The sequence below is a fragment of the Euprymna scolopes genome, chromosome 46 (assembly GCF_053919585.1).
Source record: "Euprymna scolopes isolate OS-2025 chromosome 46, ASM5391958v1, whole genome shotgun sequence".
Lineage (NCBI taxonomy): Eukaryota > Metazoa > Mollusca > Cephalopoda > Sepiida > Sepiolidae > Euprymna > Euprymna scolopes.
In genome coordinates this window covers 83,480,796-83,624,974 of record NC_136527.1, presented here as the reverse complement: position 1 = coordinate 83,624,974, position 144,179 = coordinate 83,480,796, and positions in this window count along the sequence as shown.

The window sequence follows — 144,179 nt, the reverse complement described above, 5'->3', positions numbered from 1 at the left end:
TTCTCAGTACCCACCATATGCCCCGGATCATCCTGACGACCAGCCGATCGTCCAGACCCAGCAAGCAACCCTGAACCATGCTTCGTTTAGCAGACCTGTTCCAGACCTCCAGACCTTAGCCTCCAGTGACGTGCGACCTCCCGGACAACCAGCATCCAGATCATGCGAATTTTCGCTTCTTTTGCAAATAAAAGGAGAACCCTTGTCTTTAACCAAACAACCTGTGTCTGTCATTCAGACGACCGGCCCTGCAACAAATTAGCCCCCATAATGAGAGATTCTGCCCTTCACAAAATTACGACAAATGGAAGTTTTGTAAATACGAATTTTACGGCATCTCAAATTTTGCGACAGTCGAAAAAGATAGTCTGAGAATGAAGTTATGTAATTCAAAAGAAGGGAGGGGTGCTAGTTTTCTTTTTTTTCCTTCAGACGTGCATCCGTACATTCCTATCCTGAATGTTTGTATCATTTTTACCATCTTTTAATTTAATTATTTTTCTATGTTCCTGTTTTCAAATCAATTTTTTTTAATTATTGTTGAAGATTATATAAAAATTATTGTTCAAGATTATATAAAATTATTGTTCAAGATTATATAAAAATTATTGTTCAAGATTATATAAAATTATTGTTCAAGATTATATAAAAATTATGTTATGCCGAATGTTCACATTCATGCGAGCAAGGAAAATATCTTTAATATAAAAATTATGCGAAATCTGTAACTTTTTTCGTTTGAAAATATTAAATAAATAAGGCTTAATTCAATGATAATATCGGTAGTTCGAGAAATTAGTTTTTCTTTGAGTTATATCGAATTCATTAATAGGGATTTTAGGGGCTTTTATCGTAATGTTCCTGTAAAAATTATTTTTTCAAATGTTATAATTTACGATACTTTATTTTCATTAAAAAAATAAAAAATAAATTCATTCATTTCTTTTACTACAGAAAGCCATAACTTTAGTAAAGGTATTTTTTGTTTATAGAAAATAATAAATTTCCACTTATATTTAAATAAATATAATGAGGTCATTATATTTCATGATCATTATTTGATAAAGACTGAAAATTTCATTAAAATTGGTTAATTCTCTGATATTTGATGAATTTTTAAATAAAAGTAGGGGTCAAAATATTTATACATTTTGAGCATCGGCATTCATTTTGCACGTACCTAGTATTTGTCAATGACAAATATTTTTGCTTTTCGATTATTTTTTTAATTTTAAAAATAAGAAAACGATATATTTTATGAATTAAAATTAGAGTTCTAAGATAACTAAATTAATTATAGTTTTCTTCCTGTGTTTTTATTTTCAGTTTTTTGGAGGCGGTGAGGCGTATTAGAATTTTGAGGGAATTTTTGACACCCCTAATAGAAAACTGCGAATAAAATACATTAAAAAACTCGTAATTGAATTTTACGAGTGAATTTTTTTTCAATTTTTAAACTTTAAAAATATATCGGAATCTTTCTATTAGTTCAATTTTTACGATATATTCAGGGTCAATGTGAAATTTTATGCTGTTTCCAATAAACCGAATATAATATTTTAAACAAATGTTATTTTTTAAATTTACCCCCCCCCCATTTTGAAATGTCTATTAAAAATTAAATAATTAATTTACGTACCAAAGTTTTATATATCACAAATTGAAGATAAAAGATCACTAAATAAAATATTCTAATTTAAAACAAAACAAAACAAGTGTTTTTGGAAATTTACCTGTAAAGTCCAAAGTGTAAAACCTTCTCTTTTTTAAACCACGTTTATTTTCTTTTAATGAAAGCTCATATATGCTTATATCGTCAAGTAAATACCAGACGCTGACGGCAATTTTTTATATTTCGTTCAATGTTTTCATTTTTTAGATATTTAAAAAAAAAATTCAGTCGATAAAGTAGAAATAGGGTATAATAATCAAAACTCGTGTATTTCATTAAGAGAATTAAAAAAATCCGTCGATTGGATGTTTTGTTTAACGGGAAAAACTTATGAGTGAATGTGTGCTATTTTTGAACTACAAAGGCCCCAAAATACTAATTTAGGTTAACAGCACGCAATAAAAAGACATATTAATTACGGCGTTTTTAATTCACCGTGAGATAATCACGAAAAAAAAATCAGAGATTTATCTCCCTTTATTTGAACAGTCAATAAATCTGATCTCGCGTGTTTTTAAAATCTTTGTTTAAAAAAGTATTTTATTTAAAAAGGACATGGAATATAAGTATAAATATGGAGAAATTTTTTACAATGAACAATGGAAGTACACATTGAATAGAATTTTTTATAGGTAAGTGACTTTTTGGCATTTATATATGTTTTTTATAATCAAACAGTAAAATTTTGTTGATTTTTAAAGAAAATGGATTTTAAAAAGCAAATATTGCATAATTTGCTATTAAGCTTGTTATTTCTTTTTTAATTTGGTCTTTTCTCCTTTAATTGAAAAAATGCATTTGAATTACATTTTATAAGTAGTTATAAGCTTCGAAAGATAGTAAGTTGATTTATTCAAGTATATTTACGGCATTTTAAATGGCCGATTCTGATACAATAAGCGGTGCAATTAGTGTATTTGTTTGCGACTCGTTTGGATTATTTCCGTAGCAGACCATCTTTTCTGATTCTGTCTGATTAATAATACATTTGTCAAAAATGTGTTGGCTCTTGTTTCGTGATGTTGACGCATATTTTCACGTTTTGATTTGTTTTGTGATGTTGATGTATATTTTCATGTTTTGATTTGTTTCGTGATGTTGATGTATATTTTCATGTTTTGATTTGTTTCGTGATGTTGATGTATATTTTCAAATTTTGATTTGTTTCGTGATGTTGATGTATATTTTCACGTTTTGATTTGTTTCATGATGTTGATGTATATTTTCATGTTTTGATTTGTTTCATGATGTTGATGTATATTTTCATGTTTTGACTTGTTTCGTGATGTTGATGTATATTTTCATGTTTTGATTTGTTTCATGATGTTGATGTATATTTTCATGTTTTGATTTGTTTCATGATGTTGATGTATATTTTCACGTTTAGATTTGTTTCATGATGTTGATGTATATTTTCATGTTTTGATTTGTTTCATGATGTTGATGTATATTTTCATGTTTTGATTTGTTTTGTGATGTTGATGTATATTTTCATGTTTTGATTTGTTTCATGATGTTAATGTATATTTTCATGTTTGGATTTGTTTTGTAATGTTGATGTATATTTTCATGTTTTGATTTGTTTCATGATGTTGATGTATATTTTCATGTTTTGATTTGTTTCATGATGTTGATGTATATTTTCATGTTTTGATTTGTTTTGTGATGTTGATGTATATTTTCATGTTTTGATTTGTTTCATGATGTTGATGTATATTTTCACGTTTAGATTTGTTTCGTGATGTTGATGTATATTTTCATGTTTTGATTTGTTTTATGATGTTGATGTATATTTTCATGTTTTGATTTGTTTCATGATGTTGATGTATATTTTCACGTTTAGATTTGTTTCTTGATGTTGATGTATATTTTCATGTTTTGATTTGTTTCATGATGTTGATGTATATTTTCATGTTTTGATTTGTGTCATGATTTTGATGTATATTTTCATGTTTTGATTTGTTTTGTGATGTTGATGTATATTTTCACGTTTTGATTTGTTTCATGATGTTGATGTATATTTTACTGTTTTGATTTGTTTTATGATGTTGATGTATATTTTCATGTTTTGATTTGTTTCATGATGTTGATGTATATTTTCATGTTTTGATTTGTTTCATGATGTTGATGTATATTTTCATGTTTTGATTTGTTTTGTGATGTTGATGTATATTTTCTCGTTTTGATTTGTTTTGTGATGTTGATGTATATTTTCTCGTTTTGATTTCTTTGTGATGTTGATGTATATTTTCATGTTTTGATTTGTTTTATGATGTTGATGTACATTTTCACGTTTTGATTTGTTTCGTGATGTTGATGTATATTTTCATGTTTTGATTTGTTTCATGATGTTGATGTATATTTTCACGTTTTGATTTGTTTCATGATGTTGATGTATATTTTCATGTTTTGATTTGTTTCATGATGTTGATGTATATTTTCATGTTTTGATTTGTTTTGTGATGTTGATGTATATTTTCATGTTTTGATTTGTTTCATGATGTTGATGTATATTTTCACGTTTTGATTTGTTTCATGATGTTGATGTATATTTTAATGTTTTTAATTATTTTGTGATGTTGATGTATATTTTCATGTTTTGATTTGTTTCATGATGTTGATGTATATTTTCATGTTTTGATTTGTTTTGTGATGTTGATGTATATTTTCATGTTTTGATTTGTTTCATAATGTTGATGTATATTTTCATGTTTTGATTTGTTTCATGATGTTGATGTATATTTTCATGTTTTGATTTGTTTTGTGATGTTGATGTATATTTTCACGTTTTGATTTGTTTCATGATGTTGATGTATATTTTCATGTTTTGATTTGTTTCATGATGTTGATGTATATTTTCATGTTTTGATTTGTTTCATGATGTTGATGTATATTTTCATGTTTGATTTGTTTTGTGATGTTGATGTATATTTTCACATTTGGATTTGTTTCGTGATGTTAATGTATATTTTCACGTTTTGATTTGTTTCATGATGTTGATGTATATTTTCATGTTTTGATTTGTTTTATGATGTTGATGTATATTTTCATGTTTTGATTTGTTTCATGATGTTGATGTATATTTTCACGTTTTTATTTGTTTCGTGATGTTGATGTATATTTTCACGTTTTGATTTGTTTCGTGATGTTGATGTATATTTTCATATTTTGATTTGTTTTATGATGTTGATGTATATTTTCATGTTTTGATTTGTTTCATGATGTTGATGTATATTTTCATGTTTTGATTTGTTTCATGATGTTGATGTATATTTTCACGTTTTAATTTGTTTCGTGATGTTGATGTATATTTTCACGTTTTGATTTGTTTCGTGATGTTGATGTATATTTTCATGTTTTGATTTGTTTTATGATGTTGATGTATATTTTCATGTTTTGATTTGTTTCATGATGTTGATGTATATTTTCATGTTTTGATTTGTTTCATGATGTTGATGTATATTTTCATGTTTTGATTTGTTTTATGATGTTGATGTATATTTTCATGTTTTGATTTGTTTCATGATGTTGATGTATATTTTCATGTTTTGATTTGTTTTATGATGTTGATGTATATTTTCTCGTTTTGATTTGTTTCATGATGTTGATGTATATTTTCATGTTTTGATTTGTTTCATAATGTTGATGTATTTTTTTATGTTTTGATTTGTTTTATGATGTTGATGTATATTTTCATGTTTTGATTTGTTTCATGATGTTGATGTATATTTTCATGTTTTGATTTGTTTTGTGATGTTGATGTATATTTTCATGTTTTGCTTTGTTTTGTGATGTTGATGTATATTTTCATGTTTTGATTTGTTTTGTGATGTTGATGTATATTTTCACGTTTTGATTTGTTTCATGATGTTGATGTATATTTTCATGTTTTGATTTGTTTCATGATGTTGATGTATATTTTCATGTTTTGACTTGTTTCGTGATGTTGATGTATATTTTCATGTTTTGCTTTGTTTCATGATGTTGATGTATATTTTCATGTTTTGATTTGTTTCATGATGTTGATGTATATTTTCACGTTTAGATTTGTTTCATGATGTTGATGTATATTTTCATGTTTTGATTTGTTTCATGATGTTGATGTATATTTTCATGTTTTGATTTGTTTTGTGATGTTGATGTATATTTTCATGTTTTGATTTGTTTCATGATGTTAATGTATATTTTCATGTTTGGATTTGTTTTGTAATGTTGATGTATATTTTCATGTTTTGATTTGTTTCATGATGTTGATGTATATTTTCATGTTTTGATTTGTTTCATGATGTTGATGTATATTTTCATGTTTTGATTTGTTTTGTGATGTTGATGTATATTTTCATGTTTTGATTTGTTTCATGATGTTGATGTATATTTTCACGTTTAGATTTGTTTCGTGATGTTGATGTATATTTTCATGTTTTGATTTGTTTTATGATGTTGATGTATATTTTCATGTTTTGATTTGTTTCATGATGTTGATGTATATTTTCACGTTTAGATTTGTTTCTTGATGTTGATGTATATTTTCATGTTTTGATTTGTTTCATGATGTTGATGTATATTTTCATGTTTTGATTTGTGTCATGATTTTGATGTATATTTTCATGTTTTGATTTGTTTTGTGATGTTGATGTATATTTTCACGTTTTGATTTGTTTCATGATGTTGATGTATATTTTACTGTTTTGATTTGTTTTATGATGTTGATGTATATTTTCATGTTTTGATTTGTTTCATGATGTTGATGTATATTTTCATGTTTTGATTTGTTTCATGATGTTGATGTATATTTTCATGTTTTGATTTGTTTTGTGATGTTGATGTATATTTTCTCGTTTTGATTTGTTTTGTGATGTTGATGTATATTTTCTCGTTTTGATTTCTTTGTGATGTTGATGTATATTTTCATGTTTTGATTTGTTTTATGATGTTGATGTACATTTTCACGTTTTGATTTGTTTCGTGATGTTGATGTATATTTTCATGTTTTGATTTGTTTCATGATGTTGATGTATATTTTCACGTTTTGATTTGTTTCATGATGTTGATGTATATTTTCATGTTTTGATTTGTTTCATGATGTTGATGTATATTTTCATGTTTTGATTTGTTTTGTGATGTTGATGTATATTTTCATGTTTTGATTTGTTTCATGATGTTGATGTATATTTTCACGTTTTGATTTGTTTCATGATGTTGATGTATATTTTAATGTTTTTAATTATTTTGTGATGTTGATGTATATTTTCATGTTTTGATTTGTTTCATGATGTTGATGTATATTTTCATGTTTTGATTTGTTTTGTGATGTTGATGTATATTTTCATGTTTTGATTTGTTTCATAATGTTGATGTATATTTTCATGTTTTGATTTGTTTCATGATGTTGATGTATATTTTCATGTTTTGATTTGTTTTGTGATGTTGATGTATATTTTCACGTTTTGATTTGTTTCATGATGTTGATGTATATTTTCATGTTTTGATTTGTTTCATGATGTTGATGTATATTTTCATGTTTTGATTTGTTTCATGATGTTGATGTATATTTTCATGTTTGATTTGTTTTGTGATGTTGATGTATATTTTCACATTTGGATTTGTTTCGTGATGTTAATGTATATTTTCACGTTTTGATTTGTTTCATGATGTTGATGTATATTTTCATGTTTTGATTTGTTTTATGATGTTGATGTATATTTTCATGTTTTGATTTGTTTCATGATGTTGATGTATATTTTCACGTTTTTATTTGTTTCGTGATGTTGATGTATATTTTCACGTTTTGATTTGTTTCGTGATGTTGATGTATATTTTCATGTTTTGATTTGTTTTATGATGTTGATGTATATTTTTATGTTTTGATTTGTTTCATGATGTTGATGTATATTTTCATGTTTTGATTTGTTTCATGATGTTGATGTATATTTTCACGTTTTAATTTGTTTCGTGATGTTGATGTATATTTTCACGTTTTGATTTGTTTCGTGATGTTGATGTATATTTTCATGTTTTGATTTATTTTATGATGTTGATGTATATTTTCATGTTTTGATTTGTTTCATGATGTTGATGTATATTTTCATGTTTTGATTTGTTTCATGATGTTGATGTATATTTTCATGTTTTGATTTGTTTTATGATGTTGATGTATATTTTCATGTTTTGATTTGTTTCATGATGTTGATGTATATTTTCATGTTTTGATTTGTTTTATGATGTTGATGTATATTTTCTCGTTTTGATTTGTTTCATGATGTTGATGTATATTTTCATGTTTTGATTTGTTTCATAATGTTGATGTATTTTTTTATGTTTTGATTTGTTTTATGATGTTGATGTATATTTTCATGTTTTGATTTGTTTCATGATGTTGATGTATATTTTCATGTTTTGATTTGTTTTGTGATGTTGATGTATATTTTCATGTTTTGCTTTGTTTTGTGATGTTGATGTATATTTTCATGTTTTGATTTGTTTTGTGATGTTGATGTATATTTTCATTTTTTGATTTGTTTTATGATGTTGATGTATATTTTCATGTTTTGATTTGTTTTATGATGTTGATGTATATTTTCATGTTTTGATTTGTTTCATGATGTTGATGTATATTTTCATGTTTTGATTTGTTTTGTGATTTTGATGTATATTTTCTCGTTTTGATTTGTTTTGTGATGTTGATGTATATTTTCTCGTTTTGATTTGTTTTGTGATGTTGATGTATATTTTCATGTTTTGATTTGTTTTATGATGTTGATGTACATTTTCACGTTTTGATTTGTTTCGTGATGTTGATGTATATTTTCATGTTTTGATTTGTTTCATGATGTTGATGTATATTTTCACGTTTTGATTTGTTTCATGATGTTGATGTATATTTTCACGTTTTGATTTGTTTTGTGATATTGATGTATATTTTCACGTTTTGATTTGTTTTGTGATGTTGATGTATATTTTAATGTTTTGATTTGTTTCATGATGTTGATGTATATTTTCATGTTTTGATTTGTTTCCTGATGTTGATGTATATTTTCACGTTTTGATTTGTTTTGTGATGTTGGTTTATATTTTCATGTTTTGATTTGTTTTGTGCTGTTGATGTATATTTTCACGTTTTGATTTGTTTTGTGATGTTGATGTATATTTTAACGTTTTGATTTGTTTTGTGATGTTGATGTATATTGTCATGTTTGGATTTGTTTCGTGATGTTGATGCATATTTCCACGTTTTGATTTGTTTTGTGATGCTATGTATATTTTCATGCTTTGATTTTGGTATAATGTCTATCTCTTTCGATTTAATCCATTCTTGAGGTCCTGATACTTGTTTTTCTTTCTTGTTCAGTTCTGTTTAGGCCATACTATTTTGCATTTTGATTTTTTGTTCATTATTTAATGAGATGTTAATGAATTTTTCTAATTTTAAAATAATATAAAATGTTTCCATTTGATGTTTGTCGGTCTTTCAAACTGCATCTCTCCACTGATCTTCGAATGGAGGTACTTGTATAAACATGAGTTTTTATGATTTTTATGAAAATGTTCGACAACGTCATATGAATGAGGCGTTTCACTGTCTTTTTTTCATTTTTCTTCATTTTTTTATTCTAGGCGGTGGGACATCAAACCAGATGTCTCACATTTATCCGTATTTAAATGAGTCCAACCAAGAGATCTTTTAAGGATTCTTGCCACACCTTTCAGTGTGTGTCTTTTTTAATAAAATTTCTGTGAAAATGTTCTACCATATGGCTTTTCATTTTTTATCTAACTTAAGTCGAAGTTCTAAGAAATAAAGGCACCACAACCTAACACTTCAACTCTACATAAGATGCAAAGATATTCAAGTTCTTTATTTCTCAAACATTCAGTTAGTAACAAGAATATTTCTAGTCTGGTAATGTAGGTGATTTCATTACGATTTAAATTTATAATTTATATCCAAAGGCTCTTTTCAGAATAGACGTTCTTCCCTTTATGTCTGCAATCTGTATTTCATTGCAGCTTGGTCTTCCAGGGATTGATTCCAAGAATTTCCTCAGGTTAGTTTTGACTAGGCCAGTTGCTCCTATTACAACTGCTATACAATCTCTTTCAGAGACCATGTCATTTTAAATCATTCTTGAGGTCCTGATACTTGGTTATCTTTTCTTGTTCAGCTCAACTCCCCAGTGTGAGTTCTTATATGAGTCATTAAATGTGATTTTTGAGAAAAAGAATATCCACATACTTGACAAGAGTGTGGCTTTTTCCCTCTTTGTTTTATTTTACTTCAGTCGAAGTTCTCAGAAATCAAGGGGCCCACAACCAGGGGCTAACACTTGAACTCTATATGAGATACATAGATATTCGAATGTTCCATTAAAGTTCTTTATCTCTCAAGAGTCCTCATATGGCTCACTAAATTTGATTTTTGAGAACAATAATATCCACACAGTTGACAAGAATGTGGCTTTTCCCAGCGTGTGTTCTCATATGGTTCACTTAATGTGATTTTTGAGAAAAATAATATCCACACACTTGACAAGAATGTGGCTTCTCCCCAGTGTGAGTTCTCACATGTTTCACTAAATCTGATTTTGTAGAGCAAGAATAGTCACACACTTGACAAGAATGTGGCTTCTCCCCAGTGTGAGTTTTCATGTTTCACTAAGTCTGACTTCTGAGATGAGATTTGTGAGAAAAAGAATATCCACACACTTGGCAAGAATATGGCTTTTCCCCAGTGTGAGTTCTCATATGTCTAAGTCTGATTTTTTAAAGCAAGAATATCCACACACTTGACAAGAATGTGGCTTTTCCCCCAGTATGAGTTCGCATATGGCTCACTAAACTCGATTTTTGAGAGCAAGAATATCCTCACACTTGACAAGAATGTGGCTTTTCTCCAGTGTGTGTTCTCATATGGATCACTAACGTTGATTTTGCAGAACAAGAATATCCACAGACTTTACAAGAATGTGGCTTTTCCCCCAGAATGAGTTTTCATATGTCTCACTAAACTCGATTTTTGAGAGGTAGAATATTCACACACTTGACAAGAATATGGCTTTTCCCCAGTGTGAGTTCTCATATGTCTAACTAAGTCTGATTTTTGAGAACAAGAATATCCACACACTTGACAAGAATGTGGCTTTTCTCCAGTATGAGTTCTCATATGTTTAACTAAGTCTGATTTTTGAGAACAAGAATATCCACACACTTGACAAGAATATGGCTTTTTCCCAGTATGAGTTTTCATATGAGTCATTAACGTTGATTTTGCAGAACAAGAATATCCACAAACTTGACAAGAATATGGCTTTTCCCCAGTATGAGTTTTCATATGGCTGACTAAATTCGATTTTTGACAGCAAGAATATCCACACATTTGACAAGAATATGGCTTTTCCCCAGTATGAGTTCTCATATGGGTCACTAACGTTGATTTTGCAGAACAAGGAAATCCACACACTTGACAAGAATGTGGCTTCTCACCAGTATGAGTTCTCATATGGCTCACTAAACTCGATTTTTGAGAGCAAGAATATTCACACACTTGACAAGAATATGGCTTTTCCCCAGTGTGAGTTCTCATATGCCTAACTAAGTCAGATTTTTGAGAACAAGAATATTCACACACTTGACAAGAATATGGCTTTTCCCCAGTATGAGTTTTCATATGGTTAACTAGAATTGATTTTGCAGAACAAGAATATTCACACACTTGACAAGAATGTGACTTTTCTCCAGTATGAACACTCATATGGTTCACTAACGTTGATTTTGCAGAACAAGAATATTCACACACTTGACAAGAATATGGCTTTTCCCCAGTATGAGTTCTTATATGGTCCACTAACGTTGATTTTGCAGAACAAGAATATTCACACACTTGACAAGAATATGGCTTTTCCCCAGTATGAGTTTTCATATGGTTAACTAGAATTGATTTTGCAGAACAAGAATATTCACACACTTGACAAGAATATGGCTTTTCCCCAGTGTGAGTTCTCATAATTTTCACTAAAGTTTATGATACATAAGAATATCCAAACACTTTACAAAAAATGTGGCTTTTTCCAGAGTGAGTTCCTATGTTTTCCTCAATCGTATCTGACAAAACGTTCTTTTTTATTTCAATTATCTTACTAATTTGTTCAAGCTGAGGATGCGGCACTATACAGATGAATACTATCTACCTATTCATATATTTCTACTGAGATATCCTTTTAAAATACTATTTTCAAAATTTAGCGTTTATAAGGTGTTATTTTTCTAATAGATATTTGTAGAGTTATAGTTTCCGGTATTACAGAAAATATAAATTTGTTAAAAGTCACATACTTTTCTGATTCCTTATATTTGAACATTTTTACACACATTTTTACAAACATTTATATTACATTCATGTCGTTTTTTCACAATTGTTTAGAAAAATTCATTAAATTCTATTATTCAGGTGTCATTGGAGTGTTCAAAACAAAATGCATTAAATTGTATTGTCCGGTAAATAATACATTTTCTTGCAGATGTCACTGTAGTATTCCAAATAAAGTAATAACCATTTACAACTTAATGTTTAAAAATCACGATCCTCCATTTAAATTGAAATAGGGTTCAATCAGGAACATCTCTAAAAAATAAATAATTTAATATTTTTAGTATTTACATGATAGTATTCCGTTTATTGTTGTCAATATTATTAGAGTGAACCACAATATCTAGATTTATTTCATCTAAAAAATCTAAAAAATTCATAAAAAATAACCAGGTATTTTCTAACTTAACACAGAATAAGTCGATACAAGTGTTGCTGAAGTTATTATCTAGTTAAAATATCATTTATTGTTTTGTTAGTGAGAAGAGATAGATTTATATATACAATACTACAATATATATGCATATATCTTAATGTAACAATGAAAGTAAATTACCATATGGCCATCCAAAAAGTATTTATTGCATACACGTTTTTGCTTTCTTCAATCACGTACGTATAACTGATATATAAATATGCAAAATTATTAAAAATATTGAAACATTTTCTTTATGTTTGGTTGTTTTGTACCCAAAAAGACAATAATTTGGTTGTAACTACAAGTGTTTAACTTATAAGTGTGTTAATGTTTCATCTGTCCTTAAATATTGGCTTGAAAACATTTTTAGTTCATTAATTGTCTAATACATTAGCAAATAATTTCAGAATATTAGAAAGACGTCTTGAAAGAATGTGGGTTTTCTCAACCCTGCTAGAAAATTACTTTGGATTATAAATCCCCTGAACGTCTACATTTGCAAATGCATTGAGCATTGTTGCAACATATAGGCAGCTGCAAATACCATAATCATCAAAAGGTAAAAACGAGTCCATACGTTTAAGCTCTTGCATTCCTATGTTTCATAAGGAATTTCATAGCAAAAATGTCTTCAATGTTTTATCTTTATGTTCATCCCTAATTGATATGACCGTCAAAATGGTTTTAATAACAGGTTTGTAACTTATCACCGTATTGAATGTTTTATCTTTAAATATCTGTTCATCCCTAATTGATATGAACATCAAAATATTTTGCATTCCTATGTTTCATAAGGAATTTCATAGCAAAAATGTCTTCGATGTTTTATCTTTATGTTCAACCCTAATTGATATGAACATCAAAATATTTTTACATATTTGTAACTTATCACAGTGTTGAATGTTTAATCTTTTAATATCTGTTCATCTAATTGATATGAACGTCAAACAAATGCTGAGTTTTTTTTTAATCGGAGATTCATGCTATTTTTATTCACGTCTGTTATAAAGAATTCCAGAATCAATATTTTTTATTGGATTGCAATAAAAAATAAATTATTTTAAAAATTATTCAATTTTTAAAGTGTTAAAAAGTAAAAGAAAAAACTTACCTTTCATTCCAGGAATTCAATACAAAAAAAGTCGGGATAAATTCGTTTTTTTTCTTTTGTGTTAAAACCAGTTTTTTTAAACTTTTGTTTTGTGTGTCCAATTAATAATGTGAATAGTTCCAATTGATTAAGAAATAAAATATGTGAACATATAAAATAATCCAAATAAAAAAATGAAAAACAGGATTTAAATGTGAAATTATTTAAAAAGAAAATCAACTGCTAAAGAAAAAAGAATTTAAATCATCACAGGACGGTGTAATCATTATTTTGTTCCTCGTGTAAAAGATATCCATTCATTAGCTTAAATATGCCGAATTGTTTTCCTACCAAGTTTAGATTATTTTTTGTCAATGTTTAAGGCTTGTTTGAATTTCTTTAGTAAAATTATTTGGCGTAATGGAAGAACAACCGTCCCCGTGCAAGTATAAACTGGTGTAAAGTGAAAATCTCACATTGGCCTAAAAATGTTCCACCATTAAACTATGAGTCACGACATGTTGCATGTTTTAGTTAAAAATAAGGCCAGTCTTGCACTTATGCCCGGCAAAGTCGAAAGTAAGCTCAACAACTCTAGAAATGTCACATTTGTATTTACACAGTCAGATCATGATATTACGAATTATTAAAATTTTGGTAAATGTGCAGTTTAGCGGCGTCAATTATTTAACAAACAATAATTTATAAAAACTATTTTTATATAAAACATATTATTAGACCCACACCAGAAAAATTCACTTTTATTATTTTTTCATCATTTTTCATTAGACGAAATGTACGACAATCAAAGCCGCTGTATTGATTTTAAAATTTGCCTTTTCTAAGGTTTGACAGATTAACTTTTTAAAGTCAATTTGACTTTTTTATGCTTTTTCCTTACAAAAAAAAGTATGGCGGCCAAAAACGGCATTTTCAGAGTTCATGAAAGAATATAAAAGATAGCAAATTTGGCCTTAAAAGGGCCAATCTGTCAAACGTTAGAAAGGGCAAATTTTAAAAACATTATGGTGGCCTCGATTGTTATACATTTAATCTAATAAAAATTATGAAAACAATAATAAAAATTACATTTTTTTCTGGTTTTATTTCAACCTAAGGATCTAATCATGTGTTTTATATAAAAAAAAATAATAGTTTTTATAATTTTAGTCCGTCAACTAATTTACACAGCTAAACTACACATTTGCCAGGGTTTTTATTATAATTTCACATTCAGGGCCATTTTTTTCTGTTCTTTACTAAAAACACAACAGCAATTATTTTACTAAATTAATGTTTGTAATTTTTGGATATATTCATTTCAACATGTCGAGTATTGTCTTTTTTTTTACTTAAACGGCAGTTTTGCCCTTTAGTTGTACAAATATCCTCAATCAATATAATCATTAAAAGGGATTCTTAAAAGTCGACACCAGTATCGAGCAAGGGTTTGTTTACATGTAAAACAAACTGTAAATGGATAAAATATAATCACATAATTATTGAAAACGTGATCATGTGATTAAAATTTTATTTAAATTAACCATGTTGTTTAACAAATAAAAAATAATGCAAGATGAAGTTTAAAAATTATTAAATGTGCTTTATTTTATAATTTAAAATTAAAAATATTGAACAATAAAAATAAACTTTTGGATATTATGTATTTTTGGTACCATGCTGAAATAATAATGTTATTATTTTGAAAGTTATTCTTAACATGGGGAGGGTGTTTAACCTGACAAAAAACTATTTAAAAATAGCACAGCATCAATAATGCATAAGCACGAAATCTTGGTTTAATTCTGCAGTAGATATTGTCCTCAGATTCATACGATGGCACATGGTACCACGCTAATGTTATATAGTTTTTTTGTGTTTTTTTTTCAGTTTAAATTCAAGTTTCACGATATGTTTTTGTTTTTTCAATTGTAAGGTGGAAACACAAGAATAGTTACAAAATACCCTCCCTCCTCATATTAAGAATGGCTTTCAAAATAATGTTATTATTTCAGCACGGCACAAAAATACATAAGTACCCAAAATTTCATATTTATTGGTCAATAAAACATATTTAGTCATTTTAAAACTTCATCTTGCATTATATTTTTTAATTTGTTAAATAATGTGGTTAATTTAAATTACATTTTAATCACATGATTACATTTGCGGCAGATTTGATGTTTAGTTGTACAAATAGCCTCGAACTGTGTTATGCAAAAAGGGACATGTTGGGTTGACACCAATATATTTTCTTTAATGTAAACAGAAGTTTGTTTATATTTACTTGATTATTGAAAATGCAACCCTGTGATTTCAATTTAATTAAAATTAACCACGCTGTTTAACAAATGATCAAAATAAATAATGCCAATACAATAATACGTTATTTAACAAATAAACAATAAATAATGCAAGATAAAGGTTTAAAATGATTAAATGTTTTTTTATTTTATAATTTAAAAAAATAAAAACATTGGACAATAAAAATAAAATGTTGATTTTGTTCTCGAAAAGAAATAATGAAAGACGAAATTAAATATTGATTAATTTAATCACGTGATTATTGAAAATTTAATTATTTAATTATTATAAAATAAAACACATTTAATCATTTTAAAACTTTGTCTTTCATTATTTTTTTTATTATTTGTTAAACAACGTATTATTTTTATTGTTCAGTGTTTTAAATTTTATACAATAAAACATTTAATCATCTTAAACCCGTCTTTCATTATTTATTTATGTTTGTTAAACAACATATTATTCGTATTGTTTAATCATTATAAAAATTCATCCGTCATAATTATTTGTTTGTTAAACAACGTATTATTTGTATTGTTTAAAGTTTAAAAATTTAAATAAATACAATTTTAAATTATAAAATAATGTTAAATTACAAAATAAATCACATTAAATAATTTTAAAATTTTGTTTTTCATTATTTTTTAAATCTTATTTGTTAAACAACATATTATTTGTACTGTTCAGATTTAAAATTTAAATTATACAATAAAAATGTTAAATTATAAAATAAAACACATTTAATCATTATAAAAATTCATCTGTCATAATTATTTGTTTGTTAAAGAACGTATTATTTGTATTGTTCAATGTTTTAAAATTTAAATAAATAAAATTTTAAATTATAAAATAAAACACATTTAATCATTTTAAAACTTCGTCTTTCATTATATATTTTTGTTAAACAACGTATTATTTGTATTGTTCAACGTTTTAAATTTTGAATTATAAAAAAAAACATATTTAATTATTTTATTTGTTAAACAACGTGGTTAATCTAAAATACATTTTACGTAAACAAACTTTTATATCGGTGTCGACCCAACGTGTCCCTTTTTTGATAACAGGGTTCGAGGCTATTTGTACAATTAAATGGAAAATCTGCCTAAACAAACTTCAATAACATAAATTTATCTCTAAGAAAATAACTGATGACATTAATAAAAATAAAATCGTTAAAAATGTAATGTAACGAATCATCGAATATATTTTAAAGAAACAACAAATAATAATAAAATACAGGGAAGAAAGTAAATTATATGTCGTTTTTTAAATATATTTTAAAGAACAACAACTAATAATAAAATAATAATGATAAAATACTTACCGGGGGGAAAATTAACGTATACGTTGTCATCGAGCGACGAGTTTCACGTTTTAAAAATGGCGACGAGAGAGCTAGTTCGCAGAAAATGAAAAAAATAAAAATAAAATGAGAAATTTTTTAGATGGATACGATATTTTTGGTGAATATTACGTGTAAAATTATTTTTTCTTATTTATTGCAATATTTTAGCATTTTAACAGACAACGAACAAAAGAAAATGACATTTTTTAAATTCTTTGAATTGATTTTAATTCGAATGCTAGATTGCCCCTTTTATGGCCAGATTTTGCGAATTTGGCTCTTAAAAAGCAGTTTAGCCTTTAAAAAAAATTGTATTTACCTATTTTTTTTTATTTGTCTTTAATTTTTTCTTTCTTTTTGCTTATTTTACATAAATATTTACTTAACAGTAATTATTATAAGAAACGGTGCTTGTCCAGAATCCCACATAAGTAAAAGAAAAGCCATGATTAAAAAAGAAAAAGAAATCGTTTAACTTAAAAAAAATTGGATTGGCCTTTTAACAAAATAATATTTGTTAGGTACGGACAAAAAATTAACGAATAAAGTTAGGGGGGACCTTGGACCTAGTTTTGAAAGCCGATTTATCATAATTTTTATACGTCTTCTTCTTATTATAATTTATTATATTTGAAAAATTACAGACTTAAGTTAATTTCCAAAATGAAGAAAATATTTGTAAAAAAATAAAGTTATGAAAACCGTTTTCACGGGGAGCTAACCAATTCAGCTAAATTTTGAAATTAAATAAATTCATTGCAACGACCTAATATATTGAATTAAATACAGAAAACGCCTTGTCTATACAAAAAATAGCTGAATTAGCCAATAAATGAACAATTCTGCCCTTCACAAAATCGCGACAAATGGAAGTTTTGTGAACACGAATTTTACAGAAGCCCCAAATTTCAAATAGTCGAAAAAAAGCTGTCTGAGAATGACGTCATTTAATTTAAAGGAGGGAGGGGTGTTAGTTCTTTTTCCCCCTCCAGAGGGGTATCCGTTCATTCCTATCCTGAACGTTTGTATCATTTTTACAATTTTTTAATTTAATTATTTATCCACGTTCCTGTTTTCAAATTATTTTTTTTTTAAATAAGTGTTCAATATCATATAAAAAATTATGTTACGCCAAAAGTTTAACATTCATGCGAGCAAGAAACTTATTTAAATCTTACTTATAAAAATTATGTGAAACCTGTAATTTTTTAAAAAGTAGAAATCTTTTTTGTAATTATAATTTTTTTGTATGAAAATATTAAATAAATAATATTTAATTCAATGATAATATCGGTAGTTCGAGAAAATAATTTTTCTTCGAGTTAAATCGAATTAATTAATACGGACTGTAGGTGCATTTTTTATAATGTTCGTGTAAAAATTAAATAATTATTTTTTTTTGTTATAATTTAGGATGCTTTATTTTCATAATGTTCGTGTAAAAATTAAATAATTCTTTTTATTGTTATAATTTAGGATGCTTTATTTTCATAATGTTCGTGTAAAAATTAAATAATTCTTTTTATTGTTATAATTTAGGATGCTTTATTTTCATAATGTTCGTGTAAAAATTAAATAATTCCTTTTATTGTTATAATTTAGGATGCTTTATTTTCATAATGTTCGTGTAAAAATTAAATAATTCTTTTTTTTGTTATAATTTAGGATGCTTTATTTTCATAATGTTCGTGTAAAAATTAAATAATTCTTTTTTTTGTTATTATTTAGGATGCTTTATTTTCATAATGTTCATGTAAAAATTAAATAATTCTTTTTTTTGTTATAATTTAGGATGCTTTATTTTCATAATGTTCGTGTAAAAATTAAATAATTCTTTTTTTTGTTATAATTTAGGATGCTTTATTTTCATAATGTTCGTGTAAAAATTAAATAATTATTTTTTTTTGTTATAATTTAGGATGCTTTATTTTCATAATGTTCGTGTAAAAATTAAATAATTCTTTTTTTTGTTATAATTTAGGATGCTTTATTTTCATAATGTTCGTGTAAAAATTAAATAATTCTTTTTTTTGTTATAATTTAGGATGCTTTATTTTCATAATGTTCGTGTAAAAATTAAATAATTCTTTTTTTTGTTATAATTTAGGATGCTTTATTTTCATAATGTTCGTGTAAAAATTAAATAATTCTTTTTTTTGTTATTATTTAGGATGCTTTATTTTCATAATGTTCATGTAAAAATTAAATAATTCTTTTTTTTGTTATAATTTAGGATGCTTTATTTTCATAATGTTCCTGTAAAAATTAAATAATTCTTTTTTTTGTTATAATTTAGGATGCTTTATTTTCATAATGTTCGTGTAAAAATTAAATAATTCTTTTTTTTGTTATAATTTAGGATGCTTTATTTTCATAATGTTCGTGTAAAAATTAAATAATTCTTTTTTTTGTTATAATTTAGGATGCTTTATTTTCATAATGTTCGTGTAAAAATTAAATAATTCTTTTTTTTGTTATTATTTAGGATGCTTTATTTTCATAATGTTCATGTAAAAATTAAATAATTCTTTTTTTTGTTATTATTTAGGATGCTTTATTTTCATAATGTTCGTGTAAAAATTAAATAATTCTTTTTTTTGTTATTATTTAGGATGCTTTATTTTCATAATGTTCATGTAAAAATTAAATAATTCTTTTTTTTGTTATAATTTAGGATGCTTTATTTTCATAATGTTCGTGTAAAAATTAAATAATTCTTTTTTTTGTTATAATTTAGGATGCTTTATTTTCATAATGTTCGTGTAAAAATTAAATAATTATTTTTTTTTGTTATAATTTAGGATGCTTTATTTTCATAATGTTCGTGTAAAAATTAAATAATTCTTTTTTTTGTTATAATTTAGGATGCTTTATTTTCATAATGTTCGTGTAAAAATTAAATAATTCTTTTTTTTGTTATTATTTAGGATGCTTTATTTTCATAATGTTCTTGTATAAATTAAATAATTCTTTTTTTTGTTATAATTTAGGATGCTTTATTTTCATAATGTTCATGTAAAAATTAAATAATTCTTTTTTTTGTTATAATTTAGGATGCTTTATTTTCATAATGTTCGTGTAAAAATTAAATAATTCTTTTTTTTGTTATAATTTAGGATGCTTTATTTTCATAATGTTCGTGTAAAAATTAAATAATTCTTTTTATTGTTATAATTTAGGATGCTTTATTTTCATAATGTTCATGTAAAAATTTAATAATTCTTTTTTTTGTTATAATTTAGGATGCTTTATTTTCATAATGTTCGTGTAAAAATTAAATAATTCTTTTTATTGTTATAATTTAGGATGCTTTATTTTCATAATGTTCGTGTAAAAATTAAATAATTCTTTTTTTTGTTATAATTTAGGATGCTTTATTTTCATAATGTTCGTGTAAAAATTAAATAATTCTTTTTTTTGTTATAATTTAGGATGCTTTATTTTCATAATGTTCATGTAAAAATTAAATAATTCTTTTTTTTGTTATAATTTAGGATGCTTTATTTTCATAATGTTCGTGTAAAAATTAAATAATTCTTTTTATTGTTATAATTTAGGATGCTTTATTTTCATAATGTTCGTGTAAAAATTAAATAATTCTTTTTTTTGTTATAATTTAGGATGCTTTATTTTCATAATGTTCGTGTAAAAATTAAATAATTATTTTTTTTTGTTATAATTTAGGATGCTTTATTTTCATAATGTTCGTGTAAAAATTAAATAATTATTTTTTTTTGTTATAATTTAGGATGTTTTATTTTCATAATGTTCGTGTAAAAATTAAATAATTCTTTTTTTTGTTATAATTTAGGATGCTTTATTTTCATAATGTTCGTGTAAAAATTAAATAATTCTTTTTTTTGTTATTATTTAGGATGTTTTATTTTCATAATGTTCGTGTAAAAATTAAATAATTATTTTTTTTTGTTATAATTTAGGATGTTTTATTTTCATAATGTTCGTGTAAAAATTAAATAATTCTTTTTTTTGTTATAATTTAGGATGCTTTATTTTCATAATGTTCGTGTAAAAATTAAATAATTCTTTTTATTGTTATAATTTAGGATGCTTTATTTTCATAATGTTCGAGTAAAAATTAAATAATTCTTTTTATTGTTATAATTTAGGATGCTTTATTTTCATAATGTTCGTGTAAAAATTAAATAATTCTTTTTTTTGTTATAATTTAGGATGCTTTATTTTCATAATGTTCGTGTAAAAATTAAATAATTATTTTTTTTTGTTATAATTTAGGATGCTTTATTTTCATAATGTTCGTGTAAAAATTAAATAATTATTTTTTTTGTTATAATTTAGGATGTTTTATTTTCATAATGTTCGTGTAAAAATTAAATAATTCTTTTTTTTGTTATAATTTAGGATGCTTTATTTTCATAATGTTCGTGTAAAAATTAAATAATTCTTTTTATTGTTATAATTTAGGATGCTTTATTTTCATAATGTTCGTGTAAAAATTAAATAATTCTTTTTTTTGTTATAATTTAGGATGCTTTATTTTCATAATGTTCGTGTAAAAATTAAATAATTCTTTTTTTTGTTATAATTTAGGATGTTTTATTTTCATAATGTTCGTGTAAAAATTAAATAATTCTTTTTTTTGTTATAATTTAGGATGCTTTATTTTCATAATGTTCGTGTAAAAATTAAATAATTCTTTTTTTTGTTATTATTTAGGATGCTTTATTTTCATAATGTTCGAGTAAAAATTAAATAATTCTTTTTTTTGTTATAATTTAGGATGTTTTATTTTCATAATTTTCGTGGAAAAATTAAATAATTATTTTTTTTTGTTATAATTTAGGATGCTTTATTTTCATAATGTTCGTGTAAAAATTAAATAATTATTTTTTTTGTTATAATTTAGGATGTTTTATTTTCATAATGTTCGTGTAAAAATTAAATAATTCTTTTTTTTGTTATAATTTAGGATGCTTTATTTTCATAATGTTCGTGTAAAAATTAAATAATTCTTTTTATTGTTATAATTTAGGATGCTTTATTTTCATAATGTTCGTGTAAAAATTAAATAATTCTTTTTTTTGTTATAATTTAGGATGCTTTATTTTCATAATGTTCGTGTAAAAATTAAATAATTCTTTTTTTTGTTATAATTTAGGATGTTTTATTTTCATAATGTTCGTGTAAAAATTAAATAATTCTTTTTTTTGTTATAATTTAGGATGCTTTATTTTCATAATGTTCGTGTAAAAATTAAATAATTCTTTTTTTTGTTATTATTTAGGATGCTTTATTTTCATAATGTTCGAGTAAAAATTAAATAATTCTTTTTTTTGTTATAATTTAGGATGTTTTATTTTCATAATGTTCGTGGAAAAATTAAATAATTATTTTTTTTTGTTATAATTTAGGATGCTTTATTTTCATAATGTTCGTGTAAAAATCAAATAATTCTTTTTTTTGTTATAATTTAGGATGCTTTATTTTCATAATGTTCGTGTAAAAATTAAATAATTCTTTTTTTTGTTATAATTTAGGATGTTTTATTTTCATAATGTTCGTGGAAAAATTAAATAATTATTTTTTTTTGTTATAATTTAGGATGTTTTATTTTCATAATGTTCGTGGAAAAATTAAATAATTATTTTTTTTTGTTATAATTTAGGATGCTTTATTTTCATAATGTTCGTGTAAAAATTAAATAATTCTTTTTATTGTTATAATTTAGGATGCTTTATTTTCATAATGTTCGAGTAAAAATTAAATAATTCTTTTTATTGTTATAATTTAGGATGCTTTATTTTTATAATGTTCGTGTAAAAATTAAATAATTCTTTTTATTGTTATAATTTAGGATGTTTTATTTTCATAATGTTCGTGTAAAAATTAAATAATTCTTTTTTTTGTTATAATTTAGGATGCTTTATTTTCATAATGTTCGTGTAAAAATTAAATAATTCTTTTTATTGTTATAATTTAGGATGTTTTATTTTCATAATGTTCGTGTAAAAATTAAATAATTCTTTTTATTGTTATAATTTAGGATGCTTTATTTTCATAATGTTCGTGTAAAAATTAAATAATTCTTTTTTTTTGTTATAATTTAGGATGTTTTATTTTCATAATGTTCGTGTAAAAATTAAATAATTCTTTTTTTTGTTATAATTTAGGATGCTTTATTTTCATAATGTTCGTGTAAAAATTAAATAATTCTTTTTATTGTTATAATTTAGGATGTTTTATTTTCATAATGTTCGTGTAAAAATTAAATAATTATTTTTTTTTGTTATAATTTAGGATGCTTTATTTTCATAATGTTCGTGTAAAAATTAAATAATTCTTTTTTTTGTTATAATTTAGGATGCTTTATTTTCATAATGTTCGTGGAAAAATTAAATAATTATTTTTTTTTGTTATAATTTAGGATATTTTATTTTCATAATGTTCGTGTAAAAATTAAATAATTCTTTTTATTGTTATAATTTAGGATGCTTTATTTTCATAATGTTCGAGTAAAAATTAAATAATTCTTTTTATTGTTATAATTTAGGATGCTTTATTTTCATAATGTTCGTGTAAAAATTAAATAATTCTTTTTTTTGTTATAATTTAGGATGCTTTATTTTTATAATGTTCGTGTAAAAATTAAATAATTCTTTTTATTGTTATAATTTAGGATGTTTTATTTTCATAATGTTCGTGTAAAAATTAAATAATTCTTTTTTTTGTTATAATTTAGGATGCTTTATTTTCATAATGTTCGTGTAAAAATTAAATAATTCTTTTTATTGTTATAATTTAGGATGTTTTATTTTCATAATGTTCGTGTAAAAATTAAATAATTCTTTTTTTTTGTTATAATTTAGGATGTTTTATTTTCATAATGTTCGTGTAAAAATTAAATAATTCTTTTTTTTGTTATAATTTAGGATGCTTTATTTTCATAATGTTCGTGTAAAAATTAAATAATTCTTTTTATTGTTATAATTTAGGATGTTTTATTTTCATAATGTTCGTGTAAAAATTAAATAATTTTTTTTTTTTGTTATAATTTAGGATGCTTTATTTTCATAATGTTCGTGTAAAAATTAAATAATTCTTTTTTTTGTTATAATTTAGGATGCTTTATTTTCATAATGTTCGTGTAAAAATTAAATAATTCTTTTTATTGTTATAATTTAGGATGCTTTATTTTCATAATGTTCGTGTAAAAATTAAATAATTCTTTTTTTTGTTATAATTTAGGATGCTTTATTTTCATAATGTTCGTGTAAAAATTAAATAATTCTTTTTTTTGTTATAATTTAGGATGTTTTATTTTCATAATGTTCGTGTAAAAATTAAATAATTCTTTTTTTTGTTATAATTTAGGATGCTTTATTTTCATAATGTTCGTGTAAAAATTAAATAATTCTTTTTTTTGTTATTATTTAGGATGCTTTATTTTCATAATGTTCGTGGAAAAATTAAATAATTATTTTTTTTTGTTATAATTTAGGATGTTTTATTTTCATAATGTTCGTGTAAAAATTAAATAATTCTTTTTTTTGTTATAATTTAGGATGCTTTATTTTCATAATGTTCGTGTAAAAATTAAATAATTCTTTTTATTGTTATAATTTAGGATGCTTTATTTTCATAATGTTCGAGTAAAAATTAAATAATTCTTTTTATTGTTATAATTTAGGATGCTTTATTTTCATAATGTTCGTGTAAAAATTAAATAATTCTTTTTTTTGTTATTATTTAGGATGCTTTATTTTCATAATGTTCGTGTAAAAATTAAATAATTCTTTTTTTTTGTTATAATTTAGGATGTTTTATTTTCATAATGTTCGTGTAAAAATTAAATAATTCTTTTTTTTGTTATTATTTAGGATGCTTTATTTTCATAATGTTCGTGTAAAAATTAAATAATTCTTTTTTTTTGTTATAATTTAGGATGTTTTATTTTCATAATGTTCGTGTAAAAATTAAATAATTCTTTTTTTTGTTATTATTTAGGATGCTTTATTTTCATAATGTTCGTGTAAAAATTAAATAATTCTTTTTTTTTGTTATAATTTAGGATGCTTTATTTTCATAATGTTCCTGTAAAAATTAAATAATTCTTTTTTTTGTTATAATTTAGGATGTTTTATTTTCATAATGTTCGTGTAAAAATTAAATAATTCTTTTTTTTGTTATAATTTAGGATGCTTTATTTTCATAATGTTCGTGTAAAAATTAAATAATTCTTTTTTTTGTTATAATTTAGGATGCTTTATTTTCATAATGTTCGTGTAAAAATTAAATAATTCTTTTTTTTGTTATAATTTAGGATGCTTTATTTTCATAATGTTCCTGTAAAAATTAAATAATTCTTTTTTTTGTTATAATTTAGGATGTTTTATTTTCATAATGTTCGTGTAAAAATTAAATAATTCTTTTTTTTGTTATAATTTAGGATGCTTTATTTTCATAATGTTCGTGTAAAAATTAAATAATTCTTTTTTTTGTTATTATTTAGGATGCTTTATTTTCATAATGTTCGTGTAAAAATTAAATAATTCTTTTTTTTTGTTATAATTTAGGATGTTTTATTTTCATAATGTTCGTGTAAAAATTAAATAATTCTTTTTTTTGTTATTATTTAGGATGCTTTATTTTCATAATGTTCGTGTAAAAATTAAATAATTCTTTTTTTTTGTTATAATTTAGGATGTTTTATTTTCATAATGTTCGTGTAAAAATTAAATAATTCTTTTTTTTGTTATTATTTAGGATGCTTTATTTTCATAATGTTCGTGTAAAAATTAAATAATTCTTTTTTTTTGTTATAATTTAGGATGCTTTATTTTCATAATGTTCCTGTAAAAATTAAATAATTCTTTTTTTTGTTATAATTTAGGATGTTTTATTTTCATAATGTTCGTGTAAAAATTAAATAATTCTTTTTTTTGTTATAATTTAGGATGTTTTATTTTCATAATGTTCGTGTAAAAATTAAATAATTCTTTTTTTTGTTATAATTTAGGATGCTTTATTTTCATAATGTTCGTGTAAAAATTAAATAATTCTTTTTTTTGTTATTATTTAGGATGCTTTATTTTCATAATGTTCGTGGAAAAATTAAATAATTATTTTTTTTTGTTATAATTTAGGATGTTTTATTTTCATAATGTTCGTGTAAAAATTAAATAATTCTTTTTTTTGTTATAATTTAGGATGCTTTATTTTCATAATGTTCGTGTAAAAATTAAATAATTCTTTTTATTGTTATAATTTAGGATGCTTTATTTTCATAATGTTCGTGTAAAAATTAAATAATTCTTTTTTTTGTTATAATTTAGGATGCTTTATTTTCATAATGTTCGTGTAAAAATTAAATAATTATTTTTTTTGTTATAATTTAGGATGCTTTATTTTCATAATGTTCGTGTAAAAATTAAATAATTATTTTTTTTGTTATAATTTAGAATGTTTTATTTTCATAATGTTCGTGTAAAAATTAAATAATTCTTTTTTTTGTTATAATTTAGGATGCTTTATTTTCATAATGTTCGTGTAAAAATTAAATAATTATTTTTTTTGTTATAATTTAGGATGCTTTATTTTCATAATGTTCGTGTAAAAATTAAATAATTCTTTTTTTTGTTATAATTTAGGATGCTTTATTTTCATAATGTTCGTGTAAAAATTAAATAATTATTTTTTTTTGTTATAATTTAGGATGCTTTATTTTCATAATGTTCGTGTAAAAATTAAATAATTCTTTTTTTTGTTATAATTTAGGATGCTTTATTTTCATAATGTTCGTGTAAAAATTAAATAATTATTTTTTATTGTTATAATTTAGGATGCTTTATTTTCATAATGTTCGTGTAAAAATTAAATAATTCTTTTTTTTGTTATAATTTAGGATGCTTTATTTTCATAATGTTCGTGTAAAAATTAAATAATTCTTTTTTTTGTTATAATTTAGGATGTTTTATTTTCATAATGTTCGTGTAAAAATTAAATAATTCTTTTTTTTGTTATAATTTAGGATGCTTTATTTTCATAATGTTCGTGTAAAAATTAAATAATTCTTTTTTTTGTTATTATTTAGGATGCTTTATTTTCATAATGTTCGTGGAAAAATTAAATAATTATTTTTTTTTGTTATAATTTAGGATGTTTTATTTTCATAATGTTCGTGTAAAAATTAAATAATTCTTTTTTTTGTTATAATTTAGGATGCTTTATTTTCATAATGTTCGTGTAAAAATTAAATAATTCTTTTTATTGTTATAATTTAGGATGCTTTATTTTCATAATGTTCGTGTAAAAATTAAATAATTCTTTTTATTGTTATAATTTAGGATGCTTTATTTTCATAATGTTCGTGTAAAAATTAAATAATTCTTTTTTTTGTTATTATTTAGGATGCTTTATTTTCATAATGTTCGTGTAAAAATTAAATAATTCTTTTTTTTTGTTATAATTTAGGATGTTTTATTTTCATAATGTTCGTGTAAAAATTAAATAATTCTTTTTTTTGTTATTATTTAGGATGCTTTATTTTCATAATGTTCGTGTAAAAATTAAATAATTCTTTTTTTTTGTTATAATTTAGGATGCTTTATTTTCATAATGTTCCTGTAAAAATTAAATAATTCTTTTTTTTGTTATAATTTAGGATGTTTTATTTTCATAATGTTCGTGTAAAAATTAAATAATTCTTTTTTTTGTTATAATTTAGGATGCTTTATTTTCATAATGTTCGTGTAAAAATTAAATAATTCTTTTTTTTGTTATTATTTAGGATGCTTTATTTTCATAATGTTCGTGTAAAAATTAAATAATTCTTTTTTTTTGTTATAATTTAGGATGTTTTATTTTAATAATGTTCGTGTAAAAATTAAATAATTCTTTTTTTTGTTATTATTTAGGATGCTTTATTTTCATAATGTTCGTGTAAAAATTAAATAATTCTTTTTTTTTGTTATAATTTAGGATGCTTTATTTTCATAATGTTCGTGTAAAAATTAAATAATTCCTTTTATTGTTATAATTTAGGATGCTTTATTTTCATAATGTTCGTGTAAAAATTAAATAATTCTTTTTTTTGTTATAATTTAGGATGTTTTATTTTCATAATGTTCGTGTAAAAATTAAATAATTCCTTTTATTGTTATAATTTAGGATGCTTTATTTTCATAATGTTCGTGTAAAAATTAAATAATTCTTTTTTTTTGTTATAATTTAGGATGTTTTATTTTCATAATGTTCGTGTAAAAATTAAATAATTTATTTTTTTGTTATAATTTAGGATGCTTTATTTTCATAATGTTCGTGTAAAAATTAAATAATTCTTTTTTTTGTTATTATTTAGGATGCTTTATTTTCATAATGTTCGTGTAAAAATTAAATAATTCTTTTTTTTTGTTATAATTTAGGATGTTTTATTTTCATAATGTTCGTGTAAAAATTAAATAATTCTTTTTTTTGTTATTATTTAGGATGCTTTATTTTCATAATGTTCGTGTAAAAATTAAATAATTCTTTTTTTTGTTATAATTTAGGATGCTTTATTTTCATAATGTTCCTGTAAAAATTAAATAATTCTTTTTTTTGTTATAATTTAGGATGTTTTATTTTCATAATGTTCGTGTAAAAATTAAATAATTATTTTTTTTTGTTATAATTTAGGATGCTTTATTTTCATAATGTTCGTGTAAAAATGAAATAATTCTTTTTATTGTTATTATTTAGGATGCTTTATTTTCATAATGTTCGTGGAAAAATTAAATAATTCTTTTTTTTTGTTATAATTTAGGATGTTTTATTTTCATAATGTTCGTGTAAAAATTAAATAATTCTTTTTTTTGTTATTATTTAGGATGCTTTATTTTCATAATGTTCGTGTAAAAATTAAATAATTCTTTTTTTTTGTTATAATTTAGGATGCTTTATTTTCATAATGTTCCTGTAAAAATTAAATAATTCTTTTTTTTGTTATAATTTAGGATGTTTTATTTTCATAATGTTCGTGTAAAAATTAAATAATTCTTTTTTTTGTTATAATTTAGGATGTTTTATTTTCATAATGTTCGTGTAAAAATTAAATAATTCTTTTTTTTGTTATAATTTAGGATGCTTTATTTTCATAATGTTCGTGTAAAAATTAAATAATTCTTTTTTTTGTTATTATTTAGGATGCTTTATTTTCATAATGTTCGTGTAAAAATTAAATAATTCTTTTTTTTTGTTATAATTTAGGATGTTTTATTTTCATAATGTTCGTGTAAAAATTAAATAATTCTTTTTTTTGTTATTATTTAGGATGCTTTATTTTCATAATGTTCGTGTAAAAATTAAATAATTCTTTTTTTTTGTTATAATTTAGGATGCTTTATTTTCATAATGTTCCTGTAAAAATTAAATAATTCTTTTTTTTGTTATAATTTAGGATGTTTTATTTTCATAATGTTCGTGTAAAAATTAAATAATTCTTTTTTTTGTTATAATTTAGGATGTTTTATTTTCATAATGTTCGTGTAAAAATTAAATAATTCTTTTTTTTGTTATAATTTAGGATGCTTTATTTTCATAATGTTCGTGTAAAAATTAAATAATTCTTTTTTTTGTTATTATTTAGGATGCTTTATTTTCATAATGTTCGTGTAAAAATTAAATAATTCTTTTTTTTGTTATAATTTAGGATGTTTTATTTTCATAATGTTCGTGTAAAAATTAAATAATTCTTTTTTTTGTTATTATTTAGGATGCTTTATTTTCATAATGTTCGTGTAAAAATTAAATAATTCTTTTTTTTTGTTATAATTTAGGATGCTTTATTTTCATAATGTTCCTGTAAAAATTAAATAATTCTTTTTATTGTTATAATTTAGGATGTTTTATTTTCATAATGTTCGTGTAAAAATTAAATAATTCTTTTTTTTGTTATAATTTAGGATGCTTTATTTTCATAATGTTCGTGTAAAAATTAAATAATTCTTTTTATTGTTATAATTTAGGATGCTTTATTTTCATAATGTTCGTGTAAAAATTAAATAATTCTTTTTTTTGTTATAATTTAGGATGCTTTATTTTCATAATGTTCGTGTAAAAATTAAATAATTATTTTTTTTTGTTATAATTTAGGATGCTTTATTTTCATAATGTTCGTGTAAAAATTAAATAATTATTTTTTTTTGTTATAATTTAGGATGTTTTATTTTCATAATGTTCGTGTAAAAATTAAATAATTCTTTTTTTTGTTATAATTTAGGATGCTTTATTTTCATAATGTTCGTGTAAAAATTAAATAATTCTTTTTTTTGTTATTATTTAGGATGCTTTATTTTCATAATGTTCGTGTAAAAATTAAATAATTATTTTTTTTTGTTATAATTTAGGATGCTTTATTTTCATAATGTTCGTGTAAAAATTAAATAATTCTTTTTATTGTTATAATTTAGGATGCTTTATTTTCATAATGTTCATGTAAAAATTAAATAATTCTTTTTTTTGTTATAATTTAGGATGTTTTATTTTCATAATGTTCGTGTAAAAATTAAATAATTCTTTTTTTTGTTATAATTTAGGATGCTTTATTTTCATAATGTTCATGTAAAAATTAAATAATTCTTTTTTTTGTTATAATTTAGGATGCTTTATTTTCATAATGTTCGTGTAAAAATTAAATAATTCTTTTTTTTGTTATAATTTAGGATGCTTTATTTTCATAATGTTCGTGTAAAAATTAAATAATTATTTTTTTTTGTTATAATTTTGGATGCTTTATTTTCATAATGTTCATGTAAAAATTAAATAATTATTTTTATTGTTATAATTTAGGATGCTTTATTTTCATAATGTTCGTGTAAAAATTAAATAATTCTTTTTTTTGTTATAATTTAGGATGCTTTATTTTCATAATGTTCATGTAAAAATTAAATAATTCTTTTTTTTGTTATAATTTAGGATGTTTTATTTTCATAATGTTCGTGTAAAAATTAAATAATTCTTTTTATTGTTATAATTTAGGATGCTTTATTTTCATAATGTTCGTGTAAAAATTAATTAATTCTTTTTATTGTTATAATTTAGGATGCTTTATTTTCATAATGTTCGTGTAAAAATTAATTAATTCTTTTTATTGTTATTATTTAGGATGCTTTATTTTCATAATGTTCGTGTAAAAATTAAATAATTCTTTTTTTTGTTATAATTTAGGATGCTTTATTTTCATAATGTTCGTGTAAAAATTAAATAATTCTTTTTTTTTGTTATTATTTAGGATGCTTTATTTTCATAATGTTCATGTAAAAATTAAATAATTCTTTTTTTTGTTATTATTTAGGATGCTTTATTTTCATAATGTTAATGTAAAAATTAAATAATTCTTTTTTTTGTTATAATTTAGGATGCTTTATTTTCATAATGTTCGTGTAAAAATTAAATAATTCTTTTTTTTGTTATAATTTAGGATGCTTTATTTTCATAATGTTCGTGTAAAAATTAAATAATTATTTTTTTTGTTATAATTTAGGATGCTTTATTTTCATAATGTTCGTGTAAAAATTAAATAATTCTTTTTTTTGTTATAATTTAGGATGCTTTATTTTCATAATGTTCGTGTAAAAATTAAATAATTCTTTTTTTTGTTATTATTTAGGATGCTTTATTTTCATAATGTTCATGTAAAAATTAAATAATTCTTTTTTTTGTTATTATTTAGGATGCTTTATTTTCATAATGTTCGTGTAAAAATTAAATAATTCTTTTTTTTGTTATTATTTAGGATGCTTTATTTTCATAATGTTCATGTAAAAATTAAATAATTCTTTTTTTTGTTATAATTTAGGATGCTTTATTTTCATAATGTTCGTGTAAAAATTAAATAATTCTTTTTTTTGTTATAATTTAGGATGCTTTATTTTCATAATGTTCGTGTAAAAATTAAATAATTATTTTTTTTTGTTATAATTTAGGATGCTTTATTTTCATAATGTTCCTGTAAAAATTAAATAATTCTTTTTTTTGTTATAATTTAGGATGCTTTATTTTCATAATGTTCGTGTAAAAATTAAATAATTCTTTTTTTTGTTATTATTTAGGATGCTTTATTTTCATAATGTTCATGTAAAAATTAAATAATTCTTTTTATTGTTATAATTTAGGATGCTTTATTTTCATAATGTTCCTGTAAAAATTAAATAATTCTTTTTATTGTTATAATTTAGGATGCTTTATTTTCATAATGTTCGTGTAAAAATTAAATAATTCTTTTTTTGTTTTAATTTAGGATGCTTTATTTTCATAATGTTCCTGTAAAAATTAAATAATTCTTTTTTTTGTTATAATTTAGGATGCTTTATTTTCATAATGTTCATGTAAAAATTAAATAATTCTTTTTTTTGTTATAATTTAGGATGCTTTATTTTCATAATGTTCGTGTAAAAATTAAATAATTCTTTTTTTTGTTATAATTTAGGATGCTTTATTTTCATAATGTTCGTGTAAAAATTAAATAATTATTTTTTTTGTTATAATTTAGGATGCTTTATTTTCATAATGTTCGTGTAAAAATTAAATAATTCTTTTTTTTGTTATAATTTAGGATGCTTTATTTTCATAATGTTCGTGTAAAAATTAAATAATTCTTTTTTTTGTTATTATTTAGGATGCTTTATTTTCATAATGTTCATGTAAAAATTAAATAATTCTTTTTTTTGTTATTATTTAGGATGCTTTATTTTCATAATGTTCGTGTAAAAATTAAATAATTCTTTTTTTTGTTATTATTTAGGATGCTTTATTTTCATAATGTTCATGTAAAAATTAAATAATTCTTTTTTTTGTTATAATTTAGGATGCTTTATTTTCATAATGTTCGTGTAAAAATTAAATAATTCTTTTTTTTGTTATAATTTAGGATGCTTTATTTTCATAATGTTCGTGTAAAAATTAAATAATTATTTTTTTTTGTTATAATTTAGGATGCTTTATTTTCATAATGTTCGTGTAAAAATTAAATAATTCTTTTTTTTGTTATAATTTAGGATGCTTTATTTTCATAATGTTCGTGTAAAAATTAAATAATTCTTTTTTTTGTTATAATTTAGGATGTTTTATTTTCATAATGTTCGTGTAAAAATTAAATAATTCTTTTTATTGTTATAATTTAGGATGCTTTATTTTCATAATGTTCGTGTAAAAATTAAATAATTCTTTTTATTGTTATAATTTAGGATGCTTTATTTTCATAATGTTCGTGTAAAAATTAAATAATTCTTTTTATTGTTATAATTTAGGATGCTTTATTTTCATAATGTTCGTGTAAAAATTAAATAATTCTTTTTTTTGTTTTAATTTAGGATGCTTTATTTTCATAATGTTCCTGTAAAAATTAAATAATTCTTTCTATTGTTATAATTTAGGATGCTTTATTTTCATAATGTTCGTGTAAAAATTAAATAATTCTCTTTTTTGTTATTATTTAGGATGCTTTATTTTCATAATGTTCCTGTAAAAATTAAATAATTCTTTTTTTTGTTATTATTTAGGATGCTTTATTTTCATAATGTTCCTGTAAAAATTAAATAATTCTTTTTTTTGTTTTAATTTAGGATGCTTTATTTTCATAATGTTCGTGTAAAAATTAAATAATTCTTTTTTTTGTTATTATTTAGGATGCTTTATTTTCATAATGTTCCTGTAAAAATTAAATAATTCTTTTTATTGTTATAATTTAGGATGCTTTATTTTCATAATGTTCATGTAAAAATTAAATAATTCTTTTTTTTGTTATTATTTAGGATGCTTTATTTTCATAATGTTCGTGTAAAAATTAAATAATTCTTTTTTTTGTTATTATTTAGGATGCTTTATTTTCATAATGTTCCTGTAAAAATTAAATAATTCTTTTTTTTGTTATTATTTAGGATGCTTTATTTTCATAATGTTCCTGTAAAAATTAAATAATTCTTTTTTTTGTTTTAATTTAGGATGCTTTATTTTCATAATGTTCGTGTAAAAATTAAATAATTCTTTTTTTTGTTATTATTTAGGATGCTTTATTTTCATAATGTTCCTGTAAAAATTAAATAATTCTTTTTATTGTTATAATTTAGGATGCTTTATTTTAATTATGTTCGTGTAAAAATTAAATAATTCTTTTTTTTGTTATTATTTAGGATGCTTTATTTTCATAATGTTCGTGTAAAAATTAAATAATTCTTTTTTTTGTTATAATTTAGGATGTTTTATTTTCATAATGTTCGTGTAAAAATTAAATAATTCTTTTTTTTGTTATAATTTAGGATGCTTTATTTTCATAATGTTCGTGTAAAAATTAAATAATTCTTTTTTTTGTTATTATTTAGGATGCTTTATTTTCATAATGTTCCTGTAAAAATTAAATAATTCTTTTTTTTGTTATAATTTAGGATGCTTTATTTTCATAATGTTCGTGTAAAAATTAAATAATTCTTTTTTTTGTTATAATTTAGGATGCTTTATTTTCATAATGTTCCTGTAAAAATTAAATAATTCTTTTTTTTGTTATAATTTAGGATGTTTTATTTTCATAATGTTCGTGTAAAAATTAAATAATTCTTTTTTTTGTTATAATTTAGGATGCTTTATTTTCATAATGTTCGTGTAAAAATTAAATAATTCTTTTTTTTGTTATAATTTAGGATGTTTTATTTTCATAATGTTCATGTAAAAATTAAATAATTCTTTTTTTTGTTATAATTTAGGATGCTTTATTTTCATAATGTTCATGTAAAAATTAAATAATTCTTTTTTTTTGTTATAATTTAGGATGTTTTATTTTCATAATGTTCGTGTAAAAATTAAATAATTCTTTTTTTTGTTATAATTTAGGATGTTTTATTTTCATAATGTTCGTGTAAAAATTAAATAATTCTTTTTTTTTGTTATAATTTAGGATGCTTTATTTTCATAATGTTCGTGTAAAAATTAAATAATTCTTTTTTTTGTTATAATTTAGGATGCTTTATTTTCATAATGTTCGTGTAAAAATTAAATAATTCTTTTTTTTGTTATTATTTAGGATGCTTTATTTTCATAATGTTCCTGTAAAAATTAAATAATTCTTTTTTTTGTTTTAATTTAGGATGCTTTATTTTCATAATGTTCGTGTAAAAATTAAATAATTCTTTTTTTTGTTATTATTTAGGATGCTTTATTTTCATAATGTTCCTGTAAAAATTAAATAATTCTTTTTATTGTTATAATTTAGGATGCTTTATTTTAATTATGTTCGTGTAAAAATTAAATAATTCTTTTTTTTGTTATTATTTAGGATGCTTTATTTTCATAATGTTCGTGTAAAAATTAAATAATTCTTTTTTTTGTTATAATTTAGGATGTTTTATTTTCATAATGTTCGTGTAAAAATTAAATAATTCTTTTTTTTGTTATAATTTAGGATGCTTTATTTTCATAATGTTCGTGTAAAAATTAAATAATTCTTTTTTTTGTTATTATTTAGGATGCTTTATTTTCATAATGTTCCTGTAAAAATTAAATAATTCTTTTTTTTTGTTATAATTTAGGATGCTTTATTTTCATAATGTTCGTGTAAAAATTAAATAATTCTTTTTTTTGTTATAATTTAGGATGCTTTATTTTCATAATGTTCCTGTAAAAATTAAATAATTCTTTTTTTTGTTATAATTTAGGATGTTTTATTTTCATAATGTTCGTGTAAAAATTAAATAATTCTTTTTTTTGTTATAATTTAGGATGCTTTATTTTCATAATGTTCGTGTAAAAATTAAATAATTCTTTTTTTTGTTATAATTTAGGATGTTTTATTTTCATAATGTTCATGTAAAAATTAAATAATTCTTTTTTTTGTTATAATTTAGGATGCTTTATTTTCATAATGTTCATGTAAAAATTAAATAATTCTTTTTTTTTGTTATAATTTAGGATGTTTTATTTTCATAATGTTCGTGTAAAAATTAAATAATTCTTTTTTTTGTTATAATTTAGGATGTTTTATTTTCATAATGTTCGTGTAAAAATTAAATAATTCTTTTTTTTTGTTATAATTTAGGATGCTTTATTTTCATAATGTTCGTGTAAAAATTAAATAATTCTTTTTTTTGTTATAATTTAGGATGCTTTATTTTCATAATGTTCGTGTAAAAATTAAATAATTCTTTTTTTTGTTATTATTTAGGATGCTTTATTTTCATAATGTTCCTGTAAAAATTAAATAATTCTTTTTATTGTTATAATTTAGGATGCTTTATTTTAATTATGTTCGTGTAAAAATTAAATAATTCTTTTTTTTGTTATTATTTAGGATGCTTTATTTTCATAATGTTCGTGTAAAAATTAAATAATTCTTTTTTTTGTTATAATTTAGGATGTTTTATTTTCATAATGTTCGTGTAAAAATTAAATAATTCTTTTTTTTGTTATAATTTAGGATGCTTTATTTTCATAATGTTCGTGTAAAAATTAAATAATTCTTTTTTTTTGTTATAATTTAGGATGCTTTATTTTCATAATGTTCGTGTAAAAATTAAATAATTCTTTTTTTTGTTATAATTTAGGATGCTTTATTTTCATAATGTTCGTGTAAAAATTAAATAATTCTTTTTTTTGTTATTATTTAGGATGCTTTATTTTCATAATGTTCCTGTAAAAATTAAATAATTCTTTTTATTGTTATAATTTAGGATGCTTTATTTTAATTATGTTCGTGTAAAAATTAAATAATTCTTTTTTTTGTTATTATTTAGGATGCTTTATTTTCATAATGTTCGTGTAAAAATTAAATAATTCTTTTTTTTTGTTATAATTTAGGATGCTTTATTTTCATAATGTTCGTGTAAAAATTAAATAATTCTTTTTTTTGTTATAATTTAGGATGCTTTATTTTCATAATGTTCGTGTAAAAATTAAATAATTCTTTTTTTTTGTTATAATTTAGGATGCTTTATTTTCATAATGTTCCTGTAAAAATTAAATAATTCTTTTTTTTGTTATAATTTAGGATGTTTTATTTTCATAATGTTCGTGTAAAAATTCAATAATTCTTTTTTTTGTTATAATTTAGGATGCTTTATTTTCATAATGTTCGTGTAAAAATTAAATAATTCTTTTTTTTTGTTATAATTTAGGATGCTTTATTTTCATAATGTTCGTGTAAAAATTAAATAATTCTTTTTTTTGTTATAATTTAGGATGCTTTATTTTCATAATGTTCGTGTAAAAATTAAATAATTCTTTTTATTGTTATAATTTAGGATGCTTTATTTTCATAATGTTCGTGTAAAAATTAAATAATTCTTTTTTTTTGTTATAATTTAGGATGTTTTATTTTCATAATGTTCCTGTAAAAATTAAATAATTCTTTTTTTTGTTATAATTTAGGATGCTTTATTTTCATAATGTTCCTGTAAAAATTAAATAATTCTTTTTTTTGTTATAATTTAGGATGCTTTATTTTCACTATGTTCGTGTAAAAATTAAATAATTCTTTTTTTTTGTTATAATTTAGGATGCTTTATTTTCATAATGTTCATGTAAAAATTAAATAATTCTTTTTTTTTGTTATAATTTAGGATGCTTTATTTTCATAATGTTCCTGTAAAAATTAAATAATTCTTTTTTTTGTTATAATTTAGGATGTTTTATTTTCATAATGTTCGTGTAAAAATTAAATAATTCTTTTTTTTGTTATAATTTAGGATGCTTTATTTTCATAATGTTCGTGTAAAAATTAAATAATTCTTTTTTTTTGTTATAATTTAGGATGCTTTATTTTCATAATGTTCCTGTAAAAATTAAATAATTCTTTTTTTTGTTATAATTTAGGATGTTTTATTTTCATAATGTTCGTGTAAAAATTAAATAATTCTTTTTTTTGTTATAATTTAGGATGCTTTATTTTCATAATGTTCGTGTAAAAATTAAATAATTCTTTTTTTTGTTATTATTTAGGATGCTTTATTTTCATAATGTTCGTGTAAAAATTAAATAATTCTTTTTATTGTTATAATTTAGGATGCTTTATTTTAATTATGTTCGTGTAAAAATTAAATAATTCTTTTTTTTGTTATTATTTAGGATGTTTTATTTTCATAATGTTCGTGTAAAAATTAAATAATTCTTTTTTTTGTTATAATTTAGGATGCTTTATTTTCATAATGTTCGTGTAAAAATTAAATAATTCTTTTTTTTGTTATAATTTAGGATGTTTTATTTTCATAATGTTCGTGTAAAAATTAAATAATTCTTTTTTTTTGTTATAATTTAGGATGCTTTATTTTCATAATGTTCCTGTAAAAATTAAATAATTCTTTTTTTTGTTATAATTTAGGATGTTTTATTTTCATAATGTTCGTGTAAAAATTAAATAATTCTTTTTTTTGTTATAATTTAGGATGCTTTATTTTCATAATGTTCGTGTAAAAATTAAATAATTCTTTTTTTTTGTTATAATTTAGGATGCTTTATTTTCATAATGTTCGTGTAAAAATTAAATAATTCTTTTTTTTGTTATAATTTAGGATGCTTTATTTTCATAATGTTCGTGTAAAAATTAAATAATTCTTTTTTTTTGTTATAATTTAGGATGCTTTATTTTCATAATGTTCCTGTAAAAATTAAATAATTCTTTTTTTTGTTATAATTTAGGATGTTTTATTTTCATAATGTTCGTGTAAAAATTAAATAATTCTTTTTTTTGTTATAATTTAGGATGCTTTATTTTCATAATGTTCGTGTAAAAATTAAATAATTCTTTTTTTTTGTTATAATTTAGGATGCTTTATTTTCATAATGTTCGTGTAAAAATTAAATAATTCTTTTTTTTGTTATAATTTAGGATGCTTTATTTTCATAATGTTCGTGTAAAAATTAAATAATTCTTTTTATTGTTATAATTTAGGATGCTTTATTTTCATAATGTTCGTGTAAAAATTAAATAATTCTTTTTTTTTGTTATAATTTAGGATGTTTTATTTTCATAATGTTCCTGTAAAAATTAAATAATTCTTTTTTTTGTTATAATTTAGGATGCTTTATTTTCATAATGTTCGTGTAAAAATTAAATAATTATTTTTTTTTGTTATAATTTAGGATGCTTTATTTTCATAATGTTCGTGTAAAAATTAAATAATTCTTTTTTTTGTTATAATTTAGGATGCTTTATTTTCATAATGTTCCTGTAAAAATTAAATAATTCTTTTTTTTTGTTATAATTTAGGATGCTTTATTTTCATAATGTTCATGTAAAAATTAAATAATTCTTTTTTTTTGTTATAATTTAGGATGCTTTATTTTCATAATGTTCCTGTAAAAATTAAATAATTCTTTTTTTTTGTTATAATTTAGGATGCTTTATTTTCATAATGTTCGTGTAAAAATTAAATAATTCTTTTTTTTGTTATAATTTAGGATGCTTTATTTTCATAATGTTCGTGTAAAAATTAAATAATTCTTTTTTTTTGTTATAATTTAGGATGCTTTATTTTCATAATGTTCGTGTAAAAATTAAATAATTCTTTTTTTTGTTATAATTTAGGATGCTTTATTTTCATAATGTTCCTGTAAAAATTAAATAATTCTTTTTTTTTGTTATAATTTAGGATGCTTTATTTTCATAATGTTCATGTAAAAATTAAATAATTCTTTTTTTTTGTTATAATTTAGGATGCTTTATTTTCATAATGTTCCTGTAAAAATTAAATAATTCTTTTTTTTGTTATAATTTAGGATGCTTTATTTTCATAATGTTCGTGTAAAAATTAAATAATTCTTTTTTTTTGTTATAATTTAGGATGCTTTATTTTCATAATGTTCGTGTAAAAATTAAATAATTCTTTTTTTTGTTATAATTTAGGATGCTTTATTTTCATAATGTTCCTGTAAAAATTAAATAATTCTTTTTTTTTGTTATAATTTAGGATGCTTTATTTTCATAATGTTCGTGTAAAAATTAAATAATTCTTTTTTTTGTTATAATTTAGGATGCTTTATTTTCATAATGTTCCTGTAAAAATTAAATAATTCTTTTTTTTTGTTATAATTTAGGATGCTTTATTTTCATAATGTTCATGTAAAAATTAAATAATTCTTTTTTTTTGTTATAATTTAGGATGCTTTATTTTCATAATGTTCCTGTAAAAATTAAATAATTCTTTTTTTTTGTTATAATTTAGGATGCTTTATTTTCATAATGTTCGTGTAAAAATTAAATAATTCTTTTTTTTGTTATAATTTAGGATGCTTTATTTTCATAATGTTCGTGTAAAAATTAAATAATTCTTTTTTTTTGTTATAATTTAGGATGCTTTATTTTCATAATGTTCGTGTAAAAATTAAATAATTCTTTTTTTTTGTTATTATTTAGGATGCTTTATTTTCATAATGTTCATGTAAAAATTAAATAATTCTTTTTTTTGTTATTATTTAGGATGCTTTATTTTCATAATGTTCATGTAAAAATTAAATAATTCTTTTTTTTGTTATAATTTAGGATGTTTTATTTTCATAATGTTCGTGTAAAAATTAAATAATTCTTTTTTTTGTTATAATTTAGGATGCTTTATTTTCATAATGTTCGTGTAAAAATTAAATAATTATTTTTTTTGTTATAATTTAGGATGCTTTATTTTCATAATGTTCGTGTAAAAATTAAATAATTCTTTTTTTTGTTATAATTTAGGATGCTTTATTTTCATAATGTTCCTGTAAAAATTAAATAATTCTTTTTTTTTGTTATAATTTAGGATGCTTTATTTTCATAATGTTCATGTAAAAATTAAATAATTCTTTTTTTTGTTATAATTTAGGATGCTTTATTTTCATAATGTTCGTGTAAAAATTAAATAATTCTTTTTATTGTTATAATTTAGGATGCTTTATTTTCATAATGTTCGTGTAAAAATTAAATAATTCTTTTTTTTGTTATAATTTAGGATGCTTTATTTTCATAATGTTCGTGTAAAAATTAAATAATTCTTTTTTTTGTTATTATTTAGGATGCTTTATTTTCATAATGTTCGTGTAAAAATTAAATAATTCTTTTTTTTGTTATAATTTAGGATGCTTTATTTTCATAATGTTCGTGTAAAAATTAAATAATTCTTTTTTTTGTTATAATTTAGGATGCTTTATTTTCATAATGTTCCTGTAAAAATTAAATAATTCTTTTTTTTTGTTATAATTTAGGATGCTTTATTTTCATAATGTTCCTGTAAAAATTAAATAATTCTTTTTTTTTGTTATAATTTAGGATGCTTTATTTTCATAATGTTCATGTAAAAATTAAATAATTCTTTTTTTTGTTATAATTTAGGATGCTTTATTTTCATAATGTTCGTGTAAAAATTAAATAATTCTTTTTATTGTTATAATTTAGGATGCTTTATTTTCATAATGTTCGTGTAAAAATTAAATAATTCTTTTTTTTTGTTATAATTTAGGATGCTTTATTTTCATAATGTTCGTGTAAAAATTAAATAATTCTTTTTTTTTGTTATAATTTAGGATGCTTTATTTTCATAATGTTCGTGTAAAAATTAAATAATTCTTTTTTTTGTTATAATTTAGGATGCTTTATTTTCATAATGTTCGTGTAAAAATTAAATAATTCTTTTTTTTGTTATAATTTAGGATGCTTTATTTTCATAATGTTCGTGTAAAAATTAAATAATTCTTTTTTTTGTTATAATTTAGGATGCTTTATTTTCATAATGTTCGTGTAAAAATTAAATAATTCTTTTTTTTGTTATAATTTAGGATGCTTTATTTTCATAATGTTCGTGTAAAAATTAAATAATTCTTTTTTTTTGTTATAATTTAGGATGCTTTATTTTCATAATGTTCCTGTAAAAATTAAATAATTCTTTTTTTTTGTTATAATTTAGGATGCTTTATTTTCATAATGTTCATGTAAAAATTAAATAATTCTTTTTTTTGTTATAATTTAGGATGCTTTATTTTCATAATGTTCGTGTAAAAATTAAATAATTCTTTTTTTTGTTATAATTTAGGATGCTTTATTTTCATAATGTTCGTGTAAAAATTAAATAATTCTTTTTTTTTGTTATAATTTAGGATGCTTTATTTTCATAATGTTCGTGTAAAAATTAAATAATTCTTTTTTTTTGTTATAATTTAGGATGCTTTATTTTCATAATGTTCCTGTAAAAATTAAATAATTCTTTTTTTTTGTTATAATTTAGGATGCTTTATTTTCATAATGTTCATGTAAAAATTAAATAATTCTTTTTTTTGTTATAATTTAGGATGCTTTATTTTCATAATGTTCGTGTAAAAATTAAATAATTCTTTTTATTGTTATAATTTAGGATGCTTTATTTTCATAATGTTCGTGTAAAAATTAAATAATTCTTTTTTTTTGTTATAATTTAGGATGCTTTATTTTCATAATGTTCGTGTAAAAATTAAATAATTCTTTTTTTTGTTATTATTTAGGATGCTTTATTTTCATAATGTTCGTGTAAAAATTAAATAATTCTTTTTTTTGTTATAATTTAGGATGCTTTATTTTCATAATGTTCGTGTAAAAATTAAATAATTCTTTTTTTTGTTATAATTTAGGATGCTTTATTTTCATAATGTTCGTGTAAAAATTAAATAATTCTTTTTTTTTGTTATAATTTAGGATGCTTTATTTTCATAATGTTCCTGTAAAAATTAAATAATTCTTTTTTTTTGTTATAATTTAGGATGCTTTATTTTCATAATGTTCATGTAAAAATTAAATAATTCTTTTTTTTGTTATAATTTAGGATGCTTTATTTTCATAATGTTCGTGTAAAAATTAAATAATTCTTTTTATTGTTATAATTTAGGATGCTTTATTTTCATAATGTTCGTGTAAAAATTAAATAATTCTTTTTTTTTGTTATAATTTAGGATGCTTTATTTTCATAATGTTCATGTAAAAATTAAATAATTCTTTTTTTTGTTATAATTTAGGATGCTTTATTTTCATAATGTTCGTGTAAAAATTAAATAATTCTTTTTTTTGTTATAATTTAGGATGCTTTATTTTCATAATGTTCATGTAAAAATTAAATAATTCTTTTTTTTGTTATAATTTAGGATGCTTTATTTTCATAATGTTCGTGTAAAAATTAAATAATTCTTTTTATTGTTATAATTTAGGATGCTTTATTTTCATAATGTTCGTGTAAAAATTAAATAATTCTTTTTTTTTGTTATAATTTAGGATGCTTTATTTTCATAATGTTCGTGTAAAAATTAAATAATTCTTTTTTTTGTTATTATTTAGGATGCTTTATTTTCATAATGTTCGTGTAAAAATTAAATAATTCTTTTTATTGTTATAATTTAGGATGCTTTATTTTCATAATGTTCGTGTAAAAATTAAATAATTCTTTTTTTTGTTATAATTTAGGATGCTTTATTTTCATAATGTTCGTGTAAAAATTAAATAATTCTTTTTATTGTTATAATTTAGGATGCTTTATTTTCATAATGTTCGTGTAAAAATTAAATAATTCTTTTTTTTGTTATAATTTAGGATGCTTTATTTTCATAATGTTCATGTAAAAATTAAATAATTCTTTTTTTTGTTATAATTTAGGATGCTTTATTTTCATAATGTTCGTGTAAAAATTAAATAATTCTTTTTATTGTTATAATTTAGGATGCTTTATTTTCATAATGTTCGTGTAAAAATTAAATAATTCTTTTTTTTGTTATAATTTAGGATGCTTTATTTTCATAATGTTCATGTAAAAATTAAATAATTCTTTTTTTTGTTATAATTTAGGATGCTTTATTTTCATAATGTTCGTGTAAAAATTAAATAATTCTTTTTATTGTTATAATTTAGGATGCTTTATTTTCATAATGTTCGTGTAAAAATTAAATAATTCTTTTTTTTTGTTATAATTTAGGATGCTTTATTTTCATAATGTTCGTGTAAAAATTAAATAATTCTTTTTTTTGTTATTATTTAGGATGCTTTATTTTCATAATGTTCGTGTAAAAATTAAATAATTCTTTTTTTTGTTATAATTTAGGATGCTTTATTTTCATAATGTTCATGTAAAAATTAAATAATTCTTTTTTTTGTTATAATTTAGGATGCTTTATTTTCATAATGTTCGTGTAAAAATTAAATAATTCTTTTTATTGTTATAATTTAGGATGCTTTATTTTCATAATGTTCGTGTAAAAATTAAATAATTCTTTTTTTTTGTTATAATTTAGGATGCTTTATTTTCATAATGTTCGTGTAAAAATTAAATAATTCTTTTTTTTGTTATTATTTAGGATGCTTTATTTTCATAATGTTCGTGTAAAAATTAAATAATTCTTTTTTTTGTTATAATTTAGGATGCTTTATTTTCATAATGTTCATGTAAAAATTAAATAATTCTTTTTTTTGTTATAATTTAGGATGCTTTATTTTCATAATGTTCGTGTAAAAATTAAATAATTCTTTTTTTTGTTATAATTTAGGATGCTTTATTTTCATAATGTTCGTGTAAAAATTAAATAATTCTTTTTTTTGTTATAATTTAGGATGCTTTATTTTCATAATGTTCGTGTAAAAATTAAATAATTCTTTTTTTTGTTATAATTTAGGATGCTTTATTTTCATAATGTTCGTGTAAAAATTAAATAATTCTTTTTTTTGTTATAATTTAGGATGTTTTATTTTCATAATGTTCGTGTAAAAATTAAATAATTCTTTTTTTTGTTATAATTTAGGATGCTTTATTTTCATAATGTTCGTGTAAAAATTAAATAATTCTTTTTTTTTGTTATAATTTAGGATGCTTTATTTTCATAATGTTCCTGTAAAAATTAAATAATTCTTTTTTTTGTTATAATTTAGGATGCTTTATTTTCATAATGTTCATGTAAAAATTAAATAATTCTTTTTTTTTGTTATAATTTAGGATGCTTTATTTTCATAATGTTCATGTAAAAATTAAATAATTCTTTTTTTTGTTATAATTTAGGATGCTTTATTTTCATAATGTTCGTGTAAAAATTAAATAATTCTTTTTTTTGTTATAATTTAGGATGCTTTATTTTCATAATGTTCGTGTAAAAATTAAATAATTCTTTTTTTTGTTATAATTTAGGATGCTTTATTTTCATAATGTTCGTGTAAAAATTAAATAATTCTTTTTTTTTGTTATAATTTAGGATGCTTTATTTTCATAATGTTCCTGTAAAAATTAAATAATTATTTTTTTTTGTTATAATTTAGGATGCTTTATTTTCATAATGTTCCTGTAAAAATTAAATAATTCTTTTTTTTTGTTATAATTTAGGATGCTTTATTTTCATAATGTTCATGTAAAAATTAAATAATTCTTTTGTTTGTTATAATTTAGGATGCTTTATTTTCATAATGTTCGTGTAAAAATTAAATAATTCTTTTTTATTGTTATAATTTAGGATGCTTTATTTTCATAATGTTCTTGTATAAATTAAATAATTCTTTTTTTTTGTTATAATTTAGGATGCTTTATTTTCATAATGTTCCTGTAAAAATTAAATAATTCTTTTTTTTGTTATAATTTAGGATGCTTTATTTTCATAATGTTCGTGTAAAAATTAAATAATTCTTTTTTTTGTTATAATTTAGGATGCTTTATTTTCATAATGTTCGTGTAAAAATTAAATAATTCTTTTTTTTGTTATAATTTAGGATGCTTTATTTTCATAATGTTCGTGTAAAAATTAAATAATTCTTTTTTTTGTTATAATTTAGGATGCTTTATTTTCATAATGTTCGTGTAAAAATTAAATAATTCTTTTTTTTGTTATAATTTAGGATGCTTTATTTTCATAATGTTCGTGTAAAAATTAAATAATTCTTTTTTTTGTTATAATTTAGGATGCTTTATTTTCATAATGTTCGTGTAAAAATTAAATAATTCTTTTTTTTTGTTATAATTTAGGATGCTTTATTTTCATAATGTTCCTGTAAAAATTAAATAATTCTTTTTTTTGTTATAATTTAGGATGCTTTATTTTCATAATGTTCCTGTAAAAATTAAATAATTCTTTTTTTTGTTATAATTTAGGATGCTTTATTTTCATAATGTTCGTGTAAAAATTAAATAATTCTTTTTTTTGTTATAATTTAGGATGCTTTATTTTCATAATGTTCCTGTAAAAATTAAATAATTATTTTTTTTTGTTATAATTTAGGATGCTTTATTTTCATAATGTTCCTGTAAAAATTAAATAATTCTTTTTTTTTGTTATAATTTAGGATGCTTTATTTTCATAATGTTCGTGTAAAAATTAAATAATTCTTTTTTTTGTTATAATTTAGGATGCTTTATTTTCATAATGTTCGTGTAAAAATTAAATAATTCTTTTTTTTTGTTATAATTTAGGATGCTTTATTTTCATAATGTTCCTGTAAAAATTAAATAATTCTTTTTTTTGTTATAATTTAGGATGCTTTATTTTCATAATGTTCCTGTAAAAATTAAATAATTATTTTTTTTTGTTATAATTTAGGATGCTTTATTTTCATAATGTTCGTGTAAAAATTAAATAATTCTTTTTATTGTTATAATTTAGGATGCTTTATTTTCATAATGTTCGTGTAAAAATTAAATAATTCTTTTTTTTTGTTATAATTTAGGATGCTTTATTTTCATAATGTTCCTGTAAAAATTAAATAATTATTTTTTTTTGTTATAATTTAGGATGCTTTATTTTCATAATGTTCCTGTAAAAATTAAATAATTCTTTTTTTTTGTTATAATTTAGGATGCTTTATTTTCATAATGTTCATGTAAAAATTAAATAATTCTTTTTTTTGTTATAATTTAGGATGCTTTATTTTCATAATGTTCGTGTAAAAATTAAATAATTCTTTTTATTGTTATAATTTAGGATGCTTTATTTTCATAATGTTCGTGTAAAAATTAAATAATTCTTTTTTTTTGTTATAATTTAGGATGCTTTATTTTCATAATGTTCGTGTTAAAATTAAATAATTCTTTTTTTTGTTATTATTTAGGATGCTTTATTTTCATAATGTTCATGTAAAAATTAAATAATTCTTTTTTTTTGTTATAATTTAGGATGCTTTATTTTCATAATGTTCCTGTAAAAATTAAATAATTATTTTTTTTTGTTATAATTTAGGATGCTTTATTTTCATAATGTTCCTGTAAAAATTAAATAATTCTTTTTTTTTGTTATAATTTAGGATGCTTTATTTTCATAATGTTCGTGTAAAAATTAAATAATTCTTTTTTTTGTTATAATTTAGGATGCTTTATTTTCATAATGTTCCTGTAAAAATTAAATAATTCTTTTTTTTTGTTATAATTTAGGATGCTTTATTTTCATAATGTTCGTGTAAAAATTAAATAATTCTTTTTTTTGTTATAATTTAGGATGCTTTATTTTCATAATGTTCGTGTAAAAATTAAATAATTCTTTTTTTTTGTTATAATTTAGGATGCTTTATTTTCATAATGTTCCTGTAAAAATTAAATAATTCTTTTTTTTGTTATAATTTAGGATGCTTTATTTTCATAATGTTCCTGTAAAAATTAAATAATTATTTTTTTTTGTTATAATTTAGGATGCTTTATTTTCATAATGTTCGTGTAAAAATTAAATAATTCTTTTTATTGTTATAATTTAGGATGCTTTATTTTCATAATGTTCGTGTAAAAATTAAATAATTCTTTTTTTTTGTTATAATTTAGGATGCTTTATTTTCATAATGTTCCTGTAAAAATTAAATAATTATTTTTTTTTGTTATAATTTAGGATGCTTTATTTTCATAATGTTCCTGTAAAAATTAAATAATTCTTTTTTTTTGTTATAATTTAGGATGCTTTATTTTCATAATGTTCATGTAAAAATTAAATAATTCTTTTTTTTGTTATAATTTAGGATGCTTTATTTTCATAATGTTCGTGTAAAAATTAAATAATTCTTTTTATTGTTATAATTTAGGATGCTTTATTTTCATAATGTTCGTGTAAAAATTAAATAATTCTTTTTTTTTGTTATAATTTAGGATGCTTTATTTTCATAATGTTCGTGTAAAAATTAAATAATTCTTTTTTTTGTTATTATTTAGGATGCTTTATTTTCATAATGTTCATGTAAAAATTAAATAATTCTTTTTTTTTGTTATAATTTAGGATGCTTTATTTTCATAATGTTCCTGTAAAAATTAAATAATTATTTTTTTTTGTTATAATTTAGGATGCTTTATTTTCATAATGTTCCTGTAAAAATTAAATAATTCTTTTTTTTTGTTATAATTTAGGATGCTTTATTTTCATAATGTTCATGTAAAAATTAAATAATTCTTTTTTTTGTTATAATTTAGGATGCTTTATTTTCATAATGTTCGTGTAAAAATTAAATAATTCTTTTTATTGTTATAATTTAGGATGCTTTATTTTCATAATGTTCGTGTAAAAATTAAATAATTCTTTTTTTTTGTTATAATTTAGGATGCTTTATTTTCATAATGTTCGTGTAAAAATTAAATAATTCTTTTTTTTGTTATTATTTAGGATGCTTTATTTTCATAATGTTCATGTAAAAATTAAATAATTCTTTTTTTTTGTTATAATTTAGGATGCTTTATTTTCATAATGTTCCTGTAAAAATTAAATAATTATTTTTTTTTGTTATAATTTAGGATGCTTTATTTTCATAATGTTCATGTAAAAATTAAATAATTCTTTTTTTTGTTATAATTTAGGATGCTTTATTTTCATAATGTTCGTGTAAAAATTAAAAAATTCTTTTTTTTGTTATTATTTAGGATGCTTTATTTTCATAATGTTCATGTAAAAATTAAATAATTCTTTTTTTTTGTTATAATTTAGGATGCTTTATTTTCATAATGTTCCTGTAAAAATTAAATAATTATTTTTTTTTGTTATAATTTAGGATGCTTTATTTTCATAATGTTCCTGTAAAAATTAAATAATTCTTTTTTTTTGTTATAATTTAGGATGCTTTATTTTCATAATGTTCATGTAAAAATTAAATAATTCTTTTTTTTGTTATAATTTAGGATGCTTTATTTTCATAATGTTCGTGTAAAAATTAAATAATTCTTTTTATTGTTATAATTTAGGATGCTTTATTTTCATAATGTTCGTGTAAAAATTAAATAATTCTTTTTTTTGTTATAATTTAGGATGCTTTATTTTCATAATGTTCGTGTAAAAATTAAATAATTCTTTTTATTGTTATAATTTAGGATGCTTTATTTTCATAATGTTCGTGTAAAAATTAAATAATTCTTTTTTTTGTTATAATTTAGGATGCTTTATTTTCATAATGTTCGTGTAAAAATTAAATAATTCTTTTTTTTGTTATTATTTAGGATGCTTTATTTTCATAATGTTCGAGTAAAAATTAATTAATTCTTTTTATTGTTATAATTTAGGATGCTTTATTTTCATAATGTTCATGTAAAAATTAAATAATTCTTTTTTTTTGTTATAATTTAGGATGCTTTATTTTCATAATGTTCCTGTAAAAATTAAATAATTATTTTTTTTTGTTATAATTTAGGATGCTTTATTTTCATAATGTTCCTGTAAAAATTAAATAATTCTTTTTTTTTGTTATAATTTAGGATGCTTTATTTTCATAATGTTCATGTAAAAATTAAATAATTCTTTTTTTTGTTATAATTTAGGATGCTTTATTTTCATAATGTTCGTGTAAAAATTAAATAATTCTTTTTATTGTTATAATTTAGGATGCTTTATTTTCATAATGTTCGTGTAAAAATTAAATAATTCTTTTTTTTGTTATAATTTAGGATGCTTTATTTTCATAATGTTCGTGTAAAAATTAAATAATTCTTTTTATTGTTATAATTTAGGATGCTTTATTTTCATAATGTTCGTGTAAAAATTAAATAATTCTTTTTTTTGTTATAATTTAGGATGCTTTATTTTCATAATGTTCGTGTAAAAATTAAATAATTCTTTTTATTGTTATAATTTAGGATGCTTTATTTTCATAATGTTCGAGTAAAAATTAATTAATTCTTTTTATTGTTATAATTTAGGATGCTTTATTTTCATAATGTTCATGTAAAAATTAAATAATTCTTTTTTTTGTTATAATTTAGGATGCTTTATTTTCATAATGTTCGAGTAAAAATTAATTAATTCTTTTTATTGTTATAATTTAGGATGCTTTATTTTCATAATGTTCATGTAAAAATTAAATAATTCTTTTTATTGTTATAATTTAGGATGCTTTATTTTCATAATGTTCCTGTAAAAATTAAATAATTCTTTTTTTTGTTATAATTTAGGATGCTTTATTTTCATAATGTTCGAGTAAAAATTAATTAATTCTTTTTATTGTTATAATTTAGGATGCTTTATTTTCATAATGTTCGTGTAAAAATTAAATAATTCTTTTTATTGTTATAATTTAGGATGCTTTATTTTCATAATGTTCGTGTAAAAATTAAATAATTCTTTTTTTTTGTTATAATTTAGGATGCTTTATTTTCATAATGTTCGTGTAAAAATTAAATAATTCTTTTTATTGTTATAATTTAGGATGCTTTATTTTCATAATGTTCGTGTAAAAATTAAATAATTCTTTTTTTTTGTTATAATTTAGGATGCTTTATTTTCATAATGTTCGTGTAAAAATTAAATAATTCTTTTTTTTTGTTATAATTTAGGATGCTTTATTTTCATAATGTTCCTGTAAAAATTAAATAATTCTTTTTTTTTGTTATAATTTAGGATGCTTTATTTTCATAATGTTCATGTAAAAATTAAATAATTCTTTTTTTTGTTATAATTTAGGATGCTTTATTTTCATAATGTTCGTGTAAAAATTAAATAATTCTTTTTATTGTTATAATTTAGGATGCTTTATTTTCATAATGTTCGTGTAAAAATTAAATAATTCTTTTTATTGTTATAATTTAGGATGCTTTATTTTCATAATGTTCGTGTAAAAATTAAATAATTCTTTTTATTGTTATAATTTAGGATGCTTTATTTTCATAATGTTCGTGTAAAAATTAAATAATTCTTTTTTTTGTTATAATTTAGGATGCTTTATTTTCATAATGTTCGTGTAAAAATTAAATAATTCTTTTTATTGTTATAATTTAGGATGCTTTATTTTCATAATGTTCGAGTAAAAATTAATTAATTCTTTTTATTGTTATAATTTAGGATGCTTTATTTTCATAATGTTCATGTAAAAATTAAATAATTCTTTTTTTTGTTATAATTTAGGATGCTTTATTTTCATAATGTTCGAGTAAAAATTAATTAATTCTTTTTATTGTTATAATTTAGGATGCTTTATTTTCATAATGTTCATGTAAAAATTAAATAATTCTTTTTATTGTTATAATTTAGGATGCTTTATTTTCATAATGTTCCTGTAAAAATTAAATAATTCTTTTTTTTGTTATAATTTAGGATGCTTTATTTTCATAATGTTCGAGTAAAAATTAATTAATTCTTTTTATTGTTATAATTTAGGATGCTTTATTTTCATAATGTTCGTGTAAAAATTAAATAATTCTTTTTATTGTTATAATTTAGGATGCTTTATTTTCATAATGTTCGTGTAAAAATTAAATAATTCTTTTTTTTTGTTATAATTTAGGATGCTTTATTTTCATAATGTTCGTGTAAAAATTAAATAATTCTTTTTATTGTTATAATTTAGGATGCTTTATTTTCATAATGTTCGTGTAAAAATTAAATAATTCTTTTTTTTTGTTATAATTTAGGATGCTTTATTTTCATAATGTTCGTGTAAAAATTAAATAATTCTTTTTTTTTGTTATAATTTAGGATGCTTTATTTTCATAATGTTCCTGTAAAAATTAAATAATTCTTTTTTTTTGTTATAATTTAGGATGCTTTATTTTCATAATGTTCATGTAAAAATTAAATAATTCTTTTTTTTGTTATAATTTAGGATGCTTTATTTTCATAATGTTCGTGTAAAAATTAAATAATTCTTTTTATTGTTATAATTTAGGATGCTTTATTTTCATAATGTTCGTGTAAAAATTAAATAATTCTTTTTATTGTTATAATTTAGGATGCTTTATTTTCATAATGTTCGTGTAAAAATTAAATAATTCTTTTTTTTTGTTATAATTTAGGATGCTTTATTTTCATAATGTTCGTGTAAAAATTAAATAATTCTTTTTATTGTTATAATTTAGGATGCTTTATTTTCATAATGTTCGTGTAAAAATTAAATAATTCTTTCTATTGTTATAATTTAGGATGCTTTATTTTCATAATGTTCGTGTAAAAATTAAATAATTCTTTTTATTGTTATAATTTAGGATGCTTTATTTTCATAATGTTCGTGTAAAAATTAAATAATTCTTTTTTTTGTTATAATTTAGGATGCTTTATTTTCATAATGTTCGTGTAAAAATTAAATAATTCTTTTTTTTTGTTATAATTTAGGATGCTTTATTTTCATAATGTTCCTGTAAAAATTAAATAATTCTTTTTTTTTGTTATAATTTAGGATGCTTTATTTTCATAATGTTCATGTAAAAATTAAATAATTCTTTTTTTTGTTATAATTTAGGATGCTTTATTTTCATAATGTTCGTGTAAAAATTAAATAATTCTTTTTATTGTTATAATTTAGGATGCTTTATTTTCATAATGTTCGTGTAAAAATTAAATAATTCTTTTTATTGTTATAATTTAGGATGCTTTATTTTCATAATGTTCGTGTAAAAATTAAATAATTCTTTTTTTTTGTTATAATTTAGGATGCTTTATTTTCATAATGTTCGTGTAAAAATTAAATAATTCTTTTTTTTGTTATAATTTAGGATGCTTTATTTTCATAATGTTCGTGTAAAAATTAAATAATTCTTTTTTTTGTTATAATTTAGGATGCTTTATTTTCATAATGTTCGTGTAAAAATTAAATAATTCTTTTTTTTGTTATAATTTAGGATGCTTTATTTTCATAATGTTCGTGTAAAAATTAAATAATTCTTTTTTTTGTTATAATTTAGGATGCTTTATTTTCATAATGTTCGAGTAAAAATTAAATAATTCTTTTTTTTTGTTATAATTTAGGATGCTTTATTTTCATAATGTTCGTGTAAAAATTAAATAATTCTTTTTATTGTTATAATTTAGGATGCTTTATTTTCATAATGTTCCTGTAAAAATTAAATAATTCTTTTTTTTGTTATAATTTAGGATGCTTTATTTTCATAATGTTCCTGTAAAAATTAAATAATTCTTTTTTTTGTTATAATTTAGGATGCTTTATTTTCATAATGTTCGTGTAAAAATTAAATAATTATTTTTTTTGTTATAATTTAGGATGCTTTATTTTCATAATGTTCGTGTAAAAATTAAATAATTCTTTTTTTTGTTATAATTTAGGATGCTTTATTTTCATAATGTTCGTGTAAAAATGAAATAATTCTTTTTATTGTTATAATTAAGGATGCTTTATTTTCATAATGTTCGTGTAAAAATTAAATAATTCTTTTTATTGTTATAATTTAGGATGCTTTATTTTCATAATGTTCGTGTAAAAATTAAATAATTCTTTTTATTGTTATAATTTAGGATGCTTTATTTTCATAATGTTCGTGTAAAAATTAAATAATTCTTTTTATTGTTATAATTTAGGATGCTTTATTTTCATAATGTTCCTGTAAAAATTAAATATTTCTTTTTTTTGTTATAATTTAGGATGCTTTATTTTCATAATGTTCGTGTAAAAATTAAATAATTCTTTTTATTTGTTATAATTTAGGATGCTTTATTTTCATAATGTTCGTGTAAAAATTAAATAATTCTTTTTATTTGTTATAATTTAGGATGCTTTATTTTCATAATGTTCATGTAAAAATTAAATAATTCTTTTTATTGTTATAATTTAGGATGCTTTATTTTCATAATGTTCGTGTAAAAATTAAATAATTCTTTTTTTTGTTATAATTTAGGATGCTTTATTTTCATAATGTTCGTGTAAAAATTAAATAATTATTTTTTTTTGTTATAATTTAGGATGCTTTATTTTCATAATGTTCGTGTAAAAATTAAATAATTCTTTTTATTGTTATAATTTAGGATGCTTTATTTTCATAATGTTCGTGTAAAAATGAAATAATTCTTTTTATTGTTATAATTTAGGATGCTTTATTTTCATAATGTTCGTGTAAAAATGAAATAATTCTTTTTATTGTTATAATTTAGGATGCTTTATTTTCATAATGTTCGTGTAAAAATTAAATAATTCTTTTTATTGTTATAATTTAGGATGCTTTATTTTCATAATGTTCGTGTAAAAATTAAATAATTCTTTTTATTGTTATAATTTAGGATGCTTTATTTTCATAATGTTCCTGTAAAAATTAAATAATTCTTTTTTTTGTTATAATTTAGGATGCTTTATTTTCATAATGTTCCTGTAAAAATTAAATAATTCTTTTTTTTGTTATAATTTAGGATGCTTTATTTTCATAATGTTCGTGTAAAAATTAAATAATTCTTTTTATTGTTATAATTTAGGATGCTTTATTTTCATAATGTTCCTGTAAAAATTAAATAATTCTTTTTTTTGTTATAATTTAGGATGCTTTATTTTCATAATGTTCGTGTAAAAATTAAATAATTCTTTTTTTTGTTATAATTTAGGATGCTTTATTTTCATAATGTTCGTGTAAAAATTAAATAATTCTTTTTTTTGTTATAATTTAGGATGCTTTATTTTCATAATGTTCGAGTAAAAATTAAATAATTCTTTTTTTTGTTATAATTTAGGATGCTTTATTTTCATAATGTTCGTGTAAAAATTAAATAATTATTTTTTTTTGTTATAATTTAGGATGCTTTATTTTCATAATGTTCGTGTAAAAATTAAATAATTCTTTTTTTTGTTATAATTTAGGATGCTTTATTTTCATAATGTTCGTGTAAAAATTAAATAATTCTTTTTATTGTTATAATTTAGGATGCTTTATTTTCATAATGTTCGTGTAAAAATGAAATAATTCTTTTTATTGTTATAATTTAGGATGCTTTATTTTCATAATGTTCGTGTAAAAATTAAATAATTCTTTTTTTTGTTATAATTTAGGATGCTTTATTTTCATAATGTTCCTGTAAAAATTAAATAATTCTTTTTATTGTTATAATTTAGGATGCTTTATTTTCATAATGTTCGAGTAAAAATTAAATAATTCTTTTTTTTGTTATAATTTAGGATGCTTTATTTTCATAATGTTCGTGTAAAAATTAAATAATTATTTTTTTTTGTTATAATTTAGGATGCTTTATTTTCATAATGTTCGTGTAAAAATTAAATAATTCTTTTTTTTGTTATAATTTAGGATGCTTTATTTTCATAATGTTCGTGTAAAAATTAAATAATTCTTTTTATTGTTATAATTTAGGATGCTTTATTTTCATAATGTTCGAGTAAAAATTAAATAATTCTTTTTTTTGTTATAATTTAGGATGCTTTATTTTCATAATGTTCCTGTAAAAATTAAATAATTCTTTTTATTGTTATAATTTAGGATGCTTTATTTTCATAATGTTCCTGTAAAAATTAAATAATTCTTTTTTTTGTTATAATTTAGGATGCTTTATTTTCATAATGTTCGAGTAAAAATGAAATAATTCTTTTTATTGTTATAATTTAGGATGCTTTATTTTCATAATGTTCCTGTAAAAATTAAATAATTCTTTTTATTGTTATAATTTAGGATGCTTTATTTTCATAATGTTCCTGTAAAAATTAAATAATTCTTTTTATTGTTATAATTTAGGATGCTTTATTTTCATAATGTTCGTGTAAAAATTAAATAATTCTTTTTTTTGTTATAATTTAGGATGCTTTATTTTCATAATGTTCCTGTAAAAATTAAATAATTCTTTTTTTTGTTATAATTTAGGATGCTTTATTTTCATAATGTTCGAGTAAAAATTAAATAATTCTTTTTTTTGTTATAATTTAGGATGCTTTATTTTCATAATGTTCCTGTAAAAATTAAATAATTCTTTTTTTTGTTATAATTTAGGATGCTTTATTTTCATAATGTTCCTGTAAAAATTAAATAATTCTTTTTTTTGTTATAATTTAGGATGCTTTATTTTCATAATGTTCGAGTAAAAATTAAATAATTCTTTTTTTTGTTATAATTTAGGATGCTTTATTTTCATAATGTTCCTGTAAAAATTAAATAATTCTTTTTTTTTGTTATAATTTAGGATGCTTTATTTTCATAATGTTCCTGTAAAAATTAAATAATTCTTTTTTTTGTTATAATTTAGGATGCTTTATTTTCATAATGTTCGTGTAAAAATTAAATAATTCTTTTTTTTGTTATAATTTAGGATGCTTTATTTTCATAATGTTCCTGTAAAAATTAAATAATTCTTTTTTTTGTTATAATTTAGGATGCTTTATTTTCATAATGTTCCTGTAAAAATGAAATAATTCTTTTTATTGTTATAATTTAGGATGCTTTATTTTCATAATGTTCGTGTAAAAATTAAATAATTCTTTTTTTTGTTATAATTTAGGATGCTTTATTTTCATAATGTTCGAGTAAAAATGAAATAATTCTTTTTATTGTTATAATTTAGGATGCTTTATTTTCATAATGTTCCTGTAAAAATTAAATAATTCTTTTTATTGTTATAATTTAGGATGCTTTATTTTCATAATGTTCCTGTAAAAATTAAATAATTCTTTTTATTGTTATAATTTAGGATGCTTTATTTTCATAATGTTCGTGTAAAAATTAAATAATTCTTTTTTTTGTTATAATTTAGGATGCTTTATTTTCATAATGTTCCTGTAAAAATTAAATAATTCTTTTTTTTGTTATAATTTAGGATGCTTTATTTTCATAATGTTCGAGTAAAAATTAAATAATTCTTTTTTTTGTTATAATTTAGGATGCTTTATTTTCATAATGTTCCTGTAAAAATTAAATAATTCTTTTTTTTGTTATAATTTAGGATGCTTTATTTTCATAATGTTCCTGTAAAAATTAAATAATTCTTTTTTTTGTTATAATTTAGGATGCTTTATTTTCATAATGTTCGAGTAAAAATTAAATAATTCTTTTTTTTGTTATAATTTAGGATGCTTTATTTTCATAATGTTCCTGTAAAAATTAAATAATTCTTTTTTTTGTTATAATTTAGGATGCTTTATTTTCATAATGTTCCTGTAAAAATTAAATAATTCTTTTTTTTGTTATAATTTAGGATGCTTTATTTTCATAATGTTCGTGTAAAAATTAAATAATTCTTTTTTTTGTTATAATTTAGGATGCTTTATTTTCATAATGTTCCTGTAAAAATTAAATAATTCTTTTTTTTGTTATAATTTAGGATGCTTTATTTTCATAATGTTCCTGTAAAAATGAAATAATTCTTTTTATTGTTATAATTTAGGATGCTTTATTTTCATAATGTTCGTGTAAAAATTAAATAATTCTTTTTTTTGTTATAATTTAGGATGCTTTATTTTCATAATGTTCGTGTAAAAATTAAATAATTCTTTTTTTTGTTATAATTTAGGATGCTTTATTTTCATAATGTTCGTGTAAAAATTAAATAATTCTTTTTTTTGTTATAATTTAGGATGCTTTATTTTCATAATGTTCCTGTAAAAATTAAATAATTCTTTTTATTGTTATAATTTAGGATGCTTTATTTTCATAATGTTCGTGTAAAAATTAAATAATTCTTTTTTTTGTTATAATTTAGGATGCTTTATTTTCATAATGTTCCTGTAAAAATTAAATAATTCTTTTTATTGTTATAATTTAGGATGCTTTATTTTCATAATGTTCGTGTAAAAATGAAATAATTCTTTTTTTTGTTATAATTTAGGATGCTTTATTTTCATAATGTTCGTGTAAAAATTAAATAATTCTTTTTTTTGTTATAATTTAGGATGCTTTATTTTCATAATGTTCCTGTAAAAATTAAATAATTCTTTTTATTGTTATAATTTAGGATGCTTTATTTTCATAATGTTCGTGTAAAAATTAAATAATTCTTTTTTTTGTTATAATTTAGGATGCTTTATTTTCATAATGTTCCTGTAAAAATTAAATAATTCTTTTTTTTGTTATAATTTAGGATGCTTTATTTTCATAATGTTCCTGTAAAAATGAAATAATTCTTTTTATTGTTATAATTTAGGATGCTTTATTTTCATAATGTTCGTGTAAAAATTAAATAATTCTTTTTTTTGTTATAATTTAGGATGCTTTATTTTCATAATGTTCCTGTAAAAATTAAATAATTCTTTTTTTTGTTATAATTTAGGATGCTTTATTTTCATAATGTTCGTGTAAAAATTAAATAATTCTTTTTTTTGTTATAATTTAGGATGCTTTATTTTCATAATGTTCCTGTAAAAATTAAATAATTCTTTTTTTTGTTATAATTTAGGATGCTTTATTTTCATAATGTTCGTGTAAAAATTAAATAATTCTTTTTTTTGTTATAATTTAGGATGCTTTATTTTCATAATGTTCCTGTAAAAATTAAATAATTCTTTTTATTGTTATAATTTAGGATGCTTTATTTTCATAATGTTCGTGTAAAAATGAAATAATTCTTTTTATTGTTATAATTTAGGATGCTTTATTTTCATAATGTTCGTGTAAAAATTAAATAATTCTTTTTTTTGTTATAATTTAGGATGCTTTATTTTCATAATGTTCCTGTAAAAATTAAATAATTCTTTTTATTGTTATAATTTAGGATGCTTTATTTTCATAATGTTCCTGTAAAAATGAAATAATTCTTTTTATTGTTATAATTTAGGATGCTTTATTTTCATAATGTTCCTGTAAAAATTAAATAATTGTTTTTTTTGTTATAATTTAGGATGCTTTATTTTCATAATGTTCGAGTAAAAATTAAATAATTCTTTTTTTTGTTATAATTTAGGATGCTTTATTTTCATAATGTTCGTGTAAAAATTAAATAATTCTTTTTTTTGTTATAATTTAGGATGCTTTATTTTCATAATGTTCGTGTAAAAATTAAATAATTCTTTTTATTGTTATAATTTAGGATGCTTTATTTTCATAATGTTCCTGTAAAAATTAAATAATTCTTTTTATTGTTATAATTTAGGATGCTTTATTTTCATAATGTTCGTGTAAAAATTAAATAATTCTTTTTATTGTTATAATTTAGGATGCTTTATTTTCATAATGTTCGTGTAAAAATTAAATAATTCTTTTTATTGTTATAATTTAGGATGCTTTATTTTCATAATGTTCGTGTAAAAATTAAATAATTCTTTTTATTGTTATAATTTAGGATGCTTTATTTTCATAATGTTCCTGTAAAAATTAAATAATTCTTTTTATTGTTATAATTTAGGATGCTTTATTTTCATAATGTTCGTGTAAAAATTAAATAATTCTTTTTATTGTTATAATTTAGGATGCTTTATTTTCATAATGTTCGTGTAAAAATTAAATAATTCTTTTTATTGTTATAATTTAGGATGCTTTATTTTCATAATGTTCGTGTAAAAATTAAATAATTCTTTTTATTGTTATAATTTAGGATGCTTTATTTTCATAATGTTCCTGTAAAAATTAAATAATTCTTTTTTTTGTTATAATTTAGGATGCTTTATTTTCATAATGTTCGTGTAAAAATTAAATAATTCTTTTTTTTGTTATAATTTAGGATGCTTTATTTTCATAATGTTCCTGTAAAAATTAAATAATTCTTTTTTTTGTTATAATTTAGGATGCTTTATTTTCATAATGTTCCTGTAAAAATTAAATAATTCTTTTTATTGTTATAATTTAGGATGCTTTATTTTCATAATGTTCGTGTAAAAATTAAATAATTCTTTTTTTTGTTATAATTTAGGATGCTTTATTTTCATAATGTTCCTGTAAAAATTAAATAATTCCTTTTATTGTTATAATTTAGGATGCTTTATTTTCATAATGTTCGTGTAAAAATTAAATAATTCTTTTTATTGTTATAATTTAGGATGCTTTATTTTCATAATGTTCGTGTAAAAATTAAATAATTCTTTTTATTGTTATAATTTAGGATGCTTTATTTTCATAATGTTCCTGTAAAAATTAAATAATTCTTTTTATTGTTATAATTTAGGATGCTTTATTTTCATAATGTTCCTGTAAAAATTAAATAATTCTTTTTATTGTTATAATTTAGGATGCTTTATTTTCATAATGTTCGTGTAAAAATTAAATAATTCTTTTTATTGTTATAATTTAGGATGCTTTATTTTCATAATGTTCCTGTAAAAATTAAATAATTCTTTTTTTTGTTATAATTTAGGATGCTTTATTTTCATAATGTTCGTGTAAAAATTAAATAATTCTTTTTATTGTTATAATTTAGGATGCTTTATTTTCATAATGTTCCTGTAAAAATTAAATAATTCTTTTTTTTGTTATAATTTAGGATGCTTTATTTTCATAATGTTCATGTAAAAATTAAATAATTCTTTTTATTGTTATTATTTAGGATGCTTTATTTTCATAATGTTCCTGTAAAAATTAAATAATTCTTTTTATTGTTATAATTTAGGATGCTTTATTTTCATAATGTTCCTGTAAAAATTAAATAATTCTTTTTTTTGTTATAATTTAGGATGCTTTATTTTCATAATGTTCCTGTAAAAATTAAATAATTCTTTTTTTTGTTATAATTTAGGATGCTTTATTTTCATAATGTTCGTGTAAAAATTAAATAATTCTTTTTTTTGTTATAATTTAGGATGCTTTATTTTCATAATGTTCCTGTAAAAATTAAATAATTCTTTTTATTGTTATAATTTAGGATGCTTTATTTTCATAATGTTCGTGTAAAAATTAAATAATTCTTTTTATTGTTATAATTTAGGATGCTTTATTTTCATAATGTTCGTGTAAAAATTAAATAATTCTTTTTATTGTTATAATTTAGGATGCTTTATTTTCATAATGTTCGTGTAAAAATTAAATAATTCTTTTTATTGTTATAATTTAGGATGCTTTATTTTCATAATGTTCCTGTAAAAATTAAATAATTCTTTTTTTTGTTATAATTTAGGATGCTTTATTTTCATAATGTTCCTGTAAAAATTAAATAATTCTTTTTATTGTTATAATTTAGGATGCTTTATTTTCATAATGTTCGTGTAAAAATTAAATAATTCTTTTTTTTGTTATAATTTAGGATGCTTTATTTTCATAATGTTCCTGTAAAAATTAAATAATTCTTTTTATTGTTATAATTTAGGATGCTTTATTTTCATAATGTTCCTGTAAAAATTAAATAATTCTTTTTATTGTTATAATTTAGGATGCTTTATTTTCATAATGTTCCTGTAAAAATTAAATAATTCTTTTTATTGTTATAATTTAGGATGCTTTATTTTCATAATGTTCCTGTAAAAATTAAATAATTCTTTTTATTGTTATAATTTAGGATGCTTTATTTTCATAATGTTCGTGTAAAAATTAAATAATTCTTTTTTTTGTTATAATTTAGGATGCTTTATTTTCATAATGTTCCTGTAAAAATTAAATAATTCTTTTTTTTGTTATAATTTAGGATGCTTTATTTTCATAATGTTCCTGTAAAAATTAAATAATTCTTTTTTTTGTTATAATTTAGGATGCTTTATTTTCATAATGTTCGTGTAAAAATTAAATAATTCTTTTTTTTGTTATAATTTAGGATGCTTTATTTTCATAATGTTCCTGTAAAAATTAAATAATTCTTTTTTTTGTTATAATTTAGGATGCTTTATTTTCATAATGTTCCTGTAAAAATTAAATAATTCTTTTTTTTGTTATAATTTAGGATGCTTTATTTTCATAATGTTCGTGTAAAAATTAAATAATTCTTTTTTTTGTTATAATTTAGGATGCTTTATTTTCATAATGTTCGTGTAAAAATTAAATAATTCTTTTTTTTGTTATAATTTAGGATGCTTTATTTTCATAATGTTCCTGTAAAAATTAAATAATTCTTTTTTTTTGTTATAATTTAGGATGCTTTATTTTCATAATGTTCGTGTAAAAATTAAATAATTCTTTTTTTTTGTTATAATTTAGGATGCTTTATTTTCATAATGTTCCTGTAAAAATTAAATAATTCTTTTTTTTGTTATAATTTAGGATGCTTTATTTTCATAATGTTCCTGTAAAAATTAAATAATTCTTTTTTTTTGTTATAATTTAGGATGCTTTATTTTCATAATGTTCGTGTAAAAATTAAATAATTCTTTTTTTTGTTATAATTTAGGATGCTTTATTTTCATAATGTTCCTGTAAAAATTAAATAATTCTTTTTTTTTGTTATAATTTAGGATGCTTTATTTTCATAATGTTCGTGTAAAAATTAAATAATTATTTTTTTTTGTTATAATTTAGGATGCTTTATTTTCATAATGTTCCTGTAAAAATTAAATAATTCTTTTTTTTGTTATAATTTAGGATGCTTTATTTTCATAATGTTCCTGTAAAAATTAAATAATTCTTTTTTTTGTTATAATTTAGGATGCTTTATTTTCATAATGTTCGTGTAAAAATTAAATAATTCTTTTTTTTGTTATAATTTAGGATGCTTTATTTTCATAATGTTCGTGTAAAAATTAAATAATTCTTTTTTTTGTTATAATTTAGGATGCTTTATTTTCATAATGTTCCTGTAAAAATTAAATAATTCTTTTTTTTTGTTATAATTTAGGATGCTTTATTTTCATAATGTTCGTGTAAAAATTAAATAATTCTTTTTTTTTGTTATAATTTAGGATGCTTTATTTTCATAATGTTCCTGTAAAAATTAAATAATTCTTTTTTTTGTTATAATTTAGGATGCTTTATTTTCATAATGTTCCTGTAAAAATTAAATAATTCTTTTTTTTTGTTATAATTTAGGATGCTTTATTTTCATAATGTTCGTGTAAAAATTAAATAATTCTTTTTTTTGTTATAATTTAGGATGCTTTATTTTCATAATGTTCCTGTAAAAATTAAATAATTCTTTTTTTTTGTTATAATTTAGGATGCTTTATTTTCATAATGTTCGTGTAAAAATTAAATAATTATTTTTTTTTGTTATAATTTAGGATGCTTTATTTTCATAATGTTCCTGTAAAAATTAAATAATTCTTTTTTTTGTTATAATTTAGGATGCTTTATTTTCATAATGTTCCTGTAAAAATTAAATAATTCTTTTTTTTTGTTATAATTTAGGATGCTTTATTTTCATAATGTTCCTGTAAAAATTAAATAATTCTTTTTATTGTTATAATTTAGGATGCTTTATTTTCATAATGTTCGTGTAAAAATTAAATAATTCTTTTTATTGTTATAATTTAGGATGCTTTATTTTCATAATGTTCGTGTAAAAATTAAATAATTCTTTTTTTTGTTATAATTTAGGATGCTTTATTTTCATAATGTTCCTGTAAAAATTAAATAATTCTTTTTATTGTTATAATTTAGGATGCTTTATTTTCATAATGTTCCTGTAAAAATTAAATAATTCTTTTTATTGTTATAATTTAGGATGCTTTATTTTCATAATGTTCGTGTAAAAATTAAATAATTCTTTTTATTGTTATAATTTAGGATGCTTTATTTTCATAATGTTCGTGTAAAAATTAAATAATTCTTTTTTTTTTGTTATAATTTAGGATGCTTTATTTTCATAATGTTCCTGTAAAAATTAAATAATTCTTTTTTTTGTTATAATTTAGGATGCTTTATTTTCATAATGTTCCTGTAAAAATTAAATAATTCTTTTTTTTGTTATAATTTAGGATGCTTTATTTTCATAATGTTCGTGTAAAAATTAAATAATTCTTTTTTTTTTGTTATAATTTAGGATGCTTTATTTTCATAATGTTCGTGTAAAAATTAAATAATTCTTTTTTTTGTTATAATTTAGGATGCTTTATTTTCATAATGTTCGTGTAAAAATTAAATAATTCTTTTTTTTGTTATAATTTAGGATGTTTTATTTTCATAATGTTCCTGTAAAAATTAAATAATTCTTTTTTTTTTGTTATAATTTAGGATGCTTTATTTTCATAATGTTCGTGTAAAAATTAAATAATTCTTTTTATTGTTATAATTTAGGATGCTTTATTTTCATAATGTTCGTGTAAAAATTAAATAATTATTTTTTTTGTTATAATTTAGGATGCTTTATTTTCATAATGTTCCTGTAAAAATTAAATAATTCTTTTTTTTGTTATAATTTAGGATGCTTTATTTTCATAATGTTCCTGTAAAAATTAAATAATTCTTTTTTTTGTTATAATTTAGGATGCTTTATTTTCATAATGTTCGTGTAAAAATTAAATAATTCTTTTTATTGTTATAATTTAGGATGCTTTATTTTCATAATGTTCCTGTAAAAATTAAATAATTCTTTTTTTTGTTATAATTTAGGATGCTTTATTTTCATAATGTTCGTGTAAAAATTAAATAATTCTTTTTTTTGTTATAATTTAGGATGCTTTATTTTCATAATGTTCGTGTAAAAATTAAATAATTCTTTTTTTTGTTATAATTTAGGATGCTTTATTTTCATAATGTTCGAGTAAAAATTAAATAATTCTTTTTTTTGTTATAATTTAGGATGCTTTATTTTCATAATGTTCGTGTAAAAATTAAATAATTCTTTTTTTTGTTATAATTTAGGATGCTTTATTTTCATAATGTTCCTGTAAAAATTAAATAATTCTTTTTTTTGTTATAATTTAGGATGCTTTATTTTCATAATGTTCGTGTAAAAATTAAATAATTCTTTTTTTTGTTATAATTTAGGATGCTTTATTTTCATAATGTTCCTGTAAAAATTAAATAATTCTTTTTTTTGTTATAATTTAGGATGCTTTATTTTCATAATGTTCCTGTAAAAATTAAATAATTCTTTTTTTTGTTATAATTTAGGATGCTTTATTTTCATAATGTTCGTGTAAAAATTAAATAATTCTTTTTTTTGTTATAATTTAGGATGCTTTATTTTCATAATGTTCGAGTAAAAATTAAATAATTCTTTTTTTTGTTATAATTTAGGATGCTTTATTTTCATAATGTTCGTGTAAAAATTAAATAATTCTTTTTTTTGTTATAATTTAGGATGCTTTATTTTCATAATGTTCGTGTAAAAATTAAATAATTCTTTTTTTTGTTATAATTTAGGATGCTTTATTTTCATAATGTTCGTGTAAAAATTAAATAATTCTTTTTTTTGTTATAATTTAGGATGCTTTATTTTCATAATGTTCCTGTAAAAATTAAATAATTCTTTTTTTTTGTTATAATTTAGGATGCTTTATTTTCATAATGTTCGTGTAAAAATTAAATAATTCTTTTTTTTGTTATAATTTAGGATGCTTTATTTTCATAATGTTCCTGTAAAAATTAAATAATTCTTTTTTTTGTTATAATTTAGGATGCTTTATTTTCATAATGTTCGTGTAAAAATTAAATAATTCTTTTTTTTGTTATAATTTAGGATGCTTTATTTTCATAATGTTCCTGTAAAAATTAAATAATTCTTTTTTTTGTTATAATTTAGGATGCTTTATTTTCATAATGTTCGTGTAAAAATTAAATAATTCTTTTTTTTGTTATAATTTAGGATGCTTTATTTTCATAATGTTCGAGTAAAAATTAAATAATTCTTTTTTTTGTTATAATTTAGGATGCTTTATTTTCATAATGTTCCTGTAAAAATTAAATAATTCTTTTTTTTGTTATAATTTAGGATGCTTTATTTTCATAATGTTCGTGTAAAAATTAAATAATTCTTTTTTTTGTTATAATTTAGGATGCTTTATTTTCATAATGTTCCTGTAAAAATTAAATAATTCTTTTTTTTGTTATAATTTAGGATGCTTTATTTTCATAATGTTCGTGTAAAAATTAAATAATTCTTTTTTTTGTTATAATTTAGGATGCTTTATTTTCATAATGTTCCTGTAAAAATTAAATAATTCTTTTTTTTGTTATAATTTAGGATGCTTTATTTTCATAATGTTCGTGTAAAAATTAAATAATTCTTTTTTTTGTTATAATTTAGGATGCTTTATTTTCATAATGTTCGAGTAAAAATTAAATAATTCTTTTTTTTGTTATAATTTAGGATGCTTTATTTTCATAATGTTCGTGTAAAAATTAAATAATTCTTTTTTTTGTTATAATTTAGGATGCTTTATTTTCATAATGTTCCTGTAAAAATTAAATAATTCTTTTTTTTGTTATAATTTAGGATGCTTTATTTTCATAATGTTCGTGTAAAAATTAAATAATTCTTTTTTTTGTTATAATTTAGGATGCTTTATTTTCATAATGTTCCTGTAAAAATTAAATAATTCTTTTTTTTGTTATAATTTAGGATGCTTTATTTTCATAATGTTCCTGTAAAAATTAAATAATTCTTTTTTTTTGTTATAATTTAGGATGCTTTATTTTCATAATGTTCGTGTAAAAATTAAATAATTCTTTTTATTGTTATAATTTAGGATGCTTTATTTTCATAATGTTCCTGTAAAAATTAAATAATTCTTTTTTTTGTTATAATTTAGGATGCTTTATTTTCATAATGTTCGTGTAAAAATTAAATAATTCTTTTTTTTGTTATAATTTAGGATGCTTTATTTTCATAATGTTCGTGTAAAAATTAAATAATTCTTTTTTTTGTTATAATTTAGGATGCTTTATTTTCATAATGTTCGAGTAAAAATTAAATAATTCTTTTTTTTGTTATAATTTAGGATGCTTTATTTTCATAATGTTCGTGTAAAAATTAAATAATTATTTTTTTTTGTTATAATTTAGGATGCTTTATTTTCATAATGTTCGTGTAAAAATTAAATAATTCTTTTTTTTGTTATAATTTAGGATGCTTTATTTTCATAATGTTCGTGTAAAAATTAAATAATTCTTTTTATTGTTATAATTTAGGATGCTTTATTTTCATAATGTTCGTGTAAAAATGAAATAATTCTTTTTATTGTTATAATTTAGGATGCTTTATTTTCATAATGTTCGTGTAAAAATTAAATAATTCTTTTTTTTGTTATAATTTAGGATGCTTTATTTTCATAATGTTCCTGTAAAAATTAAATAATTCTTTTTATTGTTATAATTTAGGATGCTTTATTTTCATAATGTTCCTGTAAAAATTAAATAATTCTTTTTATTGTTATAATTTAGGATGCTTTATTTTCATAATGTTCCTGTAAAAATTAAATAATTCTTTTTTTTTGTTATAATTTAGGATGCTTTATTTTCATAATGTTCCTGTAAAAATTAAATAATTCTTTTTTTTGTTATAATTTAGGATGCTTTATTTTCATAATGTTCGTGTAAAAATTAAATAATTCTTTTTTTTGTTATAATTTAGGATGCTTTATTTTCATAATGTTCGAGTAAAAATGAAATAATTCTTTTTATTGTTATAATTTAGGATGCTTTATTTTCATAATGTTCGTGTAAAAATTAAATAATTCTTTTTATTGTTATAATTTAGGATGCTTTATTTTCATAATGTTCGTGTAAAAATGAAATAATTCTTTTTATTGTTATAATTTAGGATGCTTTATTTTCATAATGTTCCTGTAAAAATTAAATAATTCTTTTTTTTGTTATAATTTAGGATGCTTTATTTTCATAATGTTCGTGTAAAAATTAAATAATTCTTTTTATTGTTATAATTTAGGATGCTTTATTTTCATAATGTTCCTGTAAAAATTAAATAATTCTTTTTATTGTTATAATTTAGGATGCTTTATTTTCATAATGTTCCTGTAAAAATTAAATAATTCTTTTTATTGTTATAATTTAGGATGCTTTATTTTCATAATGTTCGTGTAAAAATTAAATAATTCTTTTTTTTGTTATAATTTAGGATGCTTTATTTTCATAATGTTCGAGTAAAAATTAAATAATTCTTTTTTTTGTTATAATTTAGGATGCTTTATTTTCATAATGTTCGTGTAAAAATTAAATAATTCTTTTTTTTGTTATAATTTAGGATGCTTTATTTTCATAATGTTCGAGTAAAAATTAAATAATTCTTTTTTTTGTTATAATTTAGGATGCTTTATTTTCATAATGTTCGTGTAAAAATTAAATAATTCTTTTTTTTGTTATAATTTAGGATGCTTTATTTTCATAATGTTCGTGTAAAAATTAAATAATTCTTTTTTTTGTTATAATTTAGGATGCTTTATTTTCATAATGTTCGTGTAAAAATTAAATAATTCTTTTTTTTGTTATAATTTAGGATGCTTTATTTTCATAATGTTCCTGTAAAAATTAAATAATTCTTTTTTTTGTTATAATTTAGGATGCTTTATTTTCATAATGTTCGTGTAAAAATTAAATAATTCTTTTTTTTGTTATAATTTAGGATGCTTTATTTTCATAATGTTCGTGTAAAAATTAAATAATTCTTTTTTTTGTTATAATTTAGGATGCTTTATTTTCATAATGTTCCTGTAAAAATTAAATAATTCTTTTTTTTGTTATAATTTAGGATGCTTTATTTTCATAATGTTCGTGTAAAAATTAAATAATTCTTTTTTTTGTTATAATTTAGGATGCTTTATTTTCATAATGTTCGAGTAAAAATTAAATAATTCTTTTTTTTGTTATAATTTAGGATGCTTTATTTTCATAATGTTCGTGTAAAAATTAAATAATTCTTTTTTTTGTTATAATTTAGGATGCTTTATTTTCATAATGTTCGAGTAAAAATTAAATAATTCTTTTTTTTGTTATAATTTAGGATGCTTTATTTTCATAATGTTCGTGTAAAAATTAAATAATTATTTTTTTTTGTTATAATTTAGGATGCTTTATTTTCATAATGTTCCTGTAAAAATTAAATAATTATTTTTTTTGTTATAATTTAGGATGCTTTATTTTTATAATGTTCCTGTAAAAATTAAATAATTCTTTTTTTTGTTATAATTTAGGATGCTTTATTTTCATAATGTTCGTGTAAAAATTAAATAATTCTTTTTTTTGTTATAATTTAGGATGCTTTATTTTCATAATGTTCGTGTAAAAATTAAATAATTCTTTTTTTTGTTATAATTTAGGATGCTTTATTTTCATAATGTTCCTGTAAAAATTAAATAATTCTTTTTTTTGTTATAATTTAGGATGCTTTATTTTCATAATGTTCGTGTAAAAATTAATTCTTTTTTTTGTTATAATTTAGGATGCTTTATTTTCATAATGTTCGTGTAAAAATTAAATAATTCTTTTTTTTGTTATAATTTAGGATGCTTTATTTTCATAATGTTCGAGTAAAAATTAAATAATTCTTTTTTTTGTTATAATTTAGGATGCTTTATTTTCATAATGTTCGTGTAAAAATTAAATAATTCTTTTTTTTGTTATAATTTAGGATGCTTTATTTTCATAATGTTCCTGTAAAAATTAAATAATTCTTTTTTTTGTTATAATTTAGGATGCTTTATTTTCATAATGTTCGTGTAAAAATTAAATAATTCTTTTTTTTGTTATAATTTAGGATGCTTTATTTTCATAATGTTCGAGTAAAAATTAAATAATTCTTTTTTTTGTTATAATTTAGGATGCTTTATTTTCATAATGTTCGTGTAAAAATTAAATAATTCTTTTTTTTGTTATAATTTAGGATGCTTTATTTTCATAATGTTCGTGTAAAAATTAAATAATTCTTTTTTTTGTTATAATTTAGGATGCTTTATTTTCATAATGTTCCTGTAAAAATTAAATAATTCTTTTTTTTGTTATAATTTAGGATGCTTTATTTTCATAATGTTCGAGTAAAAATTAAATAATTCTTTTTTTTGTTATAATTTAGGATGCTTTATTTTCATAATGTTCGAGTAAAAATTAAATAATTCTTTTTTTTGTTATAATTTAGGATGCTTTATTTTCATAATGTTCGTGTAAAAATTAAATAATTCTTTTTTTTGTTATAATTTAGGATGCTTTATTTTCATAATGTTCCTGTAAAAATTAAATAATTCTTTTTTTTGTTATAATTTAGGATGCTTTATTTTCATAATGTTCGAGTAAAAATTAAATAATTCTTTTTTTTGTTATAATTTAGGATGCTTTATTTTCATAATGTTCGAGTAAAAATTAAATAATTCTTATTTTTGTTATAATTTAGGATGCTTTATTTTCATAATGTTCGAGTAAAAATTAAATAATTCTTTTTTTTGTTATAATTTAGGATGCTTTATTTTCATAATGTTCGTGTAAAAATTAAATAATTCTTTTTTTTGTTATAATTTAGGATGCTTTATTTTCATAATGTTCCTGTAAAAATTAAATAATTCTTTTTATTGTTATAATTTAGGATGCTTTATTTTCATAATGTTCGTGTAAAAATTAAATAATTCTTTTTTTTGTTATAATTTAGGATGCTTTATTTTCATAATGTTCGAGTAAAAATTAAATAATTCTTTTTTTTGTTATAATTTAGGATGCTTTATTTTCATAATGTTCGTGTAAAAATTAAATAATTCTTTTTTTTGTTATAATTTAGGATGCTTTATTTTCATAATGTTCGTGTAAAAATTAAATAATTCTTTTTTTTGTTATAATTTAGGATGCTTTATTTTCATAATGTTCCTGTAAAAATTAAATAATTCTTTTTTTTGTTATAATTTAGGATGCTTTATTTTCATAATGTTCGAGTAAAAATTAAATAATTCTTTTTTTTGTTATAATTTAGGATGCTTTATTTTCATAATGTTCGTGTAAAAATTAAATAATTCTTTTTTTTGTTATAATTTAGGATGCTTTATTTTCATAATGTTCCTGTAAAAATTAAATAATTCTTTTTTTTGTTATAATTTAGGATGCTTTATTTTCATAATGTTCGAGTAAAAATTAAATAATTCTTTTTTTTGTTATAATTTAGGATGCTTTATTTTCATAATGTTCGAGTAAAAATTAAATAATTCTTTTGTTTGTTATAATTTAGGATGCTTTATTTTCATAATGTTCGAGTAAAAATTAAATAATTCTTTTTTTTGTTATAATTTAGGATGCTTTATTTTCATAATGTTCGTGTAAAAATTAAATAATTCTTTTTTTTGTTATAATTTAGGATGCTTTATTTTCATAATGTTCCTGTAAAAATTAAATAATTCTTTTTTTTGTTATAATTTAGGATGCTTTATTTTCATAATGTTCGAGTAAAAATTAAATAATTCTTTTTTTTGTTATAATTTAGGATGCTTTATTTTCATAATGTTCCTGTAAAAATTAAATAATTCTTTTTTTTGTTATAATTTAGGATGCTTTATTTTCATAATGTTCGAGTAAAAATTAAATAATTCCTTTTATTGTTATAATTTAGGATGCTTTATTTTCATAATGTTCGTGTAAAAATTAAATAATTTTTTTTTTTGTTATAATTTAGGATGCTTTATTTTCATAATGTTCCTGTAAAAATTAAATAATTCTTTTTTTTGTTATAATTTAGGATGCTTTATTTTCATAATGTTCGAGTAAAAATTAAATAATTCCTTTTATTGTTATAATTTAGGATGCTTTATTTTCATAATGTTCGTGTAAAAATTAAATAATTCTTTTTTTTGTTATAATTAAGGATGCTTTATTTTCATAATGTTCGAGTAAAAATTAAATAATTCTTTTTTTTGTTATAATTTAGGATGCTTTATTTTCATAATGTTCGAGTAAAAATTAAATAATTCTTTTTATTGTTATAATTTAGGATGCTTTATTTTCATAATGTTCGTGTAAAAATTAAATAATTATTTTTTTTGTTATAATTTAGGATGCTTTATTTTCATAATGTTCCTGTAAAAATTAAATAATTCTTTTTTTTGTTATAATTTAGGATGCTTTATTTTCATAATGTTCGAGTAAAAATTAAATAATTCTTTTTTTTGTTATAATTTAGGATGCTTTATTTTCATAATGTTCGTGTAAAAATTAAATAATTATTTTTTTTTGTTATAATTTAGGATGCTTTATTTTCATAATGTTCGTGTAAAAATTAAATAATTCTTTTTATTGTTATAATTTAGGATGCTTTATTTTCATAATGTTCGTGTAAAAATTAAATAATTATTTTTTTTTGTTATAATTTAGGATGCTTTATTTTCATAATGTTCGTGTAAAAATTAAATAATTCTTTTTATTGTTATAATTTAGGATGCTTTATTTTCATAATGTTCGTGTAAAAATTAAATAATTATTTTTTTTTGTTATAATTTAGGATGCTTTATTTTCATAATGTTCGTGTAAAAATTAAATAATTCTTTTTATTGTTATAATTTAGGATGCTTTATTTTCATAATGTTCGTGTAAAAATTAAATAATTATTTTTTTTTGTTATAATTTAGGATGCTTTATTTTCATAATGTTCGTGTAAAAATTAAATAATTCTTTTTATTGTTATAATTTAGGATGCTTTATTTTCATAATGTTCGTGTAAAAATGAAATAATTCTTTTTATTGTTATAATTTAGGATGCTTTATTTTCATAATTTTCCTGTAAAAATTAAATAATTCTTTTTATTGTTATAATTTAGGATGCTTTATTTTCATAATGTTCGTGTAAAAATGAAATAATTCTTTTTATTGTTATAATTTAGGATGCTTTATTTTCATAATGTTCCTGTAAAAATTAAATAATTCTTTTTATTGTTATAATTTAGGATGCTTTATTTTCTTAATGTTCGTGTAAAAATTAAATAATTCTTTTTATTGTTATAATTTAGGATGCTTTATTTTCATAATGTTCGAGTAAAAATTAAATAATTCTTTTTTTTGTTATAATTTAGGATGCTTTATTTTCATAATGTTCCTGTAAAAATTAAATAATTCTTTTTTTTGTTATAATTTAGGATGCTTTATTTTCATAATGTTCGAGTAAAAATTAAATAATTCTTTTTTTTGTTATAATTTAGGATGCTTTATTTTCATAATGTTCGTGTAAAAATTAAATAATTCTTTTTTTTGTTATAATTTAGGATGCTTTATTTTCATAATGTTCGTGTAAAAATTAAATAATTCTTTTTTTTGTTATAATTTAGGATGCTTTATTTTCATAATGTTCCTGTAAAAATTAAATAATTCTTTTTTTTGTTATAATTTAGGATGCTTTATTTTCATAATGTTCGTGTAAAAATTAAATAATTCTTTTTATTGTTATAATTTAGGATGCTTTATTTTCATAATGTTCGTGTAAAAATTAAATTATTCTTTTTTTTGTTATAATTTAGGATGCTTTATTTTCATAATGTTCCTGTAAAAATTAAATAATTCTTTTTTTTGTTATAATTTAGGATGCTTTATTTTCATAATGTTCGAGTAAAAATTAAATAATTCTTTTTTTTGTTATAATTTAGGATGCTTTATTTTCATAATGTTCGAGTAAAAATTAAATAATTCTTTTTTTTGTTATAATTTAGGATGCTTTATTTTCATAATGTTCGTGTAAAAATTAAATAATTCTTTTTTTTGTTATAATTTAGGATGCTTTATTTTCATAATGTTCCTGTAAAAATTAAATAATTCTTTTTTTTGTTATAATTTAGGATGCTTTATTTTCATAATGTTCGAGTAAAAATTAAATAATTCTTTTTTTTGTTATAATTTAGGATGCTTTATTTTCATAATGTTCGAGTAAAAATTAAATAATTCTTTTTTTTGTTATAATTTAGGATGCTTTATTTTCATAATGTTCGAGTAAAAATTAAATAATTCTTTTTTTTGTTATAATTTAGGATGCTTTATTTTCATAATGTTCGTGTAAAAATTAAATAATTCTTTTTTTTGTTATAATTTAGGATGCTTTATTTTCATAATGTTCCTGTAAAAATTAAATAATTCTTTTTTTTGTTATAATTTAGGATGCTTTATTTTCATAATGTTCGTGTAAAAATTAAATAATTCTTTTTTTTGTTATAATTTAGGATGCTTTATTTTCATAATGTTCGAGTAAAAATTAAATAATTCTTTTTTTTGTTATAATTTAGGATGCTTTATTTTCATAATGTTCGTGTAAAAATTAAATAATTCTTTTTTTTGTTATAATTTAGGATGCTTTATTTTCATAATGTTCGTGTAAAAATTAAATAATTCTTTTTTTTGTTATAATTTAGGATGCTTTATTTTCATAATGTTCCTGTAAAAATTAAATAATTCTTTTTTTTGTTATAATTTAGGATGCTTTATTTTCATAATGTTCGAGTAAAAATTAAATAATTCTTTTTTTTGTTATAATTTAGGATGCTTTATTTTCATAATGTTCGAGTAAAAATTAAATAATTCTTTTTTTTGTTATAATTTAGGATGCTTTATTTTCATAATGTTCGTTTAAAAATTAAATAATTCTTTTTTTTGTTATAATTTAGGATGCTTTATTTTCATAATGTTCCTGTAAAAATTAAATAATTCTTTTTTTTGTTATAATTTAGGATGCTTTATTTTCATAATGTTCGAGTAAAAATTAAATAATTCTTTTTTTTGTTATAATTTAGGATGCTTTATTTTCATAATGTTCGAGTAAAAATTAAATAATTCTTTTTTTTGTTATAATTTAGGATGCTTTATTTTCATAATGTTCGTGTAAAAATTAAATAATTCTTTTTTTTGTTATAATTTAGGATGCTTTATTTTCATAATGTTCCTGTAAAAATTAAATAATTCTTTTTTTTGTTATAATTTAGGATGCTTTATTTTCATAATGTTCGAGTAAAAATTAAATAATTCTTTTTTTTGTTATAATTTAGGATGCTTTATTTTCATAATGTTCGTGTAAAAATTAAATAATTCCTTTTATTGTTATAATTTAGGATGCTTTATTTTCATAATGTTCGTGTAAAAATTAAATAATTTTTTTTATTGTTATAATTTAGGATGCTTTATTTTCATAATGTTCGAGTAAAAATTAAATAATTCTTTTTTTTGTTATAATTTAGGATGCTTTATTTTCATAATGTTCGAGTAAAAATTAAATAATTCCTTTTATTGTTATAATTTAGGATGCTTTATTTTCATAATGTTCGTGTAAAAATTAAATAATTCTTTTTTTTGTTATAATTAAGGATGCTTTATTTTCATAATGTTCGAGTAAAAATTAAATAATTCTTTTTTTTGTTATAATTTAGGATGCTTTATTTTCATAATGTTCGAGTAAAAATTAAATAATTCTTTTTATTGTTATAATTTAGGATGCTTTATTTTCATAATGTTCGTGTAAAAATTAAATAATTATTTTTTTTGTTATAATTTAGGATGCTTTATTTTCATAATGTTCCTGTAAAAATTAAATAATTCTTTTTTTTGTTATAATTTAGGATGCTTTATTTTCATAATGTTCGAGTAAAAATTAAATAATTCTTTTTTTTGTTATAATTTAGGATGCTTTATTTTCATAATGTTCGTGTAAAAATTAAATAATTATTTTTTTTTGTTATAATTTAGGATGCTTTATTTTCATAATGTTCGTGTAAAAATTAAATAATTCTTTTTATTGTTATAATTTAGGATGCTTTATTTTCATAATGTTCGTGTAAAAATTAAATAATTATTTTTTTTTGTTATAATTTAGGATGCTTTATTTTCATAATGTTCGTGTAAAAATTAAATAATTCTTTTTATTGTTATAATTTAGGATGCTTTATTTTCATAATGTTCGTGTAAAAATGAAATAATTCTTTTTATTGTTATAATTTAGGATGCTTTATTTTCATAATTTTCCTGTAAAAATTAAATAATTCTTTTTATTGTTATAATTTAGGATGCTTTATTTTCATAATGTTCGTGTAAAAATTAAATAATTCTTTTTATTGTTATAATTTAGGATGCTTTATTTTCATAATGTTCCTGTAAAAATTAAATAATTCTTTTTATTGTTATAATTTAGGATGCTTTATTTTCATAATGTTCGTGTAAAAATTAAATAATTCTTTTTATTGTTATAATTTAGGATGCTTTATTTTCATAATGTTCGAGTAAAAATTAAATAATTCTTTTTTTTGTTATAATTTAGGATGCTTTATTTTCATAATGTTCCTGTAAAAATTAAATAATTCTTTTTTTTGTTATAATTTAGGATGCTTTATTTTCATAATGTTCGAGTAAAAATTAAATAATTCTTTTTTTTGTTATAATTTAGGATGCTTTATTTTCATAATGTTCGTGTAAAAATTAAATAATTCTTTTTTTTGTTATAATTTAGGATGCTTTATTTTCATAATGTTCGTGTAAAAATTAAATAATTCTTTTTTTTGTTATAATTTAGGATGCTTTATTTTCATAATGTTCGTGTAAAAATTAAATAATTCCTTTTTTTGTTATAATTTAGGATGCTTTATTTTCATAATGTTCGTGTAAAAATTAAATAATTCTTTTTTTTGTTATAATTTAGGATGCTTTATTTTCATAATGTTCGTGTAAAAATTAAATAATTCTTTTTTTTGTTATAATTTAGGATGCTTTATTTTCATAATGTTCCTGTAAAAATTAAATAATTCTTTTTTTTGTTATAATTTAGGATGCTTTATTTTCATAATGTTCCTGTAAAAATTAAATAATTCTTTTTTTTGTTATAATTTAGGATGCTTTATTTTCATAATGTTCGTGTAAAAATTAAATAATTCTTTTTTTTGTTATAATTTAGGATGCTTTATTTTCATAATGTTCCTGTAAAAATTAAATAATTCTTTTTTTTGTTATAATTTAGGATGCTTTATTTTCATAATGTTCGTGTAAAAATTAAATAATTCTTTTTTTTGTTATAATTTAGGATGCTTTATTTTCATAATGTTCGTGTAAAAATTAAATAATTCTTTTTTTTGTTATAATTTAGGATGCTTTATTTTCATAATGTTCCTGTAAAAATTAAATAATTCTTTTTTTTGTTATAATTTAGGATGCTTTATTTTCATAATGTTCGTGTAAAAATTAAATAATTCTTTTTTTTGTTATTATTTAGGATGCTTTATTTTCATAATGTTCGTGTAAAAATTAAATAATTCTTTTTTTTGTTATAATTTAGGATGCTTTATTTTCATAATGTTCGTGTAAAAATTAAATAATTATTTTTTTTGTTATTATTTAGGATGCTTTATTTTCATAATGTTCCTGTAAAAATTAAATAATTCTTTTTTTTGTTATTATTTAGGATGCTTTATTTTCATAATGTTCCTGTAAAAATTAATTCTTTTTTTTGTTATAATTTAGGATGCTTTATTTTCATAATGTTCGAGTAAAAATTAAATAATTCTTTTTATTGTTATAATTTAGGATGCTTTATTTTCATAATGTTCGTGTAAAAATTAAATAATTCTTTTTATTGTTATAATTTAGGATGCTTTATTTTCATAATGTTCGAGTAAAAATTAAATAATTCTTTTTTTTGTTATAATTTAGGATGCTTTATTTTCATAATGTTCCTGTAAAAATTAAATAATTCTTTTTTTTGTTATAATTTAGGATGCTTTATTTTCATAATGTTCGAGTAAAAATTAAATAATTCTTTTTTTTGTTATAATTTAGGATGCTTTATTTTCATAATGTTCGTGTAAAAATTAAATAATTCTTTTTTTTGTTATAATTTAGGATGCTTTATTTTCATAATGTTCGTGTAAAAATTAAATAATTCTTTTTTTTGTTATAATTTAGGATGCTTTATTTTCATAATGTTCGTGTAAAAATTAAATAATTCTTTTTTTTGTTATAATTTAGGATGCTTTATTTTCATAATGTTCCTGTAAAAATTAAATAATTCTTTTTTTTGTTATAATTTAGGATGCTTTATTTTCATAATGTTCGTGTAAAAATTAAATAATTCTTTTTTTTGTTATTATTTAGGATGCTTTATTTTCATAATGTTCGTGTAAAAATTAAATAATTCTTTTTTTTGTTATAATTTAGGATGCTTTATTTTCATAATGTTCGTGTAAAAATTAAATAATTCTTTTTATTGTTATAATTTAGGATGCTTTATTTTCATAATGTTCCTGTAAAAATTAATTCTTTTTTTTGTTATAATTTAGGATGCTTTATTTTCATAATGTTCCTGTAAAAATTAAATAATTCTTTTTTTTGTTATAATTTAGGATGCTTTATTTTCATAATGTTCCTGTAAAAATTAAATAATTCTTTTTTTTGTTATAATTTAGGATGCTTTATTTTCATAATGTTCCTGTAAAAATTAAATAATTCTTTTTTTTGTTATAATTTAGGATGCTTTATTTTCATAATGTTCGAGTAAAAATTAAATAATTCTTTTTTTTGTTATAATTTAGGATGCTTTATTTTCATAATGTTCGTGTAAAAATTAAATAATTCTTTTTTTTGTTATAATTTAGGATGCTTTATTTTCATAATGTTCGTGTAAAAATTAAATAATTCTTTTTTTTGTTATAATTTAGGATGCTTTATTTTCATAATGTTCGTGTAAAAATTAAATAATTCTTTTTTTTGTTATAATTTAGGATGCTTTATTTTCATAATGTTCGTGTAAAAATTAAATAATTATTTTTTTTTGTTATTATTTAGGATGCTTTATTTTCATAATGTTCGTGTAAAAATTAAATAATTCTTTTTTTTGTTATAATTTAGGATGCTTTATTTTCATAATGTTCGTGTAAAAATTAAATAATTCTTTTTTTTGTTATAATTTAGGATGCTTTATTTTCATAATGTTCCTGTAAAAATTAAATAATTCTTTTTTTTGTTATAATTTAGGATGCTTTATTTTCATAATGTTCGAGTAAAAATTAAATAATTCTTTTTTTTGTTATAATTTAGGATGCTTTATTTTCATAATGTTCGTGTAAAAATTAAATAATTCTTTTTATTGTTATAATTTAGGATGCTTTATTTTCATAATGTTCGTGTAAAAATGAAATAATTCTTTTTATTGTTATAATTTAGGATGCTTTATTTTCATAATGTTCCTGTAAAAATTAAATAATTCTTTTTATTGTTATAATTTAGGATGCTTTATTTTCATAATGTTCGTGTAAAAATTAAATAATTCTTTTTTTTGTTATAATTTAGGATGCTTTATTTTCATAATGTTCCTGTAAAAATTAAATAATTCTTTTTATTGTTATAATTTAGGATGCTTTATTTTCATAATGTTCCTGTAAAAATTAAATAATTCTTTTTTTTGTTATAATTTAGGATGCTTTATTTTCATAATGTTCCTGTAAAAATTAAATAATTCTTTTTTTTGTTATAATTTAGGATGCTTTATTTTCATAATGTTCGAGTAAAAATTAAATAATTCTTTTTTTTGTTATAATTTAGGATGCTTTATTTTCATAATGTTCGTGTAAAAATTAAATAATTCTTTTTTTTGTTATAATTTAGGATGCTTTATTTTCATAATGTTCGTGTAAAAATTAAATAATTCTTTTTTTTGTTATAATTTAGGATGCTTTATTTTCATAATGTTCGTGTAAAAATTAAATAATTCTTTTTTTTGTTATAATTTAGGATGCTTTATTTTCATAATGTTCCTGTAAAAATTAAATAATTCTTTTTTTTGTTATAATTTAGGATGCTTTATTTTCATAATGTTCGTGTAAAAATTAAATAATTCTTTTTTTTGTTATAATTTAGGATGCTTTATTTTCATAATGTTCGTGTAAAAATTAAATAATTCTTTTTTTTGTTATAATTTAGGATGCTTTATTTTCATAATGTTCGTGTAAAAATTAAATAATTCTTTTTTTTGTTATAATTTAGGATCCTTTATTTTCATAATGTTCGTGTAAAAATTAAATAATTCTTTTTTTTTGTTATAATTTAGGATGCTTTATTTTCATAATGTTCGTGTAAAAATTAAATAATTCTTTTTTTTGTTATAATTTAGGATGCTTTATTTTCATAATGTTCCTGTAAAAATTAAATAATTCTTTTTTTTGTTATAATTTAGGATGCTTTATTTTCATAATGTTCGTGTAAAAATTAAATAATTCTTTTTTTTGTTATAATTTAGGATGCTTTATTTTCATAATGTTCGTGTAAAAATTAAATAATTCTTTTTATTGTTATAATTTAGGATGCTTTATTTTCATAATGTTCGTGTAAAAATTAAATAATTCTTTTTTTTGTTATAATTTAGGATGCTTTATTTTCATAATGTTCCTGTAAAAATTAAATAATTCTTTTTTTTGTTATAATTTAGGATGCTTTATTTTAATTATGTTCGTGTAAAAATTAAATAATTCTTTTTTTTGTTATAATTTAGGATGCTTTATTTTAATTATGTTCGTGTAAAAATTAAATAATTCTTTTTTTTGTTATAATTTAGGATGCTTTATTTTCATAATGTTCCTGTAAAAATTAAATAATTCTTTTTTTTGTTATAATTTAGGATGCTTTATTTTAATTATGTTCGTGTAAAAATTAAATAATTCTTTTTTTTGTTATAATTTAGGATGCTTTATTTTAATTATGTTCGTGTAAAAATTAAATAATTCTTTTTTTTGTTATAATTTAGGATGCTTTATTTTCATAATGTTCGTGTAAAAATTAAATAATTCTTTTTATTGTTATAATTTAGGATGCTTTATTTTAATTATGTTCGTGTAAAAATTAAATAATTCTTTTTTTTGTTATAATTTAGGATGCTTTATTTTCATAATGTTCCTGTAAAAATTAAATAATTCTTTTTTTTGTTATAATTTAGGATGCTTTATTTTCATAATGTTCGTGTAAAAATTAAATAATTATTTTTTTTTGTTATAATTTAGGATGCTTTATTTTCATAATGTTCGTGTAAAAATTAAATAATTCTTTTTATTGTTATAATTTAGGATGCTTTATTTTCATAATGTTCGTGTAAAAATTAAATAATTCTTTTTTTTGTTATAATTTAGGATGCTTTATTTTCATAATGTTCCTGTAAAAATTAAATAATTCTTTTTTTTGTTATAATTTAGGATGCTTTATTTTAATTATGTTCGTGTAAAAATTAAATAATTCTTTTTTTTGTTATAATTTAGGATGCTTTATTTTAATTATGTTCGTGTAAAAATTAAATAATTCTTTTTTTTGTTATAATTTAGGATGCTTTATTTTCATAATGTTCCTGTAAAAATTAAATAATTCTTTTTTTTGTTATAATTTAGGATGCTTTATTTTAATTATGTTCGTGTAAAAATTAAATAATTCTTTTTTTTGTTATAATTTAGGATGCTTTATTTTAATTATGTTCGTGTAAAAATTAAATAATTCTTTTTTTTGTTATAATTTAGGATGCTTTATTTTAATTATGTTCGTGTAAAAATTAAATAATTCTTTTTTTTGTTATAATTTAGGATGCTTTATTTTCATAATGTTCCTGTAAAAATTAAATAATTCTTTTTTTTGTTATAATTTAGGATGCTTTATTTTCATAATGTTCCTGTAAAAATTAAATAATTCTTTTTTTTGTTATAATTTAGGATGCTTTATTTTCATAATGTTCGTGTAAAAATTAAATAATTATTTTTTTTTGTTATAATTTAGGATGCTTTATTTTCATAATGTTCGTGTAAAAATTAAATAATTCTTTTTATTGTTATAATTTAGGATGCTTTATTTTCATAATGTTCGTGTAAAAATTAAATAATTCTTTTTTTTGTTATAATTTAGGATGCTTTATTTTCATAATGTTCGTGTAAAAATTAAATAATTCTTTTTATTGTTATAATTTAGGATGCTTTATTTTCATAATGTTCGTGTAAAAATTAAACAATTCTTTTTTTTGTTATAATTTAGGATGCTTTATTTTCATAATGTTCGTGTATAAATTAAATAATTCTTTTTATTGTTATAATTTAGGATGCTTTATTTTCATAATGTTCCTGTAAAAATTAAATAATTCTTTTTTTTGTTATAATTTAGGATGCTTTATTTTCATAATGTTCGTGTAAAAATTAAATAATTCTTTTTTTTGTTATAATTTAGGATGCTTTATTTTCATAATGTTCCTGTAAAAATTAAATAATTCTTTTTTTTGTTATAATTTAGGATGCTTTATTTTCATAATGTTCGAGTAAAAATTAAATAATTCTTTTTATTGTTATAATTTAGGATGCTTTATTTTCATAATGTTCCTGTAAAAATTAAATAATTCTTTTTTTTGTTATAATTTAGGATGCTTTATTTTCATAATGTTCGTGTAAAAATTAAATAATTCTTTTTTTTGTTATAATTTAGGATGCTTTATTTTCATAATGTTCCTGTAAAAATTAAATAATTCTTTTTTTTGTTATAATTTAGGATGCTTTATTTTCATAATGTTCGAGTAAAAATTAAATAATTCTTTTTATTGTTATAATTTAGGATGCTTTATTTTCATAATGTTCGTGTAAAAATTAAATAATTCTTTTTTTTGTTTTAATTTAGGATGCTTTATTTTCATAATGTTCGTGTAAAAATTAAATAATTATTTTTTTTTGTTATAATTTAGGATGCTTTATTTTCATAATGTTCCTGTAAAAATTAAATAATTCTTTTTTTTGTTTTAATTTAGGATGCTTTATTTTCATAATGTTCGTGTAAAAATTAAATAATTATTTTTTTTTGTTATAATTTAGGATGCTTTATTTTCATAATGTTCGTGTAAAAATTAAATAATTCTTTTTATTGTTATAATTTAGGATGCTTTATTTTCATAATGTTCGTGTAAAAATTAAATAATTATTTTTTTTGTTATAATTTAGGATGCTTTATTTTCATAATGTTCCTGTAAAAATTAAATAATTCTTTTTTTTGTTATAATTTAGGATGCTTTATTTTCATAATGTTCCTGTAAAAATTAAATAATTCTTTTTTTTGTTATAATTTAGGATGCTTTATTTTCATAATGTTCGTGTAAAAATTAAATAATTCTTTTTTTTGTTTTAATTTAGGATGCTTTATTTTCATAATGTTCGTGTAAAAATTAAATAATTATTTTTTTTTGTTATAATTTAGGATGCTTTATTTTCATAATGTTCGTGTAAAAATTAAATAATTCTTTTTTTTGTTATAATTTAGGATGCTTTATTTTCATAATGTTCGTGTAAAAATTAAATAATTCTTTTTTTTGTTATAATTTAGGATGCTTTATTTTCATAATGTTCGTGTAAAAATTAAATAATTCTTTTTTTTGTTATAATTTAGGATGCTTTATTTTCATAATGTTCGTGTAAAAATTAAATAATTCTTTTTATTGTTATAATTTAGGATGCTTTATTTTCATAATGTTCGTGTAAAAATTAAATAATTCTTTTTATTGTTATAATTTAGGATGCTTTATTTTCATAATGTTCGTGTAAAAATTAAATAATTCTTTTTTTTGTTTTAATTTAGGATGCTTTATTTTCATAATGTTCGTGTAAAAATTAAATAATTATTTTTTTTTGTTATAATTTAGGATGCTTTATTTTCATAATGTTCGTGTAAAAATTAAATAATTCTTTTTATTGTTATAATTTAGGATGCTTTATTTTCATAATGTTCGTGTAAAAATTAAATAATTCTTTTTATTGTTATAATTTAGGATGCTTTATTTTCATAATGTTCGTGTAAAAATTAAATAATTCTTTTTTTTGTTATAATTTAGGATGCTTTATTTTCATAATGTTCGTGTAAAAATTAAATAATTCTTTTTATTGTTATAATTTAGGATGCTTTATTTTCATAATGTTCGTGTAAAAATTAAATAATTCTTTTTTTTGTTATAATTTAGGATGCTTTATTTTCATAATGTTCGTGTAAAAATTAAATAATTCTTTTTTTTGTTATAATTTAGGATGCTTTATTTTCATAATGTTCCTGTAAAAATTAAATAATTCTTTTTTTTGTTATAATTTAGGATGCTTTATTTTCATAATGTTCCTGTAAAAATTAAATAATTCTTTTTTTTGTTATAATTTAGGATGCTTTATTTTCATAATGTTCGAGTAAAAATTAAATAATTCTTTTTATTGTTATAATTTAGGATGCTTTATTTTCATAATGTTCGTGTAAAAATTAAATAATTCTTTTTTTTGTTTTAATTTAGGATGCTTTATTTTCATAATGTTCGTGTAAAAATTAATTAATTCTTTTTATTGTTATAATTTAGGATGCTTTATTTTCATAATGTTCCTGTAAAAATTAAATAATTCTTTTTATTGTTATAATTTAGGATGCTTTATTTTCATAATGTTCCTGTAAAAATTAAATAATTCTTTTTATTGTTATAATTTAGGATGCTTTATTTTCATAATGTTCATGTAAAAATTAAATAATTCTTTTTTTTGTTATAATTTAGGATGCTTTATTTTCATAATGTTCGTGTAAAAATTAAATAATTATTTTTTTTTGTTATAATTTAGGATGCTTTATTTTCATAATGTTCGTGTAAAAATTAAATAATTATTTTTTTTTGTTATAATTTAGGATGCTTTATTTTCATAATGTTCGTGTAAAAATTAAATAATTCTTTTTTATTGTTATAATTTAGGATGCTTTATTTTCATAATGTTCGTGTAAAAATTAAATAATTCTTTTTATTGTTATAATTTAGGATGCTTTATTTTCATAATGTTCGTGTAAAAATTAAATAATTCTTTTTATTGTTATAATTTAGGATGCTTTATTTTCATAATGTTCGTGTAAAAATTAAATAATTCTTTTTATTGTTATAATTTAGGATGCTTTATTTTCATAATGTTCGTGTAAAAATTAAATAATTCTTTTTTTTGTTATAATTTAGGATGCTTTATTTTCATAATGTTCGTGTAAAAATTAAATAATTCTTTTTTTTGTTATAATTTAGGATGCTTTATTTTCATAATGTTCGTGTAAAAATTAAATAATTATTTTTTTTTGTTATAATTTAGGATGCTTTATTTTCATAATGTTCGTGTAAAAATTAAATAATTATTTTTTTTTGTTATAATTTAGGATGCTTTATTTTCATAATGTTCGTGTAAAAATTAAATAATTCTTTTTATTGTTATAATTTAGGATGCTTTATTTTCATAATGTTCGTGTAAAAATTAAATAATTCTTTTTATTGTTATAATTTAGGATGCTTTATTTTCATAATGTTCGTGTAAAAATTAAATAATTCTTTTTATTGTTATAATTTAGGATGCTTTATTTTCATAATGTTCGTGTAAAAATTAAATAATTCTTTTTATTGTTATAATTTAGGATGCTTTATTTTCATAATGTTCGTGTAAAAATTAAATAATTCTTTTTTTTGTTATAATTTAGGATGCTTTATTTTCATAATGTTCGTGTAAAAATTAAATAATTCTTTTTTTTGTTATAATTTAGGATGCTTTATTTTCATAATGTTCCTGTAAAAATTAAATAATTCTTTTTTTTGTTATAATTTAGGATGCTTTATTTTCATAATGTTCCTGTAAAAATTAAATAATTCTTTTTTTTGTTATAATTTAGGATGCTTTATTTTCATAATGTTCGTGTAAAAATTAAATAATTCTTTTTTTTGTTATAATTTAGGATGCTTTATTTTCATAATGTTCCTGTAAAAATTAAATAATTCTTTTTTTTGTTATAATTTAGGATGCTTTATTTTCATAATGTTCATGTAAAAATTAAATAATTCTTTTTATTGTTATAATTTAGGATGCTTTATTTTCATAATGTTCGAGTAAAAATTAAATAATTCTTTTTATTGTTATAATTTAGGATGCTTTATTTTCATAATGTTCGTGTAAAAATTAAATAATTCTTTTTTTTGTTATAATTTAGGATGCTTTATTTTCATAATGTTCCTGTAAAAATTAAATAATTCTTTTTTTTGTTATAATTTAGGATGCTTTATTTTCATAATGTTCCTGTAAAAATTAAATAATTCTTTTTATTATTATAATTTAGGATGCTTTATTTTCATAATGTTCCTGTAAAAATTAAATAATTCTTTTTTTTGTTATAATTTAGGATGCTTTATTTTCATAATGTTCGTGTAAAAATTAAATAATTCTTTTTTTTGTTATAATTTAGGATGCTTTATTTTCATAATGTTCCTCTAAAAATTAAATAATTATTTTTTTTTGTTATAATTTAGGATGCTTTATTTTCATAATGTTCGTGTAAAAATTAAATAATTATTTTTTTTTGTTATAATTTAGGATGCTTTATTTTCATAATGTTCGTGTAAAAATTAAATAATTCTTTTTATTGTTATAATTTAGGATGCTTTATTTTCATAATGTTCGTGTAAAAATTAAATAATTCTTTTTATTGTTATAATTTAGGATGCTTTATTTTCATAATGTTCGTGTAAAAATTAAATAATTCTTTTTTTTGTTTTAATTTAGGATGCTTTATTTTCATAATGTTCGTGTAAAAATTAAATAATTCTTTTTTTTGTTATAATTTAGAATGCTTTATTTTCATAAAAAAGCAAGAATAAATTCATTCTTTGTTTTTTGTTTGTTTTTTTTACTACAGAAAACCATAAATTTAGTAAAGGTATTTTTTTGTTTTGCGCGATCATTATTTGATAAATAGTGAAAAATTTCATTAAAATTGGTTAATTGCCTGATTTTTGTTGAATTTTTAAGTAAAGGGAGGGGTAAAAATGTTTATACTTTTTGAGCATCAGCATTCATTTTGCCCGTACCTAATATTTGTCAATGACAAATATTTTTGCTTTTCGAGTATTTTTTTTTAATTTTAAAAAAAGGAAAAAAAATCTATTTTATCAATTAAAAAATTGAGTGCTAAGATAACTAAATTAATTATACTTATCTTCCAGTGTTTTTCTTTTCAGTTTTTTCAGGAGCGGTGCAATGGAAGCTCTTGGTGTATTTTTTAGCGACTCGTTTGGATTATTTCCGTAGCAGACCATCTTTTCTGATTCTGTCTGATTGATAAGATAGTCTTGTCAAAAATATGTTGGCTCTTGTTTCGTGATGTTGATGTATATTTTCACGTTTTGATTTGGGGAACTCATCAGCTTACTGCTCACAATATTTGCACAATGCTGATGGTCAATTTCTAAGAAACTCATACGTCATGCCCCTCAGGGCAGATACACTCCAGGCCGACACCTTTATTTTGTGGGAGCCTTTTCTAGTCTCAAACAAAAACACACGTTCACATCTCAAGCTATATTACATGTCATATACATACGCGCACACAAACATACGTGCGCACGTCCACACACGTACATATATTCATGTTCGCATACATACACTCACATTCATGTGTATATACACACATGCTAACGTACACACATGTACTCACACATGCACACACATACGCACACAGATGGACGACATCACTTCCTTTCAATGGAAATCAACACATGTGCAAAGACCACGAGAAACAAGTATAAACCAAAGAGCAATAACCGGCTTCTTTCTTTTAGGACCAGCTCTTGGGTTGAGAGGTTTGACGAACCAGCCGTCTCCCTTTCGAGAGGCGCGTGCGTCACATCCCCTGCTACTATGTAGGGGCACGAGCTAACAGACCGTACGTACACTTTATACGCTTTCTATCTCCATGGCCTGGATTGACTTTTTCTCATTCTCTCTCTATACTACAACAGACTTTCCTCCTCACCAGCTAACAGCGAGAGACGCACACCAAACTGGATTGACTTTCTTTCTTCCTCTCTCTACAACAATAGTCTTTCTCCTTCTCACCAGTAGCGAGAGACGAACATGGACATGAACACGTGTTGTACCTTTTTCTTTCATTTGTTTCTTCATGAAATAAATTCCTGTTCGTTTAATTCAAGTAAACGCGTTGTTCATTCCTTCCTCAAAGCAATTCATTTTTCTTTCCCAATTCAAATCATTTCTCCTATTTTGTACGACTGGGGGATATGTATAATATATCCACCAGTCCACTACAATTTTCTGCATGTTATTCTGCAGTGTCAATATTTGTTCGTGTTTTAATGTCCAGTCTGTTAATGTCCCTTTGTGGCCAGTAAAGAAACTTTCATAAAACACTCAACTAGCTACAACAACTATCAACAGTACTCTCACTTTCTATCTTGGAGTACATCTAAAGACAGATTCCATGAACAAAGTTTATTTCCAAGAAATGCCGACTTGTTTAACTTGGGAATAGCACAGGAATAATATATATATATATATATATATATATATATATATATATATATATATATATATATATAGTAATTTATAAAATATATATGGCAATTAAGCTACACTGAATATTCTGCGTTTCATCCAACTATGGGATTCGTCAGGCTTATGCGCGAATTCTGTTGTTGCTTCTTGTTTTTATATATGTTGAGGATTTCTAGTTGGCCAATCAGCTTTCTAGTATCCACCGCGCCCCTTCCTATCAGCCAATGGACATGCATTTTATCAAACAAAGGATCTGTTTTAGAACTAGGTTAGTGGTTTTAGGTAGACGTTCTCCTTTTTTTCTTTTTTTATACATATAAATATACCTATGTGTACACACATACATGCACATATATATATATATATATATATATATATATATATATATATATACATATATGTGTGTGATCGTTTATGTATATTCATGTTTATTTAATTTATTTATTTGTTTGTTTTCTATTGTTATTGTTAGTTTTAAAGCTATTTTGTATCGCTATCCTAGAGTAAGTTTTATTTTGTGAACACAGTTGTTTGCTATTTCCCGCCTACAGTTTAATAGATTTTGAGGTTCTTTAAAGTACAGGATAGAAAATTTTTCATGGAGGCATAATTTACATGGGTCGTCTAAATGTCTGCATGTGGTAGCTTGTCTCATTATTTTCCATTCGACTACCGGCGAATGTCCGCTTTCTTTGAGTTCCCAGTATTTATTCGCTAGTGTTGTTTTTATACGGTGTTTTTTATTCTTTAATGTGCTTTTGTGGTCATAGTATCAAGTTTTGAAATCTAAGGAAGTCATGCCTATGTAATATTTCTTGTTATTCGGGTTTTCTTTCGCAAATATTGTTGCTTGATAAACTACACTTTTTGTTAGACATTTATTTTGGACTGGGCAAAGTGTGCGGTGTCTACAATTGCATTTATCTTGTTCGTTATTAGTATTTTTATTTATGGTATGGTTGTTCTTGTCCGGGATTGGTTTGTTATTATTATTATTATTATTATTATTATTATTATTTCTGCTAGTGTTGCTTTTATTTCTGTCATGGTGTCTACTTTTTTATTGTTTATTTTGTTGTTGTTTACACTGTTTTCATTTAGTATTTTGTTATTATGTGCCTTAATTATCATCTCTAAATTTTCGCAATAACTGTAAGATAACTTCAAGGTATTTTTATTGAAGATTTTGTGTAAGGGGTTGGTTGCGGGAAAGTGTTTTTCAATAAGATCTAGAAATTTCTTACCAAGTTTTGTTTTTAACATTTGATTGTATGGGGCCGTATACCAAATTATAGTTCTTTTTCTTCTATTTTTAATTTTATCATAGTTGTTGGTGTCTTGTTGCTTATATTTGATATCGATATTTTTGTATCCACTATTTTTAGGGCTGTTTCGTAAATATTGGATGACCTGTTAAATGCATTTTCATCGCTTGAGTTATTACTGAGTCTATTTACGATCGAGTTAGGAATATGTTATATAATTGATGGTGGGTGGTTGGACTTAGGGTTTACGTAAATTGGAGTAGCGTTATCTTTTAAGTATGGTTCATATGTGTTTTTATCTAAGTTTAACGTGACGTCCAGGAAGTTTGTTATTTTTATGTTAGCTGATACGTCCGCTTTTAGGCCTAATTTTTTCATTCCTTTGTGTATGATTTTCTTAATGTTTTATCCCTTGACTTTGTTGGTGTTTTTATTATAGCTAGTCCGTCATCTCTATATAGGCCGATACTCGCAGTATCGAATATGCTTGTGAGGGTATATAGAATGAATAATCCCACAAGATCTGATGCCTCTGCAGAGTCTCTGGCACCCATCGCCAAATCGAATGAATTTTTCATTTTAGTTTTTATCCATTGGTTATTGTTATTTATAACAACTGATTTTCTACATTTTTTAATGATGTTTATTTCTTCTGAGGATATATCAGTGTATGCTTCGGCAAATTCTAGGGCAATATTAAAAAGTTCTTCGGATATCGAGGGATAAAAGTCTATGATGTCAAACTGTATGAACGTACATTTATCTTTGTTTTCTATATTTTTAAACCAGGTGATTGCTTCGGTAGTATTTGCTTACTGGTTTAGTTCTAGGTCCTGTTTGATTTGTTAGTTTACTCTAGAAAGTATAGTTTTGCTAATTCTACCAATTTCTGGTTTAGTTGGGTTTATCAGGCGGGTGCTGGGATTATTATTAAAGTCCCATTTGTGGTCTTTAAGCAGAATGTATGACTCTCTAGGTTTCAATTTGCCAACTTTATCGCTAATTTTTAGTTTATCGGTAATTTGTTTACTTTCATTATTTATTATATCTATGTAGTCGCATTCGTTTGTGTCTAGTTTTTTGTAGTTTTTTTGTAATGTTTTCTGTGATTGGTTTGTTATATTCTTGCTTATCTATTTTATAAAAGTTTCTTGTTTTATCTGCTTTTACAAAGATTTTATTAGAGTTGTTTATGTTTCTAACGATTTTGTGTAGTTTCCGTTGGAAATTGTTAGGTTGATTGTAGAATTCTAGGTTTTTACTTACGTTTAAAAGGTCATTTTCAAAGTTTATCAAAAGGTCTACTGTTTTCACATTTTTGAGGGTTTTAAAACCATAGGATTTTTTTTGTTTACGTTTTCATTTTTAAGGAAGAAATTTGCTCGCCATCGCATTCGGCGTATTAGTTCATCTGTTTTTTGGATTAATTTAATAATATAGCTATGCTTGCTGGGTGTGGGGATGTTTTTTAGCGATGTTTTTTAATGTGGTGAAATAAATTCTTTTGAAAGTGTTCGACTGTTTTAGGAGCTAAATATAACTACTATAACTTTCGTATATTAAATTTATGTGAATAAATGAAGTAGTTATATATTTACTTGATTCCTCCAGCCTTGACAGACGTGTTTTAAATGTTCTCTCCAGTGCGTTTTCTTTTAATGATTTGGAAGTCATTCCATTTACGATTTGTTCCAAGGAACTCTGCCTTTTGGATCATTTTAGACCATTTGAAATTTACCCATTGGATTGGAAATTTTGAATTCGACCGTTTTGGATTTTACCATTCTTGGATTTTTTACCCTTCACCGGACTATCCATTCATGTGAAATCTTTTTATCATTTTTCTTCTACCTCCTATTCCCCTTACCTCACCCTTTTTTTAAACCAAGTAAGATCTGTGACTTACTTGTAGTTTCATTAAATACTTTTATATGCAAAATCCGATCCTGCATTTTGCTAATTCCTGCCCTCTGATGAGAAGGAGAGTATTTCTTCGAAACTCCGCGGATTAAGGACTATCCACTTATCATGTGCTTCCTTTTTTAAAATTAAATATGTTTTTAACTCTTTTTCAAGATGTCTTTTAACATGTTTTATCAATCATTTGTTCATATATATATATATATATATATAACTACTTCATTTAGTCACATAAATTAATATACAAAAGTATAAATTTATGCATAAACTTTAAGTATTTACTTCAAAAGTGCTCAATACTAGGTAGAGCTAGTTAGTAAGTTATAAAATATATATGGCGATTAAGCTACACTGAATATTCCGCGTTTCACCCACTCTAGGACTCTTCAGGCTTATGTGCATAAGCCTGAAGAGTCCTAGAGTGGATGAAATGCAGAATATTCAGTGTAGCTTAATCACCATATATATTTTATAACTTACTATATATATATATATATATATATATATATATATATATATATATATATATATATATATATGTAAGTGTGTGTGTTTGTGTTTATGTCTGTATACATTTTCCTACGCAATAACTATGTCAATTTTCAGTCTACAAACTCGAAATTTGATATACATGGTACTGAGATTTGGGAAAATCTGTGTAATCTATTTTAGGCCAGAAATTTGGCTGTTAAGGGGTCAAAGTTCAACGATTTGACCTTTGAGAACTCTACCAATCTCCTCCGCCAATTTGGGGTCTAAACATTTGTAATTTTAGATATAGGTTCCTTGGACATGGTTCTAACTTAATAATTTGATTTAAGCACAAAATAATAAATGTTAAGGAGTCATAATAGGGGTCAAAGTTAAAGTTAAAAAATTGACCGTCTTTTTTTTCTCAATATACACCTCCAAACACCAAGGCAACGTCGGTCTGAAATGCTAGTATATATATATATATATATATAAATATATATATATATATATATATAAATATATATATATATATATATATATATATAAATATATATATATATAAATATATATATATATATATATATAAATATATATATATATATAAATATATATATATATAAATATATATATATATAAATATATATATATATATATATATATATATATATATATATATAAATATATATATATATAAATATATATATATATATATATATATATATATATATATATATATATATATATATATATATAAATATATATATATATATATATATATATATATATAAATATATATATATATATATAAATATATATATATATAAATATATATATATATAAATATATATATATAAATATATATATATATATATAACGGTTATTGATATATATATATATATATAAATATATATATATATATAAATATATATATATATATATATATATAAATATATATATATATATAAATATATATATATATATAAATATATATATATATAAATATATATATATATATAAATATATATATATATATATATATATAAATATATATATATATATATATATATATAAATATATATATATATATAAATATATATATATATATAAATATATATATATAAATATATATATATATATAAATATATATATATATATAAATATATATATATATATATATATATATAAATATATATATATATATATAAATATATATATATAACGGTTATTGATAGAAGTAGGACTTATAGGAAACGATTCGGATACTTATAAAGTAAGTAATAGTAATTTAGATAGTATTATTTTGAATAATAGTATTATTAATGAAAAAGTAGGATTAAAGTTAGAAGATAAACACAAAAATCTTCCATGTATGTATTGGATACCTAAAATGCATAAAAATCCAGTTGGGGCTAGATTTATTGTAGGTTCAAAGACGTGCATCACTAAACCTCTAAGTAAAGCTATATCTAAAATATTTAAATTAATTATAAATCAAATAAATAATTTTCACCTGAAAAGTAAATTCTATAGTAATATAAATCTATTTTGGGTAGTAAATAATTCCAAACCAGTGAAAGAAAAATTAGATAAAATAAATTCCAGAATAAAAGCAAAATCTATAGCCACTTATGATTTTAGTACGCTATATACTAAAATTCCGCACGAAAAACTTATAAAAGAATTAAATGATACTGTACATTTGGCTTTTCAAGGTGGAAAAGGTAAATATATAGACTTTTCAAACTCTAATGCTTTTTGGTGTAAAAATAAAAATAGCAAAACTAGTATTTCTAAAGGTATTTTAAAAATGCTTGTAAGTCATCTTATTAAAGAATGCTATTTTCAAATAGGAAATAAAATATTACTCAAAACGATAGGTATCCCAATGGGATTGGATCCGGCACCATTTTGGGCAAATTTGTATTTACATAGACTCGAGTATATATATATGTCATCATTATTTAAAACAGATATATCTAAAACATATAACTTTCATGGGTGTAGGAGATTTATAGATGACCTTATATGCATAAACGATAATGATGAATTCGAAAAAAATAAACATCTTATATATCCAAACGAACTAAAATTAAATTGTGAACATAGAGGACAACAGGCTACATTTCTGGATTTAGATATAAAAATTGAGGATGGAATTTTTCTTTATAAAATATTTGATAAAAGAAACGCTTTCCCCTTTAAAATAGTACGTATGCCCCATAAGGATAGCACCTGCCCCGTTTTTGTGTTTTATGGAACCATTATGTCAGAGTTTTTGAGAATAGCTCGCGTTACTCTAAAATTAACAGATTTTATACCACCAGTTTCTAGCTTAGTAATAAGGATGATAAAACAAGGTGGAGATAAAAATAAAATATTTAAACAGTTAAATAAAGCATTTGTTCGTTATCATGATGCTTTTGAATCGTTTAAGATAAACCAGATTATATTGATAAAGGAAATCCAAAACTATATTAGCAATGTATAAATGTATTTATAATTACATATAATAAATTTATATATAATATAAAAAAAAAAAAAAAAAATGTATATATGTAAAAATAAAATATTTTTAACCTTTATATATCTAATTTTAAATAAATAAGAATGTAAATATACAAACTACTAACTATAGTGGGGGTGATAAGTAGTTAAATGGATTAATCCAAATCTTATAAATACAAGACTGATAAATTAAAAAATTAAAAAATGTATCCATTTTAAATGTGGAAATTGATGAATCGCACAGGTAAGAAATTCATTTTTATACTATGAAAAGGTTAGTAATTACAATTAAGAATAGGAAATTGTGGAAAAAAATTTTTGTAACTTGTCTTCTTCCTAAGATTAAGGGTGGTGGTGTTTGATCAACACTGCTGGGGAGCCATGATGTAATACACTGTTTTGTTTTTAAATCCCCGAAACAGTGTTTCATGGTAAACAACTGATGATCCCTTAAAAAATATAAAAATTGGTATTATAGTAAATTTGAGAGTTGATGCAGTGATTGCAGGTGATTAAATGACTTACTGACTAGATGTTTTTTTAATGAATGATAAAAAATAATTTTTTGTGTGGTTTCAAATGTTAAAAACTTCAAAGACTATATATATTACGGGTGTACTGATGAATACTTAGGTAATCGGTAATCAGCCTAATTGGCTACTTCAAATGGACTCAGTAACTGGACAATTGTTTTAACAAGTGCCCATTGCAAAGTTGTTTAGGAAGGAATCTTATAGCGTTCCAAATTCTAACGAATTTCTTATTAAAAAATTCATTCCAGTTTATGTATGATACTACTGCTTCCCCAGGAGGGTTACTTGGTTGAGGAATGTCTTGGGAACGCAACCATCTCCCCGGGGAATAAACGATATCCAACGATATCTAAGGATAGGCACATGTTAGAAACATCAACAAATACGGGCTGATATGTCGTCGGCTATAGTTGACTGGCATGGGTCGCTTCTTTATCGCATCTTTACAGGCACCTTCCCATCGCCGGCATTTATGGCATGCTGAAATCGAACGCTTGTAAAAAAATAGCGAACAAATGCATGTTTATAAAATATATATAATTTATTTAAGATTGAACAATGAGGAGCATGCTTATGTTGCGTTCGCCGACCCTAGAATGCAAGCGTCAACTGTTTGAAACAATAAAATTGTTCAGTCTCTTTTTCAATGAAGAAAAAGAGAGAAATGAGAGTGAAAGGGAGAGAGAAAGAGAGAAGTACATAAAAATAGAGAAGATACATTCGTACAGGTTAAACATTGTTTTGTTTTCGAATGCCTCATTTACAAGTTCTCCAGGTTTGACCTTTCAAATTCTAAGGTCTAATATCGTTTTGCCTTGGTTCCATATTATAAACAAACTGTCATTCTTGGCTTGAGTCATAGCAGAACATTTTCAAAATCACAAACACGTGTTTAACACATTTGCACTGCACAAGTGCAGATCAAGTTAGGCACAAGGTTTATAATTGTAGAAGGCCCCAGCTCCCTCAAAAGGAGTTACCTCATTTTTCCACGTATATGAATCATTCTGCTTCACATATATGTCAGGAAAACCTCATTTCTGATTAATGTTTACCAATTAAAAAATATTCGATTATTCTGGAAAACTGCCAAGTTGTGTTTGCTTATTTTATAACTGGTAAACATTAATAAGAAGAGACGTTTTTTCTGGGCATTCAATGTTAAGCAAAACGGTCCACACAAATTGGAAATAATTTGTAAACAATCACAAACGAAAACAAAAATAATAGTACTGATGCAATAAACTTTTTGAACAAGAAAAAACAAAAAAACAACTTAAGCAATAAACTTTTTAAGTCCCTTTTCTTAACATGTATAGGAGAAAGTGTTTAACTAGTCTGTTCTTTCATCTAACAATTTAATAAACAATACAAAACAAGTGATTTGTGCCACAGACAATGAAGAATGGTAACTACAGTTTTTTCTCTGTATATGTTTGAATGGGGAAGGGGTTGAGAGAACAACCTAAAATGGGCAAATGTGACCAAGGCCAACCGAAAAATTCGACAGCATCACAAAAGAATTACCAATTGCATAAATAACTCTATCGTTGTCACCGGCAGATCTCTCTTTTAATAAAGCTAAATTGATTTTGAATATGCACGTTTACTTAATTACATCGCCATGATAAACAAAGTGAAAAATACTGCATAAAATTATCACATTTTCTATTTGGACACAGCAGGGAAGGGTAGAGCGGTAGTCCTAGATATATCTAATACTTTTGACAGGGTTTGGCACGATGGTCTTCTCAGGAAAATCAGATCATACGGTATTATTGAGCGAATACTTAACATAGTTAAATCCTTCTTAATAATAAGAAAAGAATCCTGGTTGTCCTCAATAATATGATATAAATGCGGGTGTACTTCAAGGGTCTATTCTTCGACTTTTACTATTCCTAATATTCATAAATGACCTCCTTGATGAAATTGTCTCTGAGATGGGTAAGTTTGCTGATGACACCACGCTTTATAACAGGCACGGGGTGGGGGGAATGAACACATATCTAAGGAAAATGGCTAAAACGCTAGAGAAAGTAGCGTAATAGGGATAATAATTGATGGTCACATTCAATGCTGCCAAGACTAAGCTTGTTTCCTTCAATAATTGCAAGAAACTTTCTCAACCAATAACAATGGCTAAAGATACATTAGTACGGCACAATCACGTTGACACACTGGTTCTCGCCAGATCACCGATGTTAAGCAACGTTAAGCCTGGCCAGTACCAGATGGGTGACCACTTGGGAAGGCTAGGCGCTGTATGTACCTTCTGGGAAGGTTGGGTGTGGGACCAGCATCCTCACCCTGTAAAAAGAATTCCTCGCTACAAAAGCATCTACAATGGTCTATGCCCCTCCAGGGGCTCAAGAATATGGATGGGTGGAAAGATACCAGAAAGTAGTTCCTTCAAACTCCTCAGCTGAACGTTCAAATGGAACATGAATTGGAACAGATACATCGAGAGCATTGCCAAGGCTGCTGTATGTACCTTCTGGGAAGGTTGGGTGTGGGATCAGCACCCTCATCGAGAGTATTTCCAAGGCTGCTACAGAGAAGGTGGGCTCTCTCTACCATGCTAAAAAGTTACGTATGTCTGAAAGTATCCTGTACCTTTAAAACGACATAACTTAGTCATGTATGGAGTAATGTGTTCACATTTACGCTGGTGCATCTGCTACTAGTCTCTCACTCCTGGACAGGGTTTAAAAGAGAATCGCCAACACGACAGTTCCTGAACTTTGATCTAAGTTTCAACCTCTGTCCAATCGACGAAATGTTGTATCCCTCTGCCTGTTCTACAAATATTTTAATAGTGGATAATCCGACGAACTACAAGTCCTTGTATCCCCTCAACGTAAATACCCCCAACAAACCCGACAAGCAACTAAATCCCACCCATACACAGTAGAGATCCCAAGATGTAACAAAATCTTCTACTCTAATATTTTCTTACCCCAGAACTGCTCGACTTTAGAACTCCATTTCGAGTCCCTGCTTTCCAAACTGTATTGACATGTAGAAGTTTAAGTATAATGTGAACAGACATCTTGCTGCTCAACTCCCTTCCTAGTATCCCTGCAACTTAACACCTCGACAGTGGCCCCTACATAAAGTGGCACTGTGCTTTGTGGTGAAAATGAAAAAAAGATTAAATCACAAACTGAAATGTTGAAAATGTAACAATTCAAATTTATTTACTTGTGTTTACAACAGGTTTGAATTATTTATGCAAATTTAATATATTTTGTTAATGTGTCACTGTAGTTAGATGACCATCTTGAATGTTTGTCTGGTGTTTAGAAAAGCGTCAAATGAATTTTGATATTTTATTTACACTTGAAAAATAAATCTCTCATGTGTGATACTGTATTCATGTTGTCATCTCATTTTGTTTTGCAGACTGTCTCAATTTCTACATATATATCCACACGCATACATACATGCATGTTTCATAATGATAAACGGCCGAAATGCATGAATTATATATATATATATATATATATATATATATATATATATATACATATATATATATATATACTGCATTGCAAATTATTAACGAGTTTACATTCTTTTAAATATTTAAAGAACGAGTAAATAAAAATCCATGAAACTTTGGGAAAGTGCTTACAATACTATTCAGCTACTCCAGTCAGAAAATAAAAGCATTTAAATCAGTATTAGCGAAACTATTGCAAAAGTTAGGAATATTATTAACGACGTTGAGAAAAAACACTATATACCATTAACTTGTTTATTGAAATAATTTTAAAACATTAAATGAACTAGGAAAATGCTTAGAACATAATAACTACATAAAAATTCTACATTGACATAATTAGTAGAGAATATAGGAATGACTTGTAAAAGACGTTGGTCCACAGAATTAGTCAAATTTGTTATTCCTCGTGTCGTGATACCTCTTGCAGAGCATCCCACAACTCATCTTTGCTCTTAAATTGGCGCCCGCTTGCATAGAGGCGTCGTTTTATGATACTGCAAACGTTCTCAATTGGATTCAAATCTGGTGAATTCGCAGGCCACTCCATCTTCCATAGCCCATAAAACCCCAAATTGTTGCACATACTCTTTGCTTTTGTTTGCTGCATGCGAGGGAGCGTTATTCTGCATAAATATAATGGTTCTTCTGAACGTCAACCGTTGCTTCTTTAGCTATGGTTTAAAGTGCTCCTTCAAAAAAGCTATGTAAGCATTTGACGTAATTTGTACGCTTTCTGTGACTCTCTATGGGCCAACTAAGTACCTCCGATAATCCGAACCCAACTCATTATCCCATCACCACCTTGTTCGCATCTTAAATGTAGACGACGATGTCGTCTATCTAGGACCCATCCCTTGCTCCAGTCATCTGGGCCAATACGCACTTCATCCATGAACAAAACTTTTCATGTTGTCCTCTGCCCATTTCAATCGGTTTTGTATGTGATGTTGCTTTAATAGAGGCTTTGTCACAGGCTTAACATACTTTACCACTTCTTTCAGAAGACGACATCGAGTGCCTTTGAGATATTATTTTATCCGGCTTATTCAAAGACTTCTCAACTTGTCTGCCCAGGGTTCTTAACAACTTCACGTTTAATTTGGAGTAGAGAATGGCGTAAAACAACTCTAGATTTACTTTTATCAGCACTCTTACCTATCTTTGTTGATTCCCTGACAAAGTTCCTCATAGTTTGATGGTATCTTCCTATCATTTTCGATATTTCGAGGTTAGTTTTACCTTTTCCTAGCTGTCCTGTAATAGTACTCTTTTCAGAACTACTCAAACCACCTTTACGACCCATTTTATTGACGAAGAAAACTGCCTTGTTAATAATTCGACACGCCTCAAATACCGTGGTTTTAGCAATTACGATGGCAAGTTGTTTACATTGCTCGGACCAGTACAAAAATTTCACAGTAGGTGCAGCTCAGCATTACCAACGTTTCTAAAGTTTTTGATACGAAACTACGGGTAACTTTCTGAAACTGGTAAAAAAATGTTGTTAATAATTTGACACGCAGTGTAAATATATATATATGTATATATATATGTATATATATATATGTATATATATATATAACTTAATTTCTAATATTTAATTCAATAAAAGTATTTTACAAAATGGTCGACATGTATATATATATATATATATATATATATATATATATATATATATATATGTCGACCATTTTGTAAAATACTGGTCGACGCGATTGAAAGTAAATATATAAAGGCACAAGATTTCATGTTTCATTTTGATAAATGGTCGAAATGTATAAAACATATAAACATATAAACGGAGACCAAAATATTTGTATGGTTTTTGCATTAATAAATTCATCTGCTCGTGTTTCATTAAGTATTATTCATTTAGAATGCCATCAATTTTAGTTTAATTCTAGGATTTCGTGTTTCGTTATGATAAATGGTCGAAATGCTTTATTTATCTATTTATCTATACATATAAATAAATATTATATATATATACATATGTATATATTATATATATACATATGTATATATAATATATATATACATATGTATATAAATATTATATATATATACATATGTATATATTATATATATACATATGTATATATATAATATATATATACATATGTATATATACATATATATATGTATATATAATATATATGTATATACATATATATATGTATATATATAATATATATATAATATATATATATATGAAATAAAATAGAGGTGGAAGGACCTGAATACTCAACGTTTTGCCCGATTTATACGGGCTTTTTCAAGATGGATGGTCATTGATGCGAGAGTCGGAAGATTTAGGGCTATATATAGTGATGGGTGATAGCAGAGTGTTTTCCTTATGTAAATTAGATGTATATATATATATATATATATATATATATATACACTTTATGAGAGAAAATAATAAATTAAAGTAAACTAGCATCGTGAATTATGTTAAAAGTTAAAATATCGTAGAGATTTAAAAGATTGTGTCTGGAAATATAACTGTGATAGATTAAGTAAATAAAATGAAACAAGATTACGAAGGGAGTTTTTAAAAAATTAGAGATAGTTGAATTGAGTAAAAATAGCGTAGTAACTTTAAAGATGGCATCTAAAAATAAGAATAGGAGGTGATAAAATTGGGTCTAAAAATAGACAGTGATAAATGGCCGAAAAGTATAAAACATATATATATAAACAAGATGTTGCATGAGGAACTAATCTCGCTGGAAGATACGAAATGAAACAGGTAGTTGCTTGGCTGCAGAGTGCTTTACAATGTGTTTGTTCAAAGTTTAGTTTTATGTTAAATATTAGCAACATATTTAATGAGTTTGTCTTTTCAATACAACTGGCATGCATAGTTGATTGGTTGTAGAGTGCTTTACAATGTGTTTGACTAAAGTTTATTTTTATGTAAAATATTAGCAACATATTTAATGAGTTTGTCTTTTCAATACAGTATAACTGGCATGAGTAGTTGATTGGTTGCAGCGTGATTTACAATGTGTTTGACTAAAATTTATTTTTATTCAAGCAAGGTTGCCACTCTGCATTAGTCTATATAATTATGTCAGGTTTAACAGCAGAATTTTAAACGTCCGTGGCTGTAGGGATTATATGGTCATAATGTATGGTGCATACCTCATTTGAAACAGATGTTTCAAGTGTGTGCACAAGAATATGATTATTTCTCTGTTTTTTTTCAGCATATGCTCCGACAAACATGCATTCTGTATAAATAAAAAAACACGTGCATCACAAGAACCTGTATTTCTCTCTTTTTTTCATTTTTCTTCATCTTCTAGGGGAGCATCCAACCAGATGTTTAACATTTACCCCCATTTCAGTGGTTTACATATGCTCCGACAAACATGCATTCTGTATTAATAGAAATCACGTACTTCACAAGAATATAGTATTTCTCTCTTTTTTCTTCCTTTGAAGATTGTAATGCTTGGTATGGGGCAGCTAAACCAGCTGCCAATGTTGCCCTGCTTTTTATTGAAACCAACCGAGAGCTCTTTTTAGTATCCTCGCTGTTCCCTTAAGTGCAATGTGTTTGCATATGCTCCAACAAACATGCATTCTGTATTAAAAAAGTTACTTCTTTGTAAAAGAATGACATACTTAACAAGCATGCGGCTTTTCTCCAATATGTTTTATCTGTGATAAACTTAGCTTTTGTTTAAATGAAGAACTACATACTTGACAAGAATAAGGTTTTTCTCCAGTGTGTGTCTGCGCATGACAGAACAAATCTTACTTCTGGGTAAACAAGAATATGGTTTTTCTCTCTTTTTTTTCATTTTTCTTCATCTTTTTCTGCTAGGGGAGTGGGACATCCAACAAGATGTCTAACATTTACTCCTATTTTAGTGAGTCCAACCAAGAGCTATGTTCAGTATTCTAGCCGTCTCTTTTAGTGCAATCGTTTGTATTTCACTTGCACTTGGTTCATCTGGTATGCTTGCTATGTGTTCGCATATGACGAAACAAATCTGACTTCTGTGTAAAAGAAACACCACATACTTCACAAGAATATGGTTTTTCTCTTTTTTCATTTTTCTTTGAAGATTGTAATGCTGGGTATGGTGCAGCCAAACCAGCTGCCAACATTGTCCAGCTTTTTATTGAAACCAACCGAGAGCTCTTTTTAGTATCCTCGCTGTTCCCTTAAGTGCAATTATCTGAATCTCTTTTGCACTTGGTTCACCAGGAATATTAGTTAGGTAGGACTTCAGGTTCTTCTACATAAGCCCTGTGGCACCTATGATAACTGGTATGATTGATATCTCCTTAAGATTCCAGTTTCTTTTCATATCATACATGAGACCTTGGTATTTGGTCTGTTGCTCTCTTTCAGCTCTGTTCAGTCCGCCATCATTAGGAACACTCAATTCAATCAAGGTTGCAATTCTTTCTGACTTATTCCATATAACTATGTCAGGTTTCACAGCAGCATTTTCAAGGTAGGTGACTGTAGGGATTACATGGTCGTAATGTATGGTATATAAGTCATTTCCAACTGTCCTTTCGGGTTGATGTTCCCAGGACTTGCTGCTACACTGGATGTTTAATTTTTTACAGATGGTCCAGTGGAGGTACTTGCATACTCTATCATGTCTCGCTGTATAGTAGCCGTCCCCTAGCAGAACTTTGCAACGATATCAGATGACCAACACTCTTCAATTCTGTATGGCAGAACCTGCATTTATTGTCATTACTGATCCTTGCCATTTTCTTGAATGCATTGGTCATCAATCCCTGGTCTTGAGCAGCCAATATGACCCTTTCTAGATCCTGGTGGAGGGATCCCTTTTGAGCCAGACCAAGGAACCTTCTTTATCTATGTATTCCTGAGAGGGTTCCACCCAAAAATACTTTGAACGCTGATGTTGCTCCCATTCTTTAAGGTTGTATCATTGGGTACACTGACCTCTATTATGGTCGCTTTTTTGTTTGCTCTGTCCCAAATCACTATATCTAGTTTAACAGTTGGGTTTTCTAGATATGCAACTGTAGGAATTATGTAGTCATAGTGAATAATGTAGTTGTAATTCCCGACTGTTCGTTCGGGTATATGTTCCCAGGATTTTTACTACACTGAACATTTAGTTTCTTACATATCTTTTAATGAAGGTATTTGCAAACTTTGTTATGGCGATGTGTATAATAGCCATCTCCAAGTAGGACCTTGCAACTAGAAATCAGGTGACCCACACTCTCAACCTCACTCTTGCAGAACCTGCATTTATCATTATTGCTTAGACAACTCATCTTTTTGAAGGCGTATGTCATGAGGCCTTGGTCTTGTGTTGCTACTATCAACCTCTCTTGGTCGTAACAGAGGGATCCACTTTTGAGCCAGTCCAGGGAACCATCCCTATTGATATATTCTTGGAATAGTTCAGTTGGTAGGTATTTTGCCTGTTTATGGTTGGCCCATTCGTTTGTTTTAATACTATTGAAGTGGCTAGTGTATTTTTTCCGACTTTTCTGGGCTATGTCAGTGGCAGGCTTGTTTGGGTTCTCAGTATCATTTGTAAGGCAATCGTTTCCAAAATGAGTGGCAAGTTGTGTTATAGATTTTGTACTACTTGCTCGGTTCTTATGATGGTATTTAATTTTCATTAGCTTGAGCTTACAGAAACTTATTATGTGCTGACCTTATCTTGATGATTGTAAGCTCTGTGTTGATGATATACTTCTGAGAGTCTCATACCTCCCTCTCGCCTGGGTAGGTACAAACGAGGCATGCACTGATTTCGATAAATAACTCGGTACAAGATTAACATTTTCCTTGTCTTTGTGTCAAGCCAATTTATGTCTTTCTGAGGCCGACGTAAATATTTTTAGCTTAGTTTCTCTCTCATCTTGGAATGCTGGATGGACTCATTTTCATCAATGCCGAGGTATTTGTATGTTTCCTGTTCATCCAGTTCTCTGATTTAACTATTTTCATTGTGCTGTATGTTTTCAGTAGATATCTTGTTACCAGCTTTCAGAGTAAACTTAGCACACTTATCCAGCCCGAGCTTCATTTTGATGTCATTGAAAAAAGTGTGAACAATTTTTCGTAGATGACACAAGGCCTTATCTAAGCTAGCATACAGCTTAAGGTCATCTATGAAAAATAAATGGTTTATTATCTTGAGAGATTACTTTTGGCAGCTGCAGCTTAGATTATAAGCACCTTGGCATTTCTTTAGAAGCTTACTTAGAGGATCAATTGCAAAGCAAAATAGTAGAGGAGATAAACTGTCTCCTTGGAAGATTCCATTTTTATTCTTATATTTTGAATGGATATCCTTCCCCTGTTATGGTTTAATGTAATGGATGTTTGCCACTTCTATACTTTCTCGTATGGTCGGGTGGATCTTGTATAATTCGAGACATTTTAGTATCCATGAATGGAGTACAATATCAAATGCTTTCTGATAATCTATCCATGCCATATTTAAATTCCTTTTTCTTTTCCTGAAATCTTCCAAAATGGTCTTATTGATGAGCAACTGATCTTTGGTGCACAGGCATTTTTCTAGCACCCTGTTCTTCCTCAAGATAATCTCCGGATGAAAGATGTTCATAAATGTTCTCCAGTATTAATACAGTGAATAGCTTGTAAATCGTGGTTAGGCAGCATATTTGGTATTTGTTGGGATTTTTAGTTTCTGTGCTTTTAACTATTAAGCTTGTATCGCCTTTTAATAGCCATGATGCTGTCGCTTCATAAGCTTTCAACATTCTGGTGAAACATCTGCTATAATGATCATGTAGTGCTGTTAGCTATTTAAACCAGAAGTTAGATATGTTGTCAATGCCAGGTTTCTTGTGCTTTGAAGCTCGTGCCAGCTTTGATCTTATTTAATCTGGCGTTATTTCTGGCTCTGGCATTTCTCTTTTATTTTTGTTTGCATTGATAATATCCCCGATCCACTGGGCCTCTTCGTTATGTACTTCCTCTTTTTCAATAGAGATGACAACTGTTCGCAAATCGTAGATATTACAATCTAGGGAGTATATATATTTTGTTTCTCTCTTTTTTTCATTTTTCTTAAACTTTTTCTTCTAGGGGATGGGACATCCAACAAAATGTCTGACATTTACCCCTATTTTAGTGAGTCCAACCAAGAGATCTTTTCAGGATTCTAGCCGTCCCTTTCAGTGCAATCGTTTGTATTTTACTTGCACTTGGTTCACCGGGTATGCTTGCTATGTACTTTTTAAAGTTCTTTTTCATAAGCCCAGTTGCTCCTATGATGACTAGTATAATTGAAACGTCTTTTAATTTCCAATTTCGTTTCATATCATACATAAGTCCTTGATACTTTGTAATCTTTTCCCTCTCAACTCTGTTAAGCCCTGTATCATTGGGTACACTAACCTCTATTACGGTCGCTTTTTTGTTTGCTCTGTCCCAAATCACTATATCTGGTTTAACAGCTGCATTTTCAAGATATGTAGCAGTAGGGATTATGTAGTCATAGTGAATAGTGTAGTTGTCATTCCCAACTGTTCGTTCAGGTGTATGTTCCCAGGAGTTTTTACTACACTGAATGTTGAGTTTCTTACATATCTTCCAGTGAAGGTATTTGCAAACTCCGTTATGGCGATCTGTATAATAACCGTCTCCAAGTAGGACTTTGCAACCAGAAATCATGAATGTGGCTTTTCCTCAGAATGAGTTTTCATATGACTCACTAAATTCGATTTTTTAGCACAAGAATATTTACACACTTGACAAGAATGTGGCTTTTCCCCAGTGTGAGTTCTCATATGTTCCACTAAGTTTGATTTTTTAGCACAAGAATATCCACACACTTGGCAAGAATGTGGCTTTTCCCCAGTGTGAGTTCTCATATGGATCACTAAGTTTGATTTTTTAGCACAAGAATATCCACACACTTGACAAGAATGTGGCTTTTCCCCAGTGTGAGTTTTCATATGGATCACTAAGTTTGATTTTTTAGCACAAGAATATCCACACACTTGACAAGAATGTGGGTTTTCCCAAGAATGAGTTTTCATATGACTCATTAAATTCGATTTTTGAGAACAAGAATATTTACACACTTGACAAGAATGTGGCTTTTCCCCAGAATGAGTTCTCATATGGACCACTAAGTTTGATTTTATAGCACAAGAATATCCACACAGTTTACAAGAATATGGCTTTTCCCCAGTGTGAGTTCTCATATGGATCATTAAGTTTGATTTTTTAGCACAAGAATATCCACACACTTGACAAGAATGTGGCTTTTCCCCAGTGTGAGTTCTCATATGGATCACTAAGATTGATTTTTTAGCACAAGAATATCCACACACTTGACAAGAATGTGGCTTTTCCCCAGAATGTGTTTTAATATGACTCACTAAATACGACGTTTGAGAGCAAGAATAATCACACACTTGACAAGAATATGGCTTTTCCCCAGTGTGAGTTCTCACATGTTTCACTAATGTTGATTTTGCTGAACAAGAAAATCCACACACATCAGAAGAATGTGGATTTTTCCCAGTGTGAGTTCTCATATTGGTCACTAAAGATTTTGAGTACAAGAATATCCACACACTTTACATTTATTTTTCAGTTTGAGTTCCTATATTTTACTCAATCGTATCTGACAAAACGATTATATCCACACACACATTATTTTTATTTCATTTATCTGATTAATTTGTTCAAGCTACCATCTACCTATTACTTCATATATTTCAACCGAGATATCCTTTTTAAATACTATTTTAAAAATTAAGGGTTTATAAGGTGTTATTTTTCTAAAAGATATTTTTAGAGCCATAGTTTCCGGTATTAAAGAAAATATGGATTTGTTAAAGTCACATACTTTTCTGATTCCTTATATTTGAACATTACACACATTTTTACTAACACTTATATTACCTTCAAGTCGTGTTACGTTTTCACCACTGTTTAGCAAAATTCATTAAATTCTATTGTTCAGGTGTTGTGGAGTGATCCAAACAAAATGCATTAAATAGTATTGTCTGGTAAATAATAAATTTTCTCACAGATGTCGCTGTAGTGTTTCAAATAAAGTAATAAATGTTTACAGCTTAATGTTTGAAGATCATGATCCTCAAAGGGTTCAAAAAGAAATCTTTTTAAATGATATTTCAAAGAATTTAGCATTTATAACCTTTTACTTTTTAAAAAGATATTTAGATCTATAGTTTGCGGTATTACAGAAAATATGGATTTTTAAAATCACTGGTTCCTCATATTTGAATATTACACACATTTTCACAAACAGTCATATTACCTTCACTTGTGTTATGTTTTCCGCACCGTTTAGCAAACGTCATTAAATTGTCCAGTATAACAAATTTTCTCAGAGATGTCGTTGTAGTGTTCCAAAATTCATTAAATCGTAGTGTCTAGTATAATACATTTACTCACAGATGTTGCAGTAATGTTCCAAATAAAGTAATGACTGTTTACAGCTTAATGTTTAAAGATCATGATCCTCCATTAAAATTGAAATAGGGTTCAATCAGAAACATCTGTAAAAAATAATGAAGTTCAATATTTTTAATATTTGCATTCATATATTAGTATTCTGTTTGTTTATTATTATTAGATTGAACCCACAACATCATGATTTATTTAATCTAAAAAATAAAAGTATAATAAATTTTCTACCAGCTGTAGTGTTCCAAATAAAAATCATATAAGACCACAACATCTAGATTTATTTAATCTAAAAAAATCATATAAGACACAACACAATAATAACCGGATATTTTCAAACTTGACACAGAGTGTAGTATTAGAACAGATACTAAACTTTGCTCCTAATCAAAAGACAAAGAAATGTACAGTAAAAGTATTGTTGTTGGCTTTCTTAAATGTTAATATTCAAATTCATATGATATATTTTACAAAAAAGTTTTTATTTTTTGTTTAATATTCTATAAAAATGAAGAGATTAAATTATTATTAATTAAAAGTTTTAAAAAGTTTTTATATTTTGTTTTACATTCTATAAAAATGAAGAGATTAAATTATTTTAATTAAAATTTGGGGAAATTGTTTTACTCATACATTTTTTGTTGTTCTGTTTTAAATAAAAAGAACATTCACCAATGTTGAGGTGAATGTAATAGTCAAAGAAGCAAGCGCCCACATGTGTGTGTGTGCTTTGTGTTGCTGTACGACTTACCTTCAGGTGGGATCTGAGAGAGATTAAAGACGGCAGCTGTGGCTTTATAAGATGTAATCTCATGCAATCGCACAAGATCACATTGCACACATATATAAATGAAATGCAGTCAGTGTTTTAATAAAAAAGTCTGTTAGTGAGAGGACAGATGCGGGCTGGAAGTTGAGAAAGAAAATTGTGAGGAGGAGGAAATACAGTGACGAATTTTTTCTAGATAGGTGTCACCACTTATCAAGGCCAAGAGACCATTCGAGGATAAGGGTTAAAGAGTGTAGAGTAGTCAATGGGAAATATCATAGTAATCGTCAATAGTTGAAATTCAGTAAATTTGTTAACTAAGTGCGATGGCTCAGCAAGCACTTGTTTATGTTGGACTTGAAGACGACCATATTGTAGACAGCTGGAAAGCAAGAAAACGGAAGACAGTTCCACAGGCGTGCAGTTCTAAGAAAGAAACTTTGTTCATGGAATCTACATTTAAGTTTAGGCACAAACAAAGAGTAGGGGAAATCACTGATAGTGTTTTCAGCTAGAAGGGTGTTTCTCATGAAAATTTGGTGAGGGGGAACTACAGATCGGAACCCAGACGAGCACCTGCCATGAAAATAACAAAGCAGACACAGACTTGCAACATCTGTTCTATGAGAAAGAGGCTGCAGGGAAGAGAAAAGTGCATCTCCTACTAGGCTACAAAGCCCATTTTGAATCCCATCAAGGCAGGATAAGGTCTTTCTATCAGCTCCTGCCCAGACACAGCAACAGCACTCCATCCCTGGATGTACCTGTCTCCCATATAGGTAGAGAATTGCATCAGCAGTGAGATATCCACTGGCTCGAATGATCCCACCATTTTTCCAGCGACATTGGCAACGGATCCGATGCATGTATTTCACTTCAGATTAGAAGGAAAGGTCAATCCCAGAAGCTTGTAAAAAAATGGGGCCCTCACAAGACGAGAGCCATCGATTTCAATTGATGGCAGATGGGGATCAGAGCGTTAGATAGAAGGTTAGTTTAAGATGCATTAAAAGTAACCAGCCACCCTTTTCCCCATTCTACCATATGCTCAAGACGAGAGGAGAGAGAATAAGAGAGAATTTGGCTTTTATAAATGTTAGAATTCATATTTGAGTTTTCAAAAGTGCCATCCTATTTATTTATTGTTAATCTTCTTTTAAAATGTAGTTTAATTTGAAATTTTAAATCTGAGGAGCGGACATTTTTTACTCATACATTCTATTTTTTAAAAAAAGGACACCTCCACTTATTAATAATAATGGTATTATTTAGAAAGCTATTCTTACCATGAAAAAGGGGCCCTTGCTAACTAATTCGTAATTTCACCTGACAATTAAAAAAAATTAAATGGGGATTTTAGACAAAAAACGAAAAAGTAATTAAAAATCAAATATATAACAAATAATTGTTACCAAAGGCAATACCACTGACTCTTCTACCTACTTGGATAAACATGCTTTGTATTTTAACTTATTTTGAAGCGTTTATTTACCTAAAAAAAAATTCGTACCGAATCTTATGTTAAAAATAGAAAAATTGGCTGATATAAAACAGCTATAATGGAAGTCCCGATAATCATTTAAAAATCAATGATTAAACAAAATACTGGAAGAAACCACCCAATAAATGTCACAATGACACTTTTTTACGGTATCTTTGGTTTATTAAATTGTTAAGTGGAAGTACAGAATAGTTAACAACATATACGATATCATACCCATCGAAAGAAAAAAGAAAGCGTAGAAAAGCCAAAACTAATATGAGCTTCACTCTCTTCCTCTCCAACAACAACAACAACAACAACAAAAATACAGATATTATTTATTGCTAACTGGCCATGAAGTGGGTGCTCATTTTACGTTAGATTTAAATAGGAAAGTGCACTTACTGATCCGCATTATTTTTAAATCGTATTTCCAAGTTTAATTAAAGTTTTACATATTTTTTTAATTCAATTGTAAGGTTAAAGTATAAAATCGGTACAAAACATCCTCCCCTCCCCATGTTAATGGCTTTTTTACATAATAAGATGGGGTAAAATTGCATTTTTTCTTAGATGTTATAGTGTAGACAACAACAATTTAACTCGGAACGCAAAGTTTAGATTAAACCAACATTTGTGATAGACTTTTTGGGTTTGTATTACTGTACACATAGATTCGAAAAAGTTGTCAAAAAACAAATATATAACAAATAAATGTTATCAAAGGCAAGATAAGTTACTTTTCTACCAAACTGGATATATTTTTCGTGTTTTTATTTAATGTAACATATTTATTCAGCTCGAAAAACATACTCTCTTTAACACGGTAAGTTTGGGAAAAGGTGTTATAAATAAAAAGCTATACAAAATACTATTAAAAACCCGCCGAATATATGTTAACCTATGTCACGGTAACATATATTGAGCGAGTTTTTAACAGTATTTTATCTGGGTTTTTATTTATAACACCTTTTCCAAAACTTACCGTGTTAAAGAGAGAATCAGACGCCATCTTGAATTTTCCAATACATCGGTAAACACTGTATGTTTTTCGAGCTGAATAAACATGTTACATTGAATAAAAACACGAAAATTATATCCAGTTTGGTAGAAAAGTAACTTATCTTGCTTTTGATAACATTTATTTGTTATATATTTGTTTTTGACAACTTTTTCGAATCTATGCGTACAGTAATACAAACACGACTTTTTCTTTTTTCTTTTTTTTACTAAAAATACAAAAGCAGTTGTTCAACTCAATGAGTTTTCGTAATTTTTTCATATTTTTTTTACTCGATTGCTATGAAAATAAATGTTTTTAACGTTTAAAATTATTTGAAAAATTATTGAATTTTTAAATTGTTAAAAAGTAAAAGAAAAAACTTACCTTTTTATTCCAGGAATTCAATTAAAAAAAAATCGGGATGAATTATTTTTTTCTTTTGTGTTCAAAACAGAAAATCTGCTTTGTTTGTTATGATTTCTTTAGTAAATTGATACAACTTTTGTTTTGTGTGTTCAATTCATTAAGAAATAAAATATATGAAAATATAAAAGAATCAAAATTAAAAGATGAAAAACACGATTTAAACGTGAAATTAATTTAAAAAGAAAATCAACTGCTAAAGAACAAAGGATTTAGGTCATCATGAGACGGTGTAATCATTATTTTGTTCCTCGTGTAAAAATGTCCGTTTATTAGTTAAGTGTGCCGAATTGTTTTTCTATCAAGTTGAGATTATTTTTTGTCAATATTTAAGGTATTTTTCGATTTGTTTTGTAAAAATTCATTTTTATATACAATCTATTAAAAACTACAAAATATGAAGATACGAGGTTTATTTCCTAAGATTGTTCATGTGGGGGGTAGTCGACTGTTAAAAAGATTTTTTTTAAGTTTACCGACCCCTCGGCATTCCGAAAACTATTGCTGTCAGTAAGTTTTCACTATAAGTTTTATAGGTACAAGTAATGAATGGACATCCAGGCTCAGCACAGAAGTAAACATCGATTCTTATTGCATCCCACAGGATCTATGAAAATTCAATTCTGCCTACAAAGGTGCAAGGAGAAGTGTGAGATTCTATGTGCTGACCTCCAATGTTAGGACTGCCATATTAGGACTGCCCTCTCTTCAAGAACTAAAGTCAGTCACCTTGCATTGTTCTGTCGAGAGAGCCAAGTTTGTAACAGATGACCCGGTTACCACACTCCAATCAACTCTAAAAGAGATCTTATGGAAGCATGCCCGGACCAATTTGGCCAGATTGGCCGCTTCTCAGGGGAATACAGCATCGTGCTTCGTGCGAACAGCCATCCCATGATTCATACACTTAGAAAATGCCCCATTCACATGAGGTACAATATAAAAGCAGAATTAGATGAACTGGTAAACCAACAAATAATCCGAAAGGTTGTTGAGCCAACGGATTGGGTGAACAACGTATGTTCGCAAGAGCAATGGCAAACTTTGCCTATGTCTAGACTCTAAAGATCTGAACAGGAACATCTGGCGTTGTCATCACAAAGGAACTCTCGAACAAACTCTCTTGTGCAAAATTTTTCTCCAACCTAGATGCTAACAATGGCTACTGGTCAGTTAAACTCGACAGTCACAATTACTGACGAGCTTCAATTCACCCTTCGGGAGATACTGTTTCAAAAGAATGCCCTTTGGTCTAGTCATGTCTCAAGATTTCAACAGAAGATGAACATGATCATCGAGAAGTGGCCTGGAGCATTAGCTCCAATCGATCATGTGATCATCCACGTGAGCATCCAAAGAGGAGCATGACCACAACTTATGACAGTTGATGGAGAAATGATGATGCACACACTGCCTCACATTCAACAGTAGCAAATGTGCGATCAACCAGAAACGAGTCAAGTTCTTTGGTGCAATTTTTGATGAGAACGGGATACACCCAGATCCCCCAAAAGTGGACGAAATAAAATCACTCTCAAACCCAACTAACGTAGCAGAATTGCAAAATGTCATAGGAATTATTACCTACATGGCACCATTCATTCCCAGGCTTTCAAACCTCACACAAACATTTCGGAACTATTAAAAAAAGATGCTGACTATGAATGGAGCAACAGCCACCAGAAGTCTTTAAAAAGATAAATGGCGTTATATGCAGGGAGATGTTGCTATGCTATTATGACCCCTCCAAAAAAGTCCGTTATTTAAATTGATGCCTTTGCTTCGAAATCGTTGACAGAAACAGAGCAGCGTTATGCTAATATCGAAAGGGAACTCTTGCCTGTTGTATTTGGTTGTAAACGCTTTAGAACGTATATTTATGAAAGTGACCACAAACCTTTGAGAATGATTAGTATCAAGAACTGAACAGCAGCACTAGCAGTGTCAGAAATTTCGTGAAAATAGTGAATAATTCCACCCCATCTTTCCAAGCTTATAACTCCTCGAAAAATGTAATTCAAGCCCTAATTTTTTTTTCAATTAAAGGAGCAAGGACCAAGGTTTTATTAAAAAAAAAAAACAAAAAAAAACAATGTGTTTTTAAAAAAAAAAAGGTTTTAAACTTCGGACTTTACAGGTAAATTTCTAAAAAAAAAAAACAAAAAAAAAAAACAATGTGTTCTTATAAAATAAGGTTTTAAACTTCGGACTTTACAGTTAAATTTCTAAAAAAGCGATTTTTTTTGTTTTAAATTTGAATATATTATTTATTGACCCTTTCTCTTCAATTTGTGCGACATAAATTAATTATTTACTTTTTAATAGACATTTCAAAATGGGTGACACTTGGGGGGGGCGTGAATTTAAAAAAAAAACGTTTGTCTAAAATATTATATTCGGTTTATTGGAAAGAACATAAAATTTCACATTGACCCTGAAAATATCGTAAAAATAGAATCAATAGAAAAATTTTGATAGATTTTTTAAATTTAAAAATTGAAAAATATTGAGTTCGGAAAATTCATTACTGTTTTTTAAAAAAAAAAATATTTCTATTACTTTTAAAACAACTGTAATAGTTTATTTTGGAAGTATAATCCATAAAGAAAATAAATAACCCACTTTTAACGGAGAAATTACGAGATTTTTATATTGTATTCGCAGTTTCGTGTTAGGGGTGTCAAAAATTCCTACAAAAATTCTGATACTGCTACAGCAGCACCACCCCATCTTTATTGAATGCTGTTGAGGCTCCAAGAATATGAGATGATCATCAAGTATAGACCAGGCAATGAGATGCTGCTGGCTGATGGATTATCTAGGCTTCCCAGCAAAAAGAAAGAAAGAAGCCATTGATCTAGACATCAAGGTAGAGTTTGTACAATTCTCGAATGATGAATTAACTTCCAAGCAAAAAGAATAAAGGAAATGCGTGTTCATCTCACGTTCGGGTGTCACCACTTTCTAGGGCGACTGGTGGACAGATTATATATACCCCAGTCGTTAGGAAAAATAGGATAAATGAATTGTCTTGAGAAAGGAAAAATGAATTGCTTTGAGGAAGAGACGAACAATGTGTTAAATAGAATTAAACAAACTAGAATTTATTTCGTGAACAAATGAAAGAAAAGGGGACAGCATGTGTTTAGTTTGGTGTGCGTCTCTCGCTGTTTACTGGTGAGAGGGAAAGTCTATTGTTGTAGAGAGAGAACGAGAGAAAGTCAATCCAGTTTGGCATGCGTCTCTCGCTGTTAGCAGGTGAGAGAGAAAGTTTATTGTAATAGAGAGAGAGAGAGAAAGTCAGTCTAGTTCATGGAAATAGAAAGCGTGCAAGGTGTACGTACTGTCTGTTGACTCTTGCCCCACACAGTAGCAGGTGGCGTGAGGCGTGCGGGCACATGTGCCTCGCAAGGGAGGCGTTGGTCCATCGACCGCTTAGCTCGGAAGGCGAGTCTAAAAAGGGTTAAACCACTCAGGTCTCTTGCTTTTATAGTTGTTTCCGGTGGTTTTTTGCGCGGTGTGGATTTCCTTTAAAGGGGAAGTGACGTTGTCCATGTGTGCGTATGTGTGCGCGTATGTGTGCATACATGTGTGTACATTAGCGTGTGTGTGTATGCACGTGAATGTGAGTGTATGTATGTGAACGTGAATATATCTATGTGTGTGTACATGTGCGCATATGTGTATGACAAGAAAAATGGCTTGAGATGTGAACGCGTGCATTTGTGCGAGACTAAAAGGGCTCGTACAAGCCATTGATCTTGACATCCAGGTAGACTTTGTACAATTCTCGAATGAGAAATTAACACAGATCCGCCAGGCAATGAGCGTCGATCCAACTTTATGCGAGTTGAGAGTGATGATTCTTAAGGGTTGGCCAGAATACATTATGGTCACCAATGTAAATTAAGAGCAAAAATGTGTGTTTTCTGGGGTAGTATCAATAATGACATCAACGTGATGACAGCAATGCGCCATTTGCCAAAAACTTCAGAAGTCTAAAACTGCTGACACCAGCCTCATGCCACATGAGATCCCCGTGCGACCATGGCAAATTGTAGCTAGCGATATTTTCAGCCTTGATTGTATGAATTACCCTCTCCTAGTGGATTACTACTCAAAGTACCTTTTCATCCGCAAACTATGGGTACTCTCTAGCAAGGAAGTCATCGATTGTGTCAAACAAAGTTTTGGTAAACAAGTAGTGCCAGAAAGGCTTATTAGTGACAATGGCCGACGGTTTAGCTGATGGCATTTCAGAGACTTTGTCAAAGAATGGATTTTGAAGACGTCACCTCTTCCCCCAGATACCCACAATCGAATGGCATGGCAGAATGCTCCGACCGTCCGGGTTAGGGTCCAAGATGTCATGAAAAAAGCTATGATTAGCAGTTGAGACATAAACATGAGTCTGTTTTGTCTCTGATCGACTCCGTTAGACCATGTAATCCCATCGCCGAGAGAAATGCTTTCCAATCGGAAATTGGTCAGCAATCTATCCGCTAAATGCCCCAACCAAAACATATGGAAAGAGGAGATTCAGGAGCGCCTACTATTGAGACAGTTGTCGCAGAAAAATCAACATGACAAGCACGCTAAGAAGCTCCATCATCCTAGCGCAGGAGGACAGCGTGTGTAAGTACAAGACTGAGGAGGCACTAAAAAGTAGAGTCCAGCAGTCGTCAAACAAGCCTGCACTGAAGCGCAACTATTAAATTAAAATGAATAAATGAACAAAAAAGATAAAATAATTTTATTACTCATCTGTTAACTTTATTCAATTGAAAATTTAATTGAAAAAATTAAGAAAACAAGATTTACAAAACAATTGAAACTTTTAAACGACTGACAATGTTTGGTAGTGAGTGAGACAGTATATTCATCTATATTGTCCAATAGCGTAGTGTCTTACTCGTTTTTGCTATAGAGTGATATGAGTTTAACAAAAAAATTATTTATTAATAACAATCAAATTTAAATAAAAAAATGAGCAAACATTATAGTATTGCTTTAAATAAACACTTAATATACTAACATAAAAAGAAGTAATTAAGAAAACAAAATTTATAAAACAATTGAAACTTTTAATACGACGGACAATGGTTTATTATAGCAGGCCAGGAAAGAGCATGTGTTCAAATATATTGGTCTATATATATATATATATATATATATATACACAACTGCATGTATATGTGTGTCATGTTGTATAGCGTTTATGTAACCGTGTTTATGTAAATGTGTTTCTTGATGTGCGTATAATGTTTATCTGTTTCGTTAGTACACAGCGTCGGTTGTTTTCTGTATGCGGCTGTATACACCTATTAATATTGTTCACAACCGAAACAATAAGATATGATAGACATTTCTTTTTATATAATGAATTGACGCTTCAAGGAAGCACTAAAACATCATGTTATATTTTCATATAAGATATACGCAATTCTTTTTTAAGTTAAACATCGTTTCTCGTTGGTTGTAAATGATTTTATACTTTCTTATATTGTATTATATTCTTTCTTTTCATTCTATTATGAAAATATTCATTAAGAATAGTTTTAAAATGATTTTATACTTTCTTTTATTGTATTATATTCTTCCTTTTCATCTATTATGACAATATTAATTACGAATGATTATTAAATGATTTTATACTTTCTTATATTGTATTATAGTCTTTCTTTTCATTCTATTATGACAATATTAATTACGAATGATTATTAAATGATTTTATACTTTCTTATATTGTATTATAGTCTTTCTTTTCATTCTATTATGACAATATTAATTACGAATGATTATTAAATGATTTTATACTTTCTTATATTGTATTATATTCTTCCTATTCATTCTATTATGACAATATTAATTAAGAATAGTTTTTAAATGATTTTATACTTTCTTATATTGTATTATATTCTTCCTTTTCACTCTATTATGACAATATTAATTAAGAATATTTTTAAATGATTTTATACTTTCTTATATTGTATTATATTCTTCCTTTTCATTCTATTATGACAATATTAATTAAGAATAGTTTTTAAATGATTTTATATTTTCTTATATTGTATTATATTCTTCCTTTTCATTCTATTATGACAATATTAATTAAGAATATTTTTAAATGATTTTATACTTTCTTATATTGTATTATATTCTTCCTTTTCATTCTATCATGACAATATTAATTAAGAATAGTTTTTAAATGATTTTATATTTTCTTATATTGTATTATATTCTTCCTTTTCATTCTATTATGACAATATTAATTAAGAATAATTTTAAATGATTTTATACTTTCTTATATTGTATTATATTCTTCCTTTTCATTCTATTATGACAATATTAATTAAGAATATTTTTAAATGATTTTATACTTTCTTATATTGTATTATATTCTTCCTTTTCATTCTATCATGACAATATTAATTAAGAATAGTTTTTAAATGATTTTATATTTTCTTATATTGTATTATATTCTTCCTTTTCATTCTATTATGACAATATTAATTAAGAATAATTTTAAATGATTTTATATTTTCTTATATTGTATTATATTCTTCCTTTTCATTCTATTATAACAATATTAATTAATAGTTTTTAAATGATTTTATATTTTCTTATATTGTATTATATTCTTCCTTTTCATTCTATTATGACAATATTAATTAAGAATAGTTTTAAATGATTTTATATTTTCTTATATTGTATTATATTCTTTCTTTTCATTCTATTATAACAATATTAATTAATAGTTTTTAAATGATTTTATATTTTCTTATATTGTATTATATTCTTCCTTTTCATTCTATTATGACAATATTAATTAAGAATAGTTTTAAATGATTTTATATTTTCTTATATTGTATTATATTCTTTCTTTTCATTCTATTATGACAATATTCATTAAGAATAGTTTTTAAATGATTTTATACTTTCTTATATTGTATTCAATTCTTCCTTTTCATTCTATTATGACAATATTAATTAAGAATAGTTTTAAATGATTTTATATTTTCTTATATTGTATTCAATTCTTCCTTTTCATTCTATTATGACAATATTAATTAAGAATAGTTTTAAATGATTTTATATTTTCTTATATTGTATTCAATTCTTCCTTTTCATTCTATTATGACAATATTAATTAAGAATAATTTTAAATGATTTTATACTTTTTTATATTTTATTATATTCTTTTCATTCTATTATGACAATATTAATTAAGAATAATTTTTAATGATTTTATACTTTCTTATATTGTATTATATTCTTCCTTTTCACTCTATTATGACAATATTAATTAAGAAGAGTTTTAAATGATTTTATATTTTCTTATATTGTATTATATTCTTTCTTTTCATTCTATTATGACAATATTAATTAAGAATAGTTTTAAATGATCTTATACTTTCTTATATTGTATTATATTCTTCCTTTTCATTCTATTATGACAATATTAATTAAGAATAGTTTTTAATGATTTTATACTTTCTTATATTGTATTATATTCTTTCTTTTCATTCTATTATGACAATATTAATTAAGAATATTTTTAAATGATTTTATACTTTCTTATATTTAATTATATTCTTCCTTTTCATTCTATTATGACAATATTAATTAATAGATTTTAAATGATTTTATACTTTCTTATATTGTATTATAATCATCCTTTTCATTCTATTATGACAATATTAATTAAGAATAATTTTTAAATTATTTTATACTTTCTTATATTGTATTATATTCTTCGTTTTCATTCTATTATGACAATATTAATTTAGAATAGTTTTTAAATGATTTTATACTTTCTTATATTGTATTATATTCTTCCTTTTCATTCTATTATGACAATATGAATTAAGAATAGTTTTTAAATGATTTGATACTTTCTTATATTGTATTATATTCTTTCTTTTCATTCTATTATGACAATATTAATTAAGAATAGTTTTTAAATGATTTTATACTTTCTTATATTGTATTATATTCTTCCTTTTCATTCTATTATGACAATATTAATTTAGAATAGTTTTTAAATGATTTTATACTTTCTTATATTGTATTATATTCTTCCTTTACATTCTATTATTACAATATTAATTAAGAATAGTTTTAAATGATTTTATACTTTCTTATATTGTATTATATTCTTCCTTTTCATTCTATTATGACAATATTAATTAAGAATAGTTTTTAAATGATTTTATACTTTCTTATATTAAATTATATTCTTCCATTTGCATTCTATTATGACAATATTAATTAAGAATAGTTTTTAAATGATTTTATACTTTCTTATATTGTATTATGTTCTTCCTTTTCATTCTATTATGACAATATTAATTAAGAATAGTTTTAAATGATTTTATACTTTCTTATATTGTATTATATTCTTTCTTTTCATTCTATTATGACAATATTAATTTAGAATAGTTTTTAAATGATTTTATACTTTCTTATATTGTATTATATTCTTCCTTTTCATTCTATTATGACAATATTAATTAAGAAAAAGTTTTAATGATTTGATACTTTCTTATATTGTATTATATTCTTTCTTTTCATTCTATTATGACAATATTAATTAAGAATAGTTTTTAAATGATTTTATACTTTCTTATATTGTATTATATTCTTCCTTTTCATTCTATTATGACAATATTAATTTAGAATAGTTTTTAAATGATTTTATACTTTCTTATATTGTATTATATTCTTCCTTTTCATTCTATTATTACAATATTAATTAAGAATAGTTTTAAATGATTTTATACTTTCTTATATTGTATTATATTCTTCCTTTTCATTCTATTATGACAATATTAATTAAGAATAGTTTTTAAATGATTTTATACTTTCTTATATTGTATTATATTCTTTCTTTTCATTCTATTATGACAATATTAATTAAGAATAGTTTTTAAATGATTTTATACTTTCTTATATTGAATTATATTCTTCCTTTGCATTCTATTATGACAATATTAATTAAGAATAGTTTTTAAATGATTTTATACTTTCTTATATTGTATTATATTCTTCCTTTTCATTCTATTATGACAATATTAATTAAGAATAGTTTTAAATGATTTTATACTTTCTTATATTGTATTATATTCTTTCTTTTCATTCTATTATGACAATATTAATTAAGAATAGTTTTTAAATGATTTTATACTTTCTTATATTGTATTATATTCTTCCTTTTCATTCTATTATGACAATATTAATAAAGAATAGTTTTAAATGATTTTATATTTTCTTATATTGTATTATATTCTTCCTTTTCATTCTATTATGACAATATTAATTAAGAAAAAGTTTAAATGATTTTATACTTTCTTATATTGTATTATATTCTTTCTTTTCATTCTATTATGACAATATTAATTAAGAATAGTTTTAAATGATTTTATACTTTCTTATATTGTATTATATTCTTCCTTTTCATTCTATTATGACAATATTTATTTAGAATAGTTTTTAAATGATTTTATACTTTCTTATATTGTATTAAATTCTTCCTTTTCATTCTATTATTACAATATTAATTAAGAATAGTTTTAAATGATTTTATACTTTCTTATATTGTATTATATTCTTCCTTTTCATTCTATTATGACAATATTAATTAAGAATAGTTTTTAAATGATTTTATACTTTCTTATATTGTATTATATTCTTTCTTTTCATTCTATTATGACAATATTAATTAAGAATAGTTTTTAAATGATTTTATACTTTCTTATATTGTATTATATTTTTTCTTTTCATTCTATTATGACAATATAAATTTAGAATAGTTTTTAAATGATTTTATACTTTCTTATATTGTATTATATTCTTCCTTTTCATTCTATTATGACAATATTAATTAAGAAAAAGTTTAAATGATTTGATACTTTCTTATATTGTATTATATTCTTTCTTTTCATTCTATTATGACAATATTAATTAAGAATAGTTTTTAAATGATTTTATACTTTCTTATATTGTATTATATTCTTCCTTTTCATTCTATTATGACAATATTAATTAAGAATAGTTTTTAAATGATTTTATACTTTCTTATATTGTATTATATTCTTCCTTTTCATTCTATTATGACAATATTAATTAAGAATAGTTTTTAAATGATTTTATACTTTCTTATATTGTATTATATTCTTCCTTTTCATTCTATTATGACAATATTAATTAAGAATAGTTTTAAATGATTTTATACTTTCTTATATTGTATTATATTCTTTCTTTTCATTCTATTATGACAATATTAATTAAGAATAGTTTTTAAATGATTTTATACTTTCTTATATTGTATTATATTCTTCCTTTTCATTCTATTATGACAATATTAATTAAGAATAGTTTTAAATGATTTTATATTTTCTTATATTGTATTATATTCTTCCTTTTCATTCTATTATGACAATATTAATTAAGAATAGTTTTTAAATGATTTTATACTTTCTTATATTGTATTCAATTCTTCCTTTTCATTCTATTATGACAATATTAATTAAGAATATTTTTAAATGATTTTATACTTTCTTATATTGTATTATATTCATTCCTTTTCATTCTATTATGACAATATTAATTAAGAATAGTTTTTAAATGATTTTATACTTTCTTATATTGTATTATATTCTTCCTTTTCATTCTATTATGACAATATTAATTAAGAATAGTTTTTAAATGATTTTATACTTTCTTATATTGTATTATATTCTTTCTTTTCATTCTATTATGACAATATTAATTAAGAATAGTTTTTAAATGATTTTATACTGTCTTATATTGTATTATATTCTTCCTTTGCATTCTATTATAACAATATTAATAAAGAACAGTTTTTAAATGATTTTATACTTTCTTATATTGTATTATATTCTTTCTTTTCATTCTATTATGACAATATTAATAAAGAATAGTTTTTAAATGATTTTATACTTTCTTATATTGTATTATATTCTTCCTTTTCATTCTATTATGACAATATTAATTAAGAATAGTTTTTAAATGATTTTATACTTTCTTATATTGTATTATATTCTTCCTTTTCATGCTATTATGACAATATTAATTAAGAATAGTTTTTAAATGATTTTATACTTTCTTATATTGTATTATATTCTGTTTTTTCATTCTATTATGACAATATTAATTAAGAATAGTTTTTAAATGATTTTATACTTTCTTATATTGTATTATATTCTTCCTTTGCATTCTGTTATGACAATATTAATTAAGAATAGTTTTAAATGATTTTATACTTTCTTATATTGTATTATATTCTTTCTTTTCATTCTATTATGACAATATAAATTCAGAATAGTTTTTAAATGATTTTATACTTTCTTATATTGTATTATATTCTTTCTTTTCATTCTATTATGACAATATTAATTAAGAATAGTTTTTAAATGATTTTATACTTTCTTATATTGTATTATATTCTTCCTTTGCATTCTATTATGACAATATTAATTAAGAATAGTTTTTAAATGATTTTATACTTTCTTACATGGTATTATATTCATCCTTTTCATTCTATTATGACAATATTAATTACGAATAGTTTAAAATGATTTTATACTTTCTTATATTGTATTATATTTTTCCTTTGAATTCTATTATGACAATATTAATTAAGAATAGTTTTAAATGATTTTATACTTTCTTATATTGTATTATATTCTTCCTTTTCATTCTATTATGACAATATTTATTAAAAATATTTTAAAATGATTTTGTACTTTCTTATATTGAATTATATTCTTCCTTTTCATTCTATTATGACAATATTAATTAAGAATAGTTTTAAATGATTTTATACTTTCTTATATTGTATTATATTCTTCCTTTTCAGTCTATTATAACAATATTAATTAAGAATAGTTTTAAATGATTTTATACTTTCTTATATTGTATTATATTCTTCCTTTTCATTCTATTATGACAATATTAATTAAGAATAGTTTTAAATGATTTTATATTTTCTTATATTGTATTCTTTCTTTTCATTCTATTATGACAATATTAATTAAGAATAATTTTAAATGATTTATACTTTCTTATATTGTATTATATTCTTCCTTTTCATTCTATTATGACAATATTAATTAAGAATATTTTTTAATGATTTTATACTTTCTTATATTGTATTATATTCTTCCTTTTCAGTCTATTATAACAATATTAATTAAGAATAGTTTTAAATGATTTTATACTTTCTTATATTGTATTATATTCTTCCTTTTCATTCTATTATGACAATATTAATTAAGAATATTTTAAAATGATTTTATACTTTCTTATATTGTATTATATTCTTCCTTTTCATTCTATTATGACAATATTAATTAAGAATAGTTTTTAATGATTTTATACTTTCTTATATTGTATTATATTCTTCCTTTTCATTCTATTATGACAATATTAATTAAGAATAGTTTTAAATGATTTTATATTTTCTTATATTGTATTCTTTCTTTTCATTCTATTATGACAATATTAATTAAGAATAATTTTAAATGATTTATACTTTCTTATATTGTATTATATTCTTTCTTTTCATTCTATTTTGACAATATTAATTAAGAATAATTTTAAATGATTTATACTTTCTTATATTGTATTATATTCTTTCTTTTCATTCTATTATGACAATATTAATAAAGAATAATTTTAAATGATTTTATACTTTCTTATATTGTATTATATTCTTTCTTTTCATTCTATTATGACAATATTAATTAAGAATAATTTTAAATTATTTATACTTTCTTATATTGTATTATATTCTTCCTTTTCATTTTATTATGACAATATTAATTAAGAATAATTTTAAATGATTTTATACTTTCTTATATTGTATTATATTCTTTCTTTTCATTTTATTATAACAATATTAATAAAGAATAGTTTTAAATGATTTTATACTTTCTTATATTGTATTATATTCTTCCTTTTCATTCTATTATGACAATATTAATTAAGAATAGTTTTTAAATGATTTTATATTTTCTTATATTGTATTATATTCTTCCTTTTCATTCTATTGTGACAATATTAATTAAGAATAGTTTTAAATGATTTTATACTTTCTTATATTGAATTATATTCTTTCTTTTCATTCTATTATGACAATATAAATTAAGAATAATTTTAAATGATTTTATACTTTCTTATATTGAATTATATTCTTCCTTTTCATTCTATTATGACAATATTAATTAAGAATAATTTTAAATGATTTTATACTTTCTTATATTGTATTATATTCTTTCTTTTCATTTTATTATAACAATATTAATAAAGAATAATTTTAAATTATTTTATACTTTCTTATATTGTATTATATTCTTCCTTTTCATTCTATTATGACAATATTAATTAAGAATAGTTTTTAAATGATTTTATACTTTCTTATATTGTATTATATTCTTTCTTTTCATTCTATTATGATAATATTAATTAATAGTTTTAAATAATTTTATACTTTCTTATATTGTATTATATTCTTCCTTTTAATTCTATTATGACAATATTAATTAAGAATATTTTTGAATGATTTTATACTTTCTTATATTGTATTATATTCTTCCTTTTCATTTTATTATGACAATATTAATTAAGAATATTTTTAAATGATTTTATACTTTCTTATATTGTATTATATTCTTCCTTTTCATTCTATTATGACAATATTAATTAAGAATAGCTTTTAAATGATTTTATATTTTCTTATATTGTATTATATTCTTCCTTTTCATTTTATTATGACAATATTCATTAAGAATATTTTTAAATGATTTTATACTTTCTTATATTGAATTATATTCTTCCTTTTCATTCTATTATGACAATATTATTTAAGAATATTTTTAAATGATTTTATATTTTCTTATATTGTATTATATTCTTCCTTTTCATTCGATAATGACAATATTAATTAAGAATATTTTTAAATGATTTTATACTTTCTTATATTGTATTATATTCTTTCTTTTCATTCTATTATGACAATATTAATTAAGAATAGTTTTTAAATTATTTTATACTTTCTTATATTGTATTATATTCTTTCTTTTCATTCTATTATGACAATATTAATTAAGAATAGTTTTAAATGATTTTATACTTTCTTATATTGTATTATATTCTTCCTTTTCATTCTATTATGACAATATTAATTAAGAATAGCTTTTAAATGATTTTATATTTTCTTATATTGTATTATATTCTTCCTTTTCATTTTATTATGACAATATTCATTAAGAATATTTTTAAATGATTTTATACTTTCTTATATTGTATTATATTCTTCCTTTTCATTCTATTATGACAATATTAATTAAGAATAGTTTTTAAATGATTTTATACTTTCTTATATTGTATTATATTCTTTCTTTTCATTCTATTATGATAATATTAATTAATAGTTTTAAATAATTTTATACTTTCTTATATTGTATTATATTCTTCCTTTTAATTCTATTATGACAATATTAATTAAGAATATTTTTGAATGATTTTATACTTTCTTATATTGTATTATATTCTTTCTTTTCATTTTATTATGACAATATTAATTAAGAATATTTTTAAATGATTTTATACTTTCTTATATTGTATTATATTCTTCCTTTTCATTCTATTATGACAATATTAATTAAGAATAGCTTTTAAATGATTTTATATTTTCTTATATTGTATTATATTCTTCCTTTTCATTTTATTATGACAATATTCATTAAGAATATTTTTAAATGATTTTATACTTTCTTATATTGTATTATATTCTTTCTTTTCATTCTATTATGACAATATTAATTAAGAATAGTTTTAAATGATTTTATACTTTCTTATATTGTATTATATTCTTCCTTTTCATTCTATTATGACAATATTAATTAAGAATAATTTTAAATGTTTTTATACTTTCTTATATTGTATTATATTCTTCCTTTTCATTCTATTATGACAATATTAATTAAGAATAGTTTTAAATGATTTTATACTTTCTTATATTGTATTATATTCTTCCTTTTCATTCTATTATGACAATATTAATTAAGAATAATTTTAAATGTTTTTATACTTTCTTATATTGTATTATATTCTTCCTTTTCATTCTATTATGACAATATTAATTAAGAATAGCTTTTAAATGATTTTATATTTTCTTATATTGTATTATATTCTTCCTTTTCATTCTATTATGACAATATTAATTAAGAATAATTTTAAATGATTTTATACTTTCTTATATTGTATTATATTCTTTCTTTATATTCTATTATGACAATATTAATTAAGAATAGTTTTAAATGATTTTATACTTTCTTATATTGTATTATATTCTTCCTTTTCATTCTATTATGACAATATTAATTAAGAATAATTTTAAATGTTTTTATACTTTCTTATATTGTATTATATTCTTCCTTTTCATTCTATTATGACAATATTAATTAAGAATAATTTTAAATGATTTTATATTTTCTTATATTGTATTATATTCTTCCTTTTCATTCTATTATGACAATATTAATTAAGAATAGTTTTAAATGATTTTATACTTTCTTATATTGTATTATATTCTTCCTTTTAATTTTATTATGACAATATTAATTAAGAATAGTTTTTAAATGATTTTATACTTTCTTATATTGTATTATATTCTTCCTTTTCATTCTATTTTTACAATATTCATTAAGAATAGTTTTTAAATGATTTTATACTTTCTTATATTGTATTATATTCATCCTTTTCATTCTATTACGACAATATTAATTAAGAATAATTTTAAACGATTTTATACTTTCTTATATTGTATTATATTCTTCCTTTTCATTCTATTATGACAATATTAATTAAGAATAATTTTAAACGATTTTATACTTTCTTATATTGTATTATATTTATCCTTTTCATTCTATTACGACAATATTAATTAAGAATAATTTTAAACGATTTTATACTTTCTTATATTGAATTATATTCTTCCTTGTCATTCTATTATGACAATATTAATTAAGAATAATTTTAAATGATTTTATACTTTCTTATATTGTATTATATTCTTTCTTTTCATTCTATTATGACAATATTAATTAAGAATAGTTTTAAATGATATTATATTTTCTTATATTGTATTATATTCTTCCTTTTCATTCTATTATGACAATATTAATTATTAGTTTTTAAATGATTTTATACTTTCTTATATTGTATTATATTCATGCTTTTCATTTTATTATGACAATATTAATTATTAGTTTTTAAATGATTTTATATTTTCTTATATTGTATTATATTCTTCCTTTTCATTCTATTATGACAATATTAATTAAGAATAGTTTTAAATGATTTTATACTTTCTTATATTGTATTATATTCATCCTTTTCATTTTATTATGACAATATTAATTATTAGTTTTTAAATGATTTTATACTTTCTTATATTGTATTATATTCTTCCTTTTCATTCTATTATGACAATATTAATTATTAGTTTTTAAATGATTTTATACTTTCTTATATTGTATTATATTCTTCCTTTACATTCTATTATGACAATATTAATTATTAGTTTTTAAATGATTTTATATTTTCTTATATTGTATTATAGTCTTCCTTTGCATTCTATTATGACAATATTAATTAAGAATAGTTTTTAAATGATTTTATACTTTCTTATATTGTATTATATTCTTCCTTTTCATTCTATTATGACAATATTAATTTAGAATAGTTTTTAAATGATTTTATACTTTCTTATATTGTATTATATTCTTCCTTTACATTCTATTATTACAATATTAATTAAGAATAGTTTTAAATGATTTTATACTTTCTTATATTGTATTATATTCTTCCTTTTCATTCTATTATGACAATATTAATTAAGAATAGTTTTTAAATGATTTTATACTTTCTTATATTAAATTATATTCTTCCATTTGCATTCTATTATGACAATATTAATTAAGAATAGTTTTTAAATGATTTTATACTTTCTTATATTGTATTATGTTCTTCCTTTTCATTCTATTATGACAATATTAATTAAGAATAGTTTTAAATGATTTTATACTTTCTTATATTGTATTATATTCTTTCTTTTCATTCTATTATGACAATATTAATTTAGAATAGTTTTTAAATGATTTTATACTTTCTTATATTGTATTATATTCTTCCTTTTCATTCTATTATGACAATATTAATTAAGAAAAAGTTTTAATGATTTGATACTTTCTTATATTGTATTATATTCTTTCTTTTCATTCTATTATAACAATATTAATTAAGAATAGTTTTTAAATGATTTTATACTTTCTTATATTGTATTATATTCTTCCTTTTCATTCTATTATGACAATATTAATTTAGAATAGTTTTTAAATGATTTTATACTTTCTTATATTGTATTATATTCTTCCTTTTCATTCTATTATTACAATATTAATTAAGAATAGTTTTAAATGATTTTATACTTTCTTATATTGTATTATATTCTTCCTTTTCATTCTATTATGACAATATTAATTAAGAATAGTTTTTAAATGATTTTATACTTTCTTATATTGTATTATATTCTTTCTTTTCATTCTATTATGACAATATTAATTAAGAATAGTTTTTAAATGATTTTATACTTTCTTATATTGAATTATATTCTTCCTTTGCATTCTATTATGACAATATTAATTAAGAATAGTTTTTAAATGATTTTATACTTTCTTATATTGTATTATATTCTTCCTTTTCATTCTATTATGACAATATTAATTAAGAATAGTTTTAAATGATTTTATACTTTCTTATATTGTATTATATTCTTTCTTTTCATTCTATTATGACAATATTAATTAAGAATAGTTTTTAAATGATTTTATACTTTCTTATATTGTATTATATTCTTCCTTTTCATTCTATTATGACAATATTAATAAAGAATAGTTTTAAATGATTTTATATTTTCTTATATTGTATTATATTCTTCCTTTTCATTCTATTATGACAATATTAATTAAGAAAAAGTTTAAATGATTTTATACTTTCTTATATTGTATTATATTCTTTCTTTTCATTCTATTATGACAATATTAATTAAGAATAGTTTTAAATGATTTTATACTTTCTTATATTGTATTATATTCTTCCTTTTCATTCTATTATGACAATATTTATTTAGAATAGTTTTTAAATGATTTTATACTTTCTTATATTGTATTAAATTCTTCCTTTTCATTCTATTATTACAATATTAATTAAGAATAGTTTTAAATGATTTTATACTTTCTTATATTGTATTATATTCTTCCTTTTCATTCTATTATGACAATATTAATTAAGAATAGTTTTTAAATGATTTTATACTTTCTTATATTGTATTATATTCTTTCTTTTCATTCTATTATGACAATATTAATTAAGAATAGTTTTTAAATGATTTTATACTTTCTTATATTGTATTATATTTTTTCTTTTCATTCTATTATGACAATATAAATTTAGAATAGTTTTTAAATGATTTTATACTTTCTTATATTGTATTATATTCTTCCTTTTCATTCTATTATGACAATATTAATTAAGAAAAAGTTTAAATGATTTGATACTTTCTTATATTGTATTATATTCTTTCTTTTCATTCTATTATGACAATATTAATTAAGAATAGTTTTTAAATGATTTTATACTTTCTTATATTGTATTATATTCTTCCTTTACATTCTATTATGACAATATTAATTAAGAATAGTTTTTAAATGATTTTATACTTTCTTATATTGTATTATATTCTTCCTTTTCATTCTATTATGACAATATTAATTAAGAATAGTTTTTAAATGATTTTATACTTTCTTATATTGTATTATATTCTTCCTTTTCATTCTATTATGACAATATTAATTAAGAATAGTTTTAAATGATTTTATACTTTCTTATATTGTATTATATTCTTTCTTTTCATTCTATTATGACAATATTAATTAAGAATAGTTTTTAAATGATTTTATACTTTCTTATATTGTATTATATTCTTCCTTTTCATTCTATTATGACAATATTAATTAAGAATAGTTTTAAATGATTTTATATTTTCTTATATTGTATTATATTCTTCCTTTTCATTCTATTATGACAATATTAATTAAGAATAGTTTTTAAATGATTTTATACTTTCTTATATTGTATTCAATTCTTCCTTTTCATTCTATTATGACAATATTAATTAAGAATATTTTTAAATGATTTTATACTTTCTTATATTGTATTATATTCATTCCTTTTCATTCTATTACGACAATATTAATTAAGAATAGTTTTTAAATGATTTTATACTTTCTTATATTGTATTATATTCTTCCTTTTCATTCTATTATGACAATATTAATTAAGAATAGTTTTTAAATGATTTTATACTTTCTTATATTGTATTATATTCTTTCTTTTCATTCTATTATGACAATATTAATTAAGAATAGTTTTTAAATGATTTTATACTGTCTTATATTGTATTATATTCTTCCTTTGCATTCTATTATAACAATATTAATAAAGAACAGTTTTTAAATGATTTTATACTTTCTTATATTGTATTATATTCTTTCTTTTCATTCTATTATGACAATATTAATAAAGAATAGTTTTTAAATGATTTTATACTTTCTTATATTGTATTATATTCTTCCTTTTCATTCTATTATGACAATATTAATTAAGAATAGTTTTTAAATGATTTTATACTTTCTTATATTGTATTATATTCTTCCTTTTCATGCTATTATGACAATATTAATTAAGAATAGTTTTTAAATGATTTTATACTATCTTATATTGTATTATATTCTGTTTTTTCATTCTATTATGACAATATTAATTAAGAATAGTTTTTAAATGATTTTATACTTTCTTATATTGTATTATATTCTTCCTTTGCATTCTGTTATGACAATATTAATTAAGAATAGTTTTAAATGATTTTATACTTTCTTATATTGTATTATATTCTTTCTTTTCATTCTATTATGACAATATAAATTCAGAATAGTTGTTAAATGATTTTATACTTTCTTGTATTGTATTATATTCTTTCTTTTCATTCTATTATGACAATATTAATTAAGAATAGTTTTTAAATGATTTTATACTTTCTTATATTGTATTATATTCTTCCTTTGCATTCTATTATGACAATATTAATTAAGAATAGTTTTTAAATGATTTTATACTTTCTTACATGGTATTATATTCTTTCTTTTCATTCTATTATGACAATATTAATTACGAATAGTTTAAAATGATTTTATACTTTCTTATATTGTATTATATTTTTCCTTTGCATTCTATTATGACAATATTAATTAAGAATAGTTTTAAATGATTTTATACTTTCTTATATTGTATTATATTCTTCCTTTTCATTCTATTATGACAATATTTATTAAAAATATTTTAAAATGATTTTGTACTTTCTTATATTGAATTATATTCTTCCTTTTCATTCTATTATGACAATATTAATTAAGAATAGTTTTAAATGATTTTATACTTTCTTATATTGTATTATATTCTTCCTTTTCAGTCTATTATAACAATATTAATTAAGAATAGTTTTAAATGATTTTATACTTTCTTATATTGTATTATATTCTTCCTTTTCATTCTATTATGACAATATTAATTAAGAATAGTTTTAAATGATTTTATATTTTCTTATATTGTATTCTTTCTTTTCATTCTATTATGACAATATTAATTAAGAATAATTTTAAATGATTTATACTTTCTTATATTGTATTATATTCTTCCTTTTCATTCTATTATGACAATATTAATTAAGAATATTTTTTAATGATTTTATACTTTCTTATATTGTATTATATTCTTCCTTTTCAGTCTATTATAACAATATTAATTAAGAATAGTTTTAAATGATTTTATACTTTCTTATATTGTATTATATTCTTCCTTTTCATTCTATTATGACAATATTAATTAAGAATATTTTAAAATGATTTTATACTTTCTTATATTGTATTATATTCTTCCTTTTCATTCTATTATGACAATATTAATTAAGAATAGTTTTTAATGATTTTATACTTTCTTATATTGTATTATATTCTTCCTTTTCATTCTATTATGACAATATTAATTAAGAATAGTTTTAAATGATTTTATATTTTCTTATATTGTATTCTTTCTTTTCATTCTATTATGACAATATTAATTAAGAATAATTTTAAATGATTTATACTTTCTTATATTGTATTATATTCTTTCTTTTCATTCTATTTTGACAATATTAATTAAGAATAATTTTAAATGATTTATACTTTCTTATATTGTATTATATTCTTTCTTTTCATTCTATTATGACAATATTAATAAAGAATAATTTTAAATGATTTTATACTTTCTTATATTGTATTATATTCTTTCTTTTCATTCTATTATGACAATATTAATTAAGAATAATTTTAAATTATTTATACTTTCTTATATTGTATTATATTCTTCCTTTTCATTTTATTATGACAATATTAATTAAGAATAATTTTAAATGATTTTATACTTTCTTATATTGTATTATATTCTTTCTTTTCATTTTATTATAACAATATTAATAAAGAATAGTTTTAAATGATTTTATACTTTCTTATATTGTATTATATTCTTCCTTTTCATTCTATTATGACAATATTAATTAAGAATAGTTTTTAAATGATTTTATATTTTCTTATATTGTATTATATTCTTCCTTTTCATTCTATTGTGACAATATTAATTAAGAATAGTTTTAAATGATTTTATACTTTCTTATATTGAATTATATTCTTTCTTTTCATTCTATTATGACAATATAAATTAAGAATAATTTTAAATGATTTTATACTTTCTTATATTGAATTATATTCTTCCTTTTCATTCTATTATGACAATATTAATTAAGAATAATTTTAAATGATTTTATACTTTCTTATATTGTATTATATTCTTTCTTTTCATTTTATTATAACAATATTAATAAAGAATAATTTTAAATTATTTTATACTTTCTTATATTGTATTATATTCTTCCTTTTCATTCTATTATGACAATATTAATTAAGAATAGTTTTTAAATGATTTTATACTTTCTTATATTGTATTATATTCTTTCTTTTCATTCTATTATGATAATATTAATTAATAGTTTTAAATAATTTTATACTTTCTTATATTGTATTATATTCTTCCTTTTAATTCTATTATGACAATATTAATTAAGAATATTTTTGAATGATTTTATACTTTCTTATATTGTATTATATTCTTCCTTTTCATTTTATTATGACAATATTAATTAAGAATATTTTTAAATGATTTTATACTTTCTTATATTGTATTATATTCTTCCTTTTCATTCTATTATGACAATATTAATTAAGAATAGCTTTTAAATGATTTTATATTTTCTTATATTGTATTATATTCTTCCTTTTCATTTTATTATGACAATATTCATTAAGAATATTTTTAAATGATTTTATACTTTCTTATATTGAATTATATTCTTCCTTTTCATTCTATTATGACAATATTAATTAAGAATATTTTTAAATGATTTTATATTTTCTTATATTGTATTATATTCTTCCTTTTCATTCGATAATGACAATATTAATTAAGAATATTTTTAAATGATTTTATACTTTCTTATATTGTATTATATTCTTTCTTTTCATTCTATTATGACAATATTAATTAAGAATAGTTTTTAAATTATTTTATACTTTCTTATATTGTATTATATTCTTTCTTTTCATTCTATTATGACAATATTAATTAAGAATAGTTTTAAATGATTTTATACTTTCTTATATTGTATTATATTCTTCCTTTTCATTCTATTATGACAATATTAATTAAGAATAGCTTTTAAATGATTTTATATTTTCTTATATTGTATTATATTCTTCCTTTTCATTTTATTATGACAATATTCATTAAGAATATTTTTAAATGATTTTATACTTTCTTATATTGTATTATATTCTTCCTTTTCATTCTATTATGACAATATTAATTAAGAATAGTTTTTAAATGATTTTATACTTTCTTATATTGTATTATATTCTTTCTTTTCATTCTATTATGATAATATTAATTAATAGTTTTAAATAATTTTATACTTTCTTATATTGTATTATATTCTTCCTTTTAATTCTATTATGACAATATTAATTAAGAATATTTTTGAATGATTTTATACTTTCTTATATTGTATTATATTCTTTCTTTTCATTTTATTATGACAATATTAATTAAGAATATTTTTTAATGATTTTATACTTTCTTATATTGTATTATATTCTTCCTTTTCATTCTATTATGACAATATTAATTAAGAATAGCTTTTAAATGATTTTATATTTTCTTATATTGTATTATATTCTTCCTTTTCATTTTATTATGACAATATTCATTAAGAATATTTTTAAATGATTTTATACTTTCTTATATTGTATTATATTCTTTCTTTTCATTCTATTATGACAATATTAATTAAGAATAGTTTTAAATGATTTTATACTTTCTTATATTGTATTATATTCTTCCTTTTCATTCTATTATGACAATATTAATTAAGAATAATTTTAAATGTTTTTATACTTTCTTATATTGTATTATATTCTTCCTTTTCATTCTATTATGACAATATTAATTAAGAATAGTTTTAAATGATTTTATACTTTCTTATATTGTATTATATTCTTCCTTTTCATTCTATTATGACAATATTAATTAAGAATAATTTTAAATGTTTTTATACTTTCTTATATTGTATTATATTCTTCCTTTTCATTCTATTATGACAATATTAATTAAGAATAGCTTTTAAATGATTTTATATTTTCTTATATTGTATTATATTCTTCCTTTTCATTCTATTATGACAATATTAATTAAGAATAATTTTAAATGATTTTATACTTTCTTATATTGTATTATATTCTTTCTTTATATTCTATTATGACAATATTAATTAAGAATAGTTTTAAATGATTTTATACTTTCTTATATTGTATTATATTCTTCCTTTTCATTCTATTATGACAATATTAATTAAGAATAATTTTAAATGTTTTTATACTTTCTTATATTGTATTATATTCTTCCTTTTCATTCTATTATGACAATATTAATTAAGAACAATTTTAAATGATTTTATATTTTCTTATATTGTATTATATTCTTCCTTTTCATTCTATTATGACAATATTAATTAAGAATAGTTTTAAATGATTTTATACTTTCTTATATTGTATTATATTCTTCCTTTTCATTTTATTATGACAATATTAATTAAGAATAGTTTTTAAATGATTTTATACTTTCTTATATTGTATTATATTCTTCCTTTTCATTCTATTTTTACAATATTCATTAAGAATAGTTTTTAAATGATTTTATACTTTCTTATATTGTATTATATTCATCCTTTTCATTCTATTACGACAATATTAATAAAGAATAGTTTTTAAATGATTTTATACTTTCTTATATTGTATTATATTCTTCCTTTTCATTCTATTATGACAATATTCATTAAGAATAGTTTTTAAATGATTTTATACTTTCTTATATTGTATTATATTCTTCCTTTTCATTTTATTATGACAATATTCATTAAGAATAGTTTTTAAATGATTTTATACTTTCTTATATTGTATTATATTCATCCTTTTCATTCTATTACGACAATATTAATTAAGAATAATTTTAAACGATTTTATACTTTCTTATATTGTATTATATTCTTCCTTTTCATTCTATTATGACAATATTAATTAAGAATAATTTTAAACGATTTTATACTTTCTTATATTGTATTATATTCATCCTTTTCATTCTATTACGACAATATTAATAAAGAATAATTTTAAACGATTTTATACTTTCTTATATTGAATTATATTCTTCCTTTTCATTCTATTATGACAATATTAATTAAGAATAATTTTAAATGATTTTATACTTTCTTATATTGTATTATATTCTTTCTTTTCATTCTATTATGACAATATTAATAAATAATAGTTTTAAATGATATTATATTTTCTTATATTGTATTATATTCTTCCTTTTCATTCTATTATGACAATATTAATTATTAGTTTTTAAATGATTTTATACTTTCTTATATTGTATTATATTCATGCTTTTCATTTTATTATGACAATATTAATTATTAGTTTTTAAATGATTTTATATTTTCTTATATTGTATTATATTCTTCCTTTTCATTCTATTATGACAATATTAATTAAGAATAGTTTTAAATGATTTTATACTTTCTTATATTGTATTATATTCATCCTTTTCATTTTATTATGACAATATTAATTATTAGTTTTTAAATGATTTTATACTTTCTTATATTGTATTATATTCTTCCTTTTCATTCTATTATGACAATATTAATTATTAGTTTTTAAATGATTTTATACTTTCTTATATTGTATTATATTCTTCCTTTTCATTCTATTATGACAATATTAATTATTAGTTTTTAAATGATTTTATATTTTCTTATATTGTATTATAGTCTTCCTTTGCATTCTATTATGACAATATTAATTAAGAATAGTTTTTAAATGATTTTATACTTTCTTATATTGTATTATATTCATCCTTTTCATTTTATTATGACAATATTAATTATTAGTTTTTAAATGATTTTATACTTTCTTATATTGTATTATATTCTTCCTTTTCATTCTATTATGACAATATTAATTATTAGTTTTTAAATGATTTTATACTTTCTTATATTGTATTATATTCTTCCTTTTCATTCTATTATGACAATATTAATTATTAGTTTTTAAATGATTTTATACTTTCTTATATTGTATTATATTCTTCCTTTTCATTCTATTATGACAATATTAATTATTAGTTTTTAAATGATTTTATACTTTCTTATATTGTATTATATTCTTCCTTTTCATTCTATTATGACAATATTAATTATTAGTTTTTAAATGATTTTATACTTTCTTATATTGTATTATATTCTTCCTTTTCATTCTATTATGACAATATTAATTATTAGTTTTTAAATGATTTTATACTTTCTTATATTGTATAATATTCTTCCTTTTCATTCTATTATGACAATATTAATTATTAGTTTTTAAATGATTTTATACTTTCTTATATTGTATTATATTCATGCTTTTCATTTTATTATGACAATATTAATTATTATTTTTTAAATGATTTTATATTTTCTTATATTGTATTATATTCTTCCTTTTCATTCTATTATGACAATATTAATTAAGAATAGTTTTAAATGATTTTATACTTTCTTATATTGTATTATATTCATGCTTTTCATTTTATTATGACAATATTAATTATTAGTTTTTAAATGATTTTATATTTTCTTATATTGTATTATATTCTTCCTTTTCATTCTATTATGACAATATTAATTAAGAATAGTTTTAAATGATTTTATACTTTCTTATATTGTATTATATTCATCCTTTTCATTTTATTATGACAATATTAATTATTAGTTTTTAAATGATTTTATACTTTCTTATATTGTATTATATTCTTCCTTTTCATTCTATTATGACAATATTAATTAAGAATAATTTTAAATGATTTTATACTTTCTTATATTGTATTATATTCTTCCTTTTCATTCTATTATGACAATATTAATTAAGAATAATTTTAAATGATTTTATACTTTCTTATATTGTATTATATTCTTCCTTTTCATTCTATTATGACAATATTCATTAAGAATAGTTTTAAATGATTTTATATTTTCTTATATTGTATTATATTCATCCTTTTCATTCTATTATGACAATATTAATTAAGAATATTTTTAAATGATTTTATATTTTCTTATATTGTATTATATTCTTTCTTTTCATTCTATTATAACAATATTAATTAAGAATAGTTTTAAATGATTTTATACTTTCTTATATTGTATTATATTCTTTCTTTTCATTATATTATGACAATATTAATTAAGAATAGTTTTAAATGATTTTATACTTTCTTATATTGTATTATATTCTTCCTTTTAATTCTATTATGACAATATTAATTAAGAATATTTTTAAATGATTTTATATTTTCTTATATTGTATTATATTCTTTCTTTTCATTCTATTATAACAATATTGATTAAGAATAGTTTTAAATGATTTTATATTTTCTTATATTGAATTATATTCTTCCTTTTCATTCTATTATGACAATATTAATTAAGAATATTTTTAAATGATTTTATACTTTCTTATATTGTATTATATTCATCCTTTTCATTTTATTATGACAATATTAATTATTAGTTTTTAAATGATTTTATACTTTCTTATATTGTATTATATTCTTCCTTTTCATTCTATTATGACAATATTAATTATGAATAGTTTTAAATGATTTTATACTTTCTTATATTGTATTATAGTCTTCCTTTTCATTCTATTATAACAATATTAATTAAGAATATTTTTAATGATTTTATACTTTCTTATATTGTATTATATTCTTCCTTTTCATTCTATTATGACAATATTAATTAAGAATAGTTTTTAAATGATTTTATATTTTCTTATATTGTATTATAGTCTTCCTTTTCATTCTATTGTGACAATATTTATTAAGAATAATTATTAAATGATTTTATACTTTCTTATATTGTATTATATTCTTCCTTTTCATTCTATTATGACAATATTAATTAAGAATAGTTTTTAAATGATTTTATATTTTCTTATATTGTATTATAGTCTTCCTTTTCATTCTATTATGACAATATTTATTAAGAATAATTATTAAATGATTTTATATTTTCTTATATTGTATTATATTCTTCCTTTTCATTCTATTATGACAATATTAATTAAGAATAGTTTTTAAATGATTTTATGTTTTCTTATATTGTATTATAGTCTTCCTTTTCATTCTATTATGACAATATTTATTAAGAATAATTATAAAATAATTTTATATTTTCTTATATTGTATTATATTCTTCCTTTTCATTCTATTATGACAATATTCATTAAGAATAGTTTTTAAATGATTTTATATTTTCTTATATTGTATTATATTCTTCCTTTTCATTCTATTATGACAATATTAATTAAGAATATTATTAAATGATTTTATACTTTCTTATATTGTATTATATTCTTCCTTTTCATTCTATTATGACAATATTAATTAAGAATATTATTAAATGATTTTATACTTTCTTATATTGTATTATATTCTTTCTTTTCATTCTATTATGACAATATTAATTAAGAATAGTTTTAAATGATTTTATACTTTCTTATATTGTATTATATACTTCCTTTTCATTTCATTATGACAATATTAATTAAGAATAATTATTAAATGATTTTATACTTTCTTATATTGTATTATATTCTTCCTTTTTATTCTAAAGTGACAATATTAATTAAGAATAGTTTTTAAATGATTTTATACTTTCTTATATTGTATTATATTCTTCCTTTTCATTCTATTATGACAATATTAATTAAGAATAGTTTTTGAATGATTTTATACTTTCTTATATTGTATTATATTCTTCCTTTTCATTCTATTATGACAATATTAATTAAGAATAGTTTTTGAATAATATTATACTTTCTTATATTGTCTTATATTCTTTCTTTTCATTCTATTATGACAATATTAATTAAGAATAGTGTTAAATGATTTTATACTTTCTTATATTGTATTATATTCTTCCTTTTCATTTTATTATGACAATATTAATTATGAATAATTATTAAATGATTTTATACTTTCTTATATTGTATTATATTCTTCCTTTTTATTCTAAAGTGACAATATTAATTAAGAATAGTTTTTAAATGATTTTATACTTTCTTATATTGTATTATATTCTTCCTTTTCATTCTATTATGACAATATTAATTACGAATAGTTTTTAAATGATTGTATACTTTCTTATATTGTATTATATTCTGTCTTTTCATTCTATTATGACACTATTAATTAAGAATAATTATTAAAAGTATTTTATACTTTCTTATATTGTATTATATTTTTTTTTTCATTTTATTATGACAATATTAATTAAGAATAGTTTTAAATGATTTTATACTTTCCTGTATTGTATTATATTCTTCCTTTTCATTATATTATGACAATATTAATTAAGAATAGTTTTTAAATGATTTTATACTTTCTTATATTGTATTATATTCTTCCTTTTCATTCTATTATGACAATATTAATTAAGAATATTATTAAATGATTTTATACTTTCTTATATTGTATTATATTCTTCCTTTTCATTCTATTATGACAATATTAATTAAGAATAGTTTTAAATGATTTTATACTTTCTTATATTGTATTATATTCTTCCTTTTCATTCTATTATAACAATATTGATTAAGAATAGTTTTAAATGGTTTTATACTTTCTTATATTGTATTATATTCTTCCTTTTCATTCTATTATGACAATATTAATTAAGAATAGTTTTTAAATGATTTTATACTTTCTTATATTGTATTATATTCTTTCTTTTCATTCTATAATGACAATATTAATAAATAGTTTTTAAATGATTTTATACTTTCTTATATTGTATTATATTCTTTCTTTTCATTCTATTATGACAATATTGATTAAGAATAGTTTTAAATGATTTTATATTTTCTTATATTGTATTATATTCTTCCTTTTCATTCTATTATGACAATATTAATTAAGAATAGTTTTAAATGATTTTACACTTTCTTATATTGAATTATATTCTTCCTTTTCATTCTATTATGACAATAATTATATTGAATATTTTTAAATGATTTTATACTTTCTTATATTGTATTATATTCATCCTTTTCATTTTATTATGACAATATTAATTATTAGTTTTTAAATGATTTTATACTTTCTTATATTGTATTATAGTCTTCCTTTTCATTCTATTATAACAATATTAATTAAGAATATTTTTAATGATTTTATACTTCCTTATATTGGATTATATTCTTTCCTTTCATTATATTATGACAATATTAATTAAGAATAGTTTTTAAATGAATTTATATTTTCTTATATTGTATTATAGTCCTCCTTTTCATTCTATTGTGACAATATTTATTAAAAATAATTATTAAATGATTTTATACTTTCTTATATTGTATTATATTCTTCCTTTTCATTCTATTATGACAATATTAATTAAGAATAGTTTTTAAATGATTTTATATTTTATTATATTGTATTATAGTCTTCCTTTTCATTCTATTATGACAATATTTATTAAGAATAATTATTAAATGATTTTATATTTTCTTATATTGTATTATATTCTTCCTTTTCATTCTATTATGACAATATTAATTAAGAATAGTTTTTAAATGATTTTATATTTTCTTATATTGTATTATAGTCTTCCTTTTCATTCTATTATGACAATATTTATTAAGAATAATTATAAAATGATTTTATATTTTCTTATATTGTATTATATTCTTCCTTTTCATTCTATTATGACAATAATTATTAAGAATAGTTTTTAAATGATTTTATATTTTCTTATATTGTATTATATTCTTCCTTTTCATTATATTATGACAATATTAATTAAGAATAATTATTAAATGATTTTATACTTTCTTATATTGTATTATATTCTTTTCATTCTATTATGACAATATTTATTAAGAATAATTATTAAATGATTTTATACTTTCTTATATTGTATTATATTCTTCCATTTTCATTCTATTATGACAATATTAATTAAGAATAATTATTAAACGATTTTATATTTTCTTATATTGTATTATATTCTTCCTTTTCATTCTATTATGACAATATTTATTAAGAATAATTATTAAATGATTTTATACTTTCTTATATTGTATTATATTCTTCCTTTTCATTCTATTATGACAATATTAATTAAGAATAGTTTTTGAATGATGTTATACTTTCTTATATTGTATTATATTCTTCCTTTTCATTCTATTATGACAATATTAATTAAGAATAGTTTTTAAATGATTTTATATTTTCTTATATTTTATTATATTCTTCCTTTTCAGTCTATTATGACAATATTAATTAAGAATAGTTTTAAATGATTTTATACTTTCTTGTATTGTATTATATTCTTCCTTTTCATTGTATTATGACAATATTAATCAAGAATAGTTTTTAAATGATTTTATACTTTCTTATATTGTATTATATTCTTCCTTTTCATTCTATTATGACAATATTGATTAAGAATAGTTTTTAAATGATTTTTTACTTTATTATATTGTATTATATTCTTCCTTTTCATTCTATTATGAAAATATTAATTAAGAATAGTTTTTAAATGATTTTATATATTCTTATATTGTATTATATTCTTCCTTTTCATTCTATTATGACAATATTGATTAATAATAGTTTTTAAATGATTTTATACTTTATTATATTGTATTATATTCTTCCTTTTCATTCTATTATGACAATATCAATTAAGAATAGTTTTAAATGATTTTATACTTTCTTATATTGTATTATATTCTTCCTTTTCATTCTATTATGACAATATTAATTAAGAATAATTTTAAATGATTTTATATTTTCTTATATTGTATTATATTCTTCCTTTTCATTGTATTATGCCAATATTAATCAAGAATAATTTTAAATGATTTTATACTTTCTTATATTGTAGTATAGTCTTCCTTTTCATTCTATTATGACAATATTTATTAAGAATAATTTTAAATGATTTTATATTTTCTTATATTGTATTATATTCTTCCTTTTCATTCTATTATGACAATATTAAAAAAGAATAGTTTTAAATGATTTTTTACTTTCTTATATTGTATTATATTCTTCCTTTTCATTCTATTATGACAATATTAATTAAGAATAGTTTTAAATGATTTTATACTTTCTTATATTGTATTATATTCTTCCTTTTCATTCTATTATGACAATATTTATTAAGAATAATTTTAAATGATTTTATATTTTCTCATATTGTATTATATTCTTCCTTTTCACTCTATTATGACAATATTTATTAAGAATAATTTTAAATGATTTTATACTGTCTTATATTGTATTATATTCTTCCTTTTCATTCTGTTATGACAATAGTAATTAAGAATAATTTTTAAATGATTTTATACTTTCTTATATTGTATTATATTCTTCCTTTTCATTCTATTATGACAATATTAATTTAGAATAATTTTTAAATGATTTTATACTTTCTTATATTGTATTATATTCTTCCTTTTTATTCTATTATGACAATATTAATTTAGAATAGTTTTAAATGATTTTATACTTTCTTATATTGTATTATAGTCTTCCTTTTCATTCTATTATAACAATATTAATTAAGAATATTTTTAATGATTTTATACTTTCTTATATTGTATTATATTCTTTCTTTTCATTATATTATTACAATATTTATTAAGAATAGTTTTTAA